This window comes from Salvelinus alpinus, chromosome 3 (genome assembly GCF_045679555.1).
Source record: "Salvelinus alpinus chromosome 3, SLU_Salpinus.1, whole genome shotgun sequence".
Taxonomy (NCBI): Eukaryota; Metazoa; Chordata; class Actinopteri; order Salmoniformes; family Salmonidae; genus Salvelinus; species Salvelinus alpinus.
This window is the reverse complement of record NC_092088.1, coordinates 83,750,953-83,895,131: the sequence shown is the minus strand read 5'-3', so window position 1 is coordinate 83,895,131 and position 144,179 is coordinate 83,750,953. Positions and strand designations below refer to the sequence as shown.

Genomic DNA, 144,179 nt, shown 5'->3' with positions numbered 1-144,179 from the left:
GTATATATATTTATATATATATGTGTGTGGACACCCCTTAAAATGTGTGAATTTGGCTATTTCAGCCACACCCGTTGCTGACAACGGTATAAAATTGAGCACACAGCCATGCAATCTCCATAGATAAACATTGTCAGTAGACTGGCCTTACCGAAGGCCTCGGTGACTTTCAACCTGGCACTGTAATGGGATGCCAACTTTCCAACAAGTCAGTCAAATTTCTGCCCTGCTAGAGCTGCTTTGTGTGAAAACAAACTGTTTACACATGACTTTTGCATTGTAACATTATTCTACGAGAAACTAAATTCAAATTATTTTTGAGTACCTGACTTGAACATATATTCAGCCTGACATTTCATGTGAGCATTATAGTATAACTACCCTATATATATCAGTACCAGTCCTACTCATTCCAGGGTTTCTTTTTTACTTATATTCTACATTGTGGAATAATAATGAAGACATCAAAATGATGAAATAACACATGGAATCATGTAGTAACCAAAAAAGTGTTAAATCAAAATATATTTTAGATTCTTCAAAGTTGCCACCCTTTGCCTTGATGACCGCTTTGCACTCTCTTGGCATTCTCCCTGGTGCTCATCCTTGTTCTGTAATTTTGTTCTCATCCTCAACTCTGTTTGGTTAAAACAGTTTTTGTATTTCCCCATATGCTTGCCCTGTGAGTACTGTTTGTCTGACAGTGCATGCTGTGGTAATGGGTACATTCTGTAGACGCACACGCATAGAGCTTTTGAAAGGGCTATTCTCCCTGAAGTAGGGAACTCCACCTAACCTCCTGTCACTGGTCAAGTTCACAGTCCCATAGAGGTGTCTCTCTGTGAGTTTCTCTGTGTGAGTTGGTCTGTCTTTGTAAATGAACTTCCTCACCAGGCCTGAGGCGTTTCCCCCTTGCTCAGTTCTCTGTTTAGAATACTGTTGGGCTTGTGAAATGTCGCCAGAGCAAAAACAACCGCTCCTTTGTATGAGTAGAAAGCGAGGCTGAATCTAACGTCTTTGTTTCAACTCAACTCTGTTTGCTTTCACCTCTAGCACACATTAGACCCATTCCATTTCTCAGTGTCAGAAAATATTCAACCTCAATGAGGAATACTGTAGTATCTCTGACCTCTCTTCAGTGGACCTGCCTGCCTACTGCACTCCGACAGACTAGAGACACACAAACCAGTTTGACCAACAGAGTAAGACACACACTACTCTCTTTTACTACTTGTTTGAATGACAGACCAGGTTGTAAAGTAACCCCCACTGTAACAAGTATCAGCTGAAATCTAACCAACCTTTTGTCATAATGTGTGCTTCAGTATTGTGACACACAGTATCTATTACAGAGGTGTTAGAGGTTTGAGTCAATAGTTTTGGTGCAGTGTGTCTTTATCCATTTCTATCAACTCAAAATGTCATGTTTAGATATCAATGCAACATTTGAATTGTAGTGTGGGTTCATTTAAATTTTAAGGTAGGCGCTCATGCTTTTACTGCACTCTCAAAGAATGACAGTGTTTTTTCTGACAGCTGCGCTGATGTCTCTCTTCTTTCTCTGTCAGTGTATCCTCGTCTTTGTGAGGGAGGTTTGAGGAGAATGAGGGGAGACTGCTGGCCTCAGCACTTTGAGCGGAGCGTGTATTGATTTCTTCACATTAGCCTTTCTCCTTATGCCTCGCTCCGCCACAGAGTACAGCACAATCACTTCCCTTTACAGCTAGGCCCTGCTGCCACGGCAACCACTCTGCAGATCAGGAGATAGCGCAGAAGCCAGTCTCCTCTTCTGTTGTCACTGCGGAAATATCTCCATAACCTGGGTCGTGTTTATAAGGCATCAAAGCTAAGAAGTCCCACTCTGTCGCTGACTTCTTTTCTGTCTCTTCAACTGTACCCACTAAGGCCATCACATTTTTCTGTATATATCTAAAGAGTCATAAAGTCACCACAAACCTAATGCCTCTGCATGTCCTTTTGTTTTTTAACTTCTTATGGCTGCAATCCTGTTAACGGGATGATATGACAACAGCCAGTGAAAGTGCAGGGCGCTAAATTCAAACAACAGAAATCTCACAATTAAAATTCCTCAAACATACATGTATCTTATACCATTTTAAAGGTAATCTTGTTGTTAATCCCACCACAGTGTCCGATTTCAAATAGGCTTTACAGTGAAAGCACCACAAACGATTATTTTAGGTCACCGCAAAATCACAGAAAAACAGTAATTTTCCCAGCCAAAGACAGGAGTCACAGAAAAGCAGAAATAGAGATAAAATGAATCACTAACCTTTGATGATCATCAGATGACACTCATAGGACTTCATGTTACACAATACATATATGTTTTGTTCGCTAAAGCTCATATTTATATCCAAAAACCTCAGTTTACATTGGCGCCATGTTCAGAAATGCCTCCAAAATAGCCTCAAATTGCAGAGAGCCACGTCAAATAACATACTCACTCATCATAAACTTTGATGAAAGATACATGTTTTACATAGATTTAAAGATACACTTGTTCTTAATGCAACCGTTGTGTCAGATTTCAAAAAGCTTTACGGCAAAAGCACAATATTCAATAATCTGAGAACAGCGTTCAGCCACAAAAGGAAGCCATACAGTTACCCGCCAAATTGTGCAGTCAACAAAAGTCATAAAAAGCATTAAAAATCTTCACTTACCTTTGCTGATCTTCGTCGGAATGCACTCCCAGGACTCCCACTTCCACAAGAAATGTTTGTTTTGTTCGGTAATGTCCATCATTTATGTCCAAATAGCTATTTTTGTTAGCGTGTTTGGTAAACAAATCCAAAGTCAGGAAGCGCGCTCACTAAAAGCAGACGAAATGTCAAAAAGTTCCGTAACAGTAAGTAGAAAAATGTCAAATGATGTATTGAATCAATCTTTATTGAAGATTTATGTTAAACATTCTAAAGTTCCAACCGGAGAATTACATTGACTTCAGATGTGCGATGGAACAGAGCTCCCTCTCATGTGAACGCGCATGGTCAGAGCATGGCCACGTCATGATAGACCTGACTAATTCCCCTCTCATTCGGCCCCCCTTCACAGTAGAGGCATCAGACAAGGTTCTACAGACTGACATCTAGTAGGGAGTGCAAACTTATCCATATCCCACTGTGTGTTCAATAGGGGCTGTGTTGAAAATCGACCAACCTCAGAATTCCCACTTCCTGTTTGGATTTTTTCTCCGGTTTTTGCCTGCCATATGAGTTCTGTTATACTCAGACATCATTCAAACAGTTTTAGAAACTTCAGAGTGTTTTCTATCCAATACGAATAATAATATGCATATATTAGCAACTGGGACTGAGGAGCAGGCAGTTTACTATGGGCACCTCTGTGCACCTTTCATCCAAGCTACTCAATACTGCCCCTGCAGCCATAAGAAGTTCAATCAGTGCATTAGAAGGATAAAGTTTCCAAGGGAAAATAGCCTAATATGCCTCTGCACCTGTCTTTTGTCTGTCTGTTACCACATTTTATAATGTAGGGGCTGGCCCGATGGAGAGGGGGGTAGTTTTAACTTGCAGATGAACCGATAGGCTACCATCCGGGCCAGCTTCGGTAATTTGCTTAGCACTGAGAAGTCAACAAGCTAATACCTCTCATTAGCTCTCATTCACTCACACGTGGCCCATTAACCAGCTAGCGGACCCCTCGCTCGCCTTGCCACATCCCGCTTTGATGCCTTTTGATAAGAGCAAGGATAATGATGATACTCATAACAGCGATGATAATTCACTACGCAGCGGGAATGTGCTAATCAGCTAAAAGCACTTCCTTTGTGATCTTGGGATGGGTTCCCTTCAGCTGGTGTTTTGGTCTGTTTATCTAGCATATATAACACACACACACTGCATTCAGAAAGTATTCTGACCCCTTCACTTTTTCCACAATTAAGGTTACAGCCTTATTCTAAAATGGATTCATTTCCCCCCCTCATCAATCTACACACACTACCCCATAATGACAAAACAAAAACAGGTTTTTAGAATTTTCTGCAAATTTAGAATTAAATAGAGATCTGAATCACATTTACATAAGTATTCAAACCTTTTACTCAGTACTTTGAAGCACATTTGGCAGCGACTACAGGCTTGAGTCTTCTTGGGTTTGACGCTACAAGCTTGGCACACCTGTATTTGGAGTTTCTTCCATTCTTCTCTGCAGATCCTCTCAAGCTCTGTCAGGTTGGATGGGGAGTGTCGCTGCACAGATATTTTCAGGTCTCTCCAGAGATGTTCGATCGGGTTCAAGTCTGGGCTCTGGCTGGGCCACTCAAGGACATTCAGAGACTTATCCCAAAGCCACTCCTGCGTTGTCTTGGCTGTGTGCTTTGGGTCGTTGTCCTGTTGAAAGGTGAACCTTTGCCTCAGTTTGAGGTCCTAAGCACTGAGCAGGTTTTCATCAAGAATCTCTGTACTTTGCTCCGTTCATCTTTCCCTCGATCCTGACTGGTCTCCCAGTCCCTGCCGCTGACAAACATCCCCACAACATGATGCTGCCACCACCATGCTTCACCATAGGGATGGTACAGGTTTCTTCCAGATGTGACGCTTGGAATTCAGGCCAAAGAGTTCATACTTGGTTTCATCAGACCAGAGAATCTGATTGTTATGTTGGCTAACTCCAAGTGGGCTGTCCTGTGTCTTTTTTACTGAGTGGCTTCTTTCTGGCCACTCTACCATAAAGGCCTGATTGGTGGAGTGCTGCAGAGATGGTTGTCCTTCTGGAAGATTCTCCCATCTCCACAGAGGAGCTCTGTCAGAGTGACCATCTGGTTCTTGGTCACCTCCCTGACCAAGGCCCTTCTCCCCGATTGCTCAGTTTGGCTGGCTGGCCAGCTCTAGGAAGAGTCTTGGTGGTTCCAAACTTCGTCCATTTAAGAATGATGGAGGCCACTGTGTTCTTGGGGACTTTCAATGCTGCAGAAATGTTTCCCCAGATCTGTGCCTCGACACAATCCTGCCGCTGAGCTCTACGGACAATTCCTTCGACCTCATGGCTTGGTTTTTGCTCTGACATGCACTGTCAACTGTGGGGACCATATATAGACAGGTGTGTGTGCCTTTCCAAATAATGTCCAATCAATTGAGTTTACCACAGGTGGACTCCAATCAAGTTGTAGAAACATCTCAAGGATGATCAATAGAAACAGGATGCACCTGAACTAAATTTCGAGTCTCATAGCAAAGGGTCTGAATAGTTAATGAAAAGAAAGTATTTCTAAACACCTGTTTTCACGTTGTCATTTTGAGGTATTGTGTGAAGATTGATGAGCAAAAAATGTGTTTAGTAAATTTTATAACAAGGTTGTAATGTGAAAAAGTCAAGAGGTCTGAATACAAATAAACAGAACAAAAATATAACCGCGGCTTGCTGATGTTCATGTTGTGAACAGAGTGCCCCATGGTGGCGGTTGGGTTATGGTATGGGCAGGCATAAGCTAAGGACAACGAACACAATAACATTTTATTGATGGAAATTTGAATGCACAGAGATACTGTGATGAGATGCGGAGGCCCATTGTCGTGCCATTCATCCGCCGCCATCACCTCATGTGAAATCCATAGATTAGGGCCGAATGAATTTATGTCAATTGAACTGTAACTCAGTGAAATCTTTGAAATGGTTGCCTGTTGCGTTTTATTTTTGTTCAGTGTATGTACATACCCACTAGAACACCATGCACACTAAAAAAACACACTGTTGATATTTAAATGTGGCTGGTGGGGTGTTACCTGAAGGATGTTGGGGGGGCGTGGGCCCTGGGCCGGTGGGGGTGGTGCAGCAGAGAGGGGGAGGAGGGTCTTTGTGCTGCTAATTGAGGTTAATCACCACCCGGCCTGTTTGTTGTCCCAGACCACCACATCATACAACAGAGTGGTTCTAATTGTTGAGTAGCAGCAGCAGATATGCCTCATCAGCCAGCTAGAAGAACTGCATTAGAAGTGAAACATGGGATCAACACTTTACATCATGCGGTTAGATTTAAGTTCAGTGTATTTTGTTGATTGTTAGTTTTCAAATAACTTATTTAAAGATAGAGCTATATACTTTTTCAGATTTTAGTCCTTTAAGTTGACACTGAATATTTTACCATCCCCCAAATAATAAATACATATGATGGAATTGAATTTTTCCCAGAGTGGTGGCAATGAATATATAATATAGAGGAAACACTTCTGTCGCTCTGTCTCTCTCGCTTTGTCTCTCGCGCTCTGGCCGGTGCGCTCAGGCTCTGGCCGGCGCTCTCTGGCTGGCTGGCTCGTTCTCTAGCTGGCTGGCTGGCTCGCTCTCTGGTTGGCTGGCTGGCTCGCTCTCTGGTTGGCTGGCTGGCTCGCTTGCTGGCCCACTCTCTGGTTGGCTGGCTGGCTTGCTCTCTGGCTGGCCCGCTCTCTGGCTGGCTGGCTCTCTCAACCCTTTTCTTTCTACTACACTCTCTCTTTGTAAGGACACTTGCTGTTAGGCTATGTACAAATGTTTTCCTCTTCCTTTGAAAAAGATAATCTCTACAGGAGGTTGCCTGTTGCTGACCCCTCCTGTAAACCCTGAAAGTGAATACCCAACCCCAGACCGATCCTCTCTCTCTGAGAGGTGAGATGAATGTCTAGGGCTGAGGGTATACTGGTGCACATCACACCCCTGCCCTCTTTTCTGCTCCCATCTGCTCCCATCATCCTCTATCTCATCACCAGGTTCCCAGAGCCTGCTCTCTCGCCCACTCTATGCCCTCCCTCTCCCGTCTCCCCCTCTTTCTCCTGCTTTCTCTGTCCAGAGCAGAGCTTGGCCCAATTCCTCTTTAACAACAACAACGGCCCAGCCATCCTCCACCCCTCTGTCTCCCAGTGTCCCTCAACCCCCACCCCAAGTATCAGGCTCAGCCCAGACATAACCCAGACCACCCTAGCCCAGCACCAGTCTAGTCACAACCCACCCCAGCCTCAGCCCCACCTCAAGCCCCAGCAGCATCACTCCAGCACCACCCCAGCCTATACCGGGACGTTTGGTGGTTCCCCACAGACACTGTAGGGTTGCCACAAGCTGAATGCTGATTGGTTGTTGGCTACAGTCGACAGACACAGCCCAGCGTAGATGGATTACTTATTTTCCCACTTTCTCTCGTTGGGAGGATTTGTGCTCTTAATTGAAGTGAACGCAGCAGGGTTGTCATGGTGACACTGGGGGCAAAGACTAAAGTTTGTTGTGATCAGGGAGGAGGAGAGGGGGGAATGTCTCTTGCTGGCTGCCTTCTGTGCTCTTGCTTGGCCTCATTGGACTATATTTTCCGCTGGTCTTATGAAGTAGCTACTGAATGTGTACAAACATTCCAGAGGAGGAAGTAAATTCCACGTACTGTGAGACTATTTCCTGTGTTTTAGTTCTCTTTTAGGCTACTGTGTGAGTCAATGTATTGTGTTGCGATACAAAATAATGTTTTGCTGTTTCGTGGTTCATTCATTGTAAACACAAAAAAAATAATAATATGTATTTCACCTTTTATTTAACCAGGTAGGATAGTTGAGAACAAGTTCTCATTTACAACTGCGACCTGGCCAAGATAAAGCAAAGCAGTTCGACACGGAATAAACAAACATACAGTCAATAATACATTAGAAAAAGTATATATACAGAGTGTGCAAATGAGGTAAGATAATAAAATAGGCCATAGTGGCAAGGTAATTATGATATAGCAATTAAACATGAGTGATAGATGTGCAGAAGATGGTAGGTGGATGGGCTATTTTCAGATAGGCTATGTACAGGTGCAATGATCTGTGAGCTGCTCTGATAGCTGGTGCTTGAAGTTAGTGAGGGAGATATGAGTCTCCAGCTTCAGCAATTTTTGCAGTTTGTTCCAGTCATTGGCAGTAGAGAACTGGAAGGAAAGGCAGCCAAAGGAGGAATTGGCTTTGGGGGTGACCAGTGAAATATACCTGCTGGAGCGCGTGCTGCTATGGTGATCAGTGAACTGAGATAAGGCGGGGCTTTACCTAGCAAAGACTTGTAGATGACCTGGAGCCAGTGGGTTTGGTGACGAGTATGAAGCGAGGGCCAGCCAACGAGAACGTACAGGTCGCAGTGGTGGTTATTATATGGGGCTTTGGTGACAAAACGGATGGCACTGTGATCGGCAAATTGGATGCAGTCTAGTAGAGTGTTGGAGGCTATTTTGTAAATGACAAAGCCAAAGTCGAGGATCGGTAGGATAGTCAGTTTTACGAGGGTATGTTTGGCAGCATGAGTGAAGGATGCTTTGTTGCGAAATATGAAGCCGATTCTAGATTTAATTTTGGATTGGAGATGTGGGTCTGGAAGGATAATTTACAGTATAACCAGACACCTAGGTATTTGTAGTTGTCCACATATTCTAGGTCAGAACCGTCCAGAGTGGTGATGCGGGCAGGTGCGGGAAGCGATCGGTTGAAGAGCATGCATTTAGTTTTACTTGCATTTAAGAGCAGTTGGAGGCCACGGAAAGAGTTGTAGGGCATTGAAGCTCCAAGTATATAGGCTAAATTGCCAATGGGATGAGGGCGACAAGTACCCTCCAATCAGAACGGGTCGATATAGTGTATTCGGAACGTTTTCAGACCCCTTGATTTGTTTTTCTCCACATTTTATGTTACAGCCTTATTCTAAAATTGATTGCATTTACCACCTGTGGTAAATTCAATTGATTGGACATGATTTGGAAAGGCACACACCTGTCTATATGGTCCCACAGTTGACAGTGCATGTCAGAGCAAAAACCAAGCCATGAGGTCGAAGGAATTGTCTGTAGAGCTCAGCGACAGGATTGTGTCGAGGCACAAATCTGGGGAAGGGTACCAAAAAAATTCTGCAGCATTGAAGGTCCCCAAGAACACAGTGGCCTCCATCATTCTTAAATGGAAGAAGTGTGAAACCACCAAGACTCTTCCTAGAGCTGGCCAAACTGAGCAATTGGGGAGAAGGGCCTTGGTCAGGGAGGTGACCAAGAACCCGATGGTCACTGACAGGGCTCCAGAGTTTCTCTGTGGAGATGGGAGAACCTTCCAGAAGGACAACCATCTCTGCAGCACTCCACCAATCAGGCCTTTATGGTAGAGTTGCCAGAAGGAAGCCACTCCTCAGTAAAAAAGGCACATAACAGCCCGGTGACTATTAAAACCTACCCTAACCAGAAAACGTGGATGGATGGTGGCATTCGCGCAAAACTGAAAGCACGATCCACCGCATTTAACCATGGAAAGAGGTCTGGGAATTTGACTGAATATAAATATTCCCTCCAAGGCAATCAAACAAGCGAAATGCCAGTACAGGGACCAGCTGGAGTCGCAATTCAATGGCTCAGGCGCGATGCGTATGTGGCAGGTTCTACAGGAAATCACGGACTACAAAAAGAAAACAGCCAATTCACGCTTACAGACAAACTATACACCTTCTTTGCCCGCTTTGAGGATAATACAGTGCCACCAACGCGTGCCCGCTTTTTGGAGTGTGGTGTCAAAAAAGCAGAGCATCTCTTTATTACGGATAGACCTTTCCCCATCTTTACAACCATTGAATCTATATGTTTTGACCATGACAGTTTACAGTCTAAGGTAACGCCAAATAATTTAGTCGCCTCAACTTGTTCAACAGCCACACCATTCATTACCAGATTCAGCTGAGGTCTAGAACTTAGGGAATTATTTGTACCAAATACAATGCTCTTTAGTTTTAGAGATTTTCAGGACCAGTTTATTACTGGCCACCCATTCCAAAACAGACTGCAAATCTAAGGGTTTCAGTGACTTCATTAGCTGTGGTTGCTGATGCGTATATGGTTGAATCATCAGCATACATGGACACATGCTTTGTTTAATGCCAGTGGAAGTTCATTGGTAAAAATGCAAAAGAGTAGAGGGCCTAGAGAACTGCCCTGCGGTACACCCCACTTTACTTATTTTGACATTAGAGAAGCTTCCATTAAAGAAATGCCTGAGTTCTATTAGATATATAGCTCTGAATCCATAACATGGCAGAGGTTGAAAAGCCATAACAGATACGTTTTTCAACAACAGGTTATGGTCAATAATATTAAAGGCTGCACGGAAATCTAACAGTACAGCTCCCACAATATTCTTATTATACATTTCTTTCAATCAGTCATTTGTGTCAGTGCGGTACATGTTGAGTGCCCTTCTCTATAAGCATGCTTAAAGTCTGTTGTTAATTCGTTTACAGAGAAATAGCATTCTATTTGGTCAAACAATTTTTTACAACATCATAAATGTAGATGATAATACAAGTTATACACATGGAATTATAGATATACCTCTCCTTAATGCAACCGCTGTGTCAGATTTCAAAAACACTTTACGTAAAAAGCAAACCATGCAATAATCTGAGACGGCACTCAGAACAATAGTCAAATTAGCCGCCATGTTGGAGTCAACAGAAACCAGAAATTACATGATAAATATTCCCTTACCTTTGATCTTCATCAGAATGCACTCCCAGGAATCCCAGGTCCACAATAAATGCTTGATTTGTTCGATAATGTCCGTTATTTATGTCCAATTAGCTACTTTGGTTAGCGCGTTTGGTAAACAATTCCAAAGTCACGAAGCGCGTTCACCAAAACCTGACAAAATGTCCAAAAGTTCCATAACAGTCAGTAGAAACATGTCAAACGATGTATTGAATCAATCTTTAGAATGTTGTTAACATAAATCTTGAATAACGTTCCAACCGGAGAATTACATTGACTTCAGATGAGCGATGGAACGGAGCTCCCTCTCATGTGAACGCGCATGGTCAAAGATTGGTCATCTCATGGCAGTGGTGACTCATTCCTGTCTCCTTCGGCCCCCCTTCACAGTAGAGTCATCAGACAAAGTTCTACAGACTGTTGACATCTAGTGGAAGCCGTAGTAAGTGAATACTCATTCATGTCTCGCTGTAATTTCATTGGGAGCTTGGTTGAAAATCTAGCAGCCTGAGAAAAAATTCAAACAGGAAGTGGAACTTCTCAGGTTTTTGCCTGCCATATGAGTTCTGTTATACTCAGACATAATTCTAACAGTTTTAGAAACTTCAGAGTGTTTTCTATCCAATACTAATAATATGCATATATTAGCAACTATGACTGAGGAGCAGGCCGTTTACTCTGGGCACCTCTGTGCACCTTTCATCCAAGCTACTCAATACTGCCCCTGCAGCCATAAGAAGTTAATAGATCGGTTTCGACCTTTACCATTCCCGGTGGTGAAAATATTAAATCGTCTGTGTCTGTAGAAGAGTCACGTTTCCGTTTTGAAATCGGTTCCCCTGTCTTCCTCTCCGTCATGTTTGGGTGTTGCTTGTTTTCGTATTATTTGTCGATAAATGTCTCGTCTTAAGATTTGTTTTGTGTTATTATCCAGATTGAAGGTTATCACCCACCAGATTATGTAGTGCTAATATTTGTCTAATTTGCCGATATTGAATATTACGTTTTATCTTGAAGTGCTCTACATAACTTCGTTCAGTCCGCCATTACCTTTAAGTCCGCCACGTCCGCCACCATGCAACAAGCCATGTTCAAAGTTGAATGTCTTTCTGCCCATAATTTTATTTAAGGTGCTCAAGTTTTTTTCCCCCATCATTGACCTTGGCTTCATAAGTTTCTTTTTGTTGTTTAGTCATAATTTCTCAATTTTCAGTAAGTCAACCAGTCAAATGTGCAGCCAGACTTATTAGCCACTCCTTTTGCCCCATGTCTTTCAACCATACAGTTTTTCAATTCCTCATCAATCCACGGATTCTTAAGTCAGTTTGCATGTTTAATCAATCATTTGAAGAAGCAATTTCATAAATTCATCAAGTGCAGCATCTGGATGCTCCTTATTAATCACATCAGACCAACAAATATCATCCACAGCAACATATTTTGTATGATCTCTTATACAGTAATTTAGGCCCAGCTTTTAGAACTTTGGCTTTCCTGGATATAGCCACAATATTGTGATCACTGCATCCAATGGGTACGGATACAGCTTTAGAACAAAGTTCTTCAGTATTAGTAAAAATGTGATCAATACATGTGGTGATCTTGTAGTGTTTGTAAACACCCTGGTACATTGATTAATCATTTGAACCAGATTACAGGCACTGTTTACAGTAAGAAGCTTCCTCTTGAGCGGACGACTTGATGAAAACCAGTCAATATTCAGGTCCCCAAGAAAGTAGACCTCTGTTTACATCACATACAATATCAAGCATTTCACACACTATTTAGAAACTGACTTAACACTTGGTGGCCTATAGCAACACCCCAAAAGAAAAGGCTTTAGATGTGCGAAGTGAACCTGCAACCACAACACTTCAGTAACACTTGACATAAGATCTTCTAAGTATTACAAGGATATGGCTCTGAATTTATACAGCAACACCTCCCCGTAAGCATTTCTGTCTCTTCTATAGATGTTATATCCTTGTTTTGCTACTGCTGTATCAAATTAATTATCTGAGTCTCAGAAATGGCTAATATATGAAGGTTATCTGATGTTAGCAAGTTAAGGATTTAATGAACCTTATTTCTAAGACTACGTATTAATATGGGCTATTTCAGCCCTTTCCTGGGAACTCATCAAAGACATACTGAAAAGAGCAAACAATCAATAGGTGTGTTTGCTGCGGGGTTGAAGCTGCTAACCAATAGGCTTGGCTTGCTCATCCCTTATAGGCTTCTGGGAGGGTGGACGATGAGCCCGTCACAGCGGATGTAAGTAATGTCCCCACGCACTATCTGACAACTTTCATGGCTGTGTATAAGTTCTTTCCTCTTCTGTCGCACAACTTCAGGATAGTCCTCATTGAGGAAGATGTACATTTCTCTCAAGTTCTTGGCTCTTTCCAGACCAGCTACATTGTCCTGAACCTCAGGAACTTGACAACTATCGGCCTGGGCTTGTCACCTGGGTTTTCCAGTTCTGTGGGAGGTTCTTCACCTCAATCTTCCTGTGGTCCATCGTCAATTTCTCAAATAATTTCCCTCACTTTGTCCTCAGACTCCGTCCAGGTCTCGTGGCGATTCTGAAATTCCGTCCACAGCCATGTTCCGCCTTGATTGTCCCTCGAGTTGATTGTTGTCATGGATTCACACACAGAACTGATGTCCTATCTCACTGATTTACAGATTGCTGTCATCTTGCCGTTCTCCTGTTTCAACTCATCGAGCTGACCCTGGGAGAACTGCAAACTGTTCTTCAGGTACTGGAACTCTCTGTTCAGGTTGTCCATTCTTTTATTAGTTGAATCCACTAGTATTCGGACAAAACACTTGACGCTATTTTCTTGTTGTTGTAACAACTGCTTGTATAACTATTTTGTTTGTTTTAAAACATCCTTCACCTGTTATAGAAACACCACTGTTCTCAACGGTACTCTCGCCGGCTTTGGTCTTTGTCATGGTAGCTCCTCGCAGTTCCAGACATGGCAGGTAACCGGGAAGTTTGAGAACGACAAACAGCAGCGATCGAGACAACCACAAACCCGGGACAATCCGTGGTCCCAGCCGCAATGGCTAATCGCGTCGCGGGCTGCGTTCAAGCACTTAAGAAAACCCTGCCAGCTTAAATGCAGCTAGCTGCATCACCAAATTGCTCCTCAGACCCGTCTTTGGTCGGCAAGATCGCCGGACAGAGACTAGCAGTCTCAGCAGCTGATGCCAACTGCGTCACAGGATCCAAACTAAAGAGTTAGCTTGCTTCTAAGAACTTCCCAATACACTTTCAAAACAAAAAAAACGAGCTTCCCTGTTTGTTGAAGTACATTTTGGCAGTGATTACAGCCTCCTAATTCCAATACAGGTGTGCCAAGCTTGTAGTGTCATACCCAAGAAGACTCAAGGCTGTAATTGCTGCCAAAGGTGCTTCAACAAAGTACTGGGTAAAGTGTCTGAATACTTATGTAAATTTTTGTTTTGTCATTATGGGGTATTGTGTGTAGATTGAGGGGAAAATAACTATTTTAATACATTTTAGAATAAGGCTGTAACGTAACAAAATGTCTAAAAAGTGAAGGGATCTGAAACTTTGTTTGTGTGTACACAGTGGCAAGAAAATGTACGTGAACCCTTTGGAATTACTTGATTTCTGCATAAATTGGTCATCAAATTTGATCTGATCTGCATCTAAGTCACAACAATAAACAGTGTGCTTATACTAATAACACATTAATGTATTTTTCTTGTCTATATTGAATACATAAACATTCACAGTGTAAGTTGAAAAAGTTTGTGAACCCCTAGGCGAATGACTTCTCCAAAAGCTAATTGCAGTCAGGAGTCAGCTAACTTGGAGTCCAATCAATGAAATGAGTTTGGAGATGTTGGTTAGAGCTGCCTTGCCCTATTAAACACTCACACAATTTGAGTTTGCTATTGACAAGAATTATTGCCTGATGTGAACCATGTCTCGAACAAACGAGATCTCAGAAGACCTAAAATTAAGAATTGTTGACTTGCATAAAGCTGGAAAGGGTTACAAAAGTATCCCTAAAAGCCTTGATGTTCATCAGTCCACGGTAAGACAAATTGTCTATAAATGGAGAAAGTTCAGCACCGTTGCTACTCTCCCTAGGAGTGGCCGTCCTGCAAAGATGACTGCAAGAGCACAGTGCAGAATGCTCAATGAGGTTAAGAAGAATCCTAGAGTGTCAGCTAAAGACTTAGAGAAATCTCTGGAACATGCTAACATCTCTGTTGACGAGTCTACGATACGTAAAACATTAAGCAAGAATGGTGTTCATAGGCAAAATATTCCAAATATTCTGTGGACAGATTAAACTAAAGTTGAGTTGTTTGGAAGGAACACAACATTGTGTGGAGAAAAGAAGGCACAGCGCACCAACATCCAAAACTTCATCCCAACTGTAAAGTATGGTGGAGGGAGCATCATGGTTTGGGGCTGCGTCAGGGCCTGGCCAGCTTGCTATCATTGACGGAAAAATGAATTCCCAAGTTTATCAGGTATTTTGCAGGAGAATGTAAGGCAATCTTATCTGTCCGCCATTTGAAGCTTAACAGAAGTTGGGTGATGCAACAGGACAACGACCCAAAACACAGAAGTAAATCATCAACAGAAGAAAATATGCCTTCTGGAGTGGCCCAGTCAAAGTCCTAACCTCAACCCGATTGAGATGCTGTGGCATGACCTCGAGAGAGCGGTTCACACGACTTCCCAAGAATATTGCTGAATTGAAACAGTTTTGTAAAGAGGAATGGTCCAAAATTACTCCTGACCGTTGTGCAGGTCTGATACGCAACTACAGAAAACGTTTGGTTATTATTGCTGCCAAAGGAGGGTCAACCAGTTATTAAATCCAAGGGTTCACATACTTTTCCCACCCTGGACTGTGAATGTTTACACGGTGTGTAAAATAAAGACATGAAAACATATAATTGATTGTGTTATTAGTTTTAAGCAGACTGTGTTTGTCTTGTTGTGACCTAGATGAAGATCAGATCAAATTTATGCAGAAATCCCAGTATTTCCAAAGGGTTCACATATTTCTTCTTGCCACTGTATATGCAGGAAGTTCGCTGTTTTCCCCCAAAGAAATCTTTCCCCGTCCCCAAAAAATAAATATTTTTATTTGGGGGGGCCCCTCCATATACCCCTAGAGAGGCATAGTAAGTAGTGTCAAACTGTGTAGAAATGTATTTTAAAAGGTAAAAAAATAAGGACCCCCGTCTACTGTTCTCCCACCCAGTATCACCCTTGATATATTAACACCAAACTGGATGCCATCTCAGCCCAAGCAAAACTTGGCAGCTGCCTAGATGACATCAGGTCATGGATGAAAGAGAACTTACTCCAGCTGAACAACTGCAAGATTACGTCAACGCCCTGTTCGTGGGCCTTCCAGTCAAAATCACTGAAGAGGCTACAACTTCTCCAGAATTGTGCTGCCAGAGTCCTGACCAGGAAGTCAGCCCACACCACCCCATCCCTGCAGAACTCCACGGGCTACCGGTTAACTATAGGATTTACTTTAAATTCCTCCTAGTGTTTAAAGGCTTGAATGGATTGAGTCCCACCTACATCGGGGACCTAATTCCTATCACTGCTCTAGCCAATCCCTACTGCGTCAAGTCCCCAAGACACATCTCCATGGAGGACCGAGCCTTCTGCTCCCTTGCCCCTCACCTATGGAATTCTCTCCCTGACCATCTGAAAGCCACTCCATCATTATGAACTTTTAAAACAGGACTTAAAACCCATTTCTACAGAATGTTGGTCTTTTCTAGTTCTAATCTTGGAAGTCCCTTTAGAATGTATTATTGCTGTCTCCTAGCTTGATTCTAAATGATGTTTATATTGTATTTCTAAGCTCCAGTCAAGCGGTATCAGGTGGGTTGTGCCAAGATAAGTGGTAGTCCTGACTCCTAGATGATTGCAGGGCAGGCAGCTCTGCATTTGAGAGCTGTCTACTTAATAAGGCAGTGTAAGAGGGAAGGATCCTTTCTCTGTCGGCTCTCTCGCTCACCGTGACAGGGATGGTTTAATGCTCATTGGCATCTAACAAGCAGGTGCGTCTGGTCAGACGAGGTGGGCGGAGAGGAGAGCAGGCTGGAGAGACTGGAGTTGTCTCAGACACTTCAGAGGTCCTCATCAAAGGCTCTTGGCTGGAGAGTGAGAGAGGAGGGGAGGGTAGTCTACACGTCAGCCTGCATGTGAAGGAGAGGGGGCAGAGGGAAGAAGGAGGGGAGGGTAGCCCTGCCTGCCCTCGGGGCAACCTTAGTAAAACACATTGAGCGCTTGGTAGAGCACATCATTTCAAATTGTCACATCCATTTATTTCATGTTTCCAGTCGTGTTGGGAAAGCTGCTCTCTGCTGTGATTGTGCCGCTGTGTGAAGGAAAGTTCAATGCTACCAACCCTGTTTTTTATCTAGCTACTAGTATCCAACTGTTCTACCCTGTGTAGCCCCTCTGTCAGTTATTTTGGAACCAACTCTAAACCTTTCTTCTCTTCTTTCTCCAGACCTCCCTGGTTTAATGGGTCCAATCATCGGGATGTCGCCGGATAAGAAAGCGGAAACGCCGAGGATGCAGGGGGAAAGGGTGGGACTTAGGGGTCTGTGTGGTGGGGCGGGGACTCTCCCGGAGGCAGAGTGCGGTGCAGCCAGCCCATTAGCCACCAGTCTGGACCGGGGGTCCGTTGGTTCCGGGGGCTCTGAGGACGAGGAGCTCACCAACCTCAACTGGCTCCATGAGAACCTGCTCCAGAACTTTACCCTGGGGGGGGCCGGCGAGGCCGGGGGGGCCCAACCCAGTGCCAGCCCCCTCTTTGACATTGAGGGCGACACTGGAGCCCCTCAGAACCCCCCCTCTTCATCCTCTTCCTCCTTGTCACAGAGGGACTTGTTGAAGTCCAAGCCTCCTTTCTCATTCTCTCTGTTGATCTACATGGCCATAGAGCAGAGCCCCAGTAAGAGCCTGCCAGTGAAGGACATCTATGGTTGGATCGTACAGCACTTCCCCTACTTCTCCTCGGCCCCCACCGGCTGGAAGAACAGCGTCAGACACAACCTGTCACTCAACAAGTGTTTCCGTAAGGTGGAGAGGAGCCTGGGAAAGGTGAGGGAACTTTGAGATGCACGTGCACACACACACACACACACACACACACTTACTTTGTTTGTTTACCCTGCAAAGAGTTGGCAGTGCCTAGGTTGTGGGTTCGATTCCTGCAAGGATAACAAGTTCTCATCTGACTAGGGGTGGCCGTTAGTAATCCAGCACTCGAATGGATGTCAATGCTTGACAGAGAAAAAAATAAATAAAATAAAAAATAATATGAGCTGGGACCACAGTCTCAAAGAAAACCATTAGTAACACATTACGCCGTCATGGATTATAATACTGCAGCGCACGCAAGGTCCCCCTGCTCAAGCCAGCGCATGTCCAGGCCCGTCTGAAGTTTGCCAATGACCATCTGGATGATCCAGAGGAGGAATGGGAGAAGGTCATGTGGTCTGATGAGACAAAAATAGAGCTTTTTGGTCTAAACTCCACTCGCCGTGTTTGGAGGAAGAAGAAGGATGAGTACAGCCCCAAGAACACCATCCCAATCGTGAAGCATGGAGGTGGAAACATCATTCTTTGGGGATGCTTTTCTGCAAAGGGGACAGGACGACTGCACCGTATTGAGGGGAGGATGGATGGGGCCATGTATCGCGAGATCTTGGCCAACAACCTCCTTCCCTCAGTAAGAGCATTGAAGATGGGTCGTGGCTGGGTCTTCCAGCATGACAACGACCCGCAACACACAGCCAGGGCAACTAAGGAGTGGCTCCGTAAGAAGCATCTCAAGGTCCCGGAGTGGCCTAGCCAGTCTCCAGACCTGAACCCAATAGAAAATCTTTGGAGGGAGCTGAAAGTCCGTATTGCCCAGCGACAGCCCCGAAACCTGAAGGATCTGGAGAAGGTCTGTATGGAGGAGTGGGCCAAAATCCCTGCTGCAGTGTGTGCAAACCTGGTCAAGAACTACAGGAAACGTATGATCTCTGTAATTGCAAACAAAGGTTTCTGTACTAAATATTAAGTTCTGCTTTTCTGATGTATCAAATACTTATGTCATGCAATAAAATGCTAATTAATTACTTAAAAATCATACAATGTGATTTTCTGGATTTTTGTTTTAGATTCCGTCTCTCACAGTTGAAGTGTACCTATGATAAAAATGACAGACCTCTACATGCTTTGTAAGTAGGAAAACCTGCAAAATCGGCAGTGTATCAAATACTTGTTCTCCCCACTGTATATATATATATATATACTGTAATACCATTTGGTGAAATGTGCGTTGTCACAGCCAGAATGGGCAGATAAAATATCAAAAAATGCTTTATTTTTGTCTTGAAGACGACCATTAATTTGCTTTGACTCTAGTGTTGTATTTGTATAGTGCATTCAGAAAGTATTCAGACCCCTTGACTTTTTACACATTTTCTTAAGTTACAGCCTTGGATTAAATCATTTTTTTGCCCTCAATCTACACACAATGCCACAGAAAAAAGTTTTTTCCCCCTGACTATTCTACTGGGGATCCCGAGTGGCGCAGTGGTCTAAGGCACTGCATCTCAGTACAAGAGGCATCACTATAGGCCCTGGTTACATTCCAGGCTGTATCACATCCGGCCGTAATTGGGAGAACCTTAGGGCAGCGCACAATTGGCCCAGCGTCGTCCTGGTTTGGCCGGGGTAGGCCGTCATTGTAAATAAGAATTTGTTCTCAACTGACTTGCCTAGTTAAAAAGGTTAAATAAAAAAATAAATACCAGTCCTTGCCGCTGAAAAACATCCCCACAGCATGATGCTGCCACCACCATGCTTCACCGTAGGGATGGTGCCAGGTTTTCTCCAGACGTGACGCTTGTCATTCAGGCCAAAGCGTTCAACCTTGGTTTCATCAGACCAGAGACTCTTGTTTCTCATGGTCAGTCTTTAGGTTCCCTTTGGCAGACTCCAAGCGGGCTGTCATGTGCCTTTTACTGAGGCGTGGCTTCCGTCTGGCCACTCTACCATGAAGGCCTGATTGGTGGAGTGCTGCAGAGATGGTTGTCCTTCTGGAAGGTTCTCCCATCTCCACAGAGGCACTCTGGAGCTCTGTCAGAGTGACCATCGGGTTCTTGGTCATGTCCCCGACCAAGGCCCTTCTCCATGATTGCTTAGTTTGGCCATGTGGCCGGCTCTGGGAAGAGTCTTGGTGGTTCCAAATGTCTTCCATTTAAGAATGATGGAGGCCGCTGTGTTCTTGGGGACCTTCACTGGTGCAGACATTTTTTGGTACCCTTCCCCAGATCTGTGCCTCGACACAGTCCTGTCTCGGAGCTCTACGGACAATTCCTTCAACCTCATGGCTTGGTTTTTGCTCTGACATGCACTGTCAACTGTAGGACCATATATAGGCAGGTGTCGGCCTTTCCAAATCATGTCCAATCAATTGAATTTACCACAGGTGGACTCCAATCAAGTTGTAGAAACATCTCAAGGATGATCAATGGAAACATAATGCCACTGAGCTCAATTTTGAGTCTCATAGCAAAGGGTCTGAATACTTATGTAAGTAAGGTTCTGTTTTTATTTTTTATTACATTTGAAAACATTTAGGCCTATAGATAAATGCGCACATTTCTTTCCAGTGCGGGCGTTATGTTATACAAATACAGTGCCTTGCGAAAGTATTCTCCCCCGTTGGCATTTTTCATATTTTGTTGCCTTACAACCTGGAATTTAAAATAGATTTTTTGGGGGGTTTGTATCATTTGATTTACACAACATGCCTACCACTTTGAGGATGATACATTTTTTATTGTATCAAACAAGAAAAAGACACAAAATTTAAAACTTTAGCGTGCATAACTATTCACCCCCCCCCAAGTCAATACTTTTTAGAGCAGCATTTTGTAGCAATTACAGCTGCAAGTCTCTTGGGGTATGTCTCTATAAGCTTGGCACATCTAGCCACTGGGGTTTTTGCCGGTTCTTCAAGGCAAAACTGCTCCAGCTCCTTCAAATTGGATGGGTTCCTGCTGGTGTACAGCAATCTATAAGTCATACCACAGATTCTCAGTTGGATTGAGGTCTGGGCTTTGGCTAGGCCATTCCAAGACATGTAAATGTTTCCCCTTAAACCACTCGAGTGTTGCTTTAGCAGTATGCTTAGGGTCATTGTCCTGCTGGAAGGTGAACCTCCGTCCCAGTGTCAAATCTCTGGAAGACTGAAACAGGTTTCCCTCAAGAATTTCCCTGTATTTAGCGCCATCCATTATTCCTTCAATTCTGACCGGTTTCTCAGTGACTGCCGATGAAAAACATGATGCTGCCACCACCATGCTTCACTGGGGATGGTGTTCTCGGGGTTTTGGGTTTGCACCATACATAGCGTTTTCCTTGATGGCCAAAAATATAAATTTTTGTCTAATCTGACCAGAGTACCTTCTTCCATTTGTTTGGGGAGTCTCCCATATGCCTTTTGGCGAACACCAACCGTATTTGCTTATTTTTTTCTTTAACCTGTTATGGCTGCAGCCCGGTGTCGGTACACTTATGACAACAGCCCGTCCAAGTGCAGGGCGCGAAATTCAAAAGATATTTTTTTGAAATATTTAACTTTCACACATTAACAAGTCCAATACAGCAAATGAAAGATACACATCTTGTGAATCCAGCCAACATGTCCGATTTTTAAAATGTTTTACAGCGAAAACACCACGTATATTTATGTTAGCTCACCACCAAATACAAAAAAGCACAGACATTTTTCACAGCACAGGTAGCTTGCACAAAACCAACCTAACTAACCAAGAAACAACTTCATCAGATGACAGTCTTATAACAAGTTATACAATAAATCTATGTTTTGTTCGAAAAATCTGCATATTTGAGGTATAAATCATAGTTTTACATTGCAGCTACAATCGGAAATAGCACCGAAGCAGCTAGAACAATTACAGAGACCAAATTGAAATACCTAAATACTCATCATAAAACATTTATGAAAAATACATGGTGTACAGCAAATAAAAGACAAACATCTTGTGAATCCAGTCAATATTTCCGATTCTTTAAGTGTTTTACAGCGAAAACACAATATAGCATTATATTAGCTTACCACAATAGCCAAAAACACAACAGCATCGATTCAAGCCAACAGTAGCGATAACGAATAAACCAGCAAAAGATACATTTTTTTCACTAACCTTCTCAAAATTCATCAGATGACAGTCCTATAACATCATATTACACAATACATATATTGTTTGTTCGAAAATGTGCATATTTAGCGGCACAAATCGTGGTTATACAATGTGAATACTAGGCAAAATGCAATAACAATGTACGTAGAAATCTTGGAGGCACCTAATCTAATCAAATAACTATTCATAAACGTTACTAAAAAATACATGTTGGACAGCAAATTAAAGATAGCTTAGTTCTTAATGCAATCGCCGTGTTAGAATTCTAAAAATAACTTCATTACGACATGCAGCTTACGTTATGGCGAGAGAGCGCCCAAAATCTGGGCGCAAACTAATAGTACACATGTTCGACAGATATATGAAATAACATCATAAATGGGTCCTACTTGTGATGATCTTCCATCAGAATGTTGTACAAGGGGTCCTTTGTCGGGAACAATCGTTGTTTGGTTTTAGAATGGCATTTTTCCCTGTTGAATTAGCAAGCACACTAGCCAAGTGGCGCGAAGCTCTCCTTCCTGAACAAACGCAGAGAACGCAACACGCCTAACCTCCCGAAAAAAATTCAATAATATGATAAAACTATATTGAAAAAACATACTTTACGATGATATTGTCACATTTATCAAATAAAATCAAAGCCGGAGATAGTAGCCGTCTATAACGACAGCTTTTCAGAAGGCAATACCCAGTTCCTTCTCGCGCCTTCCAGAAAACAGGAAATTGGTGTCACGTCATGCCAAGAGCTCTTATTCGACCTCAGATCAAGATATACACTCCATTTCTTCTCTCACTGCCTGTTGACATCTAGTGGAAGGCGTATGAAGTGCATGTATACTAATCCATATCAAGCAAATGAATAGGGATGCCCTGGAACAGAGCATCGATTTCAGATTTTCCACTTCCTGTTTGCTGCAAAATGAGTTCTGTTTTACTCAGATATAATTCAAACGGTTTTAGAACCTAGAGTGTTTTCTATCCAATAGTAATAATAATATGCATATTGTACGAGCAAGAATTGAGTACGAGGCCGTTTGAAATGGGCACCTTTCATCCAAGTTACTCAATACTGCCTCTGCAGCCCAAAGAAGTTAAGCAATGGCTTTTTTCTGGCCACTCTTCTGTAAAGCCCAGCTCTGTGGAGTGTATGGCTTAAAGTGGTTCTATGGACAGATACTCCAATCTCTGCTGTGGACCTTTGCAGCTACTTTACATTTACATTTAAGTCATTTAGCAGACGCTCTTATCCAGAGCGACTTACTTCAGCGTTATCTTTTGTCTCTTTTTTGCCTCTTAATGCCCTCCTTGCCTGGTCCGTGAGTTTTGATGGGCAGCCCTCTCTTGGCAGGTTTGTTGTGGTGCCATATTCTTAAAATGTTTTAATAATGGATTAGAGGTCGACCGATTAATCGGCATGGCCATTTAATTAGGGCCGATTTCAAGTTTTCATAACAATCGTTATTCTGCCTTTTTGGATGCCGATTATGGGACGATTACATTGCAATCCACGAGGAGACTGCGTGGCAGGCTGACCACCTGTTATGCGAGTGCAGCATCAAAATGATCTTGTCTGCAAGGAGCCAAGATAAGTTGCTAGCTAGCATTAAACTTAGCTTATAAAAAAAACAATCAATCTTCACATAATCACTAGTTAACTACACATGGTTTTTATATAGGTTAACTAGCTTGTTAATTTATCATCGAATCACAGCATTTGTGAAAATCACAATCGTTGCAATAATGTACCGAACCATAAACATCAATGCCTTTCTTAAAATCAATACACAGTATATATTTTTAAAACCTGCACATGTAGTTAAAATAAATTCATGTTAGCAGGCAATATTAACTAGGGAGATTGCTTGCACTGAACGCAAGAGAAGTGACAGAGTCAGGGTATATGCAGCAGTTTGGGTCGACTGGCTCGTTGAACTGTTGAAAGGCCCTTTATCCCTAACGAAGACCATCATTAATTTGCCAGAATTTTACATAACGTTGAAGGTTGTGCAATGTAACAGTAATATTTAGACTTAGGGTTGCCACCCGTTAGATAAAATATGGAAAGGTTCCGTATTTCACTGAAAGAATAAACATTTTCTTTTCGAAATGATAGTTTCCAGATTTGACCATATTAATGACCAAATGCTCGTATTTGTGTGTTTATTATAATTAAGTATATGATTTTGACAGAGCAGTCTGACTGAGCAGTGGTAGGCAGCAGCATGCTCGTAAGCATTCATTCAATGCAATGCTTGCAGCACAGCGCTGTTTATGACTTCAAGCCTATTAACTCCCGAGATTAGGCTGGCAATACTAAAGTGCCTATAAGAACATCCAATAGTCAAAGGTATATGAAATACAAATGGTATAGAGAGAAATAGTCCTATAATAACTACAACCTAAAACTTCTTAACTGGGAATATTGAAGACTCGTGAAAAGGAACCACCAGCTTTCATATGTTCTGAGCAAGGAACTTAAACGTTAGCTTTTTTTACACGGTACATATTGCACTTTTACTTTCTTCTCCAATACTGTGTTTTTGCATTATTTATTTGCGACTAAATTGATTTTATTTATGCATTATATTAAGTTAAGTGTTCATTCAGTATTGTTGTAATTGTCATTTATTGCATATATACATTATTTGGTCCTCTAATAATCGGTATCTGCGTTAAAATCATAATTGGTCGACCTCTATAATGGATTTAATGGTGCTCCGTGGGATGTTCAGTTTCTTTTTGTATAACCTAACCCTGATCTGTACTTCTCCACAACTTTGTCCCTGACCTGTTTGGAGAGCGCCTTGGTCTTCATGGTACCGCTTGCTTGGTGGTGCCCCAGACTCTGGGGCCTTATAGAACAGGTGTATATATACTGAGATCATGTGACAATTAGATTGCACACAGGTGGACTTTATTTAACTAATTATGTGACTTCTGAAGGTAATTGGTTGCACCATATCTTATTTAGGGGCTTCATAGCAAAGGGGGTGAATAGATATGCACACAACTTTTCCGTTTTAAGTTATTTTTCATTTCACTTCACCAATTTGGACTATTTTGTGTATGTCCATTACATGAAATCCAAATAAAAATCAATTTAAATTACAGATTGTAATGCAACAAATTGGGAAAAACGCCAAGGGGGGTGAATACTTTTGCAAAGTACTGTATATACCTTATTAAATGTGTGTACTAAAATAAGTCATGTGAGGTACTCGAACTGTCAAAAAAAGTAAAATGCCAATCCCTAATGCTGACACTGCAGGGTGAGATTGAGACAATGGACGTCATTCAGTGGGTTTAAAGTTGTCCCTTGTGGCTCAGTTGAGCATGGCTGAGCATAGCGCTGGCAACGCCAGGGTTGTGGGTGCGATTCTCACGGGGGGCCAGTACTGTAAGTCGCTCTGGATGAGAGGATCTGCTAAATGACCCCAAAAAATAAAAAATCTAATATTGTTCAAATTAGCTGACAGTATCCTGCCTCTGAGATTCTTGGCTGTGCGAAAGTGTCATGAATCATTGGAGCGCTATACTGATATTCTGTAGTGGCAGAGGCAGTAGTGTAACATTGATAATGTGCTCACTCTGTATTTGCAGCTCTCTGTGTTTCAGAGAGCTGCAATCAACGGCACGGTGCATCAACAGTACTGTGGCACGGTGCATCACAGTGCAGGCCAGCTCTCTGGGCTCAGTATGCAGGTGCTCAGTGTGAGCCCACCTGTCTGCTGAGCTGAGCGAGCACAGCAGAATGATCAGCACTGGTTTCAGATGATACACTACCTGGTGGTTTGCGTTGCCATGGTGACATTTCCTCCTTCCTGCCTGCGTGGAGGCTGGTAATCTGAGTCAAGGTTATATCCCTCCTCTCTCCCTACTCCTCTCGCTCGCTTCCTTCTCCTCTCGCTCGCTTCCTCTCTTCCTTCTCCTCTCTTCCTCCTCATCTGGGATGAAAAAGAACACCAGGTATAGATGAGAACCGTTTACACACTTTCTCACACACACAGATGTAAAACAGTATGTTCACATTTGTACATCATGGAGATGTGTGTTGTCTCAGTGGTAGTTCAAGAACCTGCATATGGGATATATAACAACGTCTTGGCTACAGTAGGGAGGTTCTACAAATGCAAGTCACATGAAAAGGACTTTCCCAGTGCGTATAAAAAGCTAAACTCAGTCCAACCCTATAATAAGCCATTTAAGGACGGCATGGAATGTTTATCGACAGTTTCCCTCCCATCATGCAGTTCTCCCAGCAGGGCCTGGATTGGTAATCACATGCTCAGGTGACTGCATTATGAGTCATTATGGCAGCTAGAGAAACTAAAGCCCTGGTGAGGCTACAGTGAGAGTCAGCCATGCAGGCAAAACAGCTGTCTGCTGCTGCCTATCAAGAGGTCCTGTATGGCTTAGTTTATAGAGCATGGCACTAGCAACGTCAGGATTGTGGGTTTTATTCCCGGCCACCCATACATAAAATGTATGCATGCATGACTAAGTCGCTTTGAATAAAAGCGTCTGCAAAATGGTATATATTATTATTGTTAAGCTTAGTCATGAAAGCTTTGCCAAAGTCTTGTGGTAATACAATGAGATACTATATGAATGTATCCACGAAGAAATGCTCAGTTGAAACTTTTAGCTACGGTGTTCCCCAAATGAACACCACCCAGGTCAGTCTTACTGTATTTTCTAATGTAGTGTGTGATGATTATTTCAGCTGAATGGTAAGGGTTCTCTGTGGTGTGTGGACCCAGAGTACAGGCCTAACCTGATCCAGGCCCTGAAGAAGCAGCACTTCCCTGCAGCACATGCCTTCTGCACACCGCCTGCCTCCCCACCGCCTGCCTCCTCACCGCCTGCCTCCTCACCCCATAGACATCTCTTCCTGCAGGGCTGCTCTCTCAAAGGTGAGTCCTACCCCCCCCCAACTTAACTTGCAAGAACACTTTTAGCACTCATCTGTTCTTGTGAGGCTCTAACAGAGGCTCCAGTGTGACAGTGGACAAGGAGTAGGTGCAGCGAAAACCAGCAAACCTTTACACAACACACAACTCTTTAAAAAAAAAAAAAGTATTTCACCTTTATCTAACCAGGTAGGCCAGTTGAGAACATGTTCTCATTTACAACTGCGCCCTGGCTAAGATAAAGCAAAGCAGTGCGACAAAAATAAACACAGAGTTACACATAATCTCTGCTGGTGATCACACCTCAGATTCTATAGAAATATGATTCATATTAAATTAGATCCAGTTTCAGCTGTATGTCATTTCAAATTCACATGGTTGTTGCCTCTGCACATTTTCGTCATGCAGACATTCAACATAACCATCCTCATCTTGAAAATCCATAGCGGCCATCGAAGGCCTTTAAGTTACTATAGCGGCCGTGAATAGTCTTGTTTTTCTAACAATATTATCTGTGTCAATATCGCAAAATGTACTTGCTAACAACCTGTTGTCGTATTTGCGTGGCTGTCATCAACCAGATGTCAAGGTGAGTGAAATATGTCAACGACAGATATGTTTGCTGCGGTCAATGTTTGATGCTGTGAAAGTCCTGTCATGTCATTGTAACTGGTACAGGCGAGCACATCAGTGGTGAAGCTCGAATGATTGCTCTGTCTCATGGATAGTTGCAGTGTTTAGCTGTATATATTCTGCTAACTAGTTGGTTGTTTTGTTTTGATGTAATTCATATGGAAACAGCTCAAGCTGCTTGCTATAGCTAGCTAACTAGTTAGTCTGTCAGACAAAAGTTGTGTAGTGGTACATTTTGGCAGCCCTCAGTCAACCTCAGTTGTCATTTTCACGAGCTACCCATACAGACAACCAGCTAACTAGCTGAAATGAAGGCTAGAGTCATTTGTGTTTATCTGTTGGGTTTAGGTTATGGTTTGTTAGGTTGACATTGCCTGATTTTCCTATTATTTGACAGCTTAGTGGTCGTGTTAGGGTAGTGGAGCACATTTGATATACGTTTACATAGCCAGCTAACAAGTTGCTTGTTTTGTCCTGTTTTCCTGATGCAATTAATTTGGAAACTGTCCCAGCTTTGTAAATAATCAGCTAACATTAGAGAAAGAGAGGGAGAGGTGAAGGAGCTGAGAGACAAGGCAAGAAGGGCCTATGCCATCAAAAGGAACATAAAATTCGACATACCAATTAGGATCTGGCTAAAAATACGTGAATCAGTTATAGAACCCATTGCCCTTTATGGTTGTGAGGTCTGGGGTTCGCTCACCAACCAAGAATTCACAAAATGGGACAAACACTAAATTGAGACTGCGTGCAGAATTCTGCAAAAATATCCTGTGTACAACAGAAAACACCAAATAATGCATGCAGAGCAGAATTAGGCCGATACCTGCTAATTATCAAAATCCAGACAAGAGACGTTAAATTCTACAACCACCTAGAGAGAGAAGTAGTTGTAGAATTTTGATAATTAGCAGGTATTGGCCTAATTCTGCTCTGCATGCATTATTTGGTGTTTTACGTTGCTTTATCTTGAACTCAGTAATCTACAGCAGCATTCTAGAATTCGATTGGGGTCTAAAGGGTTAATTGTCATTTTAGTCATTGATTTCAAACCAGAGGCCTCAATGTAGATTATTCTGATCTGAATCCTCTCCTTTCTTTCTCCCCCCGACCCTCTTGTTTGGTAACCTTGACTACAGAGGCCCTGCTGATAATTCTCCAATCCTCTCGGTGATTAGAAATCATTTAGAGAACCTGAAGTGTGGTATGGCAGGAGCTAGGAAACCTCCCTCTAGCCCCTCGACTGGCCACACACACACTGGTTATTTCACTGATCTCCATGCATGTTCTCTCCTCTTCCAGAGTCTGACATAGATGCTGCCACTGCCATGATGCTCTTAAACGCCGCCCCTGGCCATCACCATGCCAATCCATGTAAGAGACTCCACCCCACACCATGCCTCTTCCACTTCTCTCTCTGTCTACATCTTCTAACTACTCTCTCTCTCAATTTAAGGGCTTTATTGGCATGGGAAACATATGTTAACATTGTCAAAGCAAGTGAAGTAGATAATTCGTTTATTTCACTTTTGTTTATTAACAGTAAACATTACACTCACAGAAGTTCCAAAAGAATAAAGACATTTCATATGTCATTATGTCTATATACGGTGTGGTAACGATGTGCAAATAGTACAAAAGGGAAAATAAATAAACATGGGTTGTATTTACAATGGTGTTTGTTCTAAACTGGTTGCCCTTTTCTTGTGGCAACAGGTCACAAATCTTACTGCTGTGATGGCACATTGTGGTATCTCTCTCTCTCTGTCACCCACCCGTTTTCACACTTTCATCTATCTTTTTATTGCTTTTGCATCCCTCACCCAGCATCTATCCACCCTTGTAACACATATCCCTGTCTCTCCATTGATGCATATATGCACTCAACAGCACAGTTGAAGTCCCACTCACATATTGTCATTCTAAGCCAGACAAGGTTGCATATAGACATCTCTTCATGTCAATAACCGGAAGACTTAGAAGGGGAGCACACCATCCACCGCCTCCGAGTATATTACTCGCCAATGTCCAGACAACAAGGTGGACGAAATTAGGGCACAAATTGCCTTCCAGAGAGACATCAGAGATTGTAACATTGGCATGGCTTACTCTGGCTTGGCTTACTCTGGCTTACTCTGGATATGTTGTCAGAGTCGGTACAGCCACCTGGTTTCTTCACGCATCGCGCCGACAAACAAACATCTCTCTGGTAAGAAGAAGGGCAGGGGTGCATGGTGTAATCATAACATACAGGAACTCAAGTACTTTTGTTCACCTGACCTAGAATTCCTTACAATCAAATACCGACCGCATTATCTACCAAGAGAATTCTCTTTGATTATAGTCACAGCCATGTATATTCCCCCAAAGCAGATACCTCGAAGGCCCTGAAATAACTTCACTGGACTCTATGTAAACTGGAAACCATATATCCTGAGGCTGCATTTATTGTAGCTGGGGATTTTAACAAAGCTAATCTGAGAACAAGGCTTCCTAAATTCTATCAGCATATCGAATGCGTGACACGAGCTGGTAGCATTCTGGATCATTGCTACTCCAACTTCCACGATGCATACAAAGCCCGCCCTCCCTTCGGCAAATCTGACTGACTCCATTTTGTTGCTCCCAGCCTATAGACAGAAACTAAAACAGGAAACGCCCGTGTATGGTCTATCCAACACTGGTCTGACCAATTGGATTCCACGCTTCAAGATTGCTTCGATCACGTGGACTGGGATATGTTCCAGGTAGCCTCAGACAACAACATTGAGGTATACGCTGACTCGGTGAGCGAGTGTATTAGCAAGTGCATCGGTGATGTTGTACCCACTGTGGCTATTAAAACCTTCCCTAACCAGAAACCATGGATTTATGGCAGCATTCGCGCAAAGCTGAAAGCACGAACCACTGCTTTTAATCATGGCAAGGCGACCGGAAACATGACCGAATACAAACAGTGTAGCTATTCCCTCCGCAAGGCAATCAAACAAGCAAAGCGTCAGTATAGAGACAAAGTAGAGTTGCAATTCAATGGCTCAAACACTAGACTTATGTGGCAGGGTCTACAGACCATCACGGATTACAAAAAGAAAACCAGCCCCGTCGCGGACATCGACGTCTTGCTCCAAGACAAATTAAACAACTTATTTGCTAGCTTTGAAGACAATACATTGCCACTGACACGGCCCGCTACCAAAGCCTGTGGGCTCTCCTTCACCGTGGCCAACATGAGTAAAACATTTAAACGTGTTAAACCTCGCAAGGCTGCCGGCCCAGACGGCATCCCTAGCCGCATCCTCAGAGCATGCGCAGACCAGCTGGCTGGTGTGTTTACGGGCATGTTCAATCAATCCCTATCCCAGTCTGCTGTGCCCACATTCTTCAAGATGGCCACCATTGTTCCTGTTTCCAAGAAAGTCATTTAGTTCAGTTACCTTAGCTATCGCCCCGTAGCACTCACTTCTGTCATCATGAAGTGCTTTGAGAGACTAGTCAAGGATCACCTCCACGCTAGACCCACTTCAATTTGCTTACCGCCCCAATAGTTCCACTGACGACGCAATCGCCATCACACTGCCCTATCCCATCTGGACAAGAGAAATATCTATCTAAGAATGCTTTTCATTGACTCCAGCTCAGCATTTAACACCATAGTACCCTCCAAACTCGTCATTAAGCTTGAGACCCAGGGTCTCGACCCCGCCCTGTGCAACTGGGTTCTGGACTTTCTGGCGGGCCGCCCCCAGGTGGTGAGGGTAGGAAACCATCTCTATCCCGCTGATCCTCAACACTGGGGCTCCACAAGGGTGCGTTCTCAGCCCTCTCCTGTACTCCCTGTTCACCCATGACTGCGTGGCCATGCACGCCTCCAACTCAAACATCAAGTTTGCAGACGACACTACAGTGGTAGACTTGATTACCAACAACGACGAGACGGCCTACAGGGAGGAGGTGAGGGCCCTCGGAGTGTGGTGTCAGGAAAATAACCTCACACTCAACGTCAACAAAACAAAGGAGATGATCATGGACTTCAGGAAACAGCAGAGGGAGCACCCCCCTATCCACATCGACGGGACAGTAGTGGAGAAAGTTCCTCGGCGTACACATCACGGACAAACTGAAATGGTCCACCCACACAGACAGTGTGGTGAAGAAGGCGCAACAGTGCCTCTTCGACCTCTGAAGGCTGAAGAAATTTGGCTTGTCACCTAACACTCAAAATTTTACAGATGCACAATCGAGAGCATCCTGTCGGACTGTATCACTGCCTGGTACGGCAACTGCGTCGCCCAAAACCGCAAGGCTCACCAGAGGGTGGTGCGGTCTGCACTACGCATCACCGAGGGCAAACTTACCTGCCCTCCCTGACACCTACAACACCCAATGTCACAGGGAGGCAAAAAAAAGATCATCAAGGACAAGAACCACCCGAGCCACTGCCTGTTCACCCCGGTATCATTCAGAAGGCGAGGTCAGTACAGGTGCATCAAAGCTGGGACAGAGATTGAAAAACAGCTTCCATCTCAAGGCTATCAGACTGTTAAACAGCCATCACTAACATACAGACTCAATTCTCTGGCCACTTCAATAAATGGATTTAATAAAAGGTGTCACTTTAATTAATGCCACCTTAATAATGTCTACATATCCTACATTACTCATCTCATATGTATATACTGTATTCTATACCACCTACTGTATCTTGCCTATGCTGCACGGCCATCGCTCATCCATATACACTGCTCAAAAATATAAAGGGAACACTAAAATAACACACCCTTTTTCTTTACATAGTTGAATGTGCTGACAACAAAATCACACAAATTATTAATGGAAATCAAATTTATCAACCCATGGAGGTCTGGATTTGGAGTCACACTCAAAATTAAAGTGGAAAACCACACTACAGGCTGATCCAACTTTGATGAAATGTCCTTAAAACAAGTCAAAATGAGGCTCAGTAGTGTGTGTGTGGCCTCCACGTCCCTACAACGCCTGGGCATGCTCCTGATGAGGTGGAGGATGGTCTCCTGGGGGATCTCCTCCCTGACCTGGACTAAAGCATCCGCCAACTCCTGGACAGTCTGTGGTGCAACGTGGCGTTGGTGGATGGAGCGAGACATGATGTCCCAGATGTGCTCAATTGGATTCAGGTCTGGGGAACGGGCGGGCCAGTCCATAGCATCAATGCCTTCCTCTTGCAGGAACTGCTGACACACTCCAGCCACATGAGGTCTAGCATTGTCTTGCATTAGGAGGAACCCAGGGCCAACCGCACCAGCATATGGTCTCACAAGGGGTCTGAGGATCTCATCTCGGTACCTAATGGCAGTCAGGCTACCTCTGGCGAGCACATGGAGGGCTGTGCGGCCCCCCAAAGAAATGCCACCCCACACCATGACTGACCCACCGCCAAACCGGTCATGCTGGAGGATGTTGCAGGCAGCAGAACGTTCTCCACGGCGTCTCCAGACTCTGTCACGTCTGTCACATGTGCTCAGTGTGAACCTGCTTTCATCTGTGAAGAGCACAGGGCGCCAGTGGCGAATTTGCCAATCTTGGTGTTCTCTGGCAAATGCCAAACGTCCTGCACGGTGTTGGGCTGTAAGCACAACCCCCACCTGTGGACGTCGGGCCCTCATACCACCCTCATGGAGTCTGTTTCTGGCCGTTTGAGCAGACACATGCACATTTGTGGCCTGCTGGAGGTCATTTTGCAGGGCTCTGGCAGTGCTCCTCCTTGCACAAAGGCGGAGGTAGCGGTCCTGCTGCTGGGTTGTTGCCCTCCTCCGGCCTCCTCCACGTCTCCTGATGTACTGGCCTGTCTCCTGGTAGCGCCTCCATGCTCTGGACACTACGCTGACAGACACAGCAAACCTTCTTGCCACAGCTCGCATTGATGTGCATCCTGGATGAGCTGCACTACCTGAGCCACTTGTGTGGGTTGTAGACTCCGTCTCATGCTACCACTAGAGTGAAAGCACCGCCAGCATTCAAAAGTGACCAAATCATCAGCCAGGAGGCATAGGAACTGAGAAGTGGTCTGTGGTCACCACCTGCAGAACCACTCCTTTATTGGGGGTGTCTTGCTAATTGCCTATAATTTCCACCTGTTGTCTATTCCACTTGCACAACAGCATGTGAAATGTATTGTCAATCAGTGTTGCTTCCTAAGTGGACAGTTTGATTTCACAAAAGTGTGATTGACTTGGAGTTACATTGTGTTGTTTAAGTGTTCCCTTTATTTTTTTGAGCAGTGTATTTATATGTCCGTATTCTTATTCATCCCTTGTGTGTGTATAAGGTAGTTGTTGTGAATTTGTTAGATTACTTGTTAGATATTACTGCACTGTTGGAACTAGAAGCACAAGAATTTCGCTACACTCGCATTAACATCTGCTAACCATGTGTATGTGACCAATAAAATTTGATTTGTTGTATTTTCTCCCATGTCTTCATTCGACGAGACACTTCTGCCACTGCTGTTGCTATCAATTGTTATGAATGTTAATTACTGTTGTCTGCTGAACAGAGACACTGCCTAGCCCGCCGCTTATTTGATTAAAAACACTTTCGTCTTTATCACATAACCTACTCCTACTGCCCCTGTTGCATCCTGAAACGCTCTTTCTTTAGTGTCAGGATGTTCTCCTCCTCCCTCTAAATCTTGCTCTCTCCCGCTCCTCTTCTTTCCCTCCCTGTCCCAGGTGATCCAGAGAGTCCCCTGGACCTGTCCCGGCCAGACTTGGTCCTGGTGAGCAGCGATCCTAACCAGGACCACAACTACAGCAGTATGGCCCTGCAGCGCTGCTCCTCCCGCTCCTCCTCCTCCTCCTCCCTCGACGATGGAGGCCCCTCCCCCGGCCATGCCCGCCACAGGCCCCGTACATGCCGCGCCGGCAGTGAGGGTTTCCATAGCGACGAGGACGACTCCGACCTCGGGGACCGGGACGAGAGAGGCGGCCGCCCCCGGCCTGCTCCTCGCCGCTCCTCCTCCTCTTCGGTGAAGCACCCGGCGGGTAAGAGGGCCCGTAGGGAGCTGACAACCAACCCAGAGCTGGATGAGGAGCTGAAGGAGGCGGCCGGGTCTCTGCTCCACCTGGCTGGAATCCGTACCTCCATGGACCTTAACAAACGCAGTGCCAAGAGCAAAAAACTGAACAGGAAATGAGGTTGTCATACTTTCCTGCCCTCAGACTCCTGCCCCTGTAACCCCTGACCCCTGATCTGATCATGTGTTCTGATTGGTCTTGGTTGTGCCTCCTTTTCTGGTTGCTGATTTTTAAGCCTGTTTTTGGTTTGACACATCCCTCACTATCCAACACAAATGGCAATAGTATCATTGACACAGGAGAACAAAGCCATATGGAGACTTTTGTAACTGGGGTGTATCAGGTGGGTGGGTCAGGGTAAAACTGGGATGTTTGAGGACTACTGAGAAGAACCATCACAAAACTGCTTGTTTCTGATGGCTTCGCTGCAGATCCTCAACTCAAATAATGTTTTGGGGGATAAGACGGGAAAAGCTTAAAGTTTTTATAACTCAAGGCGTTGCATGCTTCCTCAACCTGTATCCTCTTCCAAGAGAATGTGTGCATGTCTCTAACAAACTAACCTCTCCTCATGTTGAAGTCAGTTTCTCCGTGCTGAAGATGCCACTGTTTTTTGATAGGTGACAACCTTGGTCTGGAATATCTTCCAAAAAGAGATGCAAATACTTAAACCACTTTTTATATTATTTTTTACTGTTGGTATTTTTCCTGGGTTGATGACGGTACTGCTGTTTAAAAACAACAGATTAAAGTAGTGCGGCTGATCGTAAACATCCTTACACGGAGTAGAACGCTGGACTGGGTCCATGTCAGGATTTAATAGCAGGGAGTGGAAACGTAACCAAGGGAATGTTGGAACTGCTACTGCCATGGTGGGCAGGGGAATAAAATAAAGGTGTCCGACTGCTAAATCAGGAAGAGTCCACTCTAGTCCTACTGAGAGAAACATCATTACATCTAGATCAGGAAGAGTCCACTAGTCCTACTCTGAGAGAAACAGAATTACATCTTCATTGCATTAGAACCTGCTCTTCCTCTGCTGACCCCTCTAATTCTGTCATGAATTATTTGCATTTAGTGTGTAAACTGAGAAATTACATTTAATATATTCTATCCTGTCTTGTCCCATCTTATCCTATGCAAGGTGTAGTGTAGATTAATCTGGCTGAAACTAAGCAAATGTTGTTGTAACCATAGTGATACCAAGACAATGCGCTTGGCATGAGGGCGCTCAGTTTTCAATCATGTAATACTAGTCACACCTACTCGAACGTTAGTATTCAGGCCAAAGGGAAGTTAAAACAAAGATGTTATAATAATGTTGTTGTGAGGTTAGATGGACAATGTTGTGAGACTTATTGTACTACTGCCCCTCCTGAATGTTGTTGGCTGACCCTGTGGCAGAGTTCAGACTGTGGTGACAGAAAAAGGCTTTGCTTCGTCGGAGGGCAAAATCAGGAAGTGCACCACTCTCCTCTCCACTGTACAGTAATGTGTTGAGGGCCAGTTGATTACATTGAGTTCAGTGACGGAAAGTACAGGATGTGGAAACAGAACTTGTGAAGTGATGAGGCCAGAGTGGTGCTCTTTGGAACTTGCATTAGTAAGCAAAATGCCAATATGCCCATATGATTAGAATAGCGTTTAGTTGGTGCACTGCAGTACAGTGTACTGTCCTCTGTCATGAGCCAACTTATGTGCAAGTTAGGTTTCCACTTGTGTTGTATCACAGGAAATGCTAAATTAAGTCACGTTAGTAAGTATATATTGTATGCAGTGCCAAACATGAATTTGTGTCACAGAAGTGGAACTACCAAGGCCATTGCAGCCATCTTCCTCTTCTCACAGCATTTGTGACTGACAGTAATGTTGTTGCCCCTGTTTCTTAGAAGCCTGCCAACAGGAAATGTAGGAGAACTCTGACCTAGTCTGATATTCAGTTTATTTTGGTTGTTCTGGAATGGGAATCGCTGTATTCTGTGAATGGTAATTTTGTTCTTAGAACTAAACTGCAGTTCTCCTAAATAAGATGGACATGGAATACACTGGTCTTAACTGGATGTGAATAAACAAAGAACAAATGAATGGTGTCCATTTAAATTTATAATGGACTATTGAAAGGAACTTCTATCAAATAAAGGTAATTTGAAGTGAGTGGAAAGGTTACTTCCTCTCTCCCCTCTGGAAAATCCTTTTGATACTTATTTAGTTTTATTTTCTAAATGATATTTTACTGCCATAGACCACTATTTTCACTGTGTTATAGTGATTGTGTGTCTGAGAAAGTACTGTATATTGCCAATGTATATTGTCTTTCGAGCGGGTGTTTTTCAATTTAACCATGACTGCCAAGTTTTTCAATGTTTTGTTGATGGATAAAAGACTATTGATTAACATTGATTCTGAACCATTTTTTTTGCCAACTGATGTTGTACAGAGAAGCAAAGGTAGACATTTCAGATGGCATTCCCTATCTTGATAGGGAAAGTTGATATAATCATCATAAAGGTGTTGAAGGGTATCTGAATTTGTACTGTTTGTTTAGATAATATTCTGACTGCCCTAAGTAGTCACACCATAGATATTAGTTGGCACCCCCTCTCCATGTTAGGATCCTGCCACCATAGATGTTGCCTACACTTACTGAAACTAAACACCCACATTTCTGAGGGTTGCCCTGGTGTTAGTCTTGGTACCCCCATGGACTTGTGTTTAAACGTAGATGGTTGAGAACAACTTCCAGTAACTGGTTCATGCTGTTGCTAGAAGAAAGCTCTTATCAGACTCAACATGAAGATGATCCTGAGTCTCTCAGTAAGTTCATGTTTTTTTATACTGAACAAAAATAATGCAACTAGCATTTTTACTGAGTTCGTTTATAAGGAAATCAGTTAATTAAAATAAGAGGTCCTAATCTATGGATTTCACAAGGGTACAGCCATGGGTGAGCCTGGGAGCCAGACCGAGCCAATCCGAATGAGTTTCTCCTCCACAAAAGGGCTTTATTACAGACAAATACTCCTCAGCACCTCAGACTAATAAACACGACGAGGCACCCTAGGGGTCTGTATCGTCACCAGTAATGTTCACGTGACACAGTGACAGATTATGCTAAACTCAAAGCTACATACATAGGATGCTTCATTGTTTGAAAATGTGTTGTATTGATTATGCGTTTTTATTTTCTCACTCAGTTGCAATTTATTGATTATGATAAAGCGTTTTGTCGCATTGAACTAACTAAAGCTGCCGACCCAGTATCCATCAGTCGTCTGCCATGTCTGTTAGACAGACCTTTTGGTTTGTGTATGCTAACCTGTTTATAAAGTTTATTTTCACCAAAGATATGCAATTTGCATTATATATGGTATTACAAAATAAATAAAATCTTGTTTTATCATTTTTGGGTCTGTTTGTTTTTACAAATGTTAACTTCTTTGATGAAATGGTCAAATTATAAAGACAAATCTGTCTAATAAAAGAATATACTGTATCAAGATAAATCTAATTTCTAAATTACCACTAACCAAAAATCCTTAAATGACATTGACATGGGTGCAATTGGGAAAATTATTATGCATTCAAAAACCTACACATTTGAACAACCAAAAGTGTTACAAAGTCCTTGGTTATGAAATCCCAAAAGTTCATGCTTTATTAAAATGTTGATTAACATCCCCACCTGCTGTTTAGAGCAGGTAATGACTAACCTTAAATGTAAGGGAGGTCAGAAGTAACTTGTAATGCAAATAATTATAGGTCCTGTTGTCCCAAGGGACAAACATCTTAGTCTAACATATTTTACTTCAAAGCTTTACCCCATTTGACCACTCAGTGCTAACTGTGAAAATTGTCCAAATAATGAATTTCTACAATAAGGAACTCCGCCCTTTCTTGTGATAGTTACACATCAGGCAGTGCACTGCTCATGACTGCCAATTTAAGGCAAAAAAAACAACTTCTGCATGGAATTCTTTACAATTATAAAATAAAGCATATCCTACATCCAAGAGGATGTCTTACCCGATTGCCATTATAGTCCTAGATAATACAGCATCCTCTAGTGGTGAACCACTATTACATCAATGAGTTTACTTCTAAGATCAATCTGTTTTATTAGCAACTAGATAACAGAAAAATGTTATGTCCAGCATTAGGCCCTCGTGTAAAAATGTATTAAGCCTTAAGGCTGAGTTGGTAAAATTGTATTGCAATACTGTGACATTGTGTTCTAAGGATGTGTATTGATTGGCTTTGTATTGTGTGTGTGTGTGAGATCACACAGACAACCCCAGGAAACATGCAAGGAATGATGGGATGCCATCTCTTACAGTAGCCATTTATGGTTCTACACTACAGCACAGAGCTAAGCTGATGTAAGAAACACAGAGCAGCGATACACACTGACTGGTGGTTGACAGTGTGATGATCATTTGATGGTAAGGGTGATTGAGCAGAGGGAATCTCACTGCTTCTGTAGTTTGTTGACAGTGCTATTGATGCTGTCAAAGAAGGAGCTGACAGACAGTGGAACAGTTAGTAGTCTCTTCCTAAAGCTGAGTGTGACTGAACAGTTACAAACAATGAATCAGTAGAAGATTTGCATCCATCTGATCTGTCCCTCTTTTCATTAGAGATGACATCTGATATGACAGAGACACCAAGCTAGTTTTTCCCCCTTTCAGCAACTATACTAGTGCATCAGGGTTGGGGTCAATTCCATTTCAATTTAAGAAGTAAACTGCATTTCAAATTCTCCTCATTCATGAGGAATTGTTTTCAGTTTCTGATTTCAAACGCAATCGACCCCATGCCTGGGCAATCCTTGGTTTGAGGCAAAGATGGTGGATAATGAAGATGTCTCAGAAAAGCAATTCACTATTGGCAGGGGAGCAACTTGGTTTTAGAAGTGGGGGGGACATAATAATAATAATTTTGATCCTGTTGGATAAACACGCCAAACAGCCTACCCATCGCTCTGAGACGTCAGCATGGTCCTAAAGCACACCGTTGCCTTGTTTTGTATCACATTCCAATGACAAAACTGTGTGGGGGCATGTCCCTCCCGTCCCCAGTGAAAGTTGTGCCCCTGACTATTGGACAAAATGGTCAAGTGTGTGTTCTCTCTCTTGCTTGAGCATGCTTTCCCACGTGAGCTCACGGTTCCTCCATAATCTCTGGCATGCTCACTCGAGAGATGGAACTCCCACATACACAGACAGGATGTTTTCAGTGGGAAACTGCCGAATATCAACTGGCTCTGGTATACTTATCCCCCCCACCCACCCTCCCTCGCCCAACCAGAAAAACATTTGCTTGTGAGAAGTCTCGCTTTCTCTTCCATCTCTGGTTTGAGGTTTACGTCACCATTAGGCCAACTCCTAACAGATGGCGTCCTTTCCTACTTGACATTACTAGTCCTTCACAATGATCCTTCCGCCAACTGGACTCAAGGAAAGCAGAGCCTGGTGCCTCAGAGTAGAGTATAGGTCCATCTGTGGGTGAACATTCACTAGACTGGAGTGCATGAATAGATAGACATTTGACTGAGAGGAGGTAGTCTATTACCCATGATGCCATCCAAGGTCCCATACATGAAAGCTTTTTCCCTCTATTTCACTGACATGAATCATGAATGAGCTTTGCTCAGCAATTTCACAGATCAATGATCCATACATGAGGCACTATCTGACTGTCAGTATTTTTGCCTGACAATTGCCAAGTGACTGTGTCCCAAATGACCTTTGGGCCCTGTTCAAAAGTAGTACACTAAATAGGGAATAGGGTGTCATTTGTGACACAGAGGTGTCTTGAGTGAATACACAATCAGTTTGCCACCAACCTCACAACATGTGCTCTATACAGCTGTCAGTCAGGAACTAAGTATCACGACAGCTGAACACAAAGGAGACCTCTGCTGATAAGTTCGCACTTGTGATTGATAAAGAAGTGTTTTTATTACACCGATTTACATAGACAGCGGAGCTGTGATAAAGGCCATGTACAGGAGTACTGCTGTCTGTCTGTAGGATTATTTGACTGGCATTGGCAGATCAACTCATGGTTCGAATCACAGTGACTCTTGGGGTGCCTAACGTGTCTTATGGGTGCCAGATGTCAATATCTTTGAGGGTGGCCTTATTGATATTTCAATTCTCATGGGGGCCCTGTTTTGATGCCCCCTCTAGCCCCCCTGTAATCCGAACCCTGTACGCAATCATGTGTGTCAGGGGGAAAGAAAAGGGTCATCCTGTCTATCCTACAGCAGGCAATCGGTTGTGTCAGATATGTCAGGAAGACTGTAATAATAAACCTATGCCATCTTCTACTTCAGACAACACAAAGAAACCACATTGACCAAATATATTTCCCCAATATCAGATGAATTGACAAATTACCTAGATCTACTTTGAAATGGAGTAGGCCTATAGTGCATGGCTTGGGCTTCAAATCAAATCAAATCTTTGTTGCATGCCCCGAATACAACAGGTGTAGACCTTACAGTGAAATGCTTACTTACAAGCCCATAACCTACAATGCAGTTCAGAAAAAAATGAAATAAATATAACTAATAGTTAAGGAGCAACAATAAAATAACAGTAGCGAGGCTATATACAGGGGGTTCCGGTACAGAGTCAATGTGCGGGGGAACAGGTTAGTCAAGGTAATTTAGGTAATTTAAGTAATATGTACATGTAGGTAGAGGTAAAGTGACTATGAATGGATAATAAACAGAGAGTAGCAGCAGTGTAAAAATGGGGGGGTGGGGACAATGCAAATAGTCTGGGTAGCCATTTGATTAACTCTTCAAGAGTCTTATGGCTTGGGGGTAGAAGCTGTTAAGCCTTTTTGACCTAGACTTGGCGCTCCGGTACCGCTTGCTGTGCGGTAGCAGAGAGAACAGTCTATGACTAGGGTGGCTGGAGTCCTTGGCAATTTTTTGGACCTTCCTCTGACACTGCCTGGTATAGAGGTCCTGGATGGCAGGAAGCTTGGCCCCAGTGACATACTCGGCCGTACGCACTAGCCTCTGTACTGCCTTGCCAGGCGGTGATGCAACCAGTCAGGATGTTCTCGATGGTGCAGCTGTAGAGCTTTTTGAGCATTTGAGGACCCATACCAGATCTATTCAGTCTCCTGAGGGGCAATAGGCGTTGTCTTGTCCTCTTCACAACTGTTTTGGTGTGTTTGGACCATGATAGTTTGTTGGTGATGTGGACACCAAGGAACTTGAAGCTCTCAACCTGCTCCACTACAGCCCTGTCGATGAAAATGGGGGCGTGCTCGGTCCTCCTTTTTCTGTAGTCCACAATAATCTCCTTTGTCTTCATCACGTTGAGGGAGAGACAGTTATCCTGGCATCACTGCCAGGTGTCTGACCTTGTCCCTATAGGCATGAACCATATAGGCATATAGCCCATGGCTTGGGCTTCATTAACCATAATTAACCATATAGGCCTTTAGCCCATGGCTTGGGCTTCATTAACCATATAGCCAGATCCAGATAGCTGATGTCCTGAAAGAGCTGCAAAACCTGGACCCGTACAAATCAGCTGGGCTAGACAATCTGGACCCTCTCTTTCTAAAATTATCTGCCGCCCTTGTTGCGACTCCTGTTACTAGTCTGTTCAACCTCTCTTTCGTATCATCCGAGATTCCTAAAGACTGGAACGCTGCCGCGGTCATCCCCCTCTTCAAAGGGGGTGACACTAGACCCAAACTGTTACAGACCTATATCCATCCTGCCCTGCCTTTCCAAAGTCTTTGAAAGCCAAGTTAATAAACAGAATTGAACAATTGAATCCCAATTGAATCCCACCATACCTTCTCCGCTGTGCAATCCGGTTTCCGAGCTGGTCACGGGTGCAGCTCAGCCACGCTCAAGGTACTAAATGATATCATAGCCACCATCGATACTGCACAGTACTGTGCAGCCGTCTTCATCGACCTGGCCAAGGCTTTAGACTCTGTCAATCCCCGCATTCTTATCGGCAGACTCAACAGCCTTGGTTTCTCTAATGACTGCCTCGCCTGGTTCACCAACTACTTTTCAGATAGAGTTCAGTGTGTCAAATCGGAGGGCCTGTTGTCCGGACCTCTGGCAGTCTCTATGGGGGTACCACAGGGTTCAATTCTCGGACCGACTCTTTTCTCTGTATATATCAATGATGTCGCTCTTGCTGCGGGTGATTCCTTGATCCACCTCTACGCAAACGACACCATTCTGTATACATCTGGCCCTTCTTTGGACACTCCAAACGAGCTTCAATGCCATACAACACTCCTTCCGTGGCCTCCAACTGCTCTTAAACGCTAGTAAAACTAAGTGCATGCTTTTCAAACGATCACTGACCGCACCCGCCCGCTTGACTAGCATCACTTCTCTGGACGGTTCTGACTTAGAATATGTGGACAACTACAAATACCTAGGTGTCTGGCTAGACTGTAAACTCTCCTTCCAGACTCATATTAAGCATCTCCAATCCAAAATTGAATCTAGAATCGGCTTCCTATTTTGCAACAAAGCCTCCTTCACTCACGCTGCCAAACATATCCTCGTAAAACTGACTATCCTACCGATCCTCGACTTCAGGCGATGTCATTTACAAAATAGCCTCCAACACTCTACTCAGCAAACTAGATGCAGTCTATCACAGTGCCATCTGTTTTGTCAGCAAAGCCTCATATACCACTGCGACCTGTATGCTCTCGTCGCCAGACCCACTGGCTCCAGGTCATCTATAAGTCTTTGTTAGGTGAAGCTCCGCCTTATCTCAGCTCACTGGTCACCATAACACCCACCCGTAGCACACGCTTCAGCAGGTATATCTCACTGGTCATCCCCAAAGCCAACACGTCCTTTGGCCGCCTTTCCTTCCAGTTCTCTGCTGCCAATGACTGGAACGAATTGCAAAAATCGCTGAAGTTGGAGACTTATATCTCCCTCATTAACTTTAAGCATCAGCTATCTGAGCAGCTCACCAATCGCTGCAGCTGTATACAGCCTATCTGTAAATAGCCCATCCAACTACCTACCTCATCCCCATATTGTTTTTATTTACTTTTTTTTGCACACCAGTATTTCTACTTGCACATCATCATCTGCACGTCTATCACTTCAGTGTTAATTTGCTAAATTGTAATTACTTCACTACTATAGCCTATATATTGCCTTACCTCCTTACTCCATTTGCACACACTCTATATTGATTTTTTTCTATTGTTGACTGTACTTTTGTTTATCCCATTTATGTAACTGTGTTGTTGTTTTTTGTCGCAATGCTTTGCTTTATCTTGGTCAGGTCGCAGTTGTAAATGAGAACTTGTTCTCAACTGGCCTACCTGGTTAAATAAAGGTAAAAAAATAAATATATATATAGGCCTATAGCCCATGGCTTGGGCTTCATTAACCAAATATAGGCCTATAGACCATGGCTTGGGATTTATTAACCATATTGACCATGGCTTGGTATTCATTAATCATATATAATCCTATAGCCCATGGCTTGGGCTTCATTAACCATATAGGCCTTTGTTCTTCAGTCCTATTGTGGGCTACTAGCCCCCCGCACAGGACACAGGTTTTACGTTTCAATAGACTGTTCTGTACAGGAGACCCACGGGGTGTGCAGGGTTTGGTTCCAGACCAGTACTAACACACAGGTAATCGTGATGATTAGGCTACAGTAGGCTAATAATAGCAATAGTTCAGAAGGTAGTGAGTCCATAATAACCTTTTTTGTTTCATTCTCAGTCGGTCAATTTCAGACATTACAGACACACATTCCTATTTGCAGTGGCAGGAAAAAACGGCCTACTTCGATGTGCTATTGGTGGATAGTCTTCCCATGTGATGTTCTTGTTGTCGGACGGTCGCTGTGTGCTAATGGCTCCTCCTGCAACAGTGATACGGAGCTGAGCAAGGGTTGCAGGGGCAACGCAAAAATATATATTTTTCTCGAGCCGCAGGAAAGGGTGACTTATTGCGCAATGTTTAAGAAAAAAACACTTTAGATTGCGTGCTTAGACGTCGTTCCAACTATAGAGAAGGGTTTGATTTATTTTATTCTAAACACCGCAAATGAACTCCGTCAGAGCAACCAGCAGAAGACCCAGGCGAGTGTCGAGGCCGCGCCCGGTACAGCCGGAAAGGAACAACCAGGAAAGAGGTAATGCATGTAACGTCACCGCTAAGCTAACTGGGCGCATTTTAAACCATTTCAGAAATACGTTGTTTCGGTTATTTGTTGACTCAAATTAAACGTTTGAATATAGCTATGTGGCTTTTACAAAATTAGGGTTGAAAACGTCTTTCCCGTTTGGTGGAGACGGTAGGAAACGCCGAGGCTTCTTGTTCTGTCGACAATCTCTTAGGCCGCGCTTTGTTTGGCTTGGTTTGTTCCTAGACCTTAGCGAATCCTTGCTGATCTTGACTATACTACAGGTCGTAGAAGAATGCCAGCTAACTAGCTAGATTGCTTAAACGCACCAACGACTATAATAATACACGTCTAATAATGGTTAGCCCACGAGTTTGTCATGAGGTTGTTTTTTCTATTTTTTGGTAGTCTCGCTAGTGTTTATTGGCATGTAAAAGTTAGCCAGCTGGCTAGTACGCTAACGAAACAAGAAAATTGGCAACCCATGATGACGTTATCAGTAGACAACTAGCCAGGAACTACGCCTTTGTTTGAATAGCTCTTAGGAAATTATAAAAGTGCACATTTACATACAATGATTGTTAAATTAGCACATTGGCGGCACATTTGTTTCTTTTAATTACGCCTTCCCTGTTAACTTAACCAAAGTTGCGTTTGGTCTTGAGACGAGTTGTGGTTGTGTTGGCTAACTAATATTAACGTTAGCTAAAGCAGTTAGGTAGTTGGCTATCTAGTCACATCAAATTGTAGAGAATAATATTGGTTATTATATTCAGCATGGATAGTTCAATTAACTACATAGTAGCTGAATAAATCACGTTTAGTTGTGGTTAACGTTACTCTCGCAAACTAAATTAGGCAGTTAGCTAAATTAGCTTGACGCATCTAAATTTGCTAGCTAGCTTATCCATTTTGTCTATGTGCGGCGTCTCACTACGGTAAATCACCCAGGTCTGGCTGTGTTGGGATTGACATCTGACGGGCAGACACCCATCAGCGTTGTCCCGAAGCGCACAGTGGGTTAGCAATGTGGTAACCAGGCATTCTTTCGAAAGATACATTGTTTACCTTTGAAATGTTATATGTGCGATAATCTCCAAAAATAGGCTCACTACCGGTACTTTGCCAGCTGATGTTTAGACAAAGATGACTAATTTCTAAATGCAGGGGAATTTCACCTGAAGGGACCAACCGTCACGTCAGCAGAGCTTTTTGTGAGTGCTAACTTTAGGTGATTCAGTTGGCTTGATAAAACTAGGTTTACTACAGTCAATTTGCCAGCTACGTTATTGTAATGACTATAAATTAACGTGACTAACTAACTTGTTGAATAAGTGACAGATAGCCAGCACTAGTAGTACAGGATAGACCAAGCCATACAAATAACGTTAGCTGAGGCAGCTTCAACATAGTCAAGGCAGCTGTTCAAATGGTGATCTGAGGCCCCTTTGAATTGAAGAGGTGCATGTAACTTTTGCTAGCGAGGCTATATTGGCTGCGTTTACACAGGCAGCCCAATTCTGAATTAGTCCATCTGCAGACCCTTACTACATGCCACACCCACTACATGTTGCGGACACTGCCATTAACGACTGCTAGCTAGGACACCGGCACACATTGTCCTCCGCCAACGCCTGCGGAGCACTGCTTTCCCAGTTAATTGAATGTTACGGTAAGGGTAGTTGGGTTGGCTAAACTAGCTAGCTACTTTTGCGCGCCATAAAGTTATGAGCTCGGGAGGCGAAGGACACAGTGTACCAGTGTCCTTGCTAGTTAGCTACTTACCGTACTGTTAACAGAACTGCCGGAAAGCAGTACATGTCGGCGTGGACAAAGGACACTACCTAGCAGCCTTCTCCTGTTTTTTTTTTTTTTTTTGGGGGGGGGGGCCTGTTGGCATCCTACGTTGATGCATTACCGCCATTTATTGTGCTGGAGTGTGGAGCAGAGACAGCGCTAGTAGCCTCAATAGCAGTGGCCACAGCATGTAGTAACCAGAGTCTACAGATATGTTATTGCAATTATTAGCTAAATAGCTGCTCTAATTGGTAAAAATATACCTCCAATTGTTAGAAAATATTTTATCCTAATTAGTTATGCTGCGTTTAGACAGGCAGACAATTCTAATATTTTTCCCACTAATTGATCTTTTGACCAATCACATCAGAGATCCGTTCAACAAGGGAAATAGTTAGTGAACTTTGCCTAACATTAGCGAACATATTCCATTTGTTTTGTGTTAGCCGCGACAGTTTGAAAACGTTTGCGAACAGTCTGAAAACGTTTGCGAACAGTCTGAGAAGGTAGTATGTGGCGAATGGAAGTGTCTGCTTTGGGTCTAAACTGCCGCTAAAAATAGTCAAGTGGCCATGGAGACTTTCAACTGTATTTAGTAGGAATCGCCAAGTCATTTTCAGTTTGAATATTTTTGCTTAAAAAAGTCAGTAATCCTTACAAACAGTAGTTTGTCTTTTCACTAATATTTTGGAATGTGTATTCAAATCGTTCAACTGAAATTGTTACTCTGGCAAAATGTTCACCGCAAACAGAAGCCTTGTTAAACTCGCCTTTTTCACATCAGATCTTTTTCAAAACTGAAAAAACAATGAGTGAAATAAAGATCTGAATTTGGCTGCTGTCTAAATGCAGTTTTAGGGAAACATATGAAGTTGAATAAGAATGTTTGCGACTGGCATTTGTGACCTGGGCTCGGTCTACTTCAGATATGGAAGGGCATACACTAGAATAGAGATTAGCCCTAGGCTTCATTTACAGATTACAGGCCTACATATAGACATTTGCATTCTTCATCGGCCTGAAACACTGTTTTGTTTTTGTTACTACCACCTCTTAAACTGTTTCCAATCCATGTATCTGGTATTCTATTATATTAGATCTTCCTTTACTTTTGTACCCTAAAAACCTGAAATGTAATTTAGCTGATGTTGGCAAAATCATAAATGCGCCTCTGTTGCCAATTTCCATTGATCTGTTGGATGATTAACTAGTGGGGCACAGGAACCATGACAGGAACAATGCAGCTTAACCCTGGCTGTCTTTAGTAAGTGAACCCAGCTTCTTCTTATCAAGGTCTTTATTCTGTCTACTCCCCACCACCCCCAGGATCCCATCTCTAGTCTTGGTTTGTTCCCCAGTAATGATACATTGTTGATGCTAAAACTAAGGTGGAGCACAACCCGACACACTACGTGTCCTTTGTAGTGCTGACCCCATTTAGTCGACTGGTCGATTGTTTAGTCGATAGGCTGTTAGTCGACCGAGATTTCTTTAGTTGAGCAGTCGCAATTTTTTCGTGGTGCACAAGACACCCATCTGATTCGCGCCTTACTCAGTGGACTAATCCATTGCAGAGGCCACAGGGATGGCACAGTCCATCACTCTAATACATGTGATACTGACATTTTATGTGGTTATATTATTTAATAATGATGGTGCAATGCTAATAAATATAATATAATTTTATAACATGGGCTTTCCACCGCGTTCGATATGGTTGCTGTCCACGGTTCTGAGACGTAATCTTCAGTGCGGTGTAGAATTGGCACCTTTTCCAATCTTGCTATGTGCATAATAGCAAAATGAACCAGCATATTGGGATTGAGAACATTGCGGCGGAGGCAGCAGCAGCAGAGATGAGGAAAAAGTCCTTGCCTTAAGCCCTATTCTGACAGGATTAGTTTTACTGGCACAAGACACCACAACTGTAATTTTTGTCCCGTCTGAATCTGCCATGTCAATCATATGTACTTTGCAGAAGAGTTACAAATCCAGCCAGAATAATCAACAGTTTTTTGGCAAACTCCAAGGTCCTCTGATAATACTAGTCCCATGCGAATCTATATCCCTGTATTTTGAGATAAATGTCTGAGTTTGACAGGTGTTGCTCGTGGTTTGAGCAAGAAAACTAACTGATTGGACACATAGCCTATATATGAAGGCCTACATGTATCAACTTTCACAGTGAATGCTTTTGTTCATATGTTTTGTGTGTATTAATTGAATTTTGGCAAATGCATCAGCAAAAAATATTGCGCATATTTAATGTAACCTTTGCTGTAAATGGATCACAAAGCAGCATACAACTGCCTAAACATTTGGAAGTGGAAAGTTCACTTTCGCATCCACAGCCTTAAAACTAATTGTAAGTGCAAGTGCACTGTTTAGTTCACATCTGAAGGCTGGGGGGCATTTAGGACGTCTTCTGCGGATGTCTAAAATATCCTAATATTTATGATCATACTTCCTCAGTTCAAATATTATGGTGACACTATACCAAAGATGGTTTGGTATGGTTTAGAAACTTGGGAACCAAGCTCTAATTATCAATGTAGCCCAGTTATCGCCTGGGCTCAATTTATTTAAAAAAATAAGGAATTACAGGGGGCAGTTTGGAAAAATCCGAATCACGTCCGAGTCATCCTCTGGAATAACGGACATTATGGGGTAATAATTACATAACCAACATTCTCTAGTATTACTAGTCCTGTGCGAATAGGGCTTAGCCTAGTTGTATAAGAAAATTGAGGATCGAGCAAACCCCAACTTGATTAGGTCTATAAATCAATAGCCTAGCTGTTAAATGTGTCTGGCTTTATGTCATCCATATACAGTGCATTTTCATCAGTATTCAGACCCTTTACTCAGTACTTTGTTGAAGCACCTTTGGCAGCGATTACAGCCTTGAGTCTTCTTGGGTATGACTACAAGCTTGGAACACCTGTATTTGGGGAGTTTCTCCCATTTTTCTCTGCAGATCCTCTCAAGCTCTGTCAGTTTGGATGGGGAGCGTCGCTGCACAGCTATTGTCAGGTTTCTCCAGAGATGTTCGATGGGGTTCAAGTTTAGGGTCTGGTTGGCCACTCGAGGACATTCAGAGACTTGTCCCCAAGCCACTCCTGCGTTGTCTTGGCTGTGTGCTTAGGGTCGTTGTCCTGTTGGAAGGTGAACCTTTGTCCCAGTAGGAGGTCCTGAGCGCTCTGGAGCAGGGTTTGATCAAGGATCTCTACTTTGCTCCGTTAATCTTTCCCTCGATCCTGACTAGTCTCCCAGTCCCTGCCGCTGAAAAACATCCCCACAGCATGATGCTGCCACTATCATTTACATTTACATTTTAGTCATTTAGCAGACGCTCTTATCCAGAGCGACTTACAGTAGAGTGCATACATTTTATTACATTTTTTTACATCATGCTTCACTGTATGGATAGGTTACCATGGTAATGCAACTCAAGTCATGTGCCTGTGAGATTGAGTCTAATAGCTGCGTTGTCTTCTCTTTCCTAGCAGTTGAAACTCAAAAGTTGAAAAACAACCTAGCTCGTGAACAAAACTATGTAAATAGTTAAACACAAGGACAGTCTCACTTTAGTTTGAAGTAAATTAGACCAACTTTTATGCCTGTGCAGAGCGCTTCTAAAAACAAATCTTTAACTCCGCTCTTCACTTGCGCACAGTCCCTAACCAGGCAGTGTTGCAGCTCGAAGTGGGATAGGATTCATAGTTCTTTGACTTTGCGCAATTCATTTACCAGCTATGAAACAAAATGGCAGAAATACTTTGTAAAATAAATGCTCCAATGGTTTTCAATGTGATCATACTTTACTATTTTTATTAACGAATACAAGTGAAGTGCTCACTCCGTGACATCCTGACCACCCGCCAAAGAGCTGGTGAAATAGACATCTTATCCGCCAATGCCAAAATCTACCCGCGGGTGTCAATTTTAGGCCCTGCGTGCAACTATAGTTTTCCTCAACAGAAAATACACTAGTGCAACACATTTGGCAGAAAATAACTTAATTTTCATCAGATGACAACAGAAGTGCAACATTATTTGACTAGCAGCCACAGAAGTAAATGAGCTTACAATGAAAAAGCAAGGTATTTTTTGCAAAAATTATGCATGGCCATCATATTTCTAATGTTAACCATAGAATGTAGCCAGCTACATTTCCTAATGTTTTTATTGAAGTTAATCTGGCATTTTACCGGACCAAAGTATGCTACACTGAGAAAAGTATCTACGCATCAGTCAGAGCGCTGTCTGCTGCTAGAATGCCAGTTCGTGAATTCTCATCCAAGTGGAGAAGTGCAACTGAAGCACAAAATGAGTCTGATGCCGACTAGAAATTACAATAATAAGCATTTTTAGATCTGCGTGTACAAAACGCAGCAAGATATTTCTTAAGCGGTCTATCTTTTTTCTTTGAGAAAACAAAGAATTGTGCGTTAACGCGACCCTGTAGAACACTGCTGTGCATACGCCTATACGCTTTGGACTATGATAGACACTAGAAGGCTCTGTGCAACATTGCTAGAAGGCTGAACTTTAATCTGTTGTATTTCTCCCAACTTTTGTCATAGTCTGCTGATTCCTGAGGGAATGAATCCTGTCTCAATGATTTATATAAACATCATATATATATATATGCATACATACATACACTCAGTTTATCAGGTACACCCCTCTAGTACTGGGTCGGGGGCCTCCTTTGTCTACAGAACAGCCTGAATTCTCTGGGGCATGGAAACATTGCTCCAATGGTATCAAGGAACCTAACGTGTGCCAGAAACTTGCCCCACATCATTACACCATTGACACCAGGTAGGAGGGGACTATGGCCTCATGCTACTTACGCTAAGTTGGACCATGCGCCGTTTTCCCACTCCTCAATTGTCCAGTGGCGTGATCGCCTGCCGACTGGAGCTGCTTCTTCTTGTTTTTATCTGATTGGAGTGGAGCCCGGGGTGGTCGCCTGCTGTAATGGCTCATCCGTGACGAGGACTAATGAGTTGTGTTCCGAGATGCCGTTCTGCACGCCGTTATTTGCCTGTTTGAGGCCCACCTGTTAGCTTGCACGATCCTTGCCATTCTCCTTTCTCCTCAACAAGCTGTTTTGCCCCACCACGCTGCTGACTGGATGTTTGTTTGTTTGTCGCACCATTCTCGGTAAAGCCTAGACACTGTCATGCGTGAAAAGCCCAGGAGGCCGGCCGTTTCTGAGTTACTGGAACCGGCGTGCCTGGCACCGATGATAATACCATGCTCAAAGTCGTTTAGATCGCTCGTTTTGCCCATTACGTTCAATCGAACAGTAGCTGAATGCCTCAATGCCTGTCTGCCTGCTTTATGTAGCAAACCACGGCCACCATTTTCTTGAACAGGTGTACCTAATAAACTGGCAGCAGTGTATATTGGCCCAGAGCCATATATATCTATCTATATGCCTCTTGATAGGCCTATCATGTGATTTAGCCTATGTGTGTCTATGGTTAGGCTTGATACAAACTGACAGGCCCTGTGAAACCTTCCCTGTCTGTGTGACACAATGTACACATACATAGACGTTCTGACCCTGATGCCCTGAGGGGTAGCCTAGTTCACTAAGCCAGCTGATTTGCCATATCTTGTTTGTACAACTGACCGTTCAGGTTATTATCATTGTCATGTGGTGAATCGTTTGTACCATGTCTTCCGGGCATAAGACGTGGCTTTTTCAGACCTGCTGCATCTGAAACTACGATGTGGTTTTGATGATGTAATAGTCTTTGGACCTAGTGAAGGTCACGGATTAGAAGTTTAGTAGTGGGAAGGACTGGTCTGGAATCATTGCTGTTCTTGATTTTTCCCCCCCGTTGCCATTAGCCTACGCCCCCAAACAACTCTTAACTCTTTATTGCTGATCGGCCTGCTCCTGTTCGTCAGGCCTGGAATCTGATCTCTTCTCAGAGTTCATTAGTCATGAACAGGGCCCAAATTAACTTTTTTGTTATATTCAACCACGGTGGCAGGTAGATGAGGAAAAATCTATCAGCCATTCAGATTGTTTACCAGCCAAAATAATTCCCCCCATAATTACATAAACTGATGACCATGCTTTGTATTGTTTCCAGAACAAGAAATGTATTAGTAAGAAGTAATGTGGCATATTGCTCAATTTCATTTCATTTGTTATTTTAACCAAAATATCAGATGAGAAAAAATGTTCAGCAGCTCCTTTAAGGGCGGGAGGTTACCGTGGTAATGTGGCCACGAGGTGTGAGCGAGAATGTGACTAGTAGTAGACAGCTTCTCTTCGACATCAGTGGAAGCAGCACATTCAAACTAACATTAAACAAAACAATGTAAATAGCCAAGAAACATGCACAAAAAACAGCCATAACAATGACACTTTGCTGACTTGAGTAAATTAGACCAACGTTTATGCCTGTTTATGCCTCCAAAAATTAATCTATCAGCGCTTCACTCAGTACGCAAAGCTGTTGCTGCGCAAGGTGGATTGTAGGATATGTATTTATTTGTGCTATAAGCAGCTATGAAACAAAACAGTAGAAATACTTTGAAAACAGCTACTTCAGCGTTTTTCTGCTAGAAATCGCAACTCGCACATATGCCCATACTTGACTATTCACAAATGCGAATGTAATGCTTGCACTGTAGAGCCCTGCAAATTGACCACATGCCAACGTGGCTGGTGAAGTAGACATTCTTACCCGCCAATACCTAAAACCTACCCGCATTTGTCGGGTGTTAATTTTATGCCCTGGTCATGAAGCTGCTGCTTGCAAAGACATGATAGGATAGAGGCTGGTTTTGTTGTTGCTACCCTCTAGGGAGATCTTTGTAACTCTTTTAAGTATATTTAGTCCGTGGCATGCAATATTCTGAAAGGCCTCTCTGCCGTGTGTAATTTGTGTAGTTTGTTTCCCAGACACACCAAGCCCCGCCCCCTGTCACTCGAGCAGTGGTTCTTCCTCACTTTTATATTCACGAGAAGTTTCCATGCTGTTCCGTTAGGTCAAATGCAGTCAACAGATTGTTCCAAACAAGAACAATGCGTCTTTCCACTTACTATAAATTGTTCTATTTCCATGATTCCAACAGTTCACCCAAGTGTTTTGATCTATTTTGCAAGTCAAATCACAATCTTTGGTTAAACAAATTATAATAATGCTGTTGGATTTTTTTGGCCCTTATCATGCTGAAGAAAGAGATTGAAGACCACAGTGGTTTAGTTAGTGGGAAATGACTACAGTTAAAGGGGAGGATAGCCAATGCTATCACATGTTAAAGGGGAGACTGGGGAATTAGAATTAGTGAGAAGGCTTTTTTTCCCCCTTCAAGTAATTCTATGATCAGCACACACCACCATCCATGTGTCTCTGGTCATGCTATCCTGGTCCCCTGGGTTCTATCACCTGCTCTGTTCAGCACAACTGTTGATACTCAATAGACTGGGTCACGTTCAGTTGGCATGACATGTCCTATGAGAACTCGAAGGGGAGGAGGGGTTCACGATAGTCAATGGTTTCACACAGACAGATTCATGAAAGTCACCATCGCAAGTAATAAACCATGCAAGTGATATTTTCTATGGGTTACTTTTGTTAGGTAGCCTAAACAGGTAGGCTGCTAGCATTGTGATCACTGGTCTGTGAATGAAGCCAGATGGTAAAACGTCAGTTTCATGCATATTTTTGTATGTACACTACCGTTCAAAAGTTTCAGGTCACTTACAAATGTCCTTGTTTTTGAAAGAAAATCACATTTTCAGAAATACAGTGTAGACATTGTTAATGTTGTATATGACTATTGTAGCTGGAAATGGCCGAATTTTATTTTTAATGGAGTATCTACATAGGCGTACAGAGGCCCATTATCAACAACCATCATTCCTGTGTTCCAATTGCACGTTGTGATAGCTAATCCACGTTTATCATTTTAAAAGGCTAATTTATCGTTAGAAAAGCCTTTTGCAAATATGTTAGCACAGCTGAAAACTGTTGTGCTCATTAAAGCAGCAATGAAACTGTCCTTCTTTAGACCAGTTGAGTATCTGACGCATCAGCATTTTTGGGTTCGGTTACAGGCTCAAAATGGCCAGAAACAAAGACCTTTCTTCTGAAACTCGTCAGTCTATTCCATGTGAGAAATTGCCAAGAAACTGAAGATCTCGAACAACGCTCTGTACTACTCCCTTCACAGAACAGCGCAAACTGGCTCTAACCAGAATAGAAAGAGGAGTGGGAGGCCCCGGTGCACAACTGAGCAAGAAGAGAAGTACATTAGAGTGTCTAGTTTGAGAAACAGACGCCTCGAAAGTCCTCAACTGGCAGCTTCATTAAATAGTACCCCCAAAACACCAGTCTCAACGTCAACAGTGAAGAGGCGACTCTGGGATGCTGGCCTTCTAGGCAGAGTTGCAAAGAACAAGCCATATCTCAGACTGGCAAATTAAAAGATTAAGATGGGCAAAAGAACACACACTGGACAGAGGAACTCTGCCTAGAAGGCCAGCATCCCAGAGTCGCCTCTTCACTGTTGACGTTGAGACTGGTGTTTTGCGGGTACTATTTAATGCTGTGAATGGGAACTCAAGTGCCATCAGGCGCAGGGAAGTCAAATTACTCACTGCTTCATGTATGGGTCCACAGTAGGGACTCCTAGATTGACTGCAGAGGAATGGAATGTGGCCAAATACTCTGCTGTCAGTCATAGAGATCTGAGAAGCAGGCCGACTTATAGAACTCCTCTCTGTTAAAGATCTTTGAGCTGTGCAAAGGAAATGTGGCTTGCTGCATTGCAGCCGTAGTCTGGCATTTCTACTAGTCATCGCCTATGCAGAGTTCTCAGGACTAGCCTCCATTTTATTCCAGCCATGTCCTCTTATTTACCTGTTCTCTTTTATAAACAAGGCTACTTCACATTGTCACAGGAAACATTTTGTTGTATTGAATTGACTGAATGGTTTACTATCATCATGTCATTGTTATGGCTGTTTTTTTGTGTGTGTTGCAGTCAGTGGCGTTTTAAGATGAGGGACGATGATAAAAATGCTTCATGAGGATGGCCTTATTTCTATCACAGCATGTTGGTTGACTGTCATTCATATTCCCTTCACCCAGCGCAATAAAACATCACTAGGTTTAGGCCTAGTACTTGATACACACATTCTCCCTGTACCCGTCTTTAGGTTGCTACAATCTAGCCTATGAATGAAAGTTTACAAGGTTGAGAAATTTTTGTAATTAAGGTGACTGTTTCACATTCAATACCGCTTTGCACAATCTTGCTTGCATCTAGCTGATCTAGGGTGTAATTGTTAGTCCAACAGTTTCTATTGGACAAATTCGGGTATGTTTATCCCCATTCTGTTTGCTTCCGCTTAAGAAACATTTTAACAGAATCTGCGGAATGAATACATCCCTGAGCACACGCAAAGTTCACTTTCATACCAGCCACATAAAAACAGCACAAATCACTTTGCTCGTTGTGTGTGTATATAATTCCTTCTCGCATCTATCTACGCCCTCTCCTCCTCACCTTTTCCCTTCGCTTGTGGACCTCAGTGCACAACACATCAGTTGTCTGTGACTAGGTGAAAAAACCTTTCCAAGCCAAACCTTCATATTGTATCATGACCGTTAACCGCTACACACAGCCTACATCGTTGTCACGTCAGTCAACTAGAACTACTAGGACTAACGTGTTAGTAAACCCGCTACAATCATGCAGTACAGTGTATAATCAGCAAGCAGTTTAGCAGTTACACCGGCTGGCCCCGGTGGCAATAAATGAATAAAACCAACTGACTTGGAGGAGGTCCAGTGTTGGATAGTCAGCTAGCTAACATAGCATCCCACTCGGTTTGAGCCGGGTGTTTGAGTAGGCTAAACTAGGTAGCTGCATTTGCTAGCAAAGTGAAAGTTTAAAAAATATTATAATAATACAACCAAATATAGCTCTCCCTTAATTTTGGAAGAAATTAATTTGTTCAGAACTGTTCAACTATTGTCTTTCTCTCTTGAGTCAACTACTCACTGTAGCTCAGCTGTAGCTTATGCTTTCTTTACTAGATTCTTTCTCTGTTCCTTTGATTAGGTGGACAATGTCAGTTTGTGCTGCAAGAGCTCTGATAGGTTGGAGGACGTCCTCTGGAAGTTGTCATAATTACTGTGTATGTCTATGGAAGGGGGTGAGAACCATGAGCCTCCTAGGTTTTGTATTGAAGTTAATGTACCCAGAGGAGGAGAGAAGGTAGCTGTCCTCCGGCTACACTATGGTGCTACCTTACAGAGTGCTGCTGAGATTACTATAGACCTTCATTGCAAAACAGTGTGTCTTTTAATAAATTATTTGATATGTGAATATCTTTAGTATAGTTTTATCTAATAAGGATAACTTTAAAACAAATGTTTAAGTATTTTATTTTTATGTAATTCACTGAGGAGGATGGTCCTCCACTGGTGTGTAGTTACTCTTTAATTGAGGTGGTGCCAGACTGGTTGGCTAGCTGTGTTTCTGTAGCCATAGGTGGTTTGAATTTCACGTTTCACCTTTTATGATAAAGTATTCCATGCATCATTGCATTTGCAGACTTATGTAAGATGGCTTACTATTCCGGATCTTCATAATTTAGACTAATAATATAACTCAATCACTGTTAGCAAAAAAGACTGCATGGCTGAGTGCATAGTGGCGTAGAGTAGGGCTAGGCTATAGGCCTGGGATGGGCAACTCTAGTCCTCGGTGGCCTGATTGGGGTCACATTTTTGCTCCAGCTAACACACCTGACTCCAATGACCAACTAATAGTGGTCTTCAGTTTAGAATGCAATTAGTTTAGTCAGCTGTGTTTGCTAGGGACGGGGACGGGGGGGGGGGGAGTGACACCACTCCGGCCCCCGAAGACTGGAGTTGCCCATTCCTCCTATAGGCTATATCAGATACGCTTCTTGGCCTTTTATAAACACATTTCATGCAATTATATTACTTTATTTTACTGGAGACAGTAGCAGGGTCTTTTTTACAGGGTAGACTACTCTGCTGACACTGACAAACAGATCAATAAAAACAACGTTGTCTGATCCATATAATAGGCCTACGAGAAGGTGAGGCACAAATTGCCTACAATATGACATCCATCTAACCTGGAGGAAGAAATGATTGTCCAAAAGCGAACTTTCAAGTGCCACTGACCCAACAATGATAGTGAATATGCGCACTCACCGGGGATATGAGCCAATAGGATGGGCTATATCAAGGGTACTCAACTTACCCTACGAGGTCCGGAGCCTGCTGATTTTCTTTTCTACCTGAAAAGGATTTGCACACACCTGGTTTTAAAGGTTTAAATTGGTGCCTGATTAGAGGGGAGCAATGAAAAAATGCAATGGAACTGGCTTCGAGGTCCAGAGTTGAGTTAGCGGGGGCTTATGCTGTTCAATCAATTAAGTTGAGAATTTTGCTAACTATAAAATACAGATTAGTCTTTTCATTGTCTTCTCTTTACAGTAATAGCCATTTGCTTTCCAAACTATGATGTCATATTGCGAAATGCCTGGTTGGGTCTGTACTTTTCATTGATGGTCGCAACTCAACAATCATCTTTGGTATTTGCCGTGCGTGCTACCCAAATTGTGTGCCCTTCCGACTGCATGCTATGCGATATAAAAAATAAATGTACAGCTTTTTCTTTTAAAAGAAGCTAATGATCATCTGTGGCCAAAGCATGCTTTCTGGTGTCGCAGCCTATTTTGAATGATTTTATTTACTTCTGTATAGAATGGAGTAGGTGATTGTTATTCAATTTACCACCTATGTCTGTATCGCACTTCAAAACAAATGGCCACTGGATTGATACAAATAATCCTGATTCTGCCAGGTAGGCAGAGGCTACTTTGTAGATAACTTTTAGTTGCATTTCCATCAACCCGAAGACGTTAGGCTGTCATTGGCATCGCTAACGGCTACACAGCGGTAGACAGGCCCTACACGCACACGGGCATTCCCCTGCCTTTGTATTTTTAAAAATGTGTGTTGCACTGCCAAGTCAAACGGTTGCAAAAGCGATGTTTTGGTCACAGTATCAAAACCTGAGATATGGTTGTTTTGACTGTCCTCTCTTCTTCTCCAGATGAGGACATCCCTGCAGATATGGTTGTTTTGACTGTCCTCTCTTCCTCTCCAGATGAGGACGTCCCTGCAGATATGGTTGCAGAAGAATCCGGTCCAGGAGCTCAGAATAGTCCGTACCAACTTCGAAGAAAGTCTCTACTACCCAAGAGAACAGCAGCGTGTCCAGCAAAGACTAACATGGAGGTGAGTCATTAGCATGGGATGTGTTCCAAATGGCTCCCTATATAGTGAAGAACTTTTGACCAGTAGTGCACTATACAGTATAGGGTGCCGTTTTGGACAGATCCTATGTATGTGGAAAGACGGCACATAATATTTAAGTGGCTACATGCCTGAGTCACCGAGAGGTGGTGGGTCATTCTGTGTCCTCAGTAGGGTCCTGGGTAAAAGGGGTATGACGTGCTTCTGCTGCACCTTCAACTAGACACAGCATTGTGGAATGTTCAGATATAAATCTGTTATGTAGAATAAACATGATGCATCTCTGACATATAGAATAATGTATCATGTCAGCTCTACTCATTACATATCTATCTGTTTGCCTACTGAAAATGGATCTGCCATAATGAATCAGCTCACCTAACTTGGACTGAGTGCTGCTGGTTATAAATACATATTGCAAAAAGCTGTACTCTGACCTAGACTAGTGAGCAATATCAGCATTCCACCCAAAATTGTGTCTTCTGAAGCATGAGGCACCCTTTTACCCATGGGCTGAATTTGATAATTCATCTTTCCTCTTTGCATAATTAATAAGTATTTCGCTAGCGGTGGTGATTAATTGAAGAACTTGATTTATTAAAAACAATGCTGAAATATTAATACGGTTGTATTTAAGCAGATGACCATGGTCTGTTCCATCAAAACGTGTCAGCTGTCAAGGCTTATAACAATCGATTTTTCTTTCTATACGCAGGGTGCTTCCACTTCAGCCACAGAAGACTTTGGCCATCGGGCAAAGCGTGCCAGAGTCTCAGGAAAGTCTCAAGATTTAACAGGTAAAATAATACTTTCTAACAGTCCGTTTTTGTTTAATTTGTATTTATTAGAATCTCTCTTAGCCCATCCCAGGATAATTTTCCAAAAGTCTTTAAAAGACAACAATGACGTACACAGTACAGTAAAACCAAGGACAAATGTTTTTGTGATTAACATGTTATGAGAATTGGAGGTTGAAAATGCCCCTACTCTCTGTATTGGACCTTCTGTCCATCTCCTGTTATTATTTTGGATGTGTGAATACCTCCTCCATTAATAAAGTGTCCCTCTGGTTGTGTTCATCACTAGCAGCTCCCGCAGAGCACTACCTCCAGGAGAAGCTGCCAGATGAGGTGGTTCTGAAGATCTTCTCCTACCTGCTGGAGCAGGACCTGTGTCGCGCAGCATGTGTCTGCAAACGCTTCAGCGAACTGGCCAATGACCCCATCCTCTGGTGAGTGGCTGGTTGGCTGTCTGTCTGGCTCCTTGGTTGGCTGGCTGGCTGGTTGGTTGTCTGGCTGACTGTCTGCTTGGCCAGTTGGCTGGATGGTTGGTTGACTGTCTGCTTGGTTGGTTGACTGTCTGCTTGGTTGGTTGACTGTCTGCTTGGTTGGTTTGCTGTCTGCTTGACTGGGTTGGTTGGCTGTCTGCTTGGCTGGTTGGTTGGTTGACTGTCTGCTTGGTTTGCTGGCTGGCTGATTGGCTGTCTGCTTGACTGGGTTGGCTGGCTGGCTCTCTGGTTGGTTGGCTGGCTGGCTGTCTGCTTGGCCAGTTGGCTGTCTTCTTGGCTGGTTGATGGGTGACTGGTTGGTTGACTGGTTGATTGACTGTTTGCTTGGTTGGTTGGCTGGCTGGTTGGCTGTCTGGTTGGTTGGTTGCTTGTCTGTCTGTCTGGCTGTCTGCTTGGCAGGCTGACAGTCTGCTTTGCTGGTTGGTTGGCTGTCTGCTCGGCTGGCTGGTTGGTGGTTGTCTGCTTGGCCGGTTGGTTGGTTGTCTGCTTGGCCGGTTGGTTGGGTGTCTGCTTGGCCGGTTGGTTGGGTGTCTGCTTGGCCAGTTGGTTGGGTGTCTGCTTGGCCGGTTGGTTGGGTGTCTGCTTGGCCGGTTGGTTGGGTGTCTGCTTGGCCGGTTGGTTGGGTGTCTGCTTGGCCGGTTGTCTGGTTGGTTGGGTGTCTGCTTGTCCGGTTGGGTGTCTGCTTGTCCAGTTGTCTGGTTGGTTGGTTGGTTGTCTGGTTGGTTGGTTGTCTGGTTGGTTGGTGGCTGCTTGTCCGGTTGGTTGGTTGTCTACTTGTCCGGTTGGTTGGCTGTCTGCTTGGCTGGCTGGTTGTTGGTTGGTGGTTTGGCTGTCTGTTTCGCTGGTTGGTGGTTGGCTGTCTGCTTGGCTAGTTGGCTGGCTGGCTAGTTGGTTGGCTGGCTGGCTAGTTGGCTAGTTGGCTGGCTGCTTGGCTGGCTAGTTGGTTGGTTGGTTGGCTAGTTGGTTGGTTGGCTAGTTGGTTGGCTGGCTGGCCTTTTGGTTGGCTGGCTGGCTAGTTGGTTGGCTAGTTGGTCGGCTGGCTGGCCTTTTGGTTGGCTGGCCTTTTGGCTGGATGGCTGCTTGGCTGGCTGGCCTTTTGCTTGACTGGCTGGCCATTTGGCTGGCCTTTTGCTTGGCCGGCTGGCCATTTGGTTGTTTGGCTGGCTGGCCTTTTGTTTGGTTGGTTGGCTGCTTGGTTGGCTGGCTGGCCTTTTGGTTGGTTGGTTGGCTGGCTGTCTGCTTGGCTGGCTGGTTGGTTGGTTGGTTGACCAGCAAAGCTAGTTAGCACTGAACCCATGACTGGCTGCTTGGCTAGTTGGCTGGCTGCTTGGCTAGTTGGCTGGCTGCTTGGCTATTAGGCTGGCTGCTTGGCTAGTTGGTTTGCTGGCTGGCTAGTTGGCAGGCTAGTTAGCTAGCTGGCTGGCTAGTTGGCAGGCTAGTTGGCTGGCTGGTTGACTGACTGGCCGGCTAGTTGGTTGGCTGTCCTTTTGGTTGGCTGGCTGGCTGGCCTTTTGGTTGGCTGGTTGGCCTTTTGGTTGGTTGGCTGGCTGGCTGGCTAGTTGGCTGGCTGGCTAGTTGGCTGGCTGTCCTTTTGGTTGGCTGGCTGGCTGTCCTTTTGGTTGGCTGGCTGGCTGGCCTTTTGGTTGGCTGGCTGGCTGGCCTTTTGGTTGGCTGGCTGGCTGGCTAGTTGGCTGGCTGGCTGGCCGACCTCTTGGTTGGCTGGCTGGTCAGCCTTTTGGTTGGTTGGCTGGCGGTCTGGTTGGCTGCTTGGCTTGCTGCTTGGCTGGCTGCTTGGCTAGTTGGCTGGCTGGCTAGTTGCTTGGCTGTCTGGCTGCTTGGCTGGCTGGTGAGACACTGTCTCATTCTGTCTGTCATTCTGTCTGTCTGGATGGTGAGACCATAGAAATCGAATCTATTGATTGATTGGACTTCACCTTTTAAGTCGATGGCATAATAGGTGGACTGTTAGCTATTCCGAGTGTACCCATAGGTGCAAAGCTAGGTTGAAGATAAAAGGTTAAGACGAGGATTCTAATGTCCCGTAATGCTTTACATAAATTAGGAAGAATTGTAAACAATGGGACCAGCAATGCTAGTTAGCACTGAACCCACAACTATTTTCAAATGCTTCCGCATGGAATTGTTAGGTTGTCCTAATTTGGGTGTCTTCAACCAAATGTAACGGATCCAATCTGGAACACACACTGTCTTTCCCTCCTGCGCCCCACAGTGTGTTATCGCTTGAAGTTAGCGTGTCTTATGGTGTCCTGTCTGGCTGTGCCTTGCTTTGCTTCACAGGAAGAGGCTGTACATGGAGGTGTTTGAGTACACGCGTCCCATGATGCATCCTGAGGCGGGGAAGTTCTTCCAGATTAACCCAGAAGAGTACGAGCAGCCCAACCCGTGGAAGGAGAGCTTTCAGCAGCTGGTAGGACAACGACCCCATGACCTCTTTTCCCACACTGTCCTTACTGTTACTCACTCACCTCTGACCTATGGAAACCCTCACTGTCACTCAACCATATAGATACTCCTACTGCTGCTAAAACAGTCAACAGCTTGTACAGCCATATGAATGCAAGAACACTGTGGAGTCCCAGTAATTCTATTTGTTTGTTTATTTTATTATTTAACCTTTATTTAACTTGGCAAGTGAAGTTCCAGTGGAGTGACATAACTTGATTGCTGTGATTCTAGAAGCAATCCCACCATTAGTATTACTGTGCTATAATAATGGCCAGATTCATTGACGTTGTTTTGTTTTTGTTTACAGTATAAAGGAGCACATGTGAAGCCAGGCTTCGCAGAACACTTCTACAGTAATCCTGCCAGATACAAAGGAAGAGAGAACATGCTTGTAAGTGTGTTTGTTTGAGAGAGTTTAAGGGCCAGTTTCCTTGAAACCGATTTAAGCCTAGTCCTGGACTAAAATGTACACTGAATGAAGAATCTTCATTGCCTAAGCTTTAGAGTAATGGGAGTGCTTGTAGAGAGGACGACTGGCTACTATTCTGAACTTTGTATGGTGAGCTTTCTGGCACCCAGAGCTGCTGAGGTGTCTCCCAAGTGGGTGCTTCAGAGTGGAAGAGAAAGTCCAGTGGCTATAAGAGTCAGGCTGGTTCCCAGACTTGCCCTCTACAAGATCAGCAGCAGACTCCATCACCATCCTCTGACCAGCATTCTCCACTCAAGACATTAGCTGACCCTCTACATCTTCAGAAGATGCAGCTTTCAAAGACCTGGCCTCTATTGGTTGACCTGGCCTCTACTGGTTGACCTGTCATGATATATTGCTTGTTTGTTTTTTGCTCTTGAAGCACTTCGAGATTCTATGAAAAGCGCTATAGAAATGTAATTTATTTGTATTGATATAGGCTTAACTTTTTAGTTCAGGACTAGGCTTTTTAATCTGTGGGTTGTTATTGAGTGATTGGTCATCATGAGTTCACTGTGACTTCGCTGTAACACACTTCTCTATGGTGCCTCTTCCTCAGTACTATGACACCATCGAGGATGCCTTGGGAGGTGTTCAGGAGGCCCACTTTGACGGCCTCATATTCGTACACTCTGGGGTCTACACTGATGAGTGGATTTACATTGAATCGCCCATCACAATGATCGGAGCTGGTACGTATTAATTCTGTTCATTGTTTTCTGTACCGTACACCGTCTGTTCCCGTCTATATACTAGAGGTCGACCGATTATGATTTTTCAACGCCGATACCGATTATTGGAGGACCAAAAAAAGCCGATATCGACCAATTAAAATTCATTTTTTATCAAAAAAAAAATATTTTTTATTTATTTATTTGTAATAATGACAATTACAACAATACTGAATGAACACTTATTTTAACTTAATATAATACATGAATAAAATCTATTTAGCCTCAAATAAATAATGAAACATGTTCAATTTGGTTTAAATAATGCAAAAACAAAGTGTTGGAGAAGAAAGTAAAAGTGCAATATGTGCCATGTAAAAAAGCTAACGTTTAAGTTCCTTGCTCAGAATATGAGAGCATATGAAAGCTGGTGGTTCCTTTTAACATGAGTCTTCAATATTCCTAGGCAAGAAGTTTTAGGTTTTAGTTATTATAGGAATTATAGGACTATTTTTCTCTATACCATTTGTATTTCATATACTTTTGACTATTGGATGTTCTTATAGGCACTTTAGTATTGCCAGTGTAACAGTATAGTTTCCGTCCCTCTCCTCACCCCTACCTGGGCTCGAACCAGGAACACATCGACAACAGCCACCCTCGAGCATTGTTACCCATCGCTCCACAAAAGCCGCGGCCCTTGCAGAGCAAGGGGAACAACTACTTCAAGGTCTCAGAGCGAGTGACGTCACCGATTTGAAAAGCTATTAGCGCGCACCCCGCTAACTAGCTAGCCATTTCACATCGGTTACACCAGCCTAATCTCGGGAGTTGAAGTCATAAACAGCTCAATGCTTGAAGCACAGCGAAGAGCTGCTGGCACACGCATGAAAGTGCTGTTTGAATGAATGCGTACAAGCCTGCTGCTGCCTACCACCGCTCAGACTGCTATATCAAATCATAGACTTAATTATAACATAATAACACACAGAAATACGAGCCTTAACCTCTCTTGGGTAGGGGGCAGTATTTTCACGTCCGGATGAAAAGCGTATAATTGGTAGATTTGGATAGAAAACACTCTAAAGTTTCTAAAACTGTTAAAATGATGTTGAGTATAACAGAACTGATATGGCAGGTGAAACCCCGAGGACAAACCATCCCCCCCAAAAAATAATTCACCCTACCACTGTTTTCAATGGCTGTCACTTTTATTATAAGGTGAAATCCTCCCAGATTGCAGTTCCTAGGGCTTACACTAGATGTCAACAGTCTTTAGCAAGAGTTTCATGCTGGTTTTTGGAAAAATGAGCCAGGAATTGTAGTTTTTCTAGGTGGCTCCCATTTTGGCTGTAGTGTTTCCAAGCGCGCGTGGGTGAGAGCGCGTTCTTTGGTATTTTTCTCCGGTAAAGACAATAACAATTCTCTGTCTTAAATGTTATCGTTTATTTACGTTTTAGGGTACCTAAGGTTTGATTATAAATGTTGTTTGACTTGTTTGGAAAAGTATATTGGTAACGTTTGGGATTCATTTTGTATGCATTTTGATGGAGGAAAACTTGGTGGATTATTGACTCAAGCGCGTAAGCTAAACTGAGTTTTTATGGATATAAAGTACATTATCGAACAAAAGGACCATTTGTGATGTAACTGGGACCTTTTGGAGTGCCAACAGAAGAAGATCATCAAAGGTAAGGCATTTATTATATCGCTATTTCTGACTTTCGTGGCGCACCTGCCTGGTTGAAATATGTTTTTCATGCTTTTGTATGCGGGGCGCTGTCCTCAGATAATCGCATGGTGTGCTTTCGCCGTAAAGCCTTTTTGAAATCTGACACAGCAGCTGGATTAACAAGAAGTTAAGCTTTATTTTGATGAATTACACTTGTGATTTTATGGAAGTTAAATATTTATAATTCTGTAGTTTGAATTATATGTTGGCCAGGTGGGACGCTACCGTCCTGTAAGAAGTTAATATGGTCAAATCCGGAAATGATAATTTCCGTATTTCTGTATTCCGTATTTCCGTATTTTAAACCGTTCCGTATTTTATCTAACAGGTGGCATCCCGAAGTCTACATATTGCTGTTACATTGTACAATCTTCAATGTCATAATTATTTACAATTCTGGCAAATTAATTTCGGTCTTTGTTGGGAATAAATGGTCTTCACACAGTTCGGAGCCAGGCGGCCCAAACTGCTGCATATTCCCCGACTGCTTGCACGGAACGCAAGAAAAGTGAGACAATTTCCCTAGTTAAAAGAAATTAATGTTAGCAGGCAATATTAACTAAATATGCAGGTTTAAAAATATATACTTGTGTATTGATTTTAAAGAAAGGCATTGATGTTTATGGTTAGGTACATTCGTGCAACGACAGTGCTTTTTTTGCGAATGCGCTTGTTAAATCATCACCCGTTTGGCGAAGTAGGCTGTGATTCGATGAGAAATTAACAGGCACCGCATCGATTATATGCAACGCAGGACACGCTAGATAAACTAGTAATATCATCAACCATGTGTAGTTAACTAGTGATTATGTTAAGATTGATTGTTTTTTATAAGATAAGTTTAATGCTAGCTAGCAACTTACCTTGGCTTCTTGCTGCCCTCGCGTAACAGGTAGTCAGCCTGCCACGCAGGCTCCTCGTGGAGTGCAATGTAAGGCAGGTGGTTAGAGCGTTGGACTAGTAATCGGAAGGTTGCCAGATCGAATCCCCTGAGCTGACAAGGTAAAAATCTGTCGTTCTGCCCCTGAACAAGGCAGTAAACCCACCGTTCCTAGGCCATCATTGAAAATAAGAATGTGTTAAAGTTGTAAAAAAAAAATACCGATTTGTTATGAAAACTTGAAATCGGCCCTAATTAATCGGCCATTCCGATGAATCGGTCGACCTCTACTATCTACTCCACTTGACCTTGCAACATGGTTCATTGACTATCTTTGCTGGACACTTGTAGCCCATTGTTGTCTTTTGCCCTGCCCTTTTAACCCCCAATGCTGTATTTTTTTCAACAGCATCTGGTAAAGTAGCAGACAAAGTGATCATTGAGAACACCAGAGACTCAACGTTTGTCTTCATGGAGGGCTCAGAGGATGCATACGTCGGCTACATGACCATCAAGGTGAGGTCGTATCCATGACTTACATAATATGGGCCTAGCTGACTGTTGGTGTATGCCTGGACTCAACAGTGACAACAGCTCTGTATGTTGGTCCTCATATTGGCTCTGTACAGTGGTCCTCATATTGGCTCTGTACAGTGGTCCTCATATTGGCTCTGTACAGTGGTCCTCATATTGTCATATTGGTTCTGTACAGTGATCCTCATGTTGTCATATTCACTTTGTACTGTGGTCCTCATTTATATTGTCATATTGACTCTGTACAGTGGTCCTCATTATATTGGCTCTGTACTGTGGTCCTCATATTGTCATATTGGCTCTGTACAGTGGTCCTCATATTGTCATATTGGCTCTGTACAATGATCCTCATGTTGTCATATTCACTCTGTACTGTGGTCCTCGTCATATTGGCTCTGTACTGTGGTCCTCATAATGTCATATTGACTCTGTACAGTGGTCCTCATCATGTTGTCATATTCACTCTGTACAGTGGTCCTCATCATATTGTCATATTGGCTCTGTACAGTGGTCCTCATCATATTGTCATATTGGCTCTGTACGGTGGTCCTCATCATGTTGTCATATTGGCTCTGTACAGTGGTCCTCATCATATTGGCTCTGTACTGTGGTCCTCCTCATATTGTCATGTTGGCTCTGTACTGTGATCCTCATCATATTGTCATATTGGCTCTGTACAGTGGTCCTCATATTGTCATATTGGCTCTGTACGGTGGTCCTCATCATGTTGTCATATTGGCTCCTTACAGTGGTCATCATTGTCATATTCACTCTGTACTGTGGTCCTTATCATATTGTCATATTGGCTCTGTACAGTGGTCCTCATTATATTGTCATATTCACTCTGTACTGTGGTCCTTATCATATTGTCATATTGACTCTGTACAGTGGTCCTCATTATATTGTCATATTGACTCTGTACAGTGGTCCTCATCATATTGTCATATTGACTCTGTACAGTGGTCCTCATTATATTGTCATACTGACTCTGTACAGTGGTCCTCATCATATTGTCATATTGTCTCTGTACAGTGGTCCTCATATTGTCATATTCACTCTGTACTGTGGTCCTTGTCATATTGGCTCTGTACAGTGGTCCTCATCATATTGTCATATTGGCTCTGTACAGTGGTCCTCATATTGTCATATTCACTCTGTACTGTGGTCCTCATATTGTCATATTGACTCTGTACAGTGGTCCTCATCATATTGTCATATTGGCTCTGTACTGTGGTCCTCATCATATTGTCATATTGGCTCTGTATGTTGGTCCTCATATTGGCTCTGTACAGTGGTCCTCATATTGTCATATTGGCTCTGTACAGTGGTCCTCATATTGTCTTTTTGGCTCTGTACAGTGGTCCTCATATTGTCATATTGGCTCTGTACAGTGATCATCATGTTGTCATATTCACTCTGTACAGTGGTCATCATCATATTGTCATATTCACTCTGTACAGTGGTCCTCATCATATTGTCATATTGGCTCTGTACTGTGGTCCTCATATTGTCATATTGACTCTGTACTGTGGTCCTCATCATATTCTCATATTGGCTCTGTACAGTGGTCCTCATCATGTTGTCATATTGGCTCTGTACTGTGGTCCTCATCATATTGTCATATTGGCTCTGTACTGTGGTCCTCATCATATTGGCATATTGGCTCTGTACAGTGGTCCTCATATTGTCATATTGGCTCTGTACGGTGGTATTCATGTCATATTGGCTCTGTACGGTGGTCCTCATGTTGTCATATTGGCTCTGTACAGTGGTCCTCATCATATTGTCATATTGACTCTGTACAGTGGTCCTCATTATATTGGCTCTGTACTGTGGTCCTCATATTGTCATATTGGCTCTGTACAGTGGTCCTCATATTGTCATATTGGCTCTGTACAATGATCCTCATGTTGTCATATTCACTCTGTACTGTGGTCCTCGTCATATTGGCTCTGTACTGTGGTCCTCATAATGTCATATTGACTCTGTACAGTGGTCCTCATCATATTGTCATATTCACTCTGTACAGTGGTCCTTATCATATTGTCATATTGACTCTGTACAGTGGTCCTCATCATATTGTCATATTGACTCTGTACAGTGGTCCTCATTATATTGTCATATTGGCTCTGTACTGTGGTCCTCATATTGTCATATTGACTCTGTACAGTGGTCCTCATATTGTCATATTCACTCTGTACTGTGGTCCTTGTCATATTGGCTCTGTACAGTGGTCCTCATCATATTGTCATATTGGCTCTGTACGGTGGTCCTCATATTGTCATATTGGCTCTGTACAGTGGTCCTCATATTGTCATATTGGCTCTGTACAGTGGTCCTCATATTGTCATATTGACTCTGTACAGTGGTCCTCATATTGTCATATTCACTCTGTACTGTGGTCCTTGTCATATTGACTCTGTACTGTGGTCCTCATCATATTCTCATATTGGCTCTGTACAGTGGTCCTCATCATGTTGTCATATTGGCTCTGTACTGTGGTCCTCATCATATTGTCATATTGTCATATTGGCTCTGTACTGTGGTCCTCATCATATTGGCATATTGGCTCTGTACAGTGGTCCTCATATTGTCATATTGGCTCTGTACGGTGGTATTCATGTTGTCATATTGGCTCTGTACGGTGGTCCTCATGTTGTCATATTGGCTCTGTACAGTGGTCCTCATCATATTGTCATATTGACTCTGTACAGTGGTCCTCATTATATTGGCTCTGTACTGTGGTCCTCATATTGTCATATTGGCTCTGTACAGTGGTCCTCATATTGTCATATTCCACTCTGTACTGTGGTACGCTCTGATGTCATGATTGGGCTCCTTGTACTGTGGTCCTCATATTGTCATATTGGCTCTGTACAGTGGTCCTCATATTGTCATATTGGCTCTGTACAATGATCCTCATGTTGTCATATTCACTCTGTACTGTGGTCCTCGTCATATTGGCTCTGTACTGTGGTCCTCATAATGTCATATTGACTCTGTACAGTGGTCCTCATCATGTTGTCATATTCACTCTGTACAGTGGTCCTCATCATATTGTCATATTCACTCTGTACAGTGGTCCTTATCATATTGTCATATTGACTCTGTACAGTGGTCCTCATCATATTGTCATATTGACTCTGTACAGTGGTCCTCATTATATTGTCATATTGGCTCTGTACTGTGGTCCTCATATTGTCATATTGACTCTGTACAGTGGTCCTCATATTGTCATATTGGCTCTGTACAGTTGTCCTCATATTGTCATATTGGCTCTGTACAGTGGTCCTCATATTGTCATATTGGCTCTGTACAGTGGTCCTCATCATATTGTCATATTGGCTCTGTACGGTGGTCCTAATCATGTTGTCATATTGGCTCTGTACAGTGGTCCTCATCATATTGTCATATTGGCTCTGTACGGTGGTCCTCATCATGTTGTCATATTGGCTCTGTACAGTGGTCCTCATCATATTGGCTCTGTACTGTGGTCCTCCTCATATTGTCATGTTGGCTCTGTACTGTGATCCTCATCATATTGTCATATTGGCTCTGTACAGTGGTCCTCATATTGTCATATTGGCTCTGTACGGTGGTCCTCATCATATTGTCATATTGGCTCTGTACGGTGGTCCTCATCATGTTGTCATATTGGCTCTGTACAGTGGTCCTCATCATATTGGCTCTGTACTGTGGTCCTCCTCATATTGTCATGTTGGCTCTGTACTGTGATCCTCATCATATTGTCATATTGGCTCTGTACAGTGGTCCTCATGTTGTCATATTGGCTCTGTACAGTGGTCCTCATCATGTTGTCATATTGGCTCTGTACTGTGGTCCTCATCATGTTGTCATATTGGCTCTGTACTGTGGTCCTCATCATGTTGTCATATTGGCTCTGTACGTTGGTCCTCATCATACGAAGGAAACTGTTGACATGATATCAGTTGTGGATGTTAGTAAAATGTTAGGACTACGATAGGAGTCATTCATATGTAATAAACTAACTCCCTTATGTTTGTCTGCCTCTCTTAGTTTAATCCTGATGATAAATCTGCCCAGCACCACAATGCCCACCACTGTCTGGAGATTACAGTCAACTGCAGTCCCATCATTGACCACTGTATCATACGCAGCACTTGCACAGGTACCTTACAACACAATGTCTCCATCTCTCCACAAACCTACCTGCCTTTCACCTAGCATAGTTTTAGCATCTCAGCCCTCCCTGCCTTTCATTAAGCATAGTTTTAGCATCTCAGACCTACCTGCCTTTCACTAAGCATAGTTTTAGCATCTCAGACCTACCTGCCTTTCATCTAGCATAGTTTTAGCATCTCAGACCTACCTGCCTTTCACCTAGCATAGTTTTAGCATCTCAGCCCTCCCTGCCTTTCACCTAGCATAGTTTTAGCATCTCAGACCTACCTCCCTTTCACTAAGCATAGTTTTAGAATCTCAGCCCTCCCTGCCTTTCACTAAGCATAGTTTTAGCATCTCAGCCCTCCCTGCCTTTCACCTAGCATAGTTTTATTATCTCAGCCCTCCCTGCCTTTCACCTAGCATAGTTTTATTATCTCAGACCGACCTGCCTTTCACTAAGCATAGTCTTAGCATCTCAGACCGACCTGCCTTTCACTAAGCATAGTTTTATTATCTCAGCCCTCCCTGCCTTTCACTAAGCATAGTTTTATTATCTCAGCCCGACCTGCCTTTCACCTAGCATAGTTTTATTATCTCAGCCCGACCTGCCTTTCACTAAGCATAGTTTTAGCATCTCAGCCCTCCCTGCCTTTCACCTAGCATAGTTTTATTATCTCAGACCGACCTGCCTTTCACTAAGCATAGTCTTAGCATCTCAGACCGACCTGCCTTTCACTAAGCATAGTTTTATTATCTCAGCCCTCCCTGCCTTTCACTAAGCATAGTTTTATTATCTCAGCCCTCCCTGCCTTTCACCTAGCATAGTTTTATTATCTCAGCCCTCCCTGCCTTTCACCTAGCATAGTTTTATTATCTCAGCCCTCCCTGCCTTTCACCTAGCATAGTTTTATTATCTCAGACCTCCCTGCCTTTCACCTAGCATAGTTTTATTATCTCAGACTGACCTGCCTTTCACCTAGCATAGTTTTATTATCTCAGCCCGACCTGCCTTTCACCTAGCATAGGTTTAGCATCTCAGACCGCCCGACCTGCCTTTCACCTAGCATAGGTTTAGCATCTCAGCCCGACCTGCCTTTCACCTAGCATAGTTTTAGCATCTCAGCCCGACCTGCCTTTCACCTAGCATAGTTTTAGCATCTCAGCCCTCCCTGCCTTTCACCTAGCATAGTTTTAGCATCTCAGACCTACCTGCCTTTCATCTAGCATAGTTTTAGCATCTCAGACCTACCTGCCTTTCACCTAGCATAGTTTTAGCATCTCAGACCTACCTGCCTTTCATCTAGCATAGTTTTAGCATCTCAGACCTACCTGCCTTTCACTAAGCATAGTTTTAGCATCTCAGCCCTCCCTGCCTTTCACCTAGCATAGTTTTATTATCTCAGCCCGACCTGCCTTTCACTAAGCATAGTTTTATTATCTCAGCCCTCCCTGCCTTTCACCTAGCATAGTTTTATTATCTCAGACCGACCTGCCTTTCACTAAGCATAGTTTTATTATCTCAGACCGACCTGCCTTTCACTAAGCATAGTTTTATTATCTCAGCCCTCCCTGCCTTTCACCTAGCATAGTTTTATTATCTCAGACCGACCTGCCTTTCACTAAGCATAGTTTTAGCATCTCAGACCTACCTGCCTTTCACTAAGCATAGTTTTATTATCTCAGACCGACCTGCCTTTCACTAAGCATAGTTTTAGCATCTCAGACCTACTTAGTGCAGTCTAATTTTCATGACACCTAAATGTATTATAATGATCATAGCTCATAGGGTGATATTTTGACAGTGTCTTCCACACATGGAATTGAGACAGTGGGTGGGTATCTGTCAGAGAAGTGTAGTGGATACACCGGGCTCTACCATGCTCACCTGGCTGGCTCTACACCTGTTGGTTTCAGTGGGCTCAGCGGTCTGTGTGAGCGGCCAGGGCGCTTGTCCCACCATCAAACACTGCAACATCAGCGACTGTGAGAACGTGGGGCTTTACATCACTGACCATGCACAGGTAGGTAACGCACACCACTCTTTCCATATGGCACTTGATTACTCAAATCATCCCATTTCCAAGACTGTGCTGTGAAACTCTGCAACTCATTCTTTGTTCCCAGGGAATCTACGAGGACAATGAGATCTCCAACAACGCTCTGGCAGGGATCTGGGTGAAAAACCATGGCAACCCTATCATCAGACGGAACCACATCCACCACGGCAGAGACGTGGGCGTCTTCACCTTCGACCACGGCATGGTGAGATGACACTATTGTTCTGGTCTGGCTACATTAGGGTTGCAAAAGGTCGGGAATTTGGGGAATTTTGCTTATAACAGTGAACCCTTTTTTGTGGGATACACAAGGTAATTTTGGGTCTTGTGGCATATTTTGGTTAAACTATCCCATTTACATTTACATTTAAGTCATTTAGCAGACGCTCTTATCCAGAGCGACTTACAAGTTGGATCCCCAATTCAATGGAATTGTAACCCTCTGCATGCACAGTGCACTCTTCCATCACATGTACAGCTGATTCTCAAGATCTTGCACACTAATGAGATGCTATTGAGCCCACACTACTACCCTGTCGGAGCAAAGGACTACATGCTTTCTTGTAAGTTTTGATTACACTACTGGGTGGGGTGAATATATATCATATGACGTACGTCATTTTTTTGTTAATTAGCAAATAGTAGCTAACTTGTTTCTAACTTGTTAACAGTTTCTGCTAGTTAGTTTTTGCTACCATGTGGGTTTTAGCTTGCTTGAGCCTGCTAACTGAGGCGTGTTAATTCACCTGTTTCCATACATGTTCCATTTTAAAATATTTGTCTTACAAAGGAGTTGTTTAATCTAACTGTTTAACTATTTATCTGTACATGGAATTGTATTATAATAATTTTTTAAAACTATTGTTTCTGATCTTTACAGGAAAATGCCACGGGCACTATCTGATGTGTGGAGACATTTCACTGCAGCTAATGTAGAAGGAAAAGCTGTGTACATTTGCAAATATTGTGCCAAATCATATGTGAAGAATGCAACAAAGATGCAGAATCATCTGGTCAAGTGCATAAAGTTCCCTCGGCGCTCAGGTATTTTCACTGGTGACAGACAATGCTGCAAACATGAAGTCTGTATGGTCTAAAGTGGAGGAGTCCTAGCCTCACATCACACCCATTGGCTGTGCTGCTCATGCGTTGAATCTGCTTCTCAAGAAAACGATGGATACACTCTACAAGAGAGCCAAGGAAATGGTTAGGTATGTGAAGGGTCATCAAGATATAGCAGCAATCTACCTCACCAAGCAAAGTGAGAAGAATAAGAGCACCACATTGAAGCTGCCCAGCAACACCGGTTGGGATGGTGTTATCATCATGTTTGACAGTCTCCTGGAGGGTAAGGAGTCTCTCCAAGAAATGGCCATATGACAGTATGCTGATTATGGACAGCCCCATCAAAAGGATTCTCCTGGATTATGTATTTTGGGAGAGAGTAGTAAGCAGCCTGAAATTCCTGAAACCTATAGCAGTAGCCATTGCACGGATTGAGGGAGACAATGCCATCCTGTCTGATGTTCAGACTCTGCTTGCAGATGTAAGAGAAGAAATCCGTACTGCCCTGCCCACTTCACTGTTGCTCCAAGCAGAGGAAACTGCAGTTCTGAAATACATCAAAAAGCGTGAAGACTTCTGCCTGAAGCCCATACACGCCGCAGCGTACATGTTGGACCCCAAGTATGCTGGCAAGAGCATCCTGTCTGGTGCAGAGAACAACAAGGCCTATGGTGTCGTCACTACCGTGTCTACCAAGGTTCTTGGCAGTCTGGCGAAGTACACTTCCAAGTAAGGGCTTCGGGATGGAGATGCAATATGGCAGTTGTGCCAACATTTCTCATCAGCCACCTGGTGGAAGGGACTTTTTTCCCCTGTTGCCTCCATCCTCCAAATCCCACCAACAACAGCCGCCTCAGAGCGCAACTGGTCCTTGTTTGGGAAAACACACACCAAAGCACGCAACAGGCTGACCAATACAAGGGTTGAAAAATTGGTGTCCATCCAGGCAAATTTTAGGCTTTTTGAGCCTGACAATGAGCCACCCTCAACAAGGTTGGAAAGTTACAGTGAAGATGAGGCCTCAGTCTGATGTTCAAGAGCTGGACATTGAGGAAGTCCAGGGAGTCGACATGGAAGCCTGAGAGGAAGACAACCAAAGCTTTAGTTTCTAGACTATCATTTTACAGATGTATGTTGAAAATGTCTTTGGGAGATGCGATGGATCATTGGAGATCGTTCAGTGAAATCATCCCATGTGAAGAGCCAACTCATTTAATTAAAGTTCAATTTGTAACTAAATTGTTTTTTTTATTTCTATTGGAACGATTTAGTAATTTGCAATTATGTCTACTTATGATAAGATAAAAGGTTCATGTTTCTGTCTCCATATGATATGGTAAATATATCCAATGCTAAAAACATCTACATTTAAATGGTATTAATATTAATTTGCATATATTTCCATTAATTTCCATATATTCCCTTTAATTCCCACGGAAGGTTTCCACCTCTGAATATTCCCCAAAATGTGCTACCCTACGCTCCATATTGGTCTGGTCTGACTACCCCTGAGATGACGCTCCATATAGGTCTGGTCTGGCTACCCCTGAGATATGCCGCTCCATATAGGTCTGGTCTGGCTACCCCTGAAATGACGCTCCATATTGGTCTGGTCTGGCTACCCCTGAGATGACGCTCCATATTGGTCTGGTCTGGCTACCCCTGGGATGACGCTCCATATTGGTCTGGTCTGGCTACCCCTGGGATGACGCTCCATATTGGTCTGGTCTGGCTACCCCTGGGATGACGCTCCATATTGGTCTGGTCTGGCTACCCCTGAGATGACGCTCCATTTTGATCTGGACTACAGTTGTGACTAGAGGCTCTTTCTCATTTTTCCTCCCATCCCTTGCATCCTCTCGCTTCCTTCTCTATTGTATTATAGGAGAATGTCTAAGGCCCCTCTCATCTGACATTCTTCAATGTGTTTTGAGGAGCGTATGCAAGGTAATGAGGAAAGAATTGAGGAAGAACCTTGGTTTCTACTGTAGCTGGCGTATAAAACTGTCTTTTTGCTGTAAATACTCAGTCTGTAGCCGTTCTTGTTCTTAAAGAGAAGTGTTGCCTTCCGGTTTCATCCGACTGTAGGTTTTGAAGACCCACCACTGGTTTTAGTTACATAAACCTTAATCCACAGCTTCTAAAAACATGGAAATGTATTCCTAATTTTGGTTACACAAGACATCGGATTGAGGTAATTTTCTCAATAGGAAAGAAAAGTTTTTTTTTAACACCTTGCTCTTCTCAACTGTATTTTGGAGAAGGTCTAAGGTTCCTTTCCTGTGAAGTTCTTATCCAATGCTTTTGAAAAGGAGGAGTGATGATCTGATGAATCGAGAAAAGTTGAATTGAGAAATAGCCATGGTATTCTGATTTATTACTGACGTGACTGTCTCCTCCTGCAGGGCTACTTTGAGAGCTGCAACATCCACAGGAACCGCATAGCTGGCTTTGAGGTGAAGGCGTACGCCAACCCCACGGTGGTGCGCTGTGAGATCCACCACGGACAGACGGGAGGGATCTACGTGCATGAGAAGGGCAGAGGACAGTTCATCGAGAACAAGATCTATGCAAACAACTTTGCTGGAGTGTGGGTCACCTCCAATAGCGATCCTACAATAAGGTCAGCGGGGTTTCAGTCAAATACATTCTCTCTTTCTCTCACTTTCTCAAAAACAATATCCATCTCTCCCTTTGTCCATTATGCAATCTATATTACGTTGTATTGATGCTGATGTGTAAATGGATAGTCAATGGTGCCATTTTTCCACGTTGTGTCAATCACAGGGGCAACGCCATCTTCAACGGTAACCAGGGTGGCGTTTACATATTCGGTGACGGCCGAGGCCTCATTGAGGGGAATGATATCTACGGTAACGCCTTGGCAGGGATCCAGATCAGGACGAACAGCTGCCCAATCGTACGACACAACAAGATCCACGACGGACAGCACGGGGGCATCTATGTGGTAAGTAGAGCTTTCTAGAACCTTTTTAAATGTGTATTTAAAGAAAGCACATAATCACATGTTTAGTACTTGTGAAGCTTATAGCTGTGGTTTATCTGCAACCCTTTAGCATATTTAACCACTATTAGCCCGCCATATTAGTGTTAAATAAACCTTCATATAGTAGGCAGCAGACTGACCGAGGATAAGGATGTTAGTAATGTAATTCATGTGTGTCTCCCCTGTAGCATGAAAAGGGACAGGGGGTGATTGAGGAGAATGAGGTCTACAGCAACACGCTGGCAGGAGTCTGGGTGACCACAGGAAGCACACCTGTCCTCAGGAGGAACAGGATACACAGTGGGAAACAGGTATGGACATAGAGGGAGATAGATGGAGAGTTGTATTTATTAGGAATCCCTCTTCCTGGGGTCCAAACACACCAAGCACCCACATTACATATAAAACTGTGAACTATGTTTGTACTGAATGAGCTAAAGATAAAACAGTACATCATATAACATCCCTACACCACCACATGTCCACAACACAACATGTTCAATACCACCATACAACAATATCACAATGTGTGTGTATGCATGTGTCTGTACCTTTGTGTGTCTGGAGAGAGATAGATGGAGAGAGAGAGATGGGGGGGGGCACTGTCAGTTCAGTTGGCTCCATGGGCCACTCATCTCCCACGGATGGATGGATGAATGAACAAATTAAATTTGCCAATAACCTGCACACTAAACACTCACCTCCCCTCTTGTCTTGTGGGTCATACAGGTTGGCGTCTACTTCTACGACAACGGCCATGGAGTGTTGGAGGACAATGATATCTACAACCACATGTACTCTGGAGTTCAAATCAGGTCAGTGAAAGGGCTGGAACTCAAAATTAATAGACAACCACACGGTGGGACCCACTGACAACCACACGGTGGGACCCACTGACAACCACACGGTGGGACCCACTGACAACCACACGGTGGGACCCACTGACAACCACACGGTGGGACCCACTGACAACCACACGGTGGGACCCACTGACAACCACACGGTGAGACCCACTGACAACCACACGGTGAGACCCACTGACAACCACGCGGTGAGACCCACTGACAACCACACGGTGGGACCCACTGACAACCACACGGTGAGACCCACTGACAACCACACGGTGGGACCCACTGACAACCTGTGTAAATAATGTAGTGCATGTTGCTGATTTAAAAAAGGCATTTAACGGATGATTTATCACATTGCTATGTACTTTTGTCATACTATTGATTTTAATTATATGCATTGATTGATTTGTTGTTTAATGTTTCCCACTGTAACAGAACTGGAAGCAATCCCAAAATCAGACGGAACAAGATCTGGGGAGGTCAAAATGGAGGCATTCTGGTTTACAACTCAGGTGAGAAACCAACTGTTAGTCTCTATCCATCCATTCTCCTCTCAGCTTGATTTTGTCTGGGAAGGGGTGAAGCAAGCACATATTTTCTTCAGAACGTGTACCTTTTCTACATGAAATTCATGATGCAGAACAGTTAAGACACCCTGGATTCACAGGTTCTGAGTGGAGTGGCTCCATCATATTCCTGTGTCACTCAGATGCTCCCTCATGAACTCTATAACCATGATACATGAAAGGGGGATCTCTTGGCTGATATCCTGACTCTGTTTCAGGTTTGGGCTTCATCGAGGACAATGAGATCTTTGACAACGCCATGGCGGGGGTGTGGATAAAGACGGACAGCAACCCCACCCTCCGGAGGAATAAGATCCACGACGGGCGAGACGGAGGGATCTGTATATTCAACGGAGGACGAGGTTTACTGGAGGAGAACGATATCTTCAGGAACGCACAGGCAGGGGTCCTCATCAGCACCAACAGTCACCCCATCCTGAGGAAGAACAGGATATTTGACGGCTTCGCTGCAGGTGGGCGACGCTATGCTAGAAACTTATTGGATTGGTCCAATAAGAAATGCTCATTTTTTTGTTGCAAAAATTTATTTGACTTTGTGTGCGTATTAAGCAGTATTTAGCTTTGACTCCATGTGATTAATCAGTCCCGAGACTCCAGCTAAAATCGGCTTTTTGTTTATCTGACTTAAATTTTTCTGCATGTCCATTTAGCCTCACAATTAAGTTTTTTACCATTTTATTTTCAGGACGACCAGGGCTGAACACAAAACAATTTCACATAAGAGTCAGGGCTCTGTGCAGGCTAGTCAAGTTCTTCCACACCGATCTCGACAATCCATTTCTGTATGGACCTCGCTTTGTGCACGGGTCCATGCAGGAAAGGGCCTTCCCCAAACTGTTACCACAAAGTTGGAAGCGGAATTGTCTAGAATGTAATTGTATGTTGTAGCATTAAGATTTTCCTTCACTGGAACTACATTTTATTTTATTATTTGATCTTTATTTAAGTCAGTTAAGAACAAATTCTTATTTACAATGACGGCCTACCGGGGAACAGTGGGTTGTTCAGGGACAGTGCCTTGTTCAGGGCCAGAAAGACAGATTTTTACCTTGTCAGCTTGGGGATTCGATCCAGCAACCTTTCGGTTACTGGCCCAACGCTCTAACCACTAGGCTACCTGCCACCCCAACTAAGGGGCCTAGCCCAAACCATGAAAAACAGCCCCAGACCATTATTCCTCCTCCAATGCACTATGCATTCGGCAGGTAGCGTTCTCCTGGCGTCCGCCAAACCCCGCGTCCGTCGGACTGCCAGATGGTGAAGCGTGATTCATCACTCCAGAGAACTCGTTTCCACTACTCCAGAGTCCAATGGTGGCAAGCACGCAAGCCTAAGATCACCATGTGCAATGCCAAGTGTCGGCTGGAGTGGCATTGGTTTGGCATTGCGTATGGTGATCTTAGGCTTGTGTGCGGCTGCTCGGAAAACCATTTCATGATGCTCCCGACAAACAGTTATTGTGCTGACGTTGATCCCAGAGGCAGTTTCGAACTCGGTTGGGAGTGTTTCAACTGAGGACAGGCGATTCTTTTCGCCCTTCAGCACTCGGCAGTCCCGTTCTGTGAACTTTTGGCCTTCCGTTTCGCAGCTGACCCGTTGTTGCTCCTAGACGTTTCCTCTTCACAATATTAGACGGGGGCAGCTCTAGCAGGGCAGAAATTTGACAAACTGATTTGTTGAAAAGGTGGCATCCTATGATGGTGCCATGTTGAAAGTCAATGAGCTCTTCAGTAAGACCATTCTACTGCCAAAGTTTGTCTATGGAGATTGCATGGAATCCACTAATTTGAAGGGGTGTCCACATACTTTTGTATATACAGTGCCTTAAAGTATTCAGACCCCTTGACTTTTCCACATTTTGTTACGTCAGTCTTATTCTAAAGTGTATTATATTTAAATAAAATCCTCAGTAATCTACACACAATAACCCATAATGACAAAGCGAAAACAGGTTTTTTGAAATTTTTGCAAAATTAAATTAGTATTGAGACATTTTGCTATGAGACTCGGAATTGAGCACAATTACATCCTGTTTCCATTTATCACCCTTGAGATGTTTCTACAACTTGGAGTTCACCAGTGGTAAATTACATTTATTTAGAAAGGCACACATATAAGGTCCCACAGTTGACGGTGCATGTCAGAGCAAAAACCAAGCCATGAGGTCGAAGGAATTGTCTGTAGGTACCAAAAAAATGTAATGTCCCCAAGAACACAGTGGCCTCCATCATTCTTAAATGGAAGAAGTTTGAAACCATCAACTCTTTATAGAGCTGGCTGCCCAGCCAAACTGAGCAATTGGGGGAGAAGGGCCTTGGTCAGGGAGGTGACCAAGAACCCCATGGTCACTCTGACAGAGCTCCAGAGTTCCTCTGTGGAGATGGGAGCGTTTGCCAGAAGGCACCTTAAGAAACAAGATTAGCTGGTCTGATGAAACCAAGATTGAACTCTTTGGCCTGAATGCCAAGCATCACGTCTGGAAGAAACCTGGCACCATCCCTACGGTGAAGTATGGTGGTGGCAGCATCATGCTGTGGGGGTGTTTCTCAGCTGCAGGGACTAGTCGGGATCAAGGCAAAGATGAACTGAGCAAATTACAGAGAGGTCCTTGATGAAAATCTGCTCCAGAGTGCTCAGGACCTCATACTGGGGTGAAGGTTCACCTTCCAACAGGACAACGACCCCAAGCACACAGCCAAGACAACGCAGGAGTGGCTTCGGGTCAAGTCTCTGAATGTCCTTGAGTGGCCCAGCCAGAGCCCGGACTTGAACCCGATCGAACATCTCCGGAGAGACCTGAAAATAACTGTGCAGCAACACTTCCCATCCAACCTGACAGAGATTGAGAGGATCTGCAGAGAATGGGAGAAACTCTCCAAATACAGGTGTGCCAAGCTTGTAGCGTCATACCCAAGAAGACTCGAGGCTGTAAACGCTGCCAAAGGTGCTTCAACAAAGTACTGAGTGAAGGGTCTGAATACTGATGTGAATTTCTAAAAACCTGTTTTTGCTTTGTCATTATGGTTTATTGTGCGTAAAAAAAATATATATATATAATTTTTTGAATAAGTCCTTAACGTGGGAAAAGTCAAGGGATCTGAATACTTTTTGAAGACAATGTATAGTGTGTCTCCACCTTGTCGTCTGATAGTTTAGGTGGAAGTTTAACTATATTATACTAATGAAATCCTCTCAGATCTCCACAGGTGCTTAGGGGGTCCTGCATCTCCACTTCCCCCATGCTGATCCTGACCTGTCTCTGTTTCTATGTCCACCAGGTATTGAGATCACCAATCATGCCACGGCAACCCTGGAGGGCAATCAGATCTTCAACAACCGCTTTGGAGGGTTGTTTCTCGCATCGGGTGTCAACGTTACAATGAAAGGTAAAATAACTTATTGTTACTAGAATCTAACATTATAGGAACTACTTATGGTCAGTCTCTTTGGCAAAATGGTGGTTTTGAATGATCTGAAATTGCCACTAAATTACTTTTTCTTATCTGTACCTGGTCTGACCCCCCCCCCCCCCCCCCGTTCTCCTGTATTCCCCCCCAGATAACAAAATAATGAACAATCAAGATGCCATTGAAAAAGCTGTGAGCAGAGGTCAGTGCCTGTACAAGATTTCCAGTTACACCAGCTATCCAATGCACGATTTTTACAGGTAATAATTTCTTACCCTGTGTGTATAGATATCTCTACACATATCTGGATATATAGATAGAGAGAGAGAGAGATCTCTACACCTATCTGGATATATATAGAGAGAGAGAGATCTCTACACCTATCTGGATATATATATACACTGCTCAAAAAAATAAAGGGAACACTTAAACAACACAATGTAACTCCAAGTCAATCACACTTCTGTGAAATCAAACTGTCCACTTAGGAAGCAACACTGATTGACAATAAATTTCACATGCTGTTGTGCAAATGGAATAGACAAAAGGTGGAAATTATAGGCAATTAGCAAGACACCCCCAATAAAGGAGTGGTTCTGCAGGTGGTGACCACAGACCACTTCTCAGTTCCTATGCTTCCTGGCTGATGTTTTGGTCACTTTTGAATGCTGGCAGTGCTTTCACTCTAGTGGTAGCATGAGACGGAGTCTACAACCCACACAAGTGGCTCAGGTAGTGCAGCTCATCCAGGATGGCACATCAATGCAAGCTGTGGCAAGAAGGTTTGCTGTGTCTGTCAGCGTAGTGTCCAGAGCATGGAGGCGCTACCAGGAGACAGGCCAGTACATCAGGAGACGTGGAGGAGGCCGTAGGAGGGCAACAACCCAGCAGCAGGACCGCTACCTCCGCCTTTGTGCAAGGAGGAGCACTGCCAGAGCCCTGCAAAAGGACCTCCAGCAGGCCACAAATGTGCATGTGTCTGCTCAAACGGTCAGAAACAGACTCCATGAGGGTGGTATGAGGGCCCGACGTCCACAGGTGGGGGTTGTGCTTACAGCCCAACACCGTGCAGGACGTTTGGCATTTGCCAGAGAACACCAAGATTGGCAAATTCGCCACTGGCGCCCTGTGCTCTTCACAGATGAAAGCATGTTCACACGCACATGTGACAGACGTGACAGAGTCTGGAGACGCCGTGGAGAACGTTCTGCTGCCTGCAACATCCTCCAGCATGACCGGTTTAGCGGTGGGTCAGTCATGGTGTGGGGTGGCATTTCTTTGGGGGGCCGCACAGCCCTCCATGTGCTCGCCAGAGGTAGCCTGATTGCCATTAGGTACCGAGATGAGATCCTCAGACCCCTTGTGAGACCATATGCTGGTGCGGTTGGCCCTGGGTTCCTCCTAATGCAAGACAATGCTAGACCTCATGTGGCTGGAGTGTGTCAGCAGTTCCTGCAAGAGGAAGCCATTGATGCTATGGACTGGCCCGCCCGTTCCCCAGACCTGAATCCAATTGAGCACATCTGGGACAGCATGTCTCGCTCCATCCACCAACGCCACGTTGCACCACAGACTGTCCAGGAGTTGGCGGATGCTTTAGTCCAGGTCTGGGAGGAGATCCCTCAGGAGACCATCCGCCACCTCATCAGGAGCATGCCCAGGCGTTGTAGGGAGGTCATACAGGCACGTGGAGGCCACACACACACACTACTGAGCCTCATTTTGACTTGTTCTAAGGACATTACATCAAAGTTGGATCAGCCTGTAGTGTGGTTTTCCACTTTAATTTTGAGTGTGACTCCAAATCCAGACCTCCATGGGTTGATAAATTTGATTTCCATTGATAATTTTTGTGTGATTTTGTTGTCAGCACATTCAACTATGTAAAGAAAAAAGTATTTAATAAGAATATTTCATTCATTCAGATCTAGGATGTGTTATTTTAGTGTTCCCTTTATTTTTTTGAGCAATATATATATAGAGATCTCTACACCAACTGGATATATGGATAGAGAGAGATCTCTACACCTATCTGGATATATATAGAGAGATCTCTACACTTATCTGGATATATATAGAGAGATATCTCTACACTTATCTGGATATATATAGAGAGAGGGAGATCTCTACACCTATCTGGATATATATAGAGAGATATCTCTACACTTATCTGGATATATATAGAGAGAGGGAGATCTCTACACCTATCTGGATATATATAGAGAGAGATCTCTACACTTATCTGGATATATATAGAGAGAGGGAGATCTCTACACCTATCTGGATATATATATAGAGAGATCTCTACACCTATCTGGATATATATAGAGAGATATCTCTACACTTATCTGGATATATATAGAGAGAGGGAGATCTCTACACCTATCTGGATATATATAGAGAGAGATCTCTACACTTATCTGGATATATATAGAGAGAGGGAGATCTCTACACCTATCTGGATATATATAGAGAGAGATCTCTACACTTATCTGGATATATATAGAGAGAGGGAGATCTCTACACCTATCTGGATATATATAGAGAGAGATCTCTACACTTATCTGGATATATATAGAGAGAGGGAGATCTCTACACCTATCTGGATATATATAGAGAGATATCTCTACACTTATCTGGATATATATAGAGAGAGGGAGATCTCTACACCTATCTGGATATATATAGAGAGAGATCTCTACACTTATCTGGATATATATAGAGAGAGGGAGATCTCTACACCTATCTGGATATATATAGAGAGAGATCTCTACACTTATCTGGATATATATAGAGAGAGGGAGATCTCTACACCTATCTGGATATATAGAGAGAGATATCTCTACACCTATCTGGATATATAGAGAGAGCGTTAGAGATATCTCTACACATCTGGATATATAGAGAGAGAGGGAGATCTCTACACCTATCTGGATATATAGAGAGAGCGTTAGAGATATCTCTACACATATCTGGATATATAGAGAGAGAGGGAGATCTCTACACCTATCTGGATATATAGAGAGAGCGTTAGAGATATCTCTACACCTATCTGGATATATATAGAGAGAGGGAGATCTCGACACCTATCTGGATATATATAGAGAGAGATCTCTACACTTATCTGGATATATATATAGAGAGAGGGAGATCTCTACACCTATCTGGATATATATATAGAGAGAGATCTCTACACTTATCTGGATATATATAGAGAGAGGGAGATCTCTACACCTATCTGGATATATATAGAGAGAGATCTCTACACTTATCTGGATATATATAGAGAGAGGGAGATCTCTACACCTATCTGGATATATATAGAGAGAGATCTCTACACTTATCTGGATATATATAGAGAGAGGGAGATCTCTACACCTATCTGGATATATAGAGAGAGCGTTAGAGATATCTCTACACATATCTGGATATATATAGAGAGAGGGAGATCTCTACACCTATCTGGATATATAGAGAGAGATCTCTACACCTATCTGGATATATATAGAGAGATCTCTACACTTATCTGGATATATAGAGAGAGAGGGAGATCTCTACACCTATCTGGATATATATAGAGAGATCTCTACACTTATCTGGATATATAGAGAGAGAGGGAGATCTCTACACCTATCTGGATATATATAGAGAGATCTCTACACCTATCTGGATATATAGAGAGAGATCTCTACACCTATCTGGATATATAGAGAGAGATCTCTACACCTATCTGGATATATAGAGAGAGATCTCTACACCTATCTGGATATATAGAGAGAGATCTCTACACCTATCTGGATATATAGAGAGAGATCGTCATCCAGTGGGGTATTCCAGAAAGCAAGATTATGAAGTTAGTCAGCAAACTTTGATAAACAGCCACATACAACTCTTGATTTTCTGGTTTATTGAGAATGCTACTTTTGTAAATGTTAAGTCTGTATTTCTCAAAAAGATGAAGTTATTTTAAGCAATGTTGGACTCATTGATCCATCTGTCCACTTTAATGGATGAAACTCATTTGGCTCGTCACCTGTTTCTTTGTTCTGTCCCTCCGGGTGGTCAGGTGTCACACCTGTAACACAACAGACCGCAACGCCATCTGTGTGAACTGCATCAAGAAGTGCCACCAGGGGCACGACGTTGAGTTCATTAGGCATGATAGGTACGTTACTGTTCTGTTTAATGCCTTTTTAATGACACATCTTATTACAGTGATATTTCACGCTAAGTTACTTTTAATTATATCTGGTTTTATATTGCACAATCATGTGCAGATCCTCTCCCTCCTGTGCCAAATGATATATCACATTCAAATCTGTTTGTGTACAGTAATTGACTCTAAGAAATGTGAGAAATCTAAAGAGCCGACTGGAGATGTGCTAGTATTTCAGTGGCTACTTGATCAGTTGATATTTTCTCCCGGTCTTCCACTTCAGTCATTTTCAATATAATATTCCATACCTTCTCTGTAGATTCTTCTGTGACTGTGGAGCCGGAACCTTGTCAAACCCCTGCACGCTAGCCGGAGAGCCTACGCACGACACGGACACACTGTACGACTCCGCCCCTCCTATAGAGTCCAATACGCTGCAACACAACTGAGCTGGACCTCCCACCTCCGGACCTGTTCCCTATATAGTGCACTACTTTTGACTAGGACCCTATGCTGGCCAGGTCAAAAGTGGTCCAATATGTAGGGAATAGGGTGCCATTTTGGACCGACACAGAAACTCCTCTTTGTTCAGCTAACTTGTCCACTAATGCATGGGAAGGAGGATCAATACAATACAAACTGTTATAAATATTTCAATTGTTTCACACATGAAAATATGTAAAAATGGATGTTGTGGTGGATAAAGACAAGCTGAAAGGAGACATACATTTATATACTGAAAAATGTTCTGCTGTGGATGCACCGCTCCCCCTTGTTTTCCTTCCCAGCAACGTATTGGCGGAGAGGAGAGGACCTGGTCGAAAGTAGTGCCCTATGAAGGGAATAGGATGCCATTTTGGACTCAGAGATATTGACTCAGGTTGAAGGAGAATTAATGGGAAGCATTGCAGTTTTATAACGGAGCTGGGGAGAGGTGGATGGACGCTAGCCATCTTCATGCCCCCCCGCCACCTTTGCGAAGTGGTCAAGTCAGACTGCAGTTATTGTACAGAGCCATGAATGATGGCAGGACGGCACAGCAACGCTCAGAGCCATAAAAGGAACCAGTTCCTCGCCACACACTGCCTATGTCTCCAGGCAGCAAACCCCCGTGGCATTGGTATGGATACAACAAATGAAATATTAATGACCTAGCACTTCCGCTTTAAATTTTTTGGGTGAAAACAAAGTTTTTGATTTTAAATGCTTTTTTCCCCTGTAGCTTTGTATTTTCATGCAAAAATGTTACTGTACTTGAATGTCTTATTTTATTAAATATAATAGTTTTTTTGGGTTATTCAACCATAGACTTGCTGTAAGTGTACTCATGTCGCAGTATCTACGTTCTTTCTGTGAAAGAGAACCAACAAAAAACATTTTCCCCAGCAATGTTGACTTTCAAATGTGAGACTTTTAGAATTGATCGTGGCTGTTTTTGAGTCTGAACACCTTTTCTTTTTGTCTGCAATATGGAGTTCAAGGAGCCATGAATGCTTCTCTACATATTTCCTATTTGGACCATACTGCAGGTAAAACCTCAGTATAATTGTCAAAGTATAAGCGCTGGATTCAATTCGTATTGTGGGAAATCTGACCTAAATTTAGGGTAATTTCCGATTGAGCCGACACATGCAACTTTCACTGTGAATGCAGTCTCCAAAAGCAGGAATATTGATTTAAATGCATTTTATAATGCAGGTATTTTGTAATACGGATTGAATCCAGCCCTCAGTCTTGTGAAATCACAGCTGTCTTCATTTAGGCTCCAAGGTCCAGGGTGTACTGTAGTGCTTTCCTAGTCTGGTCCCAGATCTGTTTGTGCCGTTTCCCATAATGACCACAGGAGTTGTCAACGCCACACGAACAGGTCTGGGACCGACCAGGGGAGTAAAACATTGCTGGAGCTTTTTATTTTTTTTGTAACACTAGAGCTCTACTGAATGAGACTAAGTATCCACACAGCGGTAAATGGTTTATTACGTTCCCCTCCACCCCATCCATGTGTATTGGTGACTGTGGGCTCTCAAACAGCTTGAATTGTATGCATGTACCATAACACCCAGACTTAATATATTGTGGAGTATTCAATAACCATTATGTAGATGCTAGTGAATTAAAAGGGTTTACTTTCCTAGATAGAGAAACCTGGTCATTTTTTAAAATTAACTTTATTAGATGATAATACATTAGTGACTTGTGGAAAAGAGCAGCAACTACAAAGAATGAAAAGGGTGTATTCAGGGATGGGAAAGGTTGCCGATAGAATGAATACTTTGACAAATGTATCGTGTAGAACACAGTATCTGAACGTTTTGTAAAGTTATGTCCTAAACAGGCCCCAACAACAAAACGGTGCATTTTCACAGGTTGCCGATCATCTAGAGAGCAAGGCAAACTGTATGCCAGCTGCTTTGGGGTCTTCAGCATACAAACATAGCTTCCTGTGGAACAAAAAAAAGACAGCCAAATTAGTTATGACAGTTCAACACCATATCAATTAAATTGTTTTTTTTATTCCTGTACAGCGAGTGGACCACAGTATCTGTCTTAGAAATGCTGACAAGTCTTAACACCCAGGAAGTATACCAACTAACTATTTGAAAGGGGGATACCTAGTCAGTTGTAGAAAAATGCATTTACTCCACAATCAGATAGGTGTGGGGGACTGCCTTAATATTTGCTCATGGGTAGAACAGCTCTGCAAGTGTCAAGTGTACAAAACATTAAGGACAGACTGACCAGGTGAATCCAGATAAATGCTATGATAACTTATTGATGTCACCTGTTAAATCCACTTCAATCAGTGTAGATGATGTGGAGGAGACTGGTTAAAGGATTTTTAAGCCTTGAGACGGATTGTGTCAACCACAACGCTGCCAAGTTTCACGCTCAACAGTTTCCTGTGTGTATCAAGAATGGTCCACCACCCAAAGGACATCCAGCCAACTTGACAACTGTGAGTAGCTTTGGAGACAACATGGGACAGCATCCCCATGTTCTGGGGGGGAAGGGGGTCACGCAACTCAATATTAGGAAAGTGTTCTTAATGTTCGGTATACTCTACGTTGGTTACATCAAATATAGAGTTTAGCTGAGCAACTATCGTCATTACGGCCGGTATGTGCTTCCAAAAAAAACGTCTAAGTAGAAATTTACAAGCAACTGAAAAAAATAATTTTTGGCACTTCTGATGTATTGTGCAGTCGTAGACTTGACCTGTGTGTGGCAGGAATGAGTGGTTTACATTGGGAGGTGCTGAATAGGCATGTTTTCAGTTGCTTGTAAATTTCTATTTAGACTTTTTTTAAGCACATACCGGCCGTAACGGGAGTAAAAAAAGACAGCTCTGCAAGCATTATGTTGAACAACTAACGCAGACCAGCTAAACGTGAATCATTTTTGAGTACCACTTCAGCGTGACGGCGCACATGCGATTCCCACACTGCTCAAACCATTGGCTAAACATGTTGCATTTGCCTAACATTGACAGAAGACTGCCTCTGCAGGAATGGAAGGCTATAGACTTATGGATACTTAGTAATAATTGGCTGCTCTTCAGTAGCTAACTAGAAACAAGTTTAAATGTACAACCAGGGCTCTCCCTTGTATTTTCTGACAAGGTGGTGCTGATGTAGTCAACTTCCCCCTCCAGGAAGTTGGAGCATTTTTGAAAAACATGTGACTGTCATTTCCAGAAACCTAGAGTCTCAAATGATATCAAACAATGTAGCCAACACAGAAGTCTGGTGTTGGATCCTAAATGAAATTGAGGAGCTTCTAGGTTAAATTTAGGAGTAATGATTATTCTAATTATTTGGATAGTCTAGTGAAAATATAAACTGGCTTCATTTTGATTGGGGAGAAAATTCAGAATAATTCAATTACTGGATGCAATGGAGTAGTCATCTTTTTATTTAACTAGGAAAGTCAGTTGAGAACAAATTCTTATTTACAATGACGGCCTAGGAACAGTGGGTTAACTGCCTTGTTCAGGGACAGAAAGACAGATTCTTACCTTGTCAGCTCAGGGATTCGATCCAGCAACCTTTAGGTTACTAGCCTAACCACTAGGCTACCTGCAGCCCCGCTTACAGTAGGCTATGTAATATGAAACAAGTGAATTAGGCCTATGATCTCCAACTCTGACCTCATCCATCAAGTTAGGTCTGACTACCATTCATTCAACATGCTTTGTCATTGGTGAACTGACTTATCATTAGCAGCCTACTGTTGACATACAGCTAACAGTGACTTCAAAGTTTTCAGACCCCTTGGATTTCATTGTTGCAAAGTGGGATTCAAATTGATTGAAGAAAAAATAATCTACACAACATTGCAGAGGGGACTTGCTTCCATTCAGCCACAAGAGCATTAATGATTTTGGACAATTAGATCTGGCTTGCAGTCGGTGTTGCAATTCATCCCATGGGTGTTTGATGGGGTTGAGGTCAGGGCTCTGTGCAGGCCAGTCAAATTCTTCCACACCGATCTCAACAAACCATTTCTGTATGGACCTCACTGTGTACGCAGGCATTGTCATGCTGAAACAGGAAAAGGGCCTTCCCCAAACGTACCACAAAGTTGGAAGCACAGATTCATCTAGAATGTAATTATTCAGATCCTTTGCTATGAGACTCAAAATTGAGCTCAGGCGCATCCTGTTTCCATTGATCATCCTTGATGTTTCTGCAACTTGCGAGTCCATCTATGGTAAATTCAATTAATTGGACATGATTTGGAAAGGCACACACACCTGTCTATATAAGGTCCCACAGTTGACAGTGCATGTCATGGCAAAAACCAAACCATGAGGTCAAAGGATTTCGCTCGTAGAGTTCCGAGACAGGATTGTGTCAAGGCAAAGTTATGGGGAAGGTTACCAAAAAATGTCTGCAGCATTGAAGGTTCCCAAGAACACAGTGGCCTCCATCATTCTTAAATGGAAGAAGTTTGGAACCACCAAGACTCTTCCTAGGGCTGGCCGCTCAGCCAAACTGAGCAAATCGGGGGAGAAGGGCCTTGGTCAGGGAGGTGACCATGAACCCGATGGTCACTGACAGAGCTCCAGAGTTCCTCTGCGGAGATGGGAGAACCTTCCAGAAGGACAACAATCTCTGCAGCACTCCACTAATCAGGCCTTTATGGTAGAGTGGCCCGACGGAAGCCACTCCCCAGTAAAAGGTACATGACAGCCCGTTAGGAGTTTGCCAAAAGATACCTAAAGAATGACCATGAAAAACAAGATTCTCTGATCTGATGAAATCAAGAATCAACTCTTTGGCCTGAATGCAAAGCGTAACGTCTGGAGGAAACCTGGCACCATCCCTATGGTAAAGCATGGTGGTTGCAGCAAAATGCTGTGGGGATGTTTTTCAGCGGCAGGAACTGGGAGACTAGTCAGGATCAAGGGAAAGATGAATAGAGCAAAGTAGTGAGATCCTTGAAGTCCTAAACGCTCAGGACCCCAGACTGGGGCGAAGGTTCACCTTCCAACAGGACAACAACCCTAAGCACACAGCCAAGACAATGCAGGAGTGACTTTGGGGACAAGTCTCTGAATATCCTTGAGTGGCCCAGCCAGAAGCCGGACTTGAACCCGGGGTTGTAATCCCGGGAACTTTCAATACATTTCCTGGTTTTCCACAAATCCTGGTTGGAGAATTCCGGATTTCCTGCTTATTCTTGGAAATCTCCAACCGGGACTTCGGGAAAACCAGGGAATTTATTTAAAGTTCCCAGAATTTTGCAACCCTAAACCCAATCGAACATCTCTGGAGAGACCTGAAAAATTCTGTGCAGCGACGCTCCCCGTCAAACCTGACAGAGCTTGAGAGGCTCTGCAGAGAAGAATGGGAGAAACTCCAAGTACAGGTGTCCCAAGCTTGTGGCATCATACCCAAGAAGACTCGAAGCAACTTTGGCAGTGATTAGAGCGTTGACAAAGTACTGACTAAAGGGTCTGAATACTTAAGTAAAATATGACTTCAGTTTATTCTTTATAAATTTGTACAAATGTCAAACCCAGTTTTTTCTTTGTCATTATGGGATTTGGTGTGTAGATTGAGGGGGGAAAAGCCATTTAATCCACTTTATAATAAGGCTGTAACGTAACAAAATGTGGCAAAGGTCAAAGGGTCTGAATACTTTCCGAAAGCACTGTATAACGTACTTCCATTCATTTTTTTCAACTGGTACAGGGGACCATCAGACGAGTATTGTGCGGCTTGTGGGCGTCCTAGAGCAAAACAGCCGACATGTACGTGTTCGTGAGTCTCACATTTCCAGAGGGACCATATAAGTGTGTAGCCCAAAATGTACAGATGCTACAGACAGCCGAGCTGCCAACTTCTGTACAGACAAGATAAGTCCCAAGATGCTTGTGGGGGTCGTAGAGTAAAACGGAGAACACCATCATGTTTCTATCTTTCCATAGAGAGTTTGTAGGCCAAACCGTTTTGGATGCTACAGATGATTGTGAGAAGACTGATTTTCGGGATGTCTCATGGTCTGACAAACACTGCTCTAAATCATATCTCTAGCTTAAACTGACAGATTTTATTATGTTAATTAGATCCATGCAGCATCGACTATTGGGGCTTAAGGGAAAACACTTGTTCTGTATCCCAATTCCCTTGTTGCTAGGCTTGGGCAGTATACGGGATGTTTTTCCCAATACCATTGAAACTATTTATTTTGAATATTTGTAGCTACTTTAAGTAAATGCCTACAATCAACTTGTGCAATATGTTAGGATATCAAGCAGATTGCGTTCATTTCACCTGACACATGAAGCTTACAGGTAGTCCCCAGTCACGTTTGTTTACAAGCACACAGCGAGAGACTGGAGCCTTGTGAGTCACTCACTGTTGTGCAACATGCGCCAGTTGACCTAGTTACATTATGGATTTCACAACTGTTTGCCAGCTAGATAACTTAAGTTAAGATAACTGTCAATGCTTTGGTTTGCTAACTTACAGTAGCAATGAGTAAGTTGACACCTACTCATTCCAGGGTTTCTTTATTTGTACTATTTTCTACATTATGGAATCATGTAACCAAAAAAAAGTGTTAAACAGATCAAAATATATTTTAGATTCTTCGAAGTAGCCACCCTTTGCCTTGGTGACAGCTTTGCACACTCTGGGCATTATCTCATCCAGCTTCACCTGGAATGCTTTTCTTGAAGGAGTTCCCACATATGCTGAGCACTTGGCTGCTTTTCCTTCAATTTGCAGGCCAAACCTTCTCAATTGGGTTGAGGTCGGGTGATTGTGGAGGCCAGGTCATCTGATGCAGCACTCCATCACTCTCCTTCTTGGTCAAATAGCCCTTACACAGCCTGGAGGTGTGTTGGGTCATTGTCCAGTTGAAAAACAAATGATAGTCCCACAAAACGCAAACCAGATGGGATATCGCTGCAGAATGCTGCAGAATGTGTCCCTAGAATTCTAAATAAATCACTGACAGTGTCACCAGCCAAATCAAAGCAATGCAAATAGTCTGGATAGCCATTTGATTAGATGTTCAGGAGTCTTATGGCTTGGGGGTAGAAGCTGTTTAGAAGCCTCTTGGACCTAGACTTGGCACTCCGGTACTTCTTGCCATGCCGTAGCAGAGAGAACAGTCTATGACTAGGGTGGCTGGAGTCCTTGGCCATCTGTCTGGCCCTGTGGTCTTGTGAATGTTGACCTGTTTAAAAGGTCTTACTCACGTTGGCTGCAGAGAGCGTGATCAGTCATCCGGAACAGCTGATGCTCTCATGCATGTTTCAGTGTTACTTGCCTCGAAGCGAGCATAGAAGTAATTTAGCTCGTCTTGTAGGCTCGTGTCACTGGGCAGCTCTCGGCTGTGCTTCCCTTTTGTAGTCTGTAATGGTTTGCAAGCCCTGCCACATCCAATGAGCGTCGGAGGACGATTTGATCTGAGTCCTGTATTGACGCTTTGCCTGTTTGATGGTTTGTTGGAGGGCATAGCGGGATTTCTTAAGCTGCCAGGTTAGAGTCCCACTCCTTGAAAGTGGCAGCTCTACCCTTTAGCTCAGTGCGGATGTTGCCTGTAATCCATGGCTTCTGGTTGGGGTATGTACGTACGGCCACTGTGAGGACGACGTCATTGATGAAGCCAGTGACTAATGTGGTATACTCCTCAATGCCATCGGAAGAATCCCGGAACATATTCCAGTCTGTGCTAGCAAAACAGTCCTGTAGCTTAGCATCGTCATCATCTGACCACTTTTTTATTGACCGAGTCACTGGTGTTTCCTGCTTTAAGTTTTGCTTGTAAGCAGGAATCAGGAGGAAAGAATTATGGTCAGATTTGCCAAATGGAGGGTGAAGGAGAGCTTTGTATGCGTCTCCGTGTGTGGATTAAAGGTGGTCTAGAGTTTTCTTTTCCCCCTCTGGTTGCACATTTAACATGCTGGTAGAAATTAGGTAAAATGAATGAGTATCCCTGCATTAAAGTCCCCGGCCACTAGGAGCGCCGCCTCTGGATGAGCGTTTTCCTGTTTGCTTATGGCGGTATACAGCTCATTGAGTGCAGTCTTAGTGCCAGCATCGGTCTGTGGTGGTATGTAGACAGCTACGAAAAATACAGATAAGCACCATCTACTTGGAGTTTATCTTAAGATACTCTACCTCAGGCGAGCAAAACCTCGATTTCCTTAGATATCGTGCACCAGCTGTTGTTTACAAATAAAGACCGCCACCCCTCGTCTTACCAGAGGCTGCTGTTCTATCCTGCCGATAGTGTATAACCCGCCGTTCAGCCACGACACTGAAACATAAGATATTACAGTTAAAATGTCCCGTTGGTAGTTTAATCTTGCTCGTATGTCATCGATTTTATTTTCAAATGGTTGCATGTTGGCCAATCGAACGGATGGCAGTGGGGGTTTACTCGCTCGCCTATGAATTCTCAGAAGGCAGCCTGACCTCAGCACCCTTTTTCTCCATCTTCACGCAAATGACGGATTTGGGCCTGTTCCCGGGAAAGTAGTATAACGTTCACGTCGGACTCATTAAAGAAAAAAGCTTCTTCCAGTTTGTGGTGAGTAATCGCTGTTCTGATGTCCAGAAGTTATTTTCGGTCATAAGAGACGGTAGCAGCAACATTATGTACAAAATAAGTTAAAGCACACCCACACCATCACTCCATGGTTCACGGTGGGAACCACACATCCGGAGATCATCCGTTCACCTACTCTGTGTCACAGTGGTTGAAATCAGAAATCATAGAATTTGGACTCATCAGACCAAAAGGACAGATTTCCAACAGTCTAATGTCCATTGCTCATGTTTCTTGGCCCAAGCAAGTCTCTTGTTCTTATTGGTGTCCTTTAGTAGTGGTTTCTTTGCAGCAACTCAACCATGAAGCCCTGATTTCACGCAGTCTCCTCTGAACAGTTGATGTTGAGATGTGTCTGTTACTTGAACTCTGAAGCATTTATTTTGGCTGCAATTTGAGGAACTTATCCTCTGCAGCAGAAGTAACTCTGGATCTTCTTTCCCTGTGGCGGTCCTCATGAGAGCCAATTTCATCATAGTGCTTGATGTTTTTTGTGACTACACTTGAACTTTCAAAGTACTTGAAATTTTCCAGATTGACTGACCTTCATGTCTTAAAGTAATGATGGACTGTCGTTTCTCTTTGCTTATTTGAGCTGTTCTTGCCATAATATGGACTTGGTCTTTTTCCAGATAGGGTATGGTATACAGAAGATAGCTCTACCTAGTCACAACAACTGATTGGCTCAAACAAATTAATTAGCCAAGAAATTCCACAAATTAACAAGGCACACCTGTTAATTGAAATGCACTCCAGGTGACTACCTCATGAATCTGGTTTAAATAATGCCAAGACTGTGCAAAGCTGTCAAGGCAAATGGTGGCTACTTTGAAGAATCTAAAATATTTATTTGTTTAACACTTTTTGGGTTTCTACATGATTCCATAGTTTTGATGTCTTCACTTATTCTACAATGTAGAAAACAGTAAAAATAAGAACCTTGAATGTGTAGGTGTCCCCAAACTTTTGACTGGTGCTGTAGTAGCTAGTTATCAAGCTAAGTGGTTAACTTCTTGCAGTCAAGTTCCTCTAGGTAAGAGCAGAGAACCCCCTCTTGGATCAAGAGCCTTGCTGTTGTCAGGATTCACCTAGCGGTCATGATTTGGGGCTGTACAAATGTTTGATGTATTAGAATAATTGATTATGCTTATGTTATATTAATAGAAGGAGAGGGGTTATAAGACCCCTCCCTCCTTACATTTATAGGGTCCTAGACTACAGATTAACAATATATATTTTCATGATATGGTTTTAGAATTGTTCCACAGTTGTTTTCTCATTCACTCAATGTGTGACTGAGACAGAACTCTGCAGGGGAGTGTGGGAGATAAGAGACGACTCAGACATTCCACAGTAAATCTACTTTGGGGAGGGGACATTTATTGCCTAGCTTTTAGATAAACACTGAAACTCTGTATAGCCATGGATGCAGGGTTTTGGTCTCGGGAGTAAAAAGGTAATGACGTAGTCAGTGACATCACTTAGGCGGGACTTTGGTTTAATAAAACAACTTGAGACCTTTTGTTTGGGGTAGAACCTATTCAGAACATGCGTGCTATGTTCCTGTTTGTCACCTTCTGTCTGCAATTGCATTAATAAAGGTTTATGAATGATTTAATTAAAAATATTGTTATAATGTTAATTTCACCAATGAACCAATGATTGACAAAGGAGGTAAGGAACGAACCTAACAGTTGGCGAGCTTGCCTGGAGTGAGTGTTACACGGTTGGCAGAGATTCCACACCACGTTGCCAGAGCTCAAAATTAAATAAGGTAAGCAGACACCTGTTTAATCTAAGTCTGTAATTAAATGTCATTCACTGGTGTGGTTTCTCTCTAACAAGTGGCACCTCACTCAATCTAAATTATAGACATACGCTTTGAATATGACAGTCGGATTTTAGTTTGGAGAAATTACGTAACGGGCTATTGGTGAAATGCATGATGTCAATATAGGACGAATGAAACGAAAGCTTGATGATTTTTATTTGTATTTGTTAACTAGTTATTTTATTGTGCCCGTTGTGGTTTGGCGAGGCCATCCGAGGCATGCTCTATCTACGGATAGGTGGCCGGTTATGAGTTAAATACTAGTTAGTTTTGCAGAGGTGAGTCAGCGTTATTCACCTAATTCTATTTGTTAAAAGGTAATTACCAAATTACTAGTTATTTTTGTTTTGTAGAGGTACCCAGCGAATGAGTTGAGTTGGTTATGAATGGTGCGTTGTATGTTTCATTGTTTGTTTGGCTGTGGATTATGGCGGGAGTTATTGGGTAATTGCCCAATAGTGGAATACAAAATTAGGAGTAGGACAGAAATTATTCTAATAAAACGGTTGAACGTATTTGTTAGTGACAATTTCCTACCATAGGACAGTATTGGAAATGTACAACCCCTTAGTATATCAGTATATCAAGAGAATTATACAGACGTTCTGTAGACAATACAAAATTAACATTGTGATCCTATCACCACCTGGGGGCACTGGTGTATAACATAACTATTACTCTACACCCTTAAAATAGGACTTTAAGTTTACCATGCGGTTGTCTCTGAGGCCCGTGTGTGAAATATATTTGAGTATAAGTAGAACCATTTACTATAGCCTGGATCAAGTGAGAGTAGAATTAGGATTACAGTATCACCCACTGTTATTTAACACACACTGGATGAAGATAGAGGATAATTGATATAGGCATATTCCTACATATTACACGCAGACAATCTAAATTAAAAGAAGTTTCCTGCTGTGGAATTTACAGACACTTAAGAAATGGCATGTCTGGACTGAGATGGCAGGAGAAAATAGATATCCAATAGCTGGTTCATTCAACAAGATAGGTTGGAATTAGTCAAGGAGATAATTCAGACAAGAAAAAATGGACATGCAGAAGGAGATGACGAGTGCCCTTGTCTCAGAAACTGATGGGAATGATGTTGCTTGAAGGACATATCTTCATGAACAAGGCTACCGTGACCAAACTAAAGCTAGAGAGAACAATAGAATGCAGAAAGAACGAACTGAGTCAAGACAGAGACAGAACGGGAGTACTCCCCACTGCCTCGCCGCCGTATAACAATCAACCCAAAGGTACTCCAGGGTGACTATACACAGATCTACCCTCTTATACTACTGACTGAAGAAAATGGAGAAGCAACCACAATTATCCTCAAAAGGAACTCTGACACAACAGCAGCAGCGAGCGGTATGAGAACAATAGAATTGGATGAAAAAATGAGGCACAGTTCCTGGAGGGAGATTCCCTCATCACTCAACAGAAAGGGACAGACTGGCAGACCATAGACATATGGCCGCCTGTAGAAAACAAACTAACTACTAAAGAAGTAAAAGTAAAATACAAAGTGTTACCATCCATGGGTGTCCTATTCAGGGACCAGAGAGACAGGAAAGAAAGAAGGAAGACTGGCAAATAATAAGTTATATACATTACGAAAAGAAAAGAGAAAGTTGATAGAAGATCTACAAATGCTAATTGATAAGATTAAAGAGACAATGGACACAGATGTGGAGGAAAGTCAAAAGCTGAAATATGAGGTCAGACAAGCCAAAGATGTTAAGACGATACCAGAGGGAGGTAGAAGAGTGAAGAAGAACAGAGATTTAGGGAGAGATAGAAAGGGAGAGACATTTTCCATGCCCTTGGTGTATCGTACGGGTCCACGGGGACAGGTGACTCAGGAATACAAGGCTTGGAGTTTTGGAGACCTGGAAACAGCAGTAAAAGGCATGCCCGGGATCTCGAAAGGAGCGGATGGGCGGATACAGACTTTTGAGCATTTACACGGGCACAACAAAAAACCTATGCCTGGGGGACCTCAAGGCGCTACTGGCGAGGACGACACCAGGGCAATTAGAGGCGCTGTTGTTGAGATCCCGCATCGATGATGCTCTACCTGAAACAGTATTGAGTGAAGTCCGAGCTCCCCTGTGGAGGACTCTAAGATATGAATTCCCCACTGTAAGAGATATGACCAGACTAAGCCATGTGGCCCTTGACGAAAACAACATAGATTTCGCTGAATGGCTTGAAAGGTTTAGAACAATATGGAATGAGGAACTTGGAGAAAGATATGACCAGAATGACACTTGAGAACGCATGATCTATGATTATACTGCCAAGAATTGCCCTGAACCCATCAGAAAAAAGGTTGAAGATGAAATAGGATGGGACCGAAAGACTGGGGGAGAGAAAGAAGAGTATCTCAGACATTGGTTCAGGAACTGGGAGAAACAAAAGTATGATGAGAAATCGAGAAAAGGAGGTTTAGACACTGTGCTGAAGAAGGCCCAGCTTGCACAGATCGAGAAAGGAAGTGGTTGGTTTACTCACAATGTAATGGCTACTCAAGTTGTTCCTACAGGCTCACCACAACCTGCAGCCCCCCCACAGTCACATCTGGTACCCGTGAACCTGGTGCCTGCAGGATATGTACCTTTCCCTATGCAGCCTTATGGTAAACCACAACCATGGACTGGAAGAGGATATGGGCCCGCCAGAACCCCTCGTGACTGGACAAACACTCAATGCTGGACCTGTGGGCAATTGGGACATATGAGTTTGCAGTGCGGAGGACTTGGTAGAGGAAACTTTGGGCCTGGCAGAGGGAGAGGAACTTTTGATAATGCACATCCTGGAGCATATTACCCACCATGGCAACAATATGATCCTCAGCCACAGTACCACTCGCCTGGAGCTTAAAATGCTCCCAGGGGGCCACATATGCCCCATGGACAAGAAGGACAAGTTAATGATAGAGGACAGGCATGGCCAATGGGAAATCAGAACACCAACAGTTCTCATTTCCCTCAGAATCACCAATGAAGGTGCCTGACTCCCCTGCTCCAGTATGAATTCAATGATGGAAGAGAAGAGCCAATGGTTGCTCTTAATGTTAAGGACATGACCTACCATTTATAACAGACACTGAAGCTAACGGTTCCTGTTTAGGAAAACTTGGACAAGTTGTTGGAGCTTCCCTGAGCAAATCATCAGTAACAATAACAGCGACATCTGGACAGCCAAGGAATGTGTACCGGACAAAAACTTGTTTGAAGAACCTCTGCTTGACTCTGACATGATGCTGTTCATTGATGGATCTGCCTATATAGATCAAAGCACAGGGAAGAAACATGTAGGATTTGCTGTAGTAGATGTGGAAGGTGATATTGAGGTTATGCAGCCCCTACCAGAACATTTATCAGAGCAACAGGCAGATTTATTAGCTCTGACCACAGCTTGTGAATTGGGGGAAGGGAAGCCTTTACTGGCTACTCTGACTCAGCATATGTTATTGGGGTTTGTTTGTCATGGTGTAGGATTTGGAGAGCAAGAGAGTTGACTAATTCCACAGACACACCTATTAAAAACAGACCTTATGTTGAACAGTTGATTGAAGCTATGTGAAAACCTAACACATTGGCTATTGTTAAGGTGGAGGCATACACGGGTTGGTGTGATAATGCTAGGATTAGTAACAGCATAGCTGATGAGGCCGCCTAATTGCTGTTTCCTTTTGTCACACATCATTTAATTTTTTTAGTTGGTTGTATCATTTGAAACTACTTGTCTTGAGAAACAGCAGCAGGCTGATATTCTCAATCACCAGGTGTGGAGGGAGAGAGGCTCTCTGTCCTAGGTCTGGCTTATGGCTACATCTTTTGTCTGGCATGCCCTGTTTACCATCAACCATGATTTTATTATTTGCCAATTGGCTCATGGAGTGAGCCATTTGTCAAAAGGGGGATATGAGAGGAGAATGTTTGAACATTTGAATCAGTATGTAAAACTGTTCATTTATCGTTGCGCGACATGTTTGTTATATAATATAGACAACGGAAGTCCGCTGCAACCAGGGAAGTTCCTCATTCCAAAAGGATCTTTTGTCAACATAGCTATGGATTTTATAGACATGATATAGCGAAAAGAAAGAGATACTGCCTGGTGATAATTGACAGGTTTACCAGGTGGGTGGAACCATCCAACTGCATTGCGTGAACAGTTGCAAAATTTGTAGTTAGGAAAATTATACTCAGGTTCGGAATACCTGAGGTTTGTCTGCAGACAATGGGACCCATCTCATAGGAGATGTGGTTACCCAAGTGGCCAAAATGATGGGTGTTGACCAGAAGTTTGTGTCCATCTATCAACCGCGGAGTAACGAGAGTTACTGAGGGCTAATAAGACCATGAAAGGCTCCCTTGTCAAACTATGCTATTCCACAGGAAAGACATGGGTAGAGGGATTACCTCTTGTCCTCATGAAAATACACAGCAGCCTTAACAAAGGTATTGGGTGTACACCTTATGAAATGTTAACAAGACGACCAATGAACACCCCAGGGGTGAGACCTATGACGGACCGATAGACACAACTGAGATAGTGTGACCATCTTGAGTACATGAAGGAACTAACTTCTGTTGTAAGTTTTCTCTACTCACACACTAGGAAAGCAGCAGAACCAATCCCAGGTGAAGACCCTGACGAGCTACCCATAAACGTTGGAGAATGGGTGAAACTCATGGTCCAAAAGCGAAAATGGAACCAACCACCACAGATGGGTCTGTTCCAGCCCTGCGGGTCGAGGAGAGGTCCGGCTGGCATCATCTCTCCCACTGCAAGTATCTCCCGGAGTGGGAGCCATGGAGGAGCGACTGGAGGGAGGGAGGGAGGGAGAGCAGGGCCCCGAGAACATCTGAAGGAGGAAGAAGGTTCGAGCCAAGGGACAGGAACAGAGGGATGAGACCAAAGGCCAGAAGAACCAACAGAGGGTTCAGCCACAGAACCTGAAGAGTCATCAGATGTCGAGGACACCATCATACACACACAATATGGTTGTGAAACAAGAAAATCGCAACCATGGAAAAACGCATGCAGGGTATTTGTTACTCTCCAAATCTACTCGTTCCCTTTGTGGACGGGGGTGTGGAGAATAATAAATGTGTGAAAACAGTGACATACATAGGATTACAGGGGAAGGGGAACACATCTGGCACACAGGTAATGATTTTCCAGAAACCCACCTCCACAGCATTTCTGTGGGGAACCCAGGCAGTACCAATAGGAAAGAATGATTTGGATGTAGATTACTACATTTTATGAAAAGGAACAAAACTAGGGCTTGACAAAGAAAAAGCAATCATACTATTCTGATGTTGGTCAAAGGGGGACGGAAGCAGCATGGGAAGTTGTAGTAATGGGTAAATGGTCTTTACTAATTTCATAAAACAGGGTTTTACTCAGTTGTCACTAAATGTGCAGAATTTGAAGGCAGTAGTGACCAGAGACGAAATGGCACAAATTGGTTAAAGACAGAGGGGCCTACAGATCGATTGGAATAAATGAGGATTACTGTGTCATGTTGCTTCCTAACTCCTCTGACAACATGACAATTATTATTAATGACCTGGCTAAATTAGGAGGTACTCTGGGAAAAGCTGTCGACACCATCTTTTACCAAATTGGACACTGGTTTAATGGTGTATTTGGAAACGTAAGGTAATGATGTCCAGGTCTGCCATGATTGTTCCACTCCTGGTAGGACTACTGTGTTTTGTTGTTGCTTTAGCTATAATAAAATGCTTGGCTAGAAAGACTGTTGAACATTTGGGGATTATGGGACACATGTATGTTGGAGTGGTCACAAGAAGGGAGCAAACTTACCTAATGTGATAGAGGGAAGATATGGGAGATACTGGAGCTTGTCATGTATATATGGGTCAACTGAGAGAAGAGTATAGTGATAGGAGAAACTATGCTAAAGGGGATTTTAGTGTGTTAGATTTACAGTAACAAGAGACCGGTGTAAACATTTCCAGGATAGAAGAATGCATGGGAGCACCTTTTGGATAGAAGTGGGTATGTAGTGTCAAGAAGTATCTCACTTTACCTCCTGGATGGGGGGATGTTTTTATTTGGGGAGAACAGAAATGTACATTTTAAGAATTCAGGTCACCGATCTTTTCAATGAAACAGGTAAAACCAACTCTGGGGAACTGCAGCGTGCCAAACGATTCATCCCAGACAATCAGGAAGCCTATGGTCATGTCCTACACCCAGGTGAGATGTTTGGTATGTCAATTATACCCTCCTGGGGTGTGGCTGTCCTAGGAAGGTGGGTAAACAATTTAACTTAATCTTTACAGGCCCATATGATATAAGAGACTGCTCAGACATTCCACAATAAATCTACTTTGGGGAGGGGACATTTATTGCCTAGCTTTTAGATAAACACTGAAACTCTGTATAGCCATGGATGCAGGGTTTTGGTCTCGGGAGTAAAAAGGTAATGACGTAGTCAGTGACATCACTAAGGCGGGACTTAGGTTTAATAAAACAACTTGAGACCTTTTGTTTGGGGCAGAACCTACTCAGAACATGTGTGCTATGTTCCTGTTTGTCAACCTCTGTCTGCAATTGCATTAAAGGTTTTTGAATGAATTAATTAAAAATAGTCATAATGCTAATTTCACCAATGATTGACAAAGGACGTAAGGAACGAACCCTAACGCTGTCAAATTTTTGTTTTGTGTGTGCAGCAAACGGAGTAGCATTTCTGAGTTACTTGTATAACTTTGAGCTGGGATGTCTATCCTGTAAATACTTTGTCAGACTGTATAAAATGTTTGCATGTGTTCATAAGCATTTGCTATTGGATTTGACATGTACTTCTTTGGATTGAAAATGGAGTCCCTTGTGTTCAGTTCCAGTATTACAGAATATCCCAGTATGTCACGAGGTTGGTATGAAGGTCTGACAATCTGGATACCGCCCAAGCCTAATTGCACATAATTTTGTCTGAAGTGTGATCTTAACCAGTTCCCTTTGGGACAAATAAACTTGAAGTTCAAAGAAGCCCATACCTGTCTCATAAGAGTAGACTTTCCACCCATGTTAGGCCCAGTGACCGGGGCATATCCTTGACGGTTGACAACTCCATTGTGTCCTCCTCCCAGAGTGCTAAGAACCATGGCGTGATCCGGGACAACACCCTGTCGTTCTCAACTAACATCAAGGCGGTGACCAGTTCCTGTAGGTTCATGCTCTACAACATTCGCAGAGTACGACCCTGCCTCACACAGGAAGCGGCGCAGGTCCTAATCCAGGCACTTGTCATCTCCCGTCTGGATTACTGCAACTCGCTGTTGGCTGGGCTCCCTGCCTGTGCCATTAAACCCCTACAACTCATCCAGAACGCCGCAGCCCGTCTGGTGTTCAACCTTCCCAAGTTCTCTCACGTCACCCCGCTCCTCCGCTCTCTCCACTGGCTTCCAGTTGAAGCTCGCATCCGCTACAAGACCATGGTGCTTGCCTACGGAGCTGTGAGGGGAACGGCACCTCCGTACCTTCAGGCTCTGATCAGGCCCTACACCCAAACAAGGGCACTGCGTTCATCCACCTCTGGCCTGCTCGCCTCCCTACCTCTGAGGAAGTACAGCTCCCGCTCAGCCCAGTCAAAACTGTTCGCTGCTCTGGCACCCCAATGGTGGAACAAACTCCCCCACGACGCCAGGTCAGCGGAGTCAATCACCACCTTCCGGAAACACCTGAAACACCACCTCTTTAAGGAATACCTAGGATAGGATAAAGTAATCCTTCTAACCCCCTCCCCCCTTAAAAGAGTTAGATGCACTATTGTAAAGTGGTTGTTCCACTGGATATCATAAGGTGAATGCACCAACTTGTAAGTCGCTCTGGATAAGAGCGTCTGCTAAATTACTTAAATGTAAATGTAAATCCTTTATCTAGCCCCTCCTCAATGCCCGGGCAACCAATGGCAATGTCGTTAGTAATGAAATCACCGAAGGAGGTTTTGGTGACACAGGTGGCGAGAGTTCCTCAGGTCCAAGAACGCTGCTGATTGGCTGTCGTCGCCAGGAAGTATTACTTGAGGCCGTGTCATTGGTCTTCCGTCTCCCCCCTGGCTGTACTGAGTCAGGTTCAGCAACACATCTGAAACGGTAACAGGGATAGGTCTGAAATAAATAAAAATATATAAACCTGTACGATAACATGACATAGGTCTAGAACTGTCAAACTGACTAAATATATTAGAAAGAGGAGGAAGGGAAGCGCTACTAAGGTACACTATAGTATATTTTGGTAGATAGAAGGTGCTCTTTGGTAAAAGGTGTAAATTGGTCATCAAAAAGAAAGGAGGACCAAGGCACTCTTCATATAATTAATTAAAATGCCTTTATTAGTATGGCATGTTCAATAGAAACAAAGTTGTTTAAAAACCGACGCGTTTCGGCTGCATGGCCTTCGTCAGGGAGTACAGAAAAAGGAGAATGACTAAATATATTGACTAAACACATTGTGTAGCTTTTCATTGATCACATTGCATTCAAGGCAAGCAGCAACCAAGGATATTTCTTTACACACCCTCCTCGTCCTTACACTAAGCCCTAATTCAAACACTGCTCTATCACCGCACCCAACTAAAAGAATACATCACTTTCTCCTTTGAAGAGCGGGGATAGAGTGCCGTCTAAACCATAGAGTGCGTCTTGAAGGTAGTTTAGCAGCCTCTGCCGTTATTTCAGTGTGGTGTGGGTGGAGCACACATCTGTTTCATGCAGTGCACCAGAACAGTACTCCACTGTTGGGAGAAATGGTAGTGCATGTTAATTGCATGTAAATAAAGGTTGCTTCCCTACCACACCCACAACAGACACAATCATGGCCTCGGATTCGCAGGTGTTGGCTGTTATGCCTGAATTCGACCCAGAACCAACTAAGAAGTCTATTGCAGTTTGAGAGCGGTTGTATGAAACCAAATCGGTACGTCCTGAAAAGTTCAACCGTGCCAGCACGCTATTCAGTTCGACTAGCCATAAATTTGGCATCTGAACTGTGTGTGTAACACTGGCAGAGTTCTGTGCTGTTCAGTCATTTTAATAGGATTGTTTAGGCAGCTCTGTGGTGTAAACAGACTAAACACAATGCTTAGTAGAGTACCAAACAGGGCCGTTAGAAAAACACATTTATGGTTGCATCCCAAATGCCAGCTTATTGCTAATGGGCCCTGGTCACAGGTAGTGCACTGTATAGGGAATATGGTGCCATTTGGGACAACCATTATGTGGAGCTGCACTAGAGGTAAATAATTAACAACGCAATCATCATCATCTTTTAGTTTACCCTCCATCTTTAACGAGACAGTCCCAATGCTGCAAGAGCTAATGTGGGCTTGTGAGGTAGAAATGTATTGACCTTTATTTAAACAGGGAGTCACATTGAGAACTATTTTACAAGACAGCCCGACATATCCATTACAAATAAAAACCCACTATAATAAGACAGCCCGACATATCCATTACAAATAAAACCCACTATAATAAGACAGCCCGACATATCCATTACAAATAAAACCCACTATAATAAGACAGCCCGACATATCCATTACAAATAAAACCCACTATAATAAGACAGCCCGACATATCCATTACAAATAAAACCCATTATAATAAGACATCCCGACATATCCATTACAAATAAAACCCACTATAATAAGACAGCCCGACATATCCATTACAAATAAAAACCCACTATAATAAGACAGCCCGACATATCCATTACAAATAAAACCCACTATAATAAGACAGCCCGACATATCCATTACAAATAAAACCCACTATAATAAGACAGCCCGACATATCCATTACAAATAAAACCCACTATAATAAGACAGCCTGACATATCCATTACAAATAAAACCCCACTATAATAAGACAGCCCGACATATCCATTACAAATAAAACCCACTATAATAAGACAGCCCGACATATCCATTACAAATAAAACTCCACTATAATAAGACAGCCCGACATATCCATTACAAATAAAACCCACTATAATAAGACAGCCCGACATATCCATTACAAATAAAACCCACTATAATAAGACAGCCCGACATATCCATTACAAATAAAACCCACTATAATAAGACAGCCCGACATATCCATTACAAATAAAACCCACTATAATAAGACAGCCCGACATATCCATTACAAATAAAACCCCACTATAATAAGACAGCCCGACATATCCATTACAAATAAAACCCACTATAATAAGACAGCCCGACATATCCATTACAAATAAAACTCCACTATAATAAGACAGCCCGACATATCCATTACAAATAAAACCCACTATAATAAGACAGCCCGACATATCCATTACAAATAAAACCCACTATAATAAGACAGCCCGACATATCCATTACAAATAAAACCAGAATATCTAATTGCAAGGCATTCTGCATATTGTTCCACACAAGGGGCAGAAAAACTAAAAGCAGATTTTCCTAATTCTGTGGAGACCAAAGGGATCGACAGAGTTATCCATCCCTGAGAAAGGGGTTGGTCATATAATCCATGAAGTAATCTACAGAGGAAGTTTCTACAGACTGCTTTGATATAAAAGAGAGTGCAGCTCTCTTCTTACAGACAGAGGTCCATCCCACATGTTAAAAATACAATGATGAGTCCTAAAATCGCCCCCAGTGATAAAATGTATTGCTGAATGGAATACTGAGTCCAATGGTTTCAAAACAGAGGCTGTCGTGTGCAAATAAATAATGTCACCATAGTCTACCACAGGGAGAGGCGTTGTTTGAACAATCTTCCTTCTATTTTCATAGCAAAAAGTAGAGGCGTGTGTGTGTGTGTGTGTGTGTGTGTGTGAGATGGCCGGGTATGGCACAGAACAGTTGACATAACAGGTGCAGGAACTGTATTCAAGGCAACCAGCACCTGGCTACAACAATCTTTAATCTTTAACACAATTCAGCTCAATGCAACTGTGAGTGCAATAGGGAAGTTTGAGCAATGTCAGTTTGTGGAATTCATTCATTCTTCTGATTTCATGCATATCAAAGTTTATTTGTCACGTGTGCTGAATACAACAGGTGTACCTTACAGTGAAATGCTTTCTTACAGGCTCTAACCAATAGTGCAAAAAAGGTATTTGGTGAACAATAGGTAGGTAAAGAAATAAAACAACAGTAAAAAGACAGGCTATATACAATAGCGAGGCTATAAAAGTAGCGAGGCTACATACAGACACCGGTTAGTCAGGCTGCTTGAGGTAGTATGTACATGTAGATATGGTTAAAGTGACTATGCATATATGATGAACAGAGAGTAGCAGTAGCGTAAAAGAGGGGTTGGTGCGTGGCGGGACACAGTGCAGATAGCCCGGTTAGCCGCTGTGCGGGAGCACTGGTTGGTCGGCCCAATTGATATGATGATGGGTTTTGAAAAACTATTGCCTATAGTGCTGACTGCTCAAGCGCCCCACAATTGTATGGGATAAATAAAGTAATTTAAATTCACCATGCTTACCTAGCACAGCCATGCACTCCACCCCAGTCTGCCAGTCCCTGTAGTTCTTATCAAAGTTGAAGAAGTCTTCTCATGCAGTCCTTCAGAGCTGCATCTCTCTTCTCCTCAAGACTCTGGAGCTCTGAGAACAGACGCTCAATCTCCCTCATCCAGTAGCACTTCCAGCCCTTCTTTGTGGACTTCACCTGAGAGTTCAAACAAGTTCATTTAACTGTCACCACCATATTGAACAAGACGTACTACAGATTGAAAACTACATTGTGGAACACTCACTATTGTAATTCTTAGATTTTGTTGTTGCATTGTCGAGAAGGAACTGCAAGTAATAATTTTGTTGGACGATGTATTCCATGCATATCCCCTACATAAAGCAACTTACAACTGAGTGAATAGGCTATATTTTCGTGGTGGCCGCAGCAGGAATCGAACCACTGACCCTAGCGTTGCCACCCTCACCGCGTACTCCTCAGGAATGTTCCGCTCTGAGACGCTGTCTAATACTGCCATCTGGAAGTGGTTCCATCCCATTCCCCAGTAGGTCAGGTTCCTGCAGCCCAGCCTTTTCTTCTGCCTGGAAACATTCAACTTGGATAGATTTAAACCCCCTGTAGGTCTAAGCCCTTAGATCACAATATCTACTAAGCTAACATATGGAATGGTTTTAAGATGTTCATAAAATTTATCATTTAGCTTTTTGTTTGGAATTTTGGGACCTCTGTAGGTATGAAAATAATTAAAGTAAAAATAATTTGAGGAAACATTTAATTTGGCCTTTACTGCTATAGTCCATAAAAACACATTTGTACGTGGCAAAACAGACGGTGAAAAAATCAAACATAAGGAATAAGGTTTTAAAGTGTCTGTAGCCACTGTTAGAAATGGTAAGTCTCTAGCATTAACACACATCCCCCGTGTGACGCATGGGTGCGTCAATCGACTCCAGTGGGTTTTGAAGCGCACTTACATGTTAATTTGTCCAAGAACAGAAACATATTTTTTTACCTTTAAGTCAGGTAAAAACAAATTCTTATTTACAATGACAGCCTACCAGGGAACAGTGGGTTAACTGCCTTGTTCAGGGGCAGAACAGATTTTTACCTTGTCAGCTCGGGGATTCGATCCAGCAACGCTCTAACCACTAGGCTGCCTGCCACCCCTAAAAAATATATTTTAAATTCTACATTGAGCATGCTTTTTATTCCAGGCGTAATCTGTCTGGGGAGATGTGTGCTAAAAGTGTGTCTCAAGTGTCCCAGAATTTGTGTCCCAAGTGATGAAGGTACCTGTCCAGGTAGTCCTGTAGGTCCCTCTCACAGGTCTTGATACCACTGAGAGCCTGGTCAAACTCTTGGTCAAAGCCAACCTTGGGGGTGATGACACCGGTGGTGCGGGCCTCCAGAGTGGGCCAGGCCCCCTTCATGAAGGTCAGACCCAGCTGGTTGACACCTATCACAGCGTCCATATGGTACAGCTCATGGAACTTACCCACCTGAATAATATTACATTCTATTTGCACTTTTCAAGATCGACAAGGACACTTAAGGCCAGTTTCACAGCAACAAATCCAGACTAGTCCTGGACTAAAGTATATTCAATGGAGAATCTCCATGTTAATTTTACTTAAAAAAAAAAAAAAAGTAACCTTTATTTAAACTAGTCAAGTCAGTTAGTTTGAATCATACTACACCGGCTCCGACGCTCGTCTTATGTGGCAGGGCTTGCAAACTATTACAGACTACAAAGGGAAGCACAGCCACGAGCTGCCAAGTGACACAAGCCTACCAGATGAGCTAAATCACTGCTATGCTCGCTTCGAGGCAAGCAACACTGAGGCATGCATGAGAGCATCAGCTGTCCCGGACGACTGTGTTATCACGCTCCCCGACGTCGACGTGAGTAAGACCTTTAAACAGGTCAACATACACAAGGCTGCGGGGCCAGACGGATTACCAGGACGTGTTCTCCGGGCATGTGCTGACCAACTGGCAGGTGTCTTCACTGACATTTTCAACATGTCCCTGATTGAGTCTGTAATACCAACATGTTTCAAGCAGACCACCATAGTCCCTGTGCCCAAGAACACAAAGACAACCTGCCTAAATGACTACAGACCCGTAGCACTCACGTCCGTAGCCATGAAGTGCTCTGAAAAGCTGGTAATGGCTCACATCAACACCATTATCCCAGAAACCCTAGACCCACTCCAATTTGCATACCGCCCAAACAGATCCACAAAGGATGCAATCTCTATTGCACTCCACACTGCCCTTTCCCACCTGGACAAAAGGAACACTTATGTGAGAATGCTGTTCATTGACTACAGCTCAGCGTTCAACACCAGAGTACCCTCAAAGCTCATCACTAAGCTAAGGATCCTGGGACTAAACACCTCCCTCTGCAACTGGATCCTGGACTTCCTGACGGGCCGCCCCCAGATGGTGAGGGTAGATAGCAACACATCTGCCATGCTGATCCTCAACAATGGAGCCCCCCAGGGGTGCGTGCTCAGTCCCCTCCTGTACTCCCTGTTCACCCACGACTGTGTGGCCAGGCACAACTCCAACCCCATCATTACTACAGGAAAAGGAGGACCGAGTACGTCCCCATTCTCATCGACGGGGCTGTAATGGAGCAGGTTGAGAGCTTCAAGTTCCATGGTGTCCACATCACCAACAAACTACAATGGTCCAAACACACCAAGACAGTCGTGAAGAGGGCACGACAAAGCCTATTCCCCTCAGGAAACGAAAAAGATTTGGCATGGGTCCTGAGATCCTCAAAAGGTTCGACAGCTGCAACATCGAGAGCATCCTTACTGGTTGCATCACTGCCTGGTACGACAATTGCTCGGCCTCCGACTGCAAGGAACTACAGAGGGTAGTGCGTACGGCCCAGTACATCACTGGGGCTAAGCTGCCTGCCATCCAGGACCTCTACACCAGGCGGTGTCAGAGGAAGGCCCTAAAAATTGTCAAAGACCCCAGCCACCCCAGTCATAGACTGTTCTCTCTACTACTGCATGGCAAGCGGTACCGGAGTGCCAAGTCTAGGACAAAAAGGCTTCTCAACAGTTTTTACCCACAAGCCATAAGACTCCTGAACAGGTAATCAAATGGCTTTCCCTGACTATTTGCATTGTGTGCCCCCCCCCCAACCCCTCTTTTACGCTGCTGCTACTCTCTGTTTATCATATATGCACAGTCACTTTAACTATACATTCATATACATACTACCTCAATTGGGCCGACCAACCAGTGCTCCCGCACATTGGCTAACCGGGCTATCTGCATTGTGTCCCGCCACCCACCAACCCCTCTTTACGCTACTGCTACTCTCTGTTCATCATATATGCATAGTTACTTTAACCATATCTACATACTACCTCAATCAGCCTGACTAACCGGTGTCTGTATGTAGCCTCGCTACTGTTTTTCAATGTCTTTTTACTGTTGTTTTTATTTCTTTAATTACCTATTGTTCACTTAATACCTTTTTTGCACTATTGGTTAGAGCCTGTAAGAAAGCATTTCACGGTAAGTTCTACCTGTTGTATTCGGCGCACGTGACAAATAAACTTTGATTAAGAACACATTTTTATTTACAATGACCGCCTACACCGGCCAAACGCGGACGAACATGGACAAACCCGGACTAGTTGAGACTAGTCTTAATCCGTGTCTGGGAAACCGGCCCGTAGAGAAATAAATTGAGTATACACCAAATAGAAAACACACAACATTACTAATGAGCTAAATATATTACACAAAGAAGCACCGGCACCAAAATACAGCACACAGACAAGCATGGGGAGATCCGATCCTAAACTGCTGATATAAAAAGGACTTTATAAATACATTTGATTGATTAATAGTACTTTGAACAGCACGGCGTCGAACATCTCCGACTTGAGCTGCCATCAGCGCCGCATGCCTGGGGTCGTTTTGTTCAGGAAGTCTTCTTCAGACTGTCCACGTCTCTTGGCGTCTTTCCTCCGGCCGTCCTGTAGCCAATCAAGCTTCTCGTGGTCCCATACCGTAGCCCCACCTCCTCCACCAGCACCGAGCCGTTCACCTGGCTGTCGAAGCTCTCCGGCGCTGAAAAGGCTGAGAATTGAGACTTGGTGTCGGCTGTGATGGTGCTAGATAGGGGGGCTCTCTTGCCGGGTTCTGGAAGAGTGGGAGTCTTAGGTTTTGGTTTGGTGCTGGCTTCTCCGCGGGGCGTTTGCGTTTCACGGGTTTAACTGGGCTGTCGGGTTCACATTCTTCATCCTCCTCCAACGTACTGTTCACTACCTTCCTCACTGCTGCCTCCTCTGGATTGAATTCATCGGCCGAGCCTTCACTGTTGGAGGCGACCATGATGTGGCTACGCTTGGGCTTGCTGCCCTGTTCGGCTGTGGGGTGGGTTGTACAGCGACTAGACTTTGACTTCACTGTCCCCTTCTCATCTTGCTCTTCAGTCAGATCTTTGTTGGTCAGCCTTGACTTATCAAGCTGCCGGAACAAGGGCAAATTAACACATTTTAGTTTTTCAAGGTTCTGAAAATATTCAACACGTTTGCATTATACATGCCAGTCTGTACAAGAGATAGAGTAACAGGATATTATCATTATTAAGTGGTACTTAACTTGTTCTACATTACAAGATAGAAAAAGGGTTGATATTGGCTTACATATGCATTGAACAATGTGTCTAGATAGATAAATAGATTGTGGATTAACAAAGTAATAATCAAAGGGAAATGCAATGCCAGCAGCAGCACATTCAGACGGAAAGGTTGTCTCACCTCCATATCCTTCTCCTCCTCAGCATCAGATGGGTCCATACAGACAGGCATCTTCAGTCTGATCTCTGGGCTGTCTGGCATAGCAGCATCAGCCAGCACCATGGCCCTGCAGATCCAACACAGTCTCACATTCAATTCGCGCATATATGTACAAAATGTATTTCAGCAGATTTCGTGCGTTTTTGTGCATTTTTGGGGTGTTTTGGGGTGGTTCAATTCGTTTGAAAATACACGAATTTCCGTGCTACTTAATTCGTGCAAAAATACACGAATTTCTGTGCTACTTAATTCATGCGAAAAGACACGAATTTAACCAGTAGGCGACACAAGCCGTTGCAACAACCATGTAGACGCGATAATTTGTCTTTCATTTTTGTTCTTCTTAATGGCTAATTCAACGTCATGAATATACAGAAATGTTGTCTTTGTTTAACCATGTTTTAAAATGTGTCGTTGTATGCCTATATGTACTGTTTTAGACTTGCTGAACAGAATTTTTGAGAAAAGACGCACATTTAAGTGCGACTTAATTCGTGGGAAATATTGTTTTATTAATGCCAATGCTGTTTTCTGTGCTTGATTTCGCTTAATACTTTGGATACTGGTGCACTTGTAATCAGAACGCCTTTTTGTCATGTAGGCAACCATACACGATTTTCTTCATAACCCATTTCATATTTCGTGGAGCCTAAATTACACCATTTTCTTCATAATGCATGTATTACATGTGAATGTAAAATAATGAATTATGTTGGCTTACACTTATGGCCTTTCCAAGGCCTTTCCATACCTTAAGGGAACATTTTAGCACTCGCCATATGGTTAGTGAGAAACGCCACTTGCAAATGTAAGGTCCCTTACTAGACGTCCTGCAACGTTTCTAAAATTCGTGGACGGCGTCGGGCCGTGCGCGGGGGAGAGATCTTTCAGGAAGTCATCAAACTAAATCTCTCGGACGTTCGGTTTCCGTTTTATAAAAATAACAAATTTTGGTCATTTTTCCGCAGTCTCGGAAATTCCCACCAGAGGGAAAATAAATAATATTGCAAATGCACAAGCACATTGCAAATGCATGTGGCCTTTTCTCCTAAACGGAAAATATTTCGAAGACGTAATGGACAGTTGGCCCCGAACAAGATGGCGTCGAGGCCTCAACGCTTTTTGAGTTATGGCCATTTTTCTGGGATTAAAGGTCAAAAACGCAAAGTAGGGTGCTAATTTGACCGCTTCACGTCAAAGTACATAAGCATACGGTGTCAGGAAAAAAAGAACCAGCCATTTATCTATCGTAATTTAAGACAAATCGTACATTGACAAATTGGTCATGTTCACAAAAAGGAGTTAAAAAAAAAAAAAGTTACAGATCCAGTTGCAGTGTGTTCAGACGAACATTTTTTAAGTGGGTCTCGAAGCTCTGCTAGATTTCTGTGATTTTATGTGATGTTATGAAATAACACACACTCATTTAACCCTCTGTAAATAAGTCAGTTCTTAACATAAAGACTTAAACCTCAACATTATATAAGAGCCTACCCCAAGGAGGATATGTGTTCACTTTCAGCTTCCTATGTCAACCGGAAGTACCTTCAAATGGTGCCATAGGGTCAGTTTCAAAGGGTTAAAAAGGTCAGATCTGCCTCCCGGGTGGCGCAGTGGTCTAGGGCACTGCATCGCAGTGCTATCTGCGCCACCAGAGTCTCTGGGTTTGCGCCCAGGCTCTGCCGCGACCGGGAGGTCCGTTGGCCTAGCGTCGTCCGGGTTAGGGAGGGTTTGGCCGGTAGGGATATCCTTGTCTCATCACGCTCCAGCGACTTTTGTGGCGGGCCGGGGGCAGTGCGCGCTAGCCAAGGGGGCCATGTGCACGGTGTTTCCTCCGACACATTGGTGCGGCTGGCTTCCGGGTTGGAGGCGCGCTGTGTTAAGAAGCAGTGCGGCTTGGTTGGGTTGTGCTTCGGAGGACGCGTGGCTTTCGACCTTCGTCTCTCCTGAGCCCATACGGGAGTTGTAGCGATGAGACAAGATAGTAATTACTAGCGATTGGATACCACGAAGAAAAGGGGATAAAAGGATGGAGTGAAAAAGTACGGTGCTTAAAGACACACAAAGCCTGCAATGGCATTGCCATTATCTCCAGGCCGTGCCGAGTTCAACGAGATGCCCCGCTTGACCGTAGCTAGCTCGGTCTGAGTGCAGCGACAGGGACAAGAAGAAGGACCCAAATGACCCTTTGACCTCAATTTCATATTCTTTTGCTTTTGGGAGACAGAGAGAGAACCGTTAAGGTTAGAAGCACAATTTGACCTCAGGAACGTTCCTAAGGTCCTCCCGATCTGTGCAAGCCTAACATTGACCGTGTGGCATTAACCCTTAATAGTTAAAAGAAGGTGTTTACATCAAACAGTTTACAATGACATGTCTCCCCATAGGAGACATGCCTGCTCCCCTAAATTCAACCTGAAGCCTATGTGGGTTAATAATGCCTTATGAACCTGTCTTCGATGACAATCCATCAGGCCACTATGAGGTCTACCTGTGTCGATTCTAAGCTTCCTCGAGCAACCGGAAGTGGTTAAATCACCCTAAAAGTGTTTGCCATACCCAACCTGCAGTTTGAGAGAAATAGTGCATTCAACCCTATGTAAATCAGTGAGTTCTTAACGTATAGACTTAAAACTCAGGATTCTGTAAAAGCCCACTCCAATGAGGATATGTGTTTACTTTCAGCTTCCTGTGCCAACCGGAAGTGCCATAATTGGTGTCAAAAGGGCTGTTTCGAAGGGTTAAAAAAGTCAAATCTTTCCAAAACTTAATATATGTGAATAGGAAACCCTCATGAACTGTAAATCAGTCATTCATCCCATCAGATTTCAAGGAAAAATTTACACACCCACACAGAAAGGATGGAGTGACACACTGAGGGGCTTAGAGGCAGACAGTGCCTGCAATAGTTACTTTTGTTTGAACTTTTAAAGAACCGTCAGACCTAGAGTTCTGAAACTTTACAAACCTGTTCTAGAGCTCAGGTCGATTAAGCACGGTGAGTTATGTGGCTCTAGAAGGTTCTCGGACCGATAAAAAGCCTCGGTGCATTTGCATTGACTTCAATTCATTTTGAGCATTACAAAATGGTGACATTTAGAAAAGTCCCAGAGTTGCACGACTAGGTGCATTGAAACCGGCTCGGCCCATAGAGACGGACCCCGACATTTCTGTCCGATAGCTCATTCAAGGACCCCGTAGCAAGGCATGGAAAAAAGTGGAATTTCAGCACCAATTAAGGTTTTGCTCGGGCACCGAATGACCTATCGAGCCGAAACTTGGGATTCGAGGTCGCCTCACATAGGGCTAAAAATAATGTGAAAACTGGACCCGCAGCTAGAACATAACTACCTATTATTTGTTTTATTATGGTTTAAATGGAAGGCGCTGTGAATTTTGGGCCTGCTCTGAAATATGTGATAGTTGGCTTCTAAACGAGTTGGAAAAAGTGAGTTTGGAGTCAGATGGTATCAGTTTGGTGTCTGAAAATATCTAATTGGCTGATGGACACTGACTTGCTAGTTGACTTTTGTGCATTTGCAATATGTTTCAACAGTGAAAAACCACCAAAATAGCATTCTGAAATTACCACTAAAAATGACATCACCATAGCCGTGCCGAGTTCAACGAGATTTTTTAATTTTTTAATTTTTTTTAATTTAACCTTTATTTAACCAGGTAGGCAAATTGAGAACACGTTCTCATTTACAATTGCGACCTGGCCAAGATAAAGCAAAGCAGTTCGACACATACAACAACACATAGTTACACATGGAGTAAAACAAACATATAGTCAATGATACAGTGAAAAAAATAAATAAGTCTATATACAATGAAATGCCCCGCTTGACCGTAGCTTGCTCGGTCTGAGCGCAGCGACAGTGACAAGAAGATGACCCTTGACCTACATTTCAAGTCTTTTGCTTTTGGGAGACAGAGAGAGAACTGTTAAGGTTTAGAAGCACAATTTGACCTCAGGAACGTTCCTAAGGTCTCTGTGCAAGCCTAACCTTGACCGTGTGGCATTAACCCTTAACAGTTAAAAGAAGGTGTTTACATCAAACAGTTTACAATGACATCTCACCCCATAGGAACACATCAATCAATCAATCAATCAATTTTATTTTATATAGCCCTTCGTACATCAGCTAATATCTCGAAGTGCTGTACAGACACCCAGCCTAAAACCCCAAACAGCTAGTAATGCAGGTGTAGAAGCACGGTGGCTAGGAAAAACTCCCTAGAAAGGACAAAACCTAGGAAGAAACCTAGAGAGGAACCAGGCTATGAGGGGTGACCAGTCCTCTTCTGGCTGTGCCGGGTGGAGATTATAACAGAACTATGCCAAGATGTTCAAAAATGTTCATAAGTGACAAGCATGGTCAAATAATAATCAGGAATAAATCTCAGTTGGCTTTTCATAGCCGATCATTAAGAGTTGAAAACAGCAGGTCTGGGACAGGTAGGGGTTCCATAACTGCAGGCAGAACAGTTGAAACTGGAATAGCAGCAAGGCCAGGCGGACTGGGGACAGCAAGGAGTCACCACGGCCGGTAGTCCCGACGGATGTTCCTAGGGCTCAGGTCCTCCGAGAGAAAGAAAGAGAGAAGGAGAAAATTAGAGAGAGCCAAGATTTTCAAAATGTTCATAAATGACAAGCATGGTCAAATAATAATCAGGAATAAATCTCAGTTGGCTTTTCATAGCCGATCATTAAGAGTTGAAAACAGCAGGTCTGGGACAGGTAGGGGTTCCGTAACCGCAGGCAGAACAGTTGAAACTGGAATAGCAGCAAGGCCAGGCGGACTGGGGACAGCAAGGTGTCATCATGCCCGGTAGTCCTGACGTATGGTCCTAGGGCTCAGGTTCTCAGAGAGAAAGAGAGAACGAGAGAATTAGAGAGAGCGTACTTAAATTCACACAGGACACTGGATAAGACAGGAGAAGTACTCCAGGTAACCAACTGACCCTAGCCCCCCGACACATAAACTACTGCAGCATAAATACTGGAGGCTGAGACAGGAGCGGTCAGGAGACACTGTGGCCCCATCCGAAGAAACCCCCGGACAGGGCCAAACAGGAAGGATATAACCCCACCCACTTTGCCAAAGCACAGCCCCCGCACCACTAGAGGGAAATCCTCAACCACCAACTTACAATCCTGAGACAAGGCCGAGTATAGCCCACAAAGGTCTCCACCACAGCACAAACCAAGGGGGGGCGCCAACCCAGACAGGAAGATCACGTCAGTAACTCAACCCACTCAAGTGACGCACCCCTCCTAGGGACGGCATGAAAGAGCACCAGCAAGCCAGTGACTCAGCCCCTGTAACAGGGTTAGAGGCAGAGAATCCCAGTGGAGAGAGGGGAACCGGCCTGGCAGAGACAGCAAGGGCGGTTCGTTGCTCCAGAGCCTTTCCGTTCACCTTCACACTCCTGGGCCAGACTACACTCAATCATATGACCTACTGAAGAGATAAGTCTTCAGTAAAGACTTAAAGGTTGAGACCGAATCTGCGTCTCTCACATGGGTAGGCAGACTGTTCCATAAAAATGGAGATCTATAGGAGAAAGCCCTGCCTCCCGCTGTTTGCTTAGAAATTCTAGGGACAATTAGGAGGCCTGCGTCTTGTGACCGTAGCGTACGTATTGGTATGTACGGCAGGACCAACTCGGAAAGATAGGTAGGAGCAAGCCCATGTAACGCTTTATAGGTTAACAGTAAAACCTTGAAATCAGCCCTTGCCTTAACAGGAAGCCAGTGTAGGGAAGCTAGCACTGGAGTAATATGATCAAATTTCTTGGTTCTAGTCAGGATTCTAGCAGCCGTATTTAGCACTAACTGAAGTTTATTTAGTGTTTTATCCGGGTAGCCGGAAAGTAGAGCATTGCAGTAGTCTAACCTAGAAGTAACAAATGCATGGATTAATTTTTCTGCATCACTTTTGGACAGAAAATTTCTGATTTTTGCAATGTTACGTAGATGGAAAAAAGCTGTCCTTGAAACAGTCTTGATATGTTCGTCAAAAGAGAGATCAGGGTCAAGAGTAACGCCGAGGTCCTTCACAGTTTTATTTGAGACGACTTTACAACCATCAAGATGAATTGTCAGATTTAACAGAAGATCTCTTTGTTTCTTGGGACCTAGAACAAGCATCTCTGTTTTGTCCGAGTTTAAAAGTAGAAAGTTTTCAGCCATCCACTTCCTTATGTCTGAAACACAGGCTTCTAGCGAGGGCAATTTTGGGGCTTCACCATGTTTCATTGAAATGTACAGCTGTGTGTCATCCGCATAGCAGTGAAAGTTAACATTATGTTTTCGAATAACATCCCCAAGAGGTAAAATATATAGTGAAAACAATAGTGGTCCTAAAACGGAACCTTGCGGGGACTGTGCGGGGGGATTTATACTAACGTTACTATCTGTACTTACTGGTGGCACAGACGCTGTTTCTTCCTTTCCTACACTGAAATTACCCTTGCCTAACGATTGCGTCTGAAGCTGGGCTTGTAGCACAGCTATTCTCGCCGTAAGGCGATCGTTCTCCTGTATATTATGAGTACAGCGACTGCAATTAGAAGACATCATGTTAATGTTACTACTTAGCTTCGGCTGTTGAAGGTGTTGACGAACCATGTCCAGATAAAGCGTCCGGAGTGAAAAAGTTGAATGAGGGAAAAAAGTTGCGATGGAAAAACTAAAAATATAAACGGTAATTAAAAACAAAAACAAAACAAAAAACGTAAAGTTGTCAGCTAGCAAAGTAAAGTTGGCAGCAAAACGCACAGCAACAAAACGCACAGCAACACGTCTGCAGATTCAACAGGAAGTTGAATCTGCCTGCACCCCTAAATTGCCTGCACCCCTAAATTCAACCTGAAGCCTATGTGGGTTATGAATGTCTTATGAACCTGTCTTCAATGACAATCCATCAAGCCACTATGAGGTCTACCTGTGTTGATTCTAAGCTTCCTGGAGCAACCGGAAGTGATAAAATCACCCTAAAAGTGTTTTGCCATACCCAACCAGCAGTTTGTGATATATAGTGCATTCAACCCTGTGTAAATCAGTCAGTTCTTAACGTATAGACTTAAAACTCAGGATACTGTAAAAGCATACCCCGATCAGGATATGTATTTACTTATAGCTTCCTGTGCCAACCGGAAGTGCCTTAAAATGGGGTCATAGGTGCTGTTTCGAAGGTTTAAAAAGGTCAGATCTTTCCAAAACTTTAAATGTGTGAATCAGTCAACCCTCATGAACTGTAAATCAGTAATTTCGCTAAACAGATGTCAAAGAAAAGCTCTCTCTCACACACACACACACACACACACACACACACACACACACACACACACACACACACACACACACACACACACACACACACACACACACACACACACACACACACACACACACACACAGCAAGGACGGAGTGAAAAAGTATGGTGCTTAAAGACACACAGAGCCTTAAATGCTTTTAGGGGGGATCCAGACTTCCATACCCGCTCTGGGAGCGCTATACTACCGCCCCAAATCAATGGGTGCTGGCCTGAGTGATTTATGGAGGTTTTCAAAAAAGATTCTGTTTTTTCTTCTGGAAAATATTTTATGTTTTTTCTTCTCGAGTCAATGGCCTGAGTGATTTATGGAGGTTTTCAAAAAATATTCTAAGTCCAAACTTTTCGTGCACCTGGTATTTTTTTGGGGTTACCAGGCCTCATTTTTCAAAACGGTTGAAATTGCTTTTAGGGGGCATCCAGAGTGTCACATGACCGGATGAGGTAACTATTCTTGTTCTTCTTGTAACTTTCCGGTAGGCTAGAAGCTTTCCGGTGTTTTGCTGCTCGACACAGGTCGACGCAGGTATTGCACTTGATTTATCGTTATCGTAACCGTAGGTGTAGCCAAGTGGAAATACGAAAGCTTTCTAGCTATTTCGCACTGACGGTAATTTGAACACAAGAACGTTTCTAGTGAAAAGGTGCTACACTCAGAGCCATGTATTTACACTCAGCCACCCTAGCCTTATTACGGGTTAACGTTTTGGTAATTTTGGTTGGCCAACAAAATGTAAGACTACAATGACTGCATACGTTTCCCCAAATGTTATACGAAAAAAAAATGTTTTGTTATTGATGGACAATGGCAAGGCTGCCATTGTATTTTCAGTTACATTCTGTTCAATAAAAATGGTTTACACGTTTATTTTTTAAGAAATACATGGAACTACAACCGAATAAAACACCATTAACCATCATGCATTGCTTACATTCATTCTATACTGAAAAGTCTGTTCAGAAAAATCGAAAACAGTACATATAGGCATAAAACCACAATGTTTTAATAGGGATTAAATAAAGACAATATATATATAACCTCTTATGGTTATATGGTTAAAAAAAAGACAAAATATCTATATATTCATAACGTAAAAGAAATAAATACAGGCGATCGCGTCTATGGTTGTTGCAACGGCTTATGTCGCCTACTGGTTAAATTCGTGTCTTTTCGCACGAATTAAGTAGCACAGAAATTCGTGTATTTTCGCACAAATTAAGTAGCACAGAAATTCGTGTATTTTCAAACGAATTGAACCACCCCAAAACACCCCAAAAACGCACGAAATCTGCTGAAATACATTTTGTACATATATGCGCGAATTGAATGTGAGGCTGGGCTGGCAGATCACAGGCTAACCACTAAAGAACACCCCTCCTGTCATAGCATCACCGCTGTCTGAGCCTGGGAGTACAAATGAGAAAGGACATTATTTTTAGTACACTTCAAAGTGTATATGGCTCTAGAATCAACACAAGGCATGTTTTGGAGAAGTTATTGCTGTAGAAATAAAGCTTAAATCTAAAATGACATCTTGTATTTATCCTCACTGGCCATAGCATAGCTAGAATTAGCCTTATACCAGATTTGCTTGTGCCCACTTGCATAACTCCAATGGTGATTGTCAATCACGATAACAAACAGACCAGGCTACAAGACCGCACAAACAGACCAGGCTACAAGACCGCACAAACAGACCAGGCTACAAGCACAAACAGACCAGGCTACAAGACCGCACAAACAGACCAGGCTACAAGACCGCACAAACAGACCAGGCTACAAGACCGCACAAACAGACCAGGCTACAAGACCGCACAAACAGACCAGGCTACAAGACCGCACAAACAGATCTGGGACCAGGCTACAAGACCACACAAACAGATCTGGGACCAGGCTACAAGACAACACAAACAGACCAGGCTACAAGACCGCACAAACAGACCAGGCTACAAGACCACACAAACAGATCTGGGACCAGGCAACAAGACCACACAAACAGATCTGGGACCAGGCTACAAGACCACACAAACAGATCTGGGACCAGGCTACAAGACCACACAAACAGATCTGAGACCAGGCTAACCTATAATAGATAGACCATAGATGTCCATGTACACAGGTGAGGGACGTAGCATCCTGGGGTGTAGATAGTAAAGGCAGGGCGTGATTGTAATACTCGCAGATGTATTTGGTGCTGACCCAGCCCCTGGTCGGAGGCTCATCGAAGAAGTGGACGTTGCGGCGCTAGGTTTTACCCCTGTCCCTCATCTGCTGCCCGCTGAGGAGCTGGGCCACTACCATATATGGCGTTCTAGCTTGGCCCACACCAAGGCTCCAACACTGAATGGACATGGTGCTGGGCTGGAATACAAGGTGGAAAAGAATACCTATTGATAAAATGGTTTGCATAGAAATAAATCTCTCTCCTATCTCCACTTGTTGACTTCTCTTCATGGATTTTAAATGAAATTACTAGTACTGCAACTCCCCATCTACTCTAGCCCATGCCTATCCAACCAATACAATGCTTTGCTTTTTACAATTTTTATTTAACTAAGCAAGTCAGTTAAGAACAAATTCTTATTTACAATGACGGCCTAACAAAAGGCCTCCTGCGGGGACGGGGGCTGGGATTAAAAATAAAAATTACATATATTTATTAGATAGTATAAAAAATAAATTTTGGATTGTTTTTATTTTTGTCAATTAAGTTGGAAAAATAGGATGATCGAGCAGCAGTGAGGGCTCTTCGATACTGCACGTTACGATCTTTCCAAGCTATTTGGAAGACTTCCGTCTAGTGTCGACCACACTATCTACCAAGAGAGTTCTCATCTGTATTATTCGTAGCCGTCTATTTACCGCCACAAAGCGAAGGTGGCACCAAGACCGCTCTCAACCAACTCTATAAGGCTATAAGCAAAGAAGAAAATGCTCACCCAGAAGCGGCAAACTTAAATCAGTTTTACCACATTTTTACCAGCATGTCACATGTGCAACCAGGGGGGGGAAATGGTTGTACAGTAGTCTCAAATAAAACTGAAGGACCTCAGGGTTACTCTGGACCCTGATCTCTCTTTAGACGAACATATCAAGACTGTTTCAAGGACAGCTTTTTTCCATCTACGTAACATTGCAAAAATCAGAAACTTTCTGTCCAAAAATTATGCAGAAAAACTAATCCATGCTTTTGTCACTTCTAGGTTAGACTACTGCAATGCTCTACTTTCCGGCTACCTGGATAAAGCACTAAATAAACTTCAGTTAGTGCTGAACATGGCTGCTAGAATCTTGACTAGAACCCAAAAAATGTATCATATTACTCCAGTGCTAGCCTCTGTACACTGGCTTCCTGTTAAGGCAAGGGCTGATTTCAAGGTTTTCCTGCTAACCTACAAAGCATTATATGGACTTGCTCCTACCCATCTTTCCGATTTGGTCCTGTCGTACATAGCTACAAGTACGCTACGGTCACAAGACGCAGGCCTCCTTACTGTCCCTAGAATTTCTAAGCAAACAGCTGGAGGCAGGGCTTTTTCAATAAACGCTCAAAAAAATGTTGGTCTGCCTATCCATGTAAGAGACGCAGACTCAGTCTCGACCTTTAAGTCTTTATTGAAGACTCATCTCTTCAGTAGGTCCCATGATTGAGTGTAGTCTGGCCCAGGAGTGTAAAGGTGAATGGAAAGGCACTGGAGCAACAATCCGCCCTTGCTGTCTCTGCCTGGCCGGTTCCCCTCTCTCCACTGGGATTCTCTGCCTCCAAGCCTGTTACATGGGCTGAGTCACTGGCGCTCTTCCATGCCGTCCCTAGGACGGGTGCGTCACTTGAGTGGGTTGAATCGCTTACGTGACCGTCCTGTCCGGGTTGGCGCCCCCACTTGGGTTTGTGGGGGAGATCTTCGTGGGCTATACTCTGCCTTGTCTCAGGATGGTAAATTGGTGATTGAAGATAGCCCTCTGGGTGGGGTTATATCCTGCCTGTTTGGCCCTGTCCGGGGGTGTCGTCGGACGGGGCCACAGTGTCTCCCGACCCATCCGGTCTCAGCCTCCAGTATTTATGCTGCAATTGTTTGTGTCGGGGGGCTAGGGTCAGTCTGTTATATCTGGAGTATTTCTCCTGTCTTATCCGGTATCCTGTGTGTATTTAAGTGTATACTCTCTCTCTCGACCTGAGCCCAAGGACCATGCCTCAGGTCTACCTGGCCTGATGACTCCTTGCTGTCCCCAGTCCACCTGGTCGTGCTGCTGCTCCAGTTTCAACTGTTCTGCCTGCGGCTATGGAACCATGACCTGTTCACCGGACGTGCTACCTGTCCCAGATCTGCTGTTTTCAACCCTCTAGAGACAGCAGGAGCAGTAGAGATACTCTGAATGATCAGCTATGAAAAGCCAACTGACATTTACTCCTGAGGTGCTGACTTGTTGCACCCTCTACAACCACTATGATTATTATTATTTGACCCTGCTGGTCATTATGAACATTTGAACATCTTGGCCATGTTCTGTTATAATCGCCACAGCCAGAAGAGGACTGGCCACTCCTAGCCTGATTCCTCTTTAGGTTTCTTCCTAGGTTCCGGTCTTTCTAGGGAGTTTTTCCTAGCCACCGTGCTTCTACACCTGCATTGCTTGCTGTTTGGGGTTTTAGGCTGGGTTTCTGTACAGCACTTTGTGACATCAGCTGATTTAAGAAGGGCTTTATAAATACATTTGATTGAAAGACAACTTTTCATAAGGTACTCTACCTCAGGCGAGCAATACCTCGAGACTTCAGACACTAATCGTAATCCTACCGAGGATGGCAAGTCAGCTTCTCTATGCGAGGTACTCAGTTTCGCCTTCGGAACAGGTGGCGGAGACTTATTGAAAATGCTGCTTTGCTTCGCCATGAAGTCTTTTTAATGGTTCGCCGCTGTCTGCAAGAATCAGTGCTCGTGCACAGTTCACTGGAAATTCTCAGAAGGTGATGGGGAATTCAGTCCATGGCAAACTATCTTTATTATTGGGATTTATTCATCAAATATTTTGGGATTCATGCTGGTTCATGTCAAACAAATAAATGTTCTCTGCCTAAGTAAGAAAAAGTTAGTTAATATAGAAATGTTATATTCTGGAGTCACATTTCATCATGATACAGGCCTTCTATGTTATGTGATAGCCACATGTCACCAGCAGAGAGCAGTAGTGTTACTTATGTAATTGAGACTGAGAACGTGTGTAAGTTTACTCCAGGTTTCCCAAACTCGGTCCGTGGGACACCAAGAGGTGCACGTTTTGGGCAGGACTGAGTTTGGGAAATCATTCTTTAAAGTATTTTTACTTAAGTACTTTACGGTACTGAATAACCTGAATGGGAAAAATACTTTAATACATATTTTAATAGGCCACAACATAGGCCTATACCAGTTGTATTTTATATTTGTACCTTTACGATCTGGTTACTAACATAGCCCCTGAGGTCGGTGCCCCAAATGCGGTAGTTCGGCCATGCAGGTAGGCCATATGATGCTGTTTTCTCTGGACTCCAGAGAAGTGATATCCCGTGTCGATATTGGCTGCGAAGATGAAATACTTTCAGCTCAAAATACAGAAATAAACTGCATTTTACACCTGCATCTTGTGAAAATGCATCACCATTTATGGCTTTATTACGACAGGCTACATTTGCGCAGCGACTGCGCTCCAATGTCATTTTATTGGTCACATACACGTGATTAGCAGATGTTATTGCGGGTGCCGACAGTGCAGTAATATCGAACAAATAATATCTAACAAATTACACAACATATACCCAATACACCCAAATCTAAGTATTAATGAATTAAGACTATATACACATGGAAGATCAATGTCAGAGCAGAACGGACTAACAGTATATACAGTGGGGAGAACAAGTATTTGATACACTGACAATTTTGCAGGTTTTCCTACTTACAAAGCATGTAGAGGTCTGTAATTTTTATCATAGGTACACTTCAACTGTGAGAGACGGAATCTAAAACAAAAATCCAGAAAATCACATTGTATGATTTTTAAGTAATTAATTTGCATTTTATTGCATGACATAAGTATTTGATACATCAGAAAAGCAGAACTGAATATTTGGTACAGAAACCTTAGTTTGCAATTACAGAGATCATACGTTTCCTGTAGTTCTTGACCAGGTTTGCACACACTGCAGCAGGGATTTTGGCCCACTCCTCCATACAGACCTTCTCCAGATCCTTCAGGTTTCGGGGCTGTCGCTGGGCAATACGGACTTTCGGCTCCTTCCAAAGATTTTCTATTGGGTTCAGGTCTGGAGACTGGCTAGGCCACTCCAGGACCTTGAGATGCTTCTTACGGAGCCACTCCTTAGTTGCCCTGGCTGTGTGTTTCGGGTCGTTGTCATGCTGGAAGACCCAGCCACGACCCATCTTCAATGCTCTTACTGAGGGAAGGAGGTTGTTGGTCAAGATCTCGCGATACATGGCCCCATCCATCCTCCCCTCAATACGGTGCAGTCGTCCTGTCCCCTTTGCAGAAAAGCATCCCCAAAGAATGATGTTTCCACCTCCATGCTTCACGGTTGGGATGGTGTTCTTGGGGTTGTACTCATCCTTCTATTCCTCCAAACACGGCGAGTGGAGTTTAGAGCAAAAAGCTCTATTTTTGTCTCATCAGACCACATGACCTTCTCCCATTCCTCCTCTGGATCATCCAGATGGTCATTGGCAAACTTCAGACGGGCCTGGACATGCGCTGGCTTGAGCAGGGGGACCTTGCGTGCGCTGCAGGATTTTAATCCATGACGGCGTAGTGTGTTACTAATGGTTTTCTTTGAGACTGTGGTCCCAGCTCTCTTCAGGTCATTGACCAGGTCCTGCCGTGTAGTTCTGGGCTGATCCCTCACATTCCTCATGATCATTGATGCCCCACGAGGTGAGATCTTGCATGGAGCCCCAGACCGAGGGTGATTGACCGTCATCTTGAACTTCTTCCATTTTCTAATAATTGTGCCAACAGTTGTTGCCTTCTCACCAAGCTGCTTGGCTATTGTCCTGTAGCCCATCCCAGCCTTGTACAGGTCTACAATTTATCCCTGATGTCCTTACACAGCTCTCTGGTCTTGGCCATTGTGGAGAGGTTGGAGTCTGTTTGATTGAGTGTGTGGACAGGTGTCTTTTATACAGGTAACGAGTTCAAACAGGTGCAGTTAATACAGGTAATGAGTGGAGAACAGGAGGGCTTCTTAAAGAAAAACTAACAGGTCTGTGAGAGCCGGAATTCTTACTGGTTGGTAGGTGATCAAATACTTATGTCATGCAATAAAATGCAAATTAATTACTTAAAAATCATACAATGTGATTTTCTGGATTTTTGTTTTAGATTCTGTCTCTCACAGTTGAAGTGTACCTATGATAAAAATGACAGACCTCTACATGCTTTGTAAGTAGGAAAACCTGCAAAATCGGCAGTGTATCAAATACTTGTTCTCCCCACTGTACATATGAGATGAGTAATGCAAGATACAATTGAAGTTGACATAAACTTTAGGTTGGAGTCATTAAAATATGTTTTTCAACAACTCCACACATTTCTTGTTAACAAACTATAGTTTTGGCAAGTCGGTTACTTTGTGCATGACACAAGTAATTTTTCCAACAATTGTTTACAGACAGATTATTTCACTTATAATTCACTGTATCACAATTCCAGTGGGTCAGAAGTTTACATACACTAAGTTGACTGTGCCTTTGAACAGCTTGGAAAATTCCAGAAAATTATGTCATGGCTTTAGAAGCTTCTGATAGGCTAATTGACATCAATTGAGTCAATTGGAGGTGTACCTGTGGATGTATTCCAAGGCCTATCTTCAAACTCAGTGCCTCTTTGCTTGACATCATAGGAAAATCAAAAGAAATCAGCAAAGACCTCAGAAAAAAATTGTAGACCTCCACAAGTCTGGTTCATCATTGGGAGCAACTTCCAAATGCCTGAAGGTACCACGTTCATCTGTACAAACAATAGTACGAAAGTATAAACACCATGGGACCACGCAGTCATCATACTGCTCAGGAAGGAGATGCGTTCCGTCTCCTAGAGATGAACGTACTTTGGTGCGAAAAGTGCAAATCAATCCCAGAACAACAGCAAAGGAGCTTGTGAACATGCTGGAGGACACCGGTACAAAAGTATCTATATCCACAGCAAAACGAGTCCTATATCGACATAACCTGAAAGACCACTCAGCAAGGAAGAAGCCACTGCCCCAAAACCACCATAAAACATCCAGACTACGGTTTGCAACTGCACATGGGGACAAAGATTTAACTTTTTGGAGAAATGTCCTCTGGTCTGATACAAAAATAGAACTGTTTGGCCATAATGATCATTGTTATGTTTGGAGGGAAAAGTGGGAGGCTTGCAAGCCGAAGAACACCATCCCAACCGTGAAGGACAGGGGTGGCAGCAGCATGTTGTGGGGGTGCTTTGCTGCAGGAGGGACTGGTGCACTTCACAAAATAGATGGTGTCATGAGGGAAGAAAATGATGTGGATATATTGAAGCAACATCTCAAGAAATCAGTCAGGAAGTTAAAGCTTGGTCGCAAATGGGTCTTCCAAATGGACAATGAGCAAGCATACTTCCAAAGTTGTGGCAAAATGGCTTAAGGACAACAAAGTCAAGGTATTGGAGTGGCCATCACAAAGCCCTGACCTCAATCCTATAGAAAAATTGTGGGCAGAACTGAAAAAGCGTGTACGAGCAAGAAGGCCTACAAACCTGACTCAGTTACACCAGCTCTGTCAGGAGGAATGGGGGAAGCTTGTGGAAGGCTACCCAAAACATTTGACCCAAGTTAAACAATTTAAAGGCAATCCTACCAGCCACCCCAGTCATAGACTGTTCTCTCTACTACCGCATGGCAGGCGGTACCGGAGTGCCAAGTCTAGGACAAAAAGGCTTCTCAACAGTTTTTACCCCCAAGCCATAAGACTCCTGAACAGGTAATCAAATGGCTACCCGGACTATTTGCATTGTGTGCGCCCCCAACCACTCTTTTATGCTACTGCTACTCTCTGTTCATCATATATGCATAGTCACTTTAACCATATCTACATGTACATACTACCTCAATAAGCCTGACTAACCGGTGTCTGTATATAGCCTTGCCACTCTAATTTTCAAATGTCTTTTTACTGTTGTTTTATTTCTTTACTTACACACACACACATACTTTTTTTCGCTCTATTGGTTAGAGCCTGTAAGTAAGCATTTCACTGTAAGGTACACCTGTTATATTCGGCGCACGTGACAAATTAACTTTGATTTGATTATTAAAAGTGACTAGTGTTCCATTCCTTAAAGTGCCCATTGAATTCTAGTCTATGCCTATAGACAGCAGCCACCAATGTGCTAGTGATGTCTGTTTAACAGTCTGATGGCCTTGAGATAGAACCTGTTTTTCAGTCTCTCGGTCCCAGCTTTGATGTACCTGTACTGACCTCGCCTTCTGGATGATAGCGGGGTGAACAGGCAGTGGCTCGGGTGGTTGATGTTTTTGGTCTTCCTGTGACATCGGGTGTTGTAGGTGTCCTGGATGGTGGGTAGTTTGCCCCCGGTAATGCGTTGGGTAGACCGCACCACCCTCTGGAGAACCTTGCGGTTGCGGGCGATGCAGTTGCCGTACCAGGCGGTGATACAACCCGACAGGATGCTTTCAATTGTGCATCTGTAAAAGTTTGTGAGGGTTTAAGGTGACAATCCACATTTCTTTAGCCTTCTGAGGTTGTAGAGGCTCTGTTGCGCCTTCTTCACCACATTGTCTGTGTGGGTGGTCCATTTCAGTGTTCCCATATGCGTGCATGGGGGTCGCGAGCTTTGAACCACTGTTATTTGGGGGTCGAGGGTCAGTACAGTAAATGCAGTAATTTGCTTTCTCATGGTTGGCATAACTTCCCACTTTCTTTCTTCTCTCCTTTCTCTCCCACTCTCTTTGTTCTTCTCTCCCTCCTGAAAAATAATTGAAGCACTGTGGCTCCTTCTCTCCCTATTTTTAGGTTCTAGGTCTTTCTCAATTTCTCACTATTTATAGGTTCTTTGTTACAATGCTCCCTACCTCTGCTGTTGAGCGATGGTGATTTCCGAACCTTCCTACTAAGTCTGGTTTCACTCTGATTTAGTTTATTTGGCCGCTCCATAGAGCATGTGTGTTTAGCTTGATTATGTATTACATGATTTTAGAAGCTCTTACTGATTGCAAGATAATTGAAGCTCTGCTATGCATGCATAAAATATGAGTGGAATGGAATGTATTTACGTTTTTCTGTAAACCCCTATACCTGGGAGGGATGTACGCCCATACGGTTTCTTGTGAATTTTGAACCTATTTAAATTGAAGCACGTTTGTAGTGAAATAGTTGCTTTACTTAGATCTGTGTGTATTAGGTAGTTGTTGGGGAATTGTTAGATATTGCTGCACTGTCGGAACTAGAAGCACAAGCATTTCGATACGCTCGCAATACCATTTGCTAACCATGTGTATGTGACCAATAAAATTTGATTTGATATTATTTGTGGACTGGAAAAAAAGGATTTAGGTTGCCAGATTGCCTGTATCAGCCTGTAAGCCACATTTTTGTCATCTCCCCTCTGCCAGAGTCTCATGTAACCCCCTCTATGAACTCTCCCCTCTGTCAGTCTTATTTAATGGGAGAGTTCTCCCCTCTGTCAGTCTTATTTAATGGGAGAGTTCTCCCCTCTGTTAGTCTTATGTAACCCCTCTATGAACTGAACTGTATTTATTGAATTATAATTAAAACTCTTTCATTTGCAACCCAAGCCATAGACTCTGGCAAACGATACCGGAACATCTGCTCTTGGACCAACAGCCTCCAAGACAGCTTCTACCCCAAGCTATAAGACTGCTAAATAGTTAATTAATTGGTAACCCGGACTACCTGCACAGACCCTATCTTGCACGCACACTCACAGGACTACATTATATACTGTAAACACACTGTATACACACTCACTCATAAATTGCACCGAAACTTTCACACGAAACCCACACACATTCACATACACTACATGTGCAAACAGACACGCATAATGGCACAACACAAATACACACACACGCACACACACACACAGACACACACACTTTTAAACTCATCATATGCTGCTGGTACTCTGTTCTTTATTTTACTCTTATTATTATCTATCCTGATGCCTAGTCACTTTACATACACCACATACATTTAAACTCAGTTTTTCACAATTCCTGACATTTAATCCTAGTAACAATTCCCTGTCTTAGGTCAGTTAGGATCACCACTTTATTTTAAGAATTTGAAATGTCAGAATAATAGTAGAGAGAATGATTTATTTCAGCTTTTATTTCTGTCATCACATTCCCAGTGGGTCAGAAGTTTACATGCACTCAATTAGTATTTGGTAGCATTGCCTTTAAATTGTTTAACTTGGGTCAAATGTTTCAGGTAGCCTTCCACAAGCTTCCCACAATAAGTTGGGTGAATATTGGCCAATTCCTCCTGACAGAGCTGGTGTAACTGAGTCAGTTTGGTAGGCCTCCTTGCTCGCACACACTTTTTCAGTTCTACCCACAAATTTCTATAGGTTTGAGGTCAAGGCTTTGTGATGGCCACTCCAATACCTTGACTTTGTTGTCCTTAAGCCATTTTGCCACAACTTTGGAAGTATGCTTGGGGTCATTGTCCATTTGGAAGACCCATTTGCGACCAAGCTTTAACTTCCTGACTGATGTCTTGAGATTTTGCTTCAATTATATCCACATCATTTCTTTCCTCATGATGCCATCTAATTTGTGAAGTGCACCAGTCCCTCCTGCAGCAAATTTTCCTCCCTCATGACGCCATCTATTTTGTGAAGTGCACCAGTCCCTCCTGCAGCAAAGCACCCCCACAACATGATGCTGCCACCCCCGTGCTTCACAGTTGGGATGGGGTTCTTCAGCTTGCAAGTCTCCCCTTTTTCCTCCAAACATAACGATGGTCATTATGGCCAAACAGTTCTATTTTTGTTTCATCAGACCAGAGGACATTTCTCCAAAAAGTACAATCTTTGTCCCCATGTATAGTTGCAAACCGTAGTCTGGATTTTTTTATGGTGGTTTTGGAGCAGTGGCTTCTTCCTTGCTGAGCGGCCTTTCAGGTTATGTCGATATAGGACTCGTTTTACTGTGGATATAGATACTTTTGTACCGGTGTCCTCCAGCATCTTCACAAGGTCCTTTGCTGTTGTTCTGGGATTGATTTGCACTTTTCGCACCAAAGTACGTTCATCTCTAGGGGACAGAACGCGTCTCCTTCCTGAGCAGTATGACGACACCGTGGTCCCATGGTATTTATACTGGCGTACTATTGTTTGTACAGATGAACGTGGTACCTTCAGGTGTTTGGAAGTTGCTCTCAAGGATGAACCAGACTTGTGGAGGTCTACAATTGTTTTCTGAGGTCTTGGCTGATTTCTTTTGATTTTCCCATGATGTCAAGCAAAGATGCACTGAGTTTTTTTAGGTAAGCCTTGAAATACATCTACAGGTACACCTCCAATTGACTCAAATTATGTCAATTAGCCTATCAGAAGCTTCTAAAGCCATGACAATTTCTGTAATTTTCCAATCTTTTTAAAGGCACAGTCAACTTAGTGTATGTAAACTTCTGACCCACTGGAATTGTGATACAGTGAATTATAAGCGAAATAATCTGTCTGTAAACAATTGTTGGAAAAATGACTTGTCATGCACAAAGTAACCGACTTGTCAAAACTATAGTTTGTTAACAAGAAATGTGTGGAGTGGTTGAAAAACATATTTCAATGACTCCAGCCTAAAGTTTATGTAAAGTTCCGACTTCAACTGTACATATCTACTTCAAATACAGTGGCAAGAAAAAGGTTCTGACCCTTTAGAATTGCCTGGATTCCTGCATAAATTGGTCACAAAATTGTATCTGATCTTCATCATTCACAACAATAGGCAACCACAGTGTGCTTAAACTAATAACACACAAATTATTGTATTTTTCTTGTCTATTTTGAATACATCATTTAAACTTTCCCAATGTAGGTTGGAAAAAGTATGTGAACTACTAGGCTAATGACTTCTCCAAATGCTAATTGGAGTCAGGAGTCAGCTAACTTGGAGTCCAATCAATGAGACGAGAATGGAGATGTTGGTTATAGCTGCCCTGTCCTATAAAAAACATTCACAAAATTTGAGTTGCTATTGACAAGACGCATTGCCTGATGTGAACCATGCCTCAAACGAAAGAGATCTCAGAAGACTTGCATAAAGCTGTAAAGGGTTAGAAAAGTATATCTAAACGCCTTGATGTTCATCAGTCGACGGTAAGACAAATTGTCTATAAATGGAGAAAGTTCCGCACTGTTGCTACTCTCCCTAGGAGTGGCCGTCCTGCAAAGATGACAGCAAGAGCACAGCGCAGAATGCTCAATGAGGTTAAAAAGAATCCAGGAGCGTCAACTAATGACTTAAATCTCTGGAACATGCTAACATCTCTGTTGACAAGTCTACGATAGGTTAAACACTAAACAAGAATGGTGTTCATGGGAGGACACCACGGAAGAATCCACTGCTGTCCAAAAAAAACATTTCTGCACGTCTGAAGTTCGCAAAAAAGCACCTGGATGTTCCACAGCGCTACTGGCAAAATATTCTGTGGACAGATTAAACTAAAGTTGAGTTTTTTGGAAGAAACACACAACATTATGTGTGGAGAAAAAAGGCACAGCACACCAACATCAAAACCTCATCACAACTGTAAAGTATGGTGGAGGGAGCATCATGGTTTGGGGTTGATTTGCTGCCTCAGGGCCTGGACAGCTTGCTATCATCGACAGAAAAATGAGTTCCCAAGTTTATCAAGACATTTTGCAGGATAATGTAAGGCTATCTGTCTGTGAATTTAAGCTCAACAGAAGTTGGGCGATGCAACAGGACAATGACCCAAAACACAGAAGTAATTCAACAACATAATGGGTTCAACAGAAGAAAATATGCGTTCTGGAGTGGCCCAGTCAGAGTCCAACCTCAACCCGATTGAGATGCTGTGGCATGACCTCAAGAGAGTGGTTCACACCAGACATCCCAAGAATATTGCTGAACTGAAACAGTTTTGTAAAGAGGAATGGTCCAAAATTCCTCCTGACCATTGTGCAGGTCTGATCTACAACTACAGAAAACATTTGGTTGAGGTTATTGCTGCCAAAGGACGGTCAACCAGTTATTAACTCCAAGGGTTCACATACTTTTTGCATCTTGCACTGTGAATGTTTACACAGTGTGTTCAATAAAGACATGAAAATGTATAATTGTTTGTGTGTTATTAGTTTAAGCAGACTGTGTTTGTCTATTGTTGTGACTTAGATGAAGAGAAGATCACATTTATGACCAATTATGCAGAAATCCAGGTAATTCCAAAGGGTTCACATACTTTTTCTTGCCACTGTACTTTATTATTCTCTATCCCGATGACTAGTCACTTTACCCTGCCTTCATGTATATATCTACCTCAAATGTACCTCTGTACATTGATCTGGTACTCCCTGTATATAGCTCCACATTGATCTGGTATTGGTACTCCCTGTATATAGCTCCACATTGATCTGGTACTGGTACTCCCTGTATATAGCTCCACATTGATTTGGTACTGGTACTCCCTGTATATAGCTCCACATTGATCTGGTACTGGTACTCCCTGTATATAGCTCCACATTGATCTCGTACTGGTACTCCCTGTATATAGCTCCACATTGATCTGGTACTGGTACTCCCTGTATATAGCTCCACATTGATCTGGTACTGGTACTCCCTATACATTGCATTCTGAAATTATTCAGACCCCTTCACTTTTTCCACATTTTGTTACATCACAGCCATAGTGTCTCCCGACCCCTCCTGTTTCAGCCTCCAGTATTTATGCTGTGAATAGTTTGTGTAGGGGGGCTAGGGTCAGTCTGTTATATCTGGAGTATTTCTCCTGTCTTATCCGGTGTCCTGTGTGAATTTAAGTATGTTCTCTCTCTAATTCTCTCTTTCTCTCTTTCTTTCTCTCTCTCAGAGGACCTGAGCCCTAGGACCATGCCTCAGGATTACCTGACCTGATGACTCCTTGCTGTCCCCAGTCCACCTGGTCGTGCTGCTGCTCCAGTTTCAACTGTTCTGCCTGCGGCTATGGAACCCTGACCTGTTCACCGGATGTGCTACCTGTCCCAGATCTGTTTTCAACTCTCTAGAGACAGCAGGAGCGGGAGAGATACTCTGAATGATCGGCTATGAAAAGTCAACTGACATTTATTCCTGAGGTGTTGACTTGTTGCACCCTCTTACAACCACTATGATTGTTATTATTTGACCCTGCTGGTCATCTATGAACATTTGAACATCTTGGCCATGTTCTCTTATATTCTCCACCCGGCACAGCCAGAAGAGGACCCGGTCACCCCTCATAGCCTGGTTCCTCTCTAGGTTTCTTCCTAGGTTCTGGCCTTTCTAGGGAGTTTTCCCTAGCCACCGTGCTTCTACACCTGCCTTGTTTGGGGTTTTAGGCTGGGTTTCTGTACAGCACTTTATGGCACCAGCTGATGTAAGAAGGGCTTTATAAATACATTTGATTGATTATTATAAAATGAATTTCAATTTTTTTTTCATCAATCTACACACAATAACCCATAATGACAAAATGAAAACAGGTTTTAAAAAAACAGAAATAGCTTATTTTCATAAGTATTCAGACCCTTTGCTATGAGTCTTGAAATTGAGCTCAGGTGCACCCTGTTTCCATTGATTATTCTTGAGACGTTTCTACAAATTGATTGGACATGATTTGGAAAGGCACACACCTGTCTATATAATGTCCCACAATTGACAGTCCATGTCAGAGCAAAAACAAAGCCGTGAGGTCGAAGGAATTGACCATAGCTATCCGAGACAGGATTGTGTTGAGGAACAGATCTGGGGAATGGTGGCAAAAGAATTCTGCAGCATTGAAGATCTCCAAGAACACAGTGGCCTCCATCATTCTTTAATGGAAGAAGTTTGGAACCACCAAGACTCTTCCTAGAGCTGGCTGCCCGGCCAAACTGAGCAATCGTGGGAGAAGGGCCTTGGTCAGGGAGGTGACCATGAACCCAACGGTCACTCTGACAGAGCTCCAGAGTTCCTCTGTGGAGTTGGGAGAACCTTCCAGAAGGACAATTATCTCTGCAGCACTCCACCAATCAGGCCTTTGTGGTAGAGTGGCCAGATGGAAGCCACTCCTTAGGAAAAGGCACATGACAGCCCACTTGGAGTTTACCAGAAGGCAACTAAATGACTCTTAGACCATGATAATCAAGATTCTCTGGTCTGATGAAACCAAGATTGAACTCTTTGGCCTGAATGCCAAGCGTCACGTCTGGAAGAACTGGCACCATCCCTACGGTGAAGGATGGTGGTGGCAGCATCATGCTGTGAGGACTGGGAGACGAGTCAGGATCGAGGGAAAGATTAACGGCGCAAAGTACAGAAAGATCCTTAATGAAAACCTGCCGTATATAGCTCCATTCTTGTGTATTTTATTTTACTATCTTTTCTTTTTATTATAATGTTTTATCTCTGCATCGTTGGGAAGAGCTTGTAAGCAAGCATTTCACATGAATTCTACACCCGTTGTATTCGGCACATAAGATTTGATTTGATTTGAGAATTGGGTGCGATTTGGGACTCAACTTCAGACCAAAATAATTCTCACAATTAACATTTCTGCCAGAATGGGCTCATAGCGCTCTGAATGAATAGTTCTCTTTGATAATTACACCTAATTAGATCCAACCAAAGCCTGAATGCATGGATGGCAGCTCCCTTGTCCCTGGAGCCAACCTTAGCTGCTTAGTGTTCACACATCTGTGTCATCTCAAATTAACATGATATAAAATACAGTGCATAAAACCAGACCTGGGTTCAAATACCTATTTTAAATACTTTGAAATACTTTAGGTGTGCTTAATTGAGCTGGCCTGTTGCAATGAAACCAATAGAAAAGCCCTAAAAGAGCAAACCCCACCAACCTGTCACTTCAGGTAGGCTAAACCAAATCATCAAGTATTTTAAAGATTTCAAATAGTATTTGAATCACAGGTTAGTAGCACCTTCATTGGGGAGGACCGCCTCGTGGTATTGACTGGAGTGGAATGGTATAAAATAGATCAAACGCGTTTGCAATTCCATTCTCTTCGTTCAAGACATTATTATGAGCCATCCTCCCCTCAGAAGCTTCCTGTGATTGTAACCCAGATCTGCATTAAACTAACTACGGCAACTAAGTAATGAGTCACCCTCATCACCTCAATTGAACAATGACTCATGAATACAATATCTCTCTCTACCATATAATTATACTGTACCAGTCAAAGGTTTGGACACACATACTCATTCAAAGGTTTTTCTTTATTTTTACTATTTTCTACATTGTAGAATAATAGTGAAGACATCAAAACTATGAAATAACACACACGGAATCATGTAGTAACCCAAAAAGTGTTAAACAAATAAAAAAACAATTTATTTTAGATTCTTCAAAGTAGCCACCCTTTGCATTGATGACAGCTTTGCACACTCTGGGCATTATCTCATCCAGCATCATGAGGTAGTCACCTGGAATGCATTTCAATTAACAGGTGTGCCTTGTTAAAAGTTAATTTGTGGATTTTTTTTCCTTCTTAATGCGTTTAAGTCAATCAGTTGTGTTGCAACAAAGTAGGTGTGGCATACAGAAGATTTCCCTATTTGGTAAAAGAACAAGTCCCTATTATGGCAAGAACATCTAAAATAAGCAAAGAGAAATGTCAGTTAGTCATTACTTTAAGACATGAAGGTCAGTCAATTTGGAAAATTTCAAGAACTTTAAAACCATCAAGCGCTATGATGAAACCGGCTCTCATGAGGATCGCCACAGGAAAGGAAGACCCAGAGTTACCTCTGCTGCAGAGGATATGTTCATTAGAGTTACCAGCCTCAGATTGCAGCCCAGATAAATGCTTCACAGAGTTCAAGTAGCAGACACATCTCAACATCAACTGTTCAGAGGAGACTGCATGAATCAGGCTTTAGTGGTTGAAATTGCTGCAAAAAAACCACTACTAAAGGACACCAATAATAAGACGAGACTTGCTTGGGCCAAGAAACATGAGCAATGGACATTAGACTGGTGGAAATCTGTTGTTTGGTTTGATGAGTCCAAATGTTTGATTTTTGGTTCCAACCGCTGTGTCTTTGTGCGACGCAGAGTAGGTGAACGGATGATCTCCGCATGTGTGGTTCCCACTGTCATGCATGGAGGAGGAGGTGTGATGGTGTAGGTGTGCTTTGCTGGTGAAACTGTCAGTGATTTGTTTAGAATTCAAAGCACACTTAACCAGCATGGCTACCATAGCATTCTGCAGCAATACGCCATCCCATCTGGTTTGCGCTTAGTGGGACTATTTTTTTTATTTTACTAGGCAAGTCAGTTCAGATCAAATTCTTATTTTCAATATGCCATATAGGACGGGTGGGTTAACTGCCTTGTTCAGGGACAGAATGACAGATTTGTACCTTTTCTGCTCAGGGATTCAATCTTGCAACCTTTCGGTTACTAGTCCAATGCTCTAACCACTAGGCTACCTGCCACCCCAATAACCCAAAACACACCTCCAGGCTGTTCAAGGGCTATTTGACCAAGAAGGAGAGTGATGGATTACTACATCAGATGACCTGGCCTCCACAATCACCCGACCTCAACCCAATTGAGATGGTTTGGGATTAGTTGGACCGCAGAGTGAAGGAAAAGCAGCCAACAAGAGCTCAGCATATATGGGAACTCCTTCAAGTCTGTTGGAAAAGCATTCCTCATACAGCTGGTTGAGAGAATGAAATGAGTGTGCAAAGCTGTCATTAAGGCAAAGAGTGGCTACTTTGAAGAATCTAAAATATATTTTGATTTGATTAACACTTTTTTGGTTACTACATGATTCCATGTGTTATTTCATAGTTTTGATGTCTTCACTATTATTTTACAAAATAGAAAATAGTAAAAATAAAGAAAAACCCTTGAATGAGTAGGTGTGTCCAAACTTTTGACTGGTACTGTACTGTACATACATACATACATACATACATACATACATACATACATACATACATACATACATACATACATACATACATACACATACAGTGGGGAGAACAAGTATTTGATACACTGCCGATTTTGCAAGTTTTCCTACTTACAAAGCATGTAGAGGTCTGTAATTTTTATCATAGGTACACTTCAACTGTGGGAGACGGAATCTAAAACAAAAATCCAGAAAATCACATTGTATGATTTTTAAGTAATTAATTTGCATTTTATTGCATGACATAAGTATTTGATACATCAGAAAAGCAGAACTTAATATTTGGTACAGAAACCTTTGTTTGCAATTACAGAGATCATACGTTTCCTGTAGTTCTTGACCAGGTTTGCACACACTGCAGCAGGGATGTTGGCCCACTCCTCCATACAGACCTTCTCCAGATCCTTCAGGTTTCGGGGCTGTCGCTGGGCAATACGGACTTTCAGCTCCCTCCAAAGATTTTCTATTGGGTTCAGGTCTGGAGACTGGCTAGGCCACTCCAGGACCTTGAGATGCTTCTTACGGAGCCACTCCTTAGTTGCCCTGGCTGTGTGTTTCGGGTCGTTGTCATGCTGGAAGACCCAGCCACGACCCATCTTCAATGCTCTTACTGAGGGAAGGAGGTTGTTGGCCAAGATCTCGCGATACATGGCCCCATCCATCCTCCCATCAATACGGTGCAGTCGTCCTGTCCCCTTTGCAGAAAAGCATCCCCAAAGAATGATGTTTCCACCTCCATGCTTCACGGTTGGGATGGTGTTCTTGGGGTTGTACTCATCCTTCTTCTTCCTCCAAACACGGCGAGTGGAGTTTAGACCAAAAAGCTCAATTTTTGTCTCATCAGACCACATGACCTTCTCCCACTCCTCCTCTGGATCATCCAGAGGGTCATTGGCAAACTTCAGACGGGCCTGGACATGCGCTGGCTTGAGCAAGGGGACCTTGCGTGCACTGCAGGATTTTAATCCATGACGGCGTAGTGTGTTACTAATGGTTTTCTTTGAGACTGTGATCCCAGCTCTCTTCAGGTCATTGACCAGGTCCTGCCGTGTAGTTCTGGGCTCATCCCTCACCTTCCTCATGATCATTGATGCCCCACGAGGTGAGATCTTGCATGGAGCCCCAGACCGAGGGTGATTGACCGTCATCTTGAACTTCTTCCATTTTTGAATAATTGCGCCAACAGTTGTTGCCTTCTCACCAAACTGCTTGCCTATTGTCCTGTAGCCCATCCCAGCCTTGTGCAGGTCTACAATTTACCCCTGATGTCCTTACACATCTCTCTGGTCTTGGCTATTGTGGAGAGGTTGGAGTCTGTTTGATTGAGTGTGTGGACAGGTGTCTTTTATACAGGTAACGAGCTCAAACAGGTGCAGTTAATACAGGTAATGAGTGGAGAACAGGTGGGCTTCTTAAAGAAAAACTAACAGGTCTGTGAGAGCCGGAATTCTTACTGGTCGGTAGGTGATCAAATACTTATGTCATGCAATAAAATGCAAATTAATTACTTAAAAATCCTACAATGTGATTTTCTGGATTTTTGTTTTAGATTCCGTCTCTCACAGTTGAAGTGTACCTATGATAAAAATTACAGACCTCTACATGCTTTGTAAGTAGGAAAACCTGCAAAATCGGCAGTGTATCAAATACTTGTTCTCCCCACTGTATATATATACTTACACACTGTACATATACACATACATACATAACATATACAGATAAATAAATACAGATAAAAGAAACAGAAGGCATTGAAACCAGTCTGGCACAAAGAGAAGATTCATGAAGGAGACAAGCCTATACACAATCAATATATACACGTGCCATTTACCACATAGAAGCTAAATATTTGTATAATTCAATTATAGGTAGCCCTTTTTCTTTTATTCCAGGCTTTATCTAAATATTCCACAAACGGATATGCACAGTGGACAAAAAAACATTTCAGTTTCTCCTCAACGTTCAGCCACATAATGCCAGGGTATATCTGGTGTGCTGTCTGGAATAAGAGCGAGCGTATATCGTGGTAGAACTGGCAATAGAGGATAAAATGAGTTTCATTCTCTATTTCTTCAAGGTCATTATAGTGGAATGGTCTTTCCTCTTCCATTTCACCACAATACCAACCTGTTTCAATACACAGAGGCAATATCCCTGATCTTACCTGTTTCAATAAGCAGAGGCAATATCCCTGATCTTACCTGTTTCAATACGCAGAGGCAATATCCCTGATCTGACCTGTTTCAATACGCAGAGGCAATATCCCTGATCTGACCTGTTTCAATACGCAGAGGCAATATCCCTGATCTTACCTGTTTCAATACGCAGAGGCAATATCCCTGATCTTACCTGTTTCAATACGCAGAGGCAATATCCCTGATCTTACCTGTTTCAATACGCAGAGGCAATATCCCTGATCTTACCTGTTTCAATACGCAGAGGCAATATCCCTGATCTTACCTGTTTCAATACGCAGAGGCAATATCCCTGATCTGACCTGTTTCAATACGCAGAGGCAATATCCCTGATCTGACCTGTTTCAATACGCAGAGGCAATATCTCTGATCTGACCTGTTTCAATACGCAGAGGCAATATCCCTGATTTTACCTGTTTCAATACGCAGAGGCAATATCCCCGATCTTACCTGTTTCAATACGCAGAGGCAATATCCCCGATCTTACCTGTTTCAATACGCAGAGGCAATATCCCTGATCTTACCTGTTTCAATACGCAGAGGCAATATCCCTGATCTTACCTGTTTCAATACGCAGAGGCAATATCCCTGATCTTACCTGTTTCAATACGCAGAGGCAATATCCCTGATCTTACCTGTTTCAATACGCAGAGGCAATTTCCCTGATCTGACCTGTTTCAACTCCTGTCCACATTGAATGTCTTTCTGTCTGTCTTTCTTGAGTGTTCGTTCTGTGACTTCCTCTGACACCTCCACGACCAGAACAGTGTGTAAAAGAGAGGTTGCGGTGCGGTTCATTTTATGGACGGAATTTGTTCAGCAGAATCCCAGGCAGCGTTCTCTTTTAATTGGCTACAATTTAAATGTATGTTTATAGCAGACGGTGTGATAACAGGGAAATGTAACCAGAAGATTGTGTGTGTACAAGCATTAGCCCTTCCTTCCTTCCTTCCTTCCTTCCTTCCTTCCTTCCTTCCTTCCTTCCTTCCTTCCTTCCTTCCTTCCTTCCTTCCTTCCTTCCTTCCTTCCTTCCTTCCTTCCTTCCTTCCTTCCTTCCTTCCTTCCTTCCTTCCTTCCTTCCTTCCTTCCTTCCTTCCTTCCTTCCTTCCTTCCTTCCTTCCTTCCTTCCTTCCTTCACTCCTTTCCATCATTCCTTTCCATCACTTCTGTCTCTCCCTAACTCCCCTCCCTCCATCCCTCCCTTCCTTCACTCCTTTCCATCATTCCTTTCCATCACTTCTGTCTCTCCCTAACTCCCCTCCCTCCATCCCTCCCTTCCTTCCTTCCCTCCCTCCATCCCTCCTTCCTTCCTTCCCTCCCTCCTTTCCCTTCTCTCCCTCCTTTCCCTTCTCCCCCTTCCCTCTCTCAGTATGTAAATCATGTGTTTATCTCCCCCTGTAATTGTCTGTTCTAATCAAATTTTATCAAATCAAGCAGTGCTTCCATGGCCCCATTTCTGAGTCATTATGGCTCAGAGGACAGCATTGTGTGTGTGTGTGTGTGTGTGTGTCTGCACTGCTTGTTGGGATAGTAGGTTATGGGTTCATTCTCTCTCATTTGGAACAACAGTTTGTATATTCCTGAGCAGATTGTTTTCATTATTCTGTCCCTGCCTCAGCGCTTTCTTTCTGTAATATACTGCAGACTGGATGCACTTTGTCAACCAACACATCCTATCATGACAAAATCTTCTAGGAATTCGGCATATTGTATTATTATTTTTACTTCATACTTATTTTGCCTGTCAAATATTAGTGATTATTTCTATCATTACTATATGTTATTCTAGGAATTTGACATTTTGTTATTTTATAGAATGTTTAGTGTGTCTGTCGGTTGTGGACCTGATTATACATTTTCTTCTTGGTATTTCTGTGACAGCGCAAACCCATGTTTCAGCCTTGATGGACACTTTCCACACTTTCACCTTATTCACTTCACTCTGATCGCGTATACCCTGTCCTCCTCCTCCTCCTCCACCACATATACCCTGTCCTCCTCCTCCTCCACATAGACTACCGGTCAAAAGTTTTACAATACCTACTCATTCAAGGGTTTTTCTTAATTTTTACTATTTTCTATATTGTAGAATAATAGTGAAGACATAAAAACTATGAAATGACACATATGGAATCGTGTAGTAATCAAAAAGTGTAAACGTATCAAAATACATTTTATATTTGAGATTCTTCAACAACAAAAAATCTATATACAGTGTGTGCAAATGAGGTAAGA

At 43.2% G+C, this 144,179-nt stretch overlaps 2 protein-coding genes and 1 pseudogene across 8 annotated transcripts in view; 2 read left to right on the top strand and 1 right to left on the bottom strand.

The window, feature by feature from the left end:
• The window catches only part of LOC139571462 (forkhead box protein N2-like), a 148,954-nt gene extending 111,208 nt beyond the window's left edge, over positions 1 to 37,746 (top strand). For 3 of the 4 annotated variants that reach the window (XM_071394357.1, XM_071394358.1, XM_071394356.1), the window contains exons 2-5: positions 17,029 to 17,624; positions 26,475 to 26,664; positions 28,597 to 28,668; positions 34,002 to 37,746. In XM_071394357.1, the coding sequence (XP_071250458.1) occupies positions 17,043 to 17,624; positions 26,475 to 26,664; positions 28,597 to 28,668; positions 34,002 to 34,465 (1,308 nt within the window). In that variant the 5' untranslated portion in view covers positions 17,029 to 17,042 and the 3' untranslated portion in view covers positions 34,466 to 37,746. Of the gene's footprint in view, positions 1 to 13,177; positions 13,252 to 17,028; positions 17,625 to 26,474; positions 26,665 to 28,596; positions 28,669 to 34,001 lie in introns of all 4 variants that reach the window. The other variant, XM_071394355.1, reaches the window with a different exon arrangement.
• Positions 37,747 to 44,152: 6,406 nt separating this feature from the next.
• Positions 44,153 to 88,094, top strand: LOC139571460 (F-box only protein 11). Of its 4 annotated transcripts, none has more exons than XR_011674301.1 (21): positions 44,153 to 44,515; positions 58,496 to 58,626; positions 59,360 to 59,441; positions 59,734 to 59,875; positions 62,231 to 62,360; positions 62,706 to 62,789; positions 63,427 to 63,559; positions 66,560 to 66,666; positions 70,723 to 70,834; positions 72,745 to 72,851; positions 72,955 to 73,092; positions 76,358 to 76,575; positions 76,740 to 76,920; positions 77,148 to 77,270; positions 77,689 to 77,774; positions 78,246 to 78,322; positions 78,595 to 78,849; positions 81,676 to 81,783; positions 81,956 to 82,006; positions 85,871 to 85,969; positions 86,280 to 88,094. XR_011674301.1 is itself a non-coding variant. In XM_071394352.1 (21 exons), the coding sequence occupies exons 1-21, from the start codon at positions 44,428 to 44,430 to the stop codon at positions 86,407 to 86,409; spliced, it is 2,640 nt and encodes an 879-aa protein (XP_071250453.1). In that variant the 5' UTR covers positions 44,153 to 44,427; the 3' UTR covers positions 86,410 to 88,094. The 4 variants fall into 4 exon arrangements, 2 of the variants coding, with proteins under 2 accessions (XP_071250453.1, XP_071250451.1); XR_011674300.1 differs by having other exon boundaries at positions 59,731 to 59,875; XM_071394352.1 differs by having other exon boundaries at positions 81,956 to 82,064.
• A 13,556-nt stretch (positions 88,095 to 101,650) lies between these two features.
• Positions 101,651 to 124,370, bottom strand: LOC139569866 (DNA mismatch repair protein Msh6-like; annotated as a pseudogene).
• Positions 124,371 to 144,179: the final 19,809 nt, after the last annotated feature.

Coding starts and splice junctions, on each gene's coding strand:
- LOC139571460 (XM_071394350.1), top strand. CDS start 44,428: ATGAACTCCGTCAGAGCAACCAGCAGAAGACCCAGGCGAGTGTCGAGG. Junction 70,835..72,744: donor CATACGCAGCACTTGCACAG/GTACCTTACAAC, acceptor TGTTGGTTTCAG/TGGGCTCAGCGGTCTGTGTG. Junction 72,852..72,954: donor ACATCACTGACCATGCACAG/GTAGGTAACGCA, acceptor CTTTGTTCCCAG/GGAATCTACGAGGACAATGA.